Source organism: Sciurus vulgaris (assembly GCF_902686455.1).
Source record: "Sciurus vulgaris genome assembly, chromosome: 12".
Classification (NCBI taxonomy): domain Eukaryota; kingdom Metazoa; phylum Chordata; class Mammalia; order Rodentia; family Sciuridae; genus Sciurus; species Sciurus vulgaris.
Window position 1 is genome coordinate 31,303,175 of NC_136473.1, and position 121,896 is coordinate 31,425,070.

The 121,896-nt window shown below is 39.4% G+C and overlaps 1 long non-coding RNA gene and 1 pseudogene across 2 annotated transcripts; both read left to right on the forward strand.

Moving 5' to 3' along the window:
• The first annotated feature begins 66,641 nt into the window (after positions 1–66,641).
• Positions 66,642–99,434, forward strand: LOC306642454. The gene is made up of 3 exons (XR_013758533.1): positions 66,642–66,771; positions 91,871–92,016; positions 99,239–99,434. It is a non-coding gene; the product is annotated as an uncharacterized lncRNA (long non-coding RNA).
• Positions 99,435–99,981: 547 nt separating this feature from the next.
• On the forward strand, positions 99,982–102,957 carry LOC306641343 (microtubule-associated protein 10-like; annotated as a pseudogene). The gene is made up of 2 exons: positions 99,982–102,082; positions 102,171–102,957. The product of its transcript is annotated as a microtubule-associated protein 10-like (transcript).
• Positions 102,958–121,896: the final 18,939 nt, after the last annotated feature.

Sequence of the window (121,896 nt, forward strand, 5' to 3'; positions counted from 1 at the left end):
AGAGCATATTAGTTTCCTCTTCCTGCCATAATAAAAAATGCAAATTATTCTTTAACAACCATGGAAAAAAAATAAGTGCAGAGTCAATATGTGGGCAGGGCCACACCGTGTCCACATTCTGTAGAGGAAATTTTATCTCTTGAATCTTCCCATTTCTTTTGGACATGGAAATTCCTTGTCTTTCTTAGACACCATACCAATCTCTTCCTCTGTGTTCACATCAAATCCTTCCCTTATCTATATATTCTCATTTTCTGCCATATCAAATATTCCTCTCCCTTACCCATATAATATCACTTTCCATTGAATTTAGGTCAGACCCAGATAATTCAGAACAATTTCTTAATTAAAAAATCTTCAATTTCTTTACATATGCAAAGATCTTTTTCTAAAAGAAGTTAATATTTACCAATGCCAAGATTTCAGATGAGAAAATATCTTTGACAATTCAACTTACTTTAGTCATCCTCTGGCCTGTCAAAATTTATGTGCATCTTTTTTGCAAAATATATTCAATCCATCCCAACATCCCCAGAAATGTCAACTATGTCTCACCCCTAGATCCTCATCTCTATATCATCATCTCTGTATCACAAGCTTCCAAAATCATGATCTCATCATTAACTCATTTAAATGGGTGAGACTTTGGATATGATCCACACTGAGGTAAATTTCCTCTCCATATGTGAACCTGCGAATTAAGAAAGTAAGTTGTTTGCCCTCAAAATATGGTGGTAGGACTGTCAGAGAATATATATTCCATTTCTGTAGGAGGAAAGTGTATGTAATGGAAGTTTCACCATTCCCAAGCAAGTTCGAATATGGCAAAAAACCACTTCTGTTAGGTTTCAAGGCCTGGAGGTGATCTGTGATTGCAGCTTCCCTCTCTATAACTCAAACCATTGGGTAACATTGAGTCTTCCCCATATATTTTTTTCTGTCTGTCCCCAATTTTTCTCTTCCTATCTTTATTAATGACAAGTCATTTGATATTTCATTCAGATAATTCTAGGTCATCTCTTTATCTCAGGACACTTAACTTTGTTAGAGATGCAAAGACAATGTTTTCCTTAACAGTGTGATGTGCATAGGTTTCAGGATTTGCACATGCAGATATCACATTGAGGGCAACCAGATTATCCACTCCATGTAGAAGACACCTGTGTGAGAGGAAAGGGAGGCTGCCTAGAGGTAGTCTGACCATAATGAAAACCTCTACCTGATGGAGGTAAGGGGTTGAAAGGCCTATGTGAAATGTTGTAAACTGTAAGAAAGATTTCCCAAGGCAATCTGTCTGCACACTTATTGTATCTTTGTGAAATTTCTCAATTAGTTCAGATCCAGCATCTCATCTCATCCAGCCTGCAGCAACAACTATCTAACTGTTCTTCCTACTTTCCTAAAATCCAGAACTCACACTGTGCTCCCTGTTATGCTTTGAGCACATGCCAAATTTCTTTATTTAACAAAGCCTTAAATGAGATACACCATGGATATGTCTTAGCCTTCACTGTTGAAGTTGTAAAAGAACTAATGAATTATGTTTATTTATTTAATAACACTTAAATGGTTTTTATTATGTGGTGAATGTGGCTAAGAATTTATAAATATTAATAATACTAATGTAACCCTCAAAAATCATATTTTTTCACAGATGAATAAATTGAGATAGGGTAGGTTTAGTGTCTTGTGCGAAGTCTCAAACTCAGTACTGATATACAAATAGTTGAGAGGCAAGTTCAGAGATCAAGTATTTGTGGTTTTCTAACATTTACATTACAGTAAAAATAACCAGTGAAACTTTGGACTTCTTAACAGTCCTGAATGGCTAGCAAACAATAACAAATTACCAAGAGTTATTAATTTTCAATTTTACAGTGTCTTTTGGTTTGAAACTGTCATGTCTCCCTACTTGAAATACTTTTTCCTGACCTTCTCTACTTATCACTCAGAATGTCACCTCATTCAAGGTGACACTTGAATGTCACCCCATCTGGAAAAACTTAATGACATTACTGTCCTGACAGCTCTAGCACAGAAACAGAGGCAGTGCTGTGTTTCTAGCTCTATGGTAGAGGGACAGCCTCTGTTCCTAGCTCAATTATATAGCTGCAAAACTCCATAACTAGCTCTACATAAATGTTAGCATCTTTTCAACCAAATAAGGTCTCATGCAATTCTGTCTCCTCAGTAGATAGTTTTAAAATCACATTAACATTTGAGTTATGATGTTAAGGTCAAGACACTACAGCTGATATTTTTAATTTCCTACAGGCTTAGGAAATACTTATATTTAAGATTGTGAATTAAAAACTTTAGATTGAAATGAATTATATATTTTCAGTTTTATGTAATATTTTTCATTTTTCCTTTTATTCTTGGTCATAGTTCTGTCTTTTCCATTGTTAATACAGAAACTGCCAAACCAGTTGCTTCCCTAAACCTAGAAGATGTCATAAAAGTTTTCAAAGTTAAAATATATGGAAAATGAAAATTAATATTATATAAGCTAATATGAAACATATTATATGGCCAAGATTTTTCTTTAGATGTGGGGTTTCTGTAATAAACCTGTGTTAGTTACTCTGTGCAGATAGATTCTAATTTCATTTTTTCATTTTATGGGAAGCTGAGGGATTTGTATATACTTTTACTATTAAGATTATTTGCAGCAAATTTTATTAGTTTTATACTTTATTTATTATTAAAATAAAATGTTAATTATAATAATTTTTAATTCTTTAATACTGTTATTGGAACTCAAAATTATAAAGGTTTAGGGGCTTGAAAAAATAATCCCAAAATTAGTGCCATGATAACTTCTTCCTTGAAGGGAGTTTTCCAAAGCACTTCAGTGGCTTCTAGGCCAACTTATTTATAGGTATATCCAAATAAGTCCTAGATGATGTATGTACCCAAGGACACTAGCCTATTTATGAATTTATGATAATATATATATCAATATATAACTATGTATATATTCTGAAATTATTAACAATCTCATAAAGCATTATTTTATGTAGTTTTAAAAAGTAGTCTTTTATAAAGGAATAGAATTTAATTCTTTGTTTTTTTTATCTAAATTTCATTATCACACAAAATAGCTCATTTGCATTTTTAGTTGTTTTATGCAAAACTCACTTCTACTTAAATAAAAAATGCTACTTATTATTTCACAAATGTAAAATAATAAATCCTACCCAATCTTCAAAATCAAAGTTAGATCCTCATTATGATCTAGAAGTTTGACTATTAATGAATTTCAACTTTCTAAGAATAATATATGTATATATGTTATGCATATGCATAAAACTTATAATATGTAATCTCTTTTAGGTCAGCTTGTCCTTATCCCATAAGGTCTGCTTACTTGAGAAGTAAAATGAAATGAAGAAAAGATGGTATTGTTAAGGTCATATTAATCTACAATAAATTAACTTTTAGCATACAAATATTTAGTTCACCCCCAAAACTCATCACTTTTCATTTAATATATTCAGGTAAATGAGTCTGGAAGACATTTAGCCACCTAGGAAGACATCATTCTTGAATGCCAAATGTAGCATTAAGGAAATGGATATTAGTTGGAGCTTACAATAATTTCAGAGAATCTTTATAGGTATTGGCTTAGTCATAAATTGACAAAGAACCTTGTTTGCCTCAACTGTCAAGAACCAAAGGAGAATATGTTTAAAATGATTTGAAAAACGAATGAGTTTTTCAAGATGGTGGACTAGAGGGTGGCTGCATTTTATGTTGCTCCAGGACTCAGGACTCACGAAGAGGAGATATTGAGAGACTTGGGACCAACTCAAAGCCGCCGGGTGAGTCTCTCCCATTGAGGAGGCATCCCAGATGGGGCGGTAGTCCTGGAATGCAGGGAACTTTCTGAAGTAGAGTTGCCAAATAAGACACCCCTCCCCCTGCTGGAGCAGTGAACTTGGACAACTGGGAGCATTGGTAGAGGAGGCCACTCAGCACAACGCTTGGACTCGGAGCAACCACTGGGGCTCTCGGCGGCTGCCCAGAGGAGGAGGTGCATGGCAAGCTGTTTGGACTCAGAGCGACCTCTCCTGAACACCGGGGGGCTGCCTGGAGGAGGAGGAGGCATGCGGCGGGTCACTTGGACTCAGAGCGACTGCTCCTGAACTCCAGGCGCCTGCCCGGACAAGGAGGAGAAGCACGGTGGGTCGCTTGGACTCAGAGGGACTGCAACAGGGATACAGATGGCTGTCGGGAGGAGGAGGTGCGCAGTGAGTTGCTTGGACTAGTAGCGACCACACCAGAACTCCGGGCGGCTGCCTGGAGGAGGAGGAGTTGCACAGTGGGTCACTTGGACTCAGAGTGACTGCACGGGACACTGGGCGGCTGTCCGGAGGAAGAGGTGTGCAGTGGGTTCCTGGGACTCGGAGCGACCGTACGGGCCTCCCGGTGGCTGCTCAGAGGAGGGACCACATAGCCAGGAGATCAGGTGCAGAGCAGAGTCCCAGGACATAAGCGGCTTCTTGCTGGAAGAGCTGCACAGAGACAAACTGAGGGGCAGAGCGAAGGTTCCAGGACTGCGGGCCACTTCTCTGAGGAGGGGCAGAATAAGGAGACTCATCTGCAAAGGGCGAGGCTCCCAGGCCCAGGAGGTAGGTCCAGGGCCCTGGGAATGTTGCAGAGGGAGGCTGCCAGCCCAGGTGGTAGTTGTGGATTGAGGGGAACCTCTAGGAGGGGAACTGACCAGAGAGACCTCCCCACGGGGTGAACCTTCCCTGCCGGGTGAGGTTTTCCCAAAAAGACAGTAAAACCAGAGACAGGCCCAAACAGGCCTTGCCTCAGCCCGCAGCCTGGTTCCCCTTTGGATGACCACTGGTCAACAAGAGAAAGCACCTCTGCCCACTAGCAGGGAATATACCCCACCTGAAGGCCACCAACCCTAGAGAGGCAGCTTCCTTGTGGAGCAACATATTACCAACTTCCTCCAAGACTTCAGGCTACTGAAGACTAAGGGAATATACTTGAAATCTTCAGGTTCATTATAGGGACATTATAAGTCAATAGAGGAAATCGGCAATATCTCAGTGGTTCACTGATACTTGAACAATATGAGAAAACAAGGGAAGAAAATGCCCCAAACAAATCTAGATGTTACATCAATAAAATCCAATGACAGCATAGCAGAAGAAATAACAGAAAGGATCAGGGAAGCAAATGATGAGATGAAAGAGCAAATGCAGGCATTGAATAATTGCACCAATGAACAGTTAAAGGAGCAAATACAGGAATCAAAATATCATTTCAATAAAGAGAGATATTGAAAAAAAAAAACAAACAGAAATCTTTGAAATGTAGGAAACAATAAACCAAATTAAGAACTCTATGGAAAGCAAAACCAGTAGGATAGAACACCTGGAAGACAGAACCTCAGATATTGAAGACAAAATATTTAACCTTGAAAACAAAGTTGACCAAACAGAGAAGATGGTAAGAGATCGTGAACAGAATCTCTAAGAACTGTGGGATATGATGAAAAGGCCAAATTTAAGAATTATTGGGATTGAGGAAGGCTTAGAGAAACAAACCAAAGGAATGAACAATCTATTCAATGAAATAATATCAGAAAATTTCCCAAATTTGAAGAATGAAATGGAAAATCAAGTTCAAGAGGCTTATAGGACTCCAAATACACAGAATTACAGCAGACCCACACCAAGGCACATCATAATGAAAATACCTAACATACAAAATAAAGACAGAATTTTAAAGGCTGTGAGAGAAAAGAACCAAATTACATTCAGGGGGAAACCAATTTGGATATTGGCAGATTTTTCAATCCAGACCCTAAAAGCTAGAAGTGCCTGGAACAACATTTTTCAAGCCCTGAAAGAAAATGGATGCCAACCAAGAATCTTATACCCAGCAAAACTTACCTTCAAATTTGACGATGAAATAAAATCCTTCCATGATAAACAAAAGCTAAAAGAATTTACGAAAAGAAAGCCAGCATTACAGAACATTCTCAGCAAAATATTCCATGAGGAAGAGATGAAAAACAAAGAAGCAAATCAGCAAAGGGAGGAACTATCCTAAAGGAATTGTCAAATAAAGGAGGAACCAAGTCGTGTCAAAAATAAATAAATAAATAAATAAATAAAATGAGCCAAATGACCAGGAATACAAATCATATCTCAATAATAACCCTGAATATTAATGACCTGAATTCATCAACCAAAAGACATAGACTGGCAGATGGGATTAAAAAGAAAGATCCAACAATATGTTGCCTGCAAGAGACTCACCTCATAGAAAGAGATACCCACAGACTAAAGGTGAAAAGATGGGAAAAACATACCACACACATGCACTCAAGCAAAAAGCTGGGATATACATATTCATTTCAGATAATGTGGACTTCAAGCCAAAGTTAGTCAGAAGGGATAAAGAAGGACATTTCATACTGCTTAAGGGAAGCATAAATCAGCAAGACATAGCAATCATAAATATCTATGCCCCGAACAGTGGCTCATCCATGTATGTCAAACAAATCCTTCTCAATTTCAGAAACCAAATAGACTATAACACAATAATACTAGGTGATTTTAACATGTCTCTCTCACCACTGGACAGACCTTCCAAACAAAAATGGAACAAAGAAACCACAGATCTCAATAACACAATCAATAATTTAGACTTAATGGACATTTATAGAATATACCATCCAACCAAGAGCGAATACACTGTCTTCTCAGCAGCACAGGGATCCTTCTCTAAAATAGACCATATATTATGCCACAAAGCTAAAGTTAGCAAATACAAGAAGATAGAGACACTACCTTGTATTCTATCAGATCATAATGGATTGAAGTTAGAAATAAATGAAAGAGTAAAAAACAGAAACTACTCCAACACCTGGAGATTAAACAATATGCTATTATATGATGAATGCATAACAGAAGATATTAGGAAGGAAATTAAAAAATGCTTAGAGGTAAATGAGAACAAAGAAACATCATATCAAAACCTCTGGGACACTATGAAAGCAGTACTTAGAGGAAAATTTGTTTCATGGAGCACATTCAATAAAAGAAGTAAAACTCAACAAATAAATGACCTAACACTACATCTCAAAGCCCTAGAAAAAGAAGAACAGAACAGCACCAAAAGTAGTAGAAGACAGGAAATAGTTAAACTCAGAGCTGAAATCAACCAAATTGAAACAAAGGAAACAATACAAAAAATTGGCAAAATAAATAGTTGGTTCTTCAAAAAAATAAACAAAATTGATAAACCCTTAGCCACACTAACAAAGACAAGAGAAAACCGAAATCACTAAAATTCAAAATGAACAAGGAAATATCACAACAGACACGATTGAAATACAAAACATAATTAGAAGCTATTTTGAAAATCTATACTCCAACAAAATAGAGAATTTCAAAGACATCAACAGGTTTCTAGAGACATATGAATTGCTGAAACTGAATGAGGAGGTCATACACAATTTAAATAGACCAATTTCAAGTAATGAAATAGAAGAAGTCATCGAAAGCCTACCAACAAAGAAAAGTCCGGGACCAGATGGGTTCTCAGTCGAGTTCTACAAAACCTTTAAAGAAGAGCTCATTCCAATACTCCTCAAAGTATTCCATAAAATAGAAGAGGAGGGAACCCTCCCAAACTCATTCTATGAAGCCAATATCACCCTCATACCTAAACCAGACAGAGACACATCGAGGAAAGAAAATTTCAGACCGATATCCTTAATGAACATCGACGCAAAAATTCTCAACAAAATTTTAGCAAATCGCATACAAAAATATATTAAAAAGATAGTGCACCACGATCAAGTGGTTTTATCCCAGGAATGCAAGGTTGGTTCAACATCCAGAAATCAATAAATGTCATTCACCATATCAACAGACTGAAAGTTAAGAATCACATGATTATTTCGATAGATGCAGAAAAAGCATTTGATAAAATACAGCATCCCTTCATGCTCAAAACACTAGAAAAAATAGGGATAGTGGGAACATTCCTTAACATCCAGAAGGCCATTTATGCTAAGCCCATGGCCAATATCATTCTAAATAGTGAAAAACTGAAAGCATTCCCCCTAAAAACTAGAACAAAACATGGATGCCCTCTTTCACTCCTTCTATTCAACATCGTCCTTGAAACTCTAGCCAGAGCAATTGGACAAACCAAAGAAATGAAAGGGATATGAATAGGAATAAAGAGCTCCAACTATCCCTATTCACTGATGACATGATTATACATAGAGAGGAACCTGGAAATTCCACCAGAAAACTTTTAGAACTCATAAGTGAATTCAGTAAAGTAGCAGGTTACAAGATCAATGCTCATAAATCCAATGCATTTTTATACATAAGTGATGAATCTTCAGAAAGAGAAATTAGGAAAACTACCCCATTCACAATAGCCTTGAAAAAATAAAATACTTGGGAATCAATCTCACAAAAGAGGTGAAATACCTCTACAATGAGAACTACAGAACACTAAAGAAAGAAATTAAGGAAAACCTTAGAAGATGAAATGATCTCCCATGTTCTTGGATAGGCAGAATTAATATTGTCAAAATGGCCATACTACCAAAAGTGCTATGCAGATTCAATGCAATTCCAATTAAAATCCCAATGATGTACCTTACAGAAATAGAGCAAGCAATCATGAAATTCATCTGGAAGAATAAAAAACCCAGAATAGCAAAAGCAATCCTTCGCAGGAAAAATGAAACTGAGGGTATCAAAATACCAGAACTTCAACTATACTACAAAGCAATAGTAACAAAAATGGCATGGTATTGCTACCAAAATAGTCATGTAGATCAATGGTACAGAATAGAGGACACGGACACAAATGCAAATAAATACAATTTTCTCATACTAGACAAAGGTGCCAAAAATATGCAATGGAGAAAAGATAGCCTGTTCAACAAATGGTGCTGGGAGAATTGGAAAACCATATGCAGCAGAATGAAACTAAACCCATATTTCTCACTGTGCATGAAACTAAACTCATAATGGATTAAGACCTTGGAATCAGACCGGACACCCTGCAGATTACAGAAGAAAAAATAGGTCCAGATCTTCAACATGTCAGCTTAAGACCAGACTTCCTCAACAGGACTCCCATAGCACAAGAAATAAAAGCAAGAATCAACAACTGGGATAGATTCAAACTAAAAAGCTTTCTCTCAGCAAAGGAAACCATCAGCCATGCAAAGAAAGAGCCTATAGAGTGGGAGAAAATCTTTGCCAGTCATACTTCAGATAGAGCACTAATCTCCAGAATCTATAAAGAACTCAAAAAACTCTACACCAAAAATACAAATAACCCAATCAACAAGTGGGTTAAGGAAATGAATAGACACTTCACAGAAGAAGATCTACAAGCAATCAACAAACATATGGAAAAATGTTGAACATTTCTAGTAATAAGAGAAATGCAAATTAAAACCACCCAAGATTCCATCTCACCCCAATGAGAATGGTGATTATCAAGAATACAAGCAACAACAGGTGTTGGTGAGGATCTGGGGAGAAAGGTACACTCATACATTGCTGGTGGGGTTGCAAATTAATGCAGCCATTCTGGAAAGCAGTGTGGAGATTCCTTAGAAAACTTGGAATGGAAACACCATCTGACCCAGCTATCCCACTCCTTGGCCTATACCCAAAGGACTTAAAATCAGCATACTACAGAGATACAGCCACATCAATGTTCATTGCTGCTCATTTCACCATAGCCAGATTGTGGAACCAACCTAGATGTCCTTCAATTGATGAATGGATAAAGAAATTGTGGTATATATATATACAATGGAATATTACTCAGCCATAAAGAATGATAAAGTTATGGCTTTTGCAGGCAAATGGATGAAACTGGAGAATATCATGCTAAGTGAGATAAGCCAATCTCAAAAAACCAAAGGACGTATGATCTCGCTGATAAGCGGATGATGACATATAATGGGGAGTGAGAGGGGTTAGCGTTAGGGTTAGGGTAGGTTTAGGGTTAGGGTTAGGAGGAAGAAAGGACTGTATAGAGGGAAAAGAGTGGTGGGAGGGGTGGGGGAAGGTAAAAAATAACAGAATGAATCAAACTACCCTGTGTAAATTTATGATTACACAAATGGTATGCCTTTACTCCATGTACAAACAGATAAACAACATGTATCCCATTTGTCTACAATAAAAAAAGGAGGCTTACAGAACATGAAATGTACAAAATTACAACAGATCCACACCAAGGCACATTTAAATAAGAATGCCTAACATACAAAATAAAGATAGGATTTTAAAGGCTGCAAGAGAAAAGCATGAGATTACCTAGAAGGGGATACCAAAAGGGATATCAGCAGATTCCTTAGCCCAGACCCTAAAATTTAGAAGGGCCTGGTAAACATATTTCAAGCTCTGAAAGAATAGCTATGACAACCAAGAATCTTATATCTACTAAAACTAACCTTCACATTTGATGATGAAATAAAATCCTTGCATGAGAAACAAAATGGAAACCCTGCACTACAGAACATTCTCAGCCAAATATTCCATGAGGAGGAAATGAAAAAAAGCAATGCATAGGGAGGAACTACCCTAAAGGAAAAGTCAATCAAAGTAGAGACCATATCAAGCTAAAAACTAAAAATAAGCCAAGATGACCAGGAATACAAATCAACTCTCAATAATAACTCTGAATGTTAATGGTCTAAACTCATTAATCAAAAGATTTATAATGTCATATTGGATTAAAAAGAAAGACCCAACAATATGCTGCCTCCATGAGACTCATCACATAGGAAAAGAAATGTGTAGACTAACGGTGAATGGATGGGAAAAAACATACCACACATGTGGCCTCAGTAAAAAAGCAGGAGTCTCCATTCTCATATAATATAAAGTGGACTTCAAGACTAATTTAGTCAGAAGGGTCAAAGAATGACATTTAATACTGCTTAAGTGAATCATAAATCAGTGAAAATAATAATTTTAAATATTTATATCCCAAACAATGACCCATTATATGCATCAAACAAATCTTTCTCAATTCCAGAGAACAAATAAACCACAACACAATAATACTGGGTGACTTTAACACAATGATCTCACCACTGGATAGATCTTCCAAACATAAACTGAACAAAGAAATCACAGAATTCAATAACACAATCAATAACTTATACTTCACAGACATATATAAAGTATTTCAACCATCATTGAGCAAATACACTTTCTTCACAGTAGCTCATGGATTTTTCTCTAAAATAGACCATACCTTATGCCACAAAGTATCCCTTAGTAAAAAAAAAAAAAAAAAAAAAAAAAAACTACTACCTTGTATTCTACCAGATCATAATAGAATGAACTTATAAATCAATGATAAAATAAAAACAGAAAATACTCCAACACCTGGAGACTAAATAATATGTTATTGAATAAATCATGGGTAACCAAAGACATCAGGGAGGAGATTAAAAACATTCTTAGAGGTAAATGAGAACTATGAATGATTCAATCTATCAAAATCTCTGGGACATTTTGAAAGCAGTACTAAAAGAAAAATTCATTGCAAGGAGCACATTCAATAAAAGAATACAAAGTCAACAACTAAATGACCTAACGTTACCTCTCAAAGACCTACAAAAAGAACAACAGATCAATGCCAAAAGTAGTAGAAGACAGTAAATAACTGAAATTACAGCTGAAATCAATGAAATTGAAACAAAAGAAACATTTCAAAAAATTGACAAAACAAAAAGTTTGTTTTTTGAAAAAATAAACAAAGTTGATAAACCCTCAGCCACACTAATGAAAGGGAGAGAAAATTCAACTTACTAGATTGGTGGTGAAAAAGGAAAGATCATGACAGACACCATTGAAATACATAATATAATGAGAAGCTACTTTGAAAATCTATACTCCAACAATTTAGAAAATCTCCAAGACATCAAAAAATTTTAGAGACAAATGATCCTCCCAAACTGAAGCAGGAAGGCATACACAATTTAAACTGATCAATTTCAAACAATGAATTGGAAGAATCCATCAGAATTCTACCAACAAAGAAGAGCCCAGGACCAGGTAGATTCTCAGTCAAATTTTACAAGACCTTCAAATAATAAATACCAATACTCCTCAAAGTACATGAAATAGAAAAAATGAGAATGCTTCCAAACTCATTCTATGAAGCTAGTATCACTTTGATACCAAAACCAGACAAAGATGCACAAGCAAAGAAAACTATAGTCCAATATCCCTGATAAACATAAATGCCATAACAAAAATCCATAACAAAATTCTGCTAAATTGCATACAAAAAATATTAAAAGAGTGCACCATGATCAAGTGGGGTTCATTCCAGGGATGCAAACTTGGTTCAATATCTAGAAATCAATAAAAGTAATCCACTACATCAATAGACTGAAAGTTAACAACCATATAATTTTTTTCAATAGATTCAGAAAAAGCATTTGATAAAATACAGCATCCCTTCATGCTCAAAACACTAGAACAAATAGAGATATTAGGAACAAACCGCAACATTATAAAGGTTGTCTATGCTAAGTCCATGTTCAATATCATCCTAAAAGGAGGAAAAACTGAAAGCATTCCCTCTAAAACCTGGAACAAGACATGTATGCCCTCTTTCACTCCTTCAATTCAACATTGTTCTTCAAACACTAACCAGAGCAATCAGACAGACCAAAGATATTAAAAGGATATGAATAAAAAAAGAAGAATTCAAACTATCACTATTTGCTGATGACATAATTCTATATTGAGAGAATACAAAAACCTCCACCAGAAAACTTCTAGAACTAATAAATGAACTCAGCAAAGTATCAGGATATAAAATTAATATACATGAATCTAATGAATTTCTATACACAAGTGATGAATCCTCTGAAGGAGAAATTAGGAAAACCACTCCATTCACAATAGCCTCAAAATATAAAATAAAATACTTGGGGATCTATCTAATATAAGAGGTGAAAGACCTATACAATGAAAAATACAGAATACTAAAGAAAGAAATTAAAGAAAACCTTAGAAGTTGGAAAGATTTCCTATGTTCTTAGATAAGCAGAATAAATCTTATCAAAATGGCCATACTACCACTATACAGATTCAATGCAATTCAAGTTAAAAACCCAGTGATATTCCTCATGGAAATGGATAAAGCAATCATGGTATTCATCTGGAAGTATAAGATACTCAGAACAGACAAAGCAATCCTGAACAGGAAGAGTGAAGCAGGAGGTATCTCCATACCAGACCTTAAACTATACTACAGAGCAATAGTAACAAAAATGGCATGGTATTGGCACCAAAACAGACAGATACCCCAATGGTACAGAATAGAAGATGCAGAGACAAACTCAAATACAGTTACCTCATACTAGACAAAGTTACCAAAAACATACAAGGGAGAAAAGAGCCTCTTTGACAAATGGTGCTGAGAAAACTGGAAATCCATATACAGAAAAATGAAATTAAACCTCTATTCTCACTCTGCATGAAACTAAACTCAAAATGAACCAAGGGCTAGGAATTAGACCAAAGACCCTGCAACAAATAGGAGAAAATGTAGACCCGAATCTCCATCATGTTGTATTAGCCCTAGACTTCCTTAATCAGATTCCTATAGTGCAAGAAATGAAATAAAGGATCAAAAACTTGGATGGATCCAAACTGAAAAGCTTTTTCTCAGCAAAAGATGCAATCAATAATGTGAAAAGAGAGCCTACAGAGTGGGAGAAAATCTCCTCCAAATGCGCTTCAGATAAAGTGCTAATCTCCAAAATTTATAAAGAACTTACAAAACTTCACACCAAAAATACAAAGAACCTAATCAATAAATGGACTAAGAAACTGGGCAGACAATTTAAAGAGGTAGATACACAGGTGATCAACAAATATATGAAAAAGTGTTCAAGATCTCTAGTAATTAGAGAATTGCAAATCAAAACCACCTTATGATTTTATCATACTCCAAACAAATGGCTATTATCAAGAATACAAGCAATAATAGGTGTTGGCATGGATGTGAGGAAAAAGGCACACTTATACATTGCTGGTAGAGATGCAAATTGGTGCAGCCACTGTGGAAGCAGAATGGAGATTCCTCAGAAAACTTGGAATGGAACACCACTTGACCCAGTTATCTCACTCCTGGGTTAATACCAGAAGGACTTAAAATCAGCATACTACAGTAATGCAGCTCAATTCACAATAGCTAGAGTGCGAAATCAATCTAGATGCCCTCAATTGATGAATGGATAAAGACAATGTAGTAAATATACACAATGGAATATTATTCAATCATAAAGAAGAATAAAATTATGGCATTTACAGGTAAATGGATGGAATTGGAGAATATCATGTTAAGTGAAATAAGCCAATACCAAATGACCAAAGACCAATTCTCTGATAAGTGGATGATGATACATAATGAGGTTGGGGAGGTGGCGGTAACAGCAAAATGGAGGAACTTTGGATTGTGTAGAGGGAAATGAGAGGGGATACAGTGTGGGGGTAAGAAAGATAGTGGAATGAGATAGATATCATTAACCCATGTACATGTATGATTATGGTGTACAATTACATCATGTACAACCACAGAAACAAAAATTTGTACCCCATTTGTGTACAATGAATCAAAATGCAAATGTTAAATAATTATCTAGAGAGTAAATATCTTCTGCTCTGTTGGTCATGTGGACTGTGTCAACTACTGAACTCTTCCCATTTATCGAAAGCAAGCACAATGAGGATGAAAATGGACATAACTAGGTTCCAATAAAACATTATTTATGGAAACAAGTGGAGGGATGGATTTGCCTATAGACAACAGTTTGCTGGCTCTGCTAGTCTGGTTTACTCTGCATCATACTCAAAGTCTTCCTACCTAAGTGACAATACCTGGGATGGCTCTCAGAATCTGTGCTAACCTTGTTACCACCCAATGTTGAAAACTCTGGCCCTTTCCATTTACTGAACCTTCTTTAGCAGGTTGTTGCCCTCCTCCCAATGTCCTACTCTTCTTCAGAGGCAACCATCTGCCTGCCACTATCTGGAGCAGCTGACAAGGGCTCTGACTCCTGCTTGTGCCCTCCCTTTTAGTGTTTTCAGAGAGCACCGGGTCCCATCTGCTCCATATCCACAGAAGGAAGCAATGAATTTCCTAAGGATATGTGGAAAATCCCAACCTCTCACTCAGTGCTCATGGAGGAGGAAAAGAGCCAGGCTTGGAAATTTCTAGCTCAGTCACCATCTATTCAGGGCCCTCAGGCTGGCACTTACCATTCTATCTTCAAAGACCTACCCAACTCCCACTTTCTAGGATGCCTAAGCCTCCTGCCTTCCTTGTCTTATCACTTATCTTCCACTCTTGGGAATAAGACCCTGCAATTTGTCACTCCTCTCAGTGTGATGGGCTGAGTTGCATCTTTCTCCCCACTCCCAAATTCATATGTTGAAATCTTAACTCCTGGTAACAAAGAATGTGATTTATTCAAAGATAAGATCTTCATAGAAGTGATTGAAGTAAAATGATTAGGGAAGTCTTATCTGATATGAATGGTTTCTCCTAAGAAGAGGGTGCCAGGACACAAGCACACACCAAGAGAAGACCATGTGCAGATTCAGGGAGAAGGCAGCCATCTACATATTAAGGAAAGAGGTCAAGAGCAGATCCATCTCTCATGGACCTCAGTAGGAAACAACCCTACTTATATATATATTTGTGTGTGTGTGTGTGTGTGTGGGTGGGTGTGTGTGTGTCTTCCTGAATTTCTTAGTTCCTTAATTTTGCCAAGGCTGGCTTTGAACTCATGATCCTACTGCTTCAGCCTCCTGAGCCACTTGGATTACAGGCATGCATCACTGTACCCAGCTCTGCTTACATATCAATCTTGGAATTTCTGCCTCCAGAAATAAGGCAGAATATACTTGTTTATTAAATGGCACATTCTGTAGAACATCCACTGTCAGTGTCCTTGGTATCATCATCCTAACATCCTCAAAGCTATGACTGAGCCACTCACTGGAGACACTTGGCTGCCAGCACTGAAGGATCAGGGGTGGCCTGAGGTGAAGAGAGAGCCTCCTCCTGGGTCTCATTTCTTGTCAGGGTGGCCCAAACCTAACCATTGATATAGACCATAAAGATCCAGCACCTTATTCCACCCCAGGACAGCTGTGCCAAGCAGTTCCATTTCCCCTCAGAGAGCCCTGCCATGACAGCTCAGTCATACTTGAGGTTTTCAGTGAAGAGAAATGGGGCCTTAGAAAAATAAAGATTCACACATGCATATTTTAAGGAGTCCACCCTGTGATGGACCAGAGCAGTGGCAGGGGCGGGGGCCATAGCTACCCTGGAGGAGGAAGATCCAGAATCCAGTTCAACACTTTTTCCCTAGCCTTGGACTTGGTACATTTTGGAGAAAAACAGATTAGAGGGCCCTGGGTGGTCTGGGGTCAGTGGTGGCAGTAAGGCATCCTGGCTCATTGTGACCTACTTGATTTCTAGGCTTTGCCCCAAGAATCCAGGCATCTTTTCCATCTCAGGGAGCACAGAGGTGGGTGAGGTCATACTCTAGAGACACCCAGATCTGCACGTGTACCCCAGAATGGCCACTCCAGTCCCGCGTGAGTGCAGTTGGATCATGCCCTGGTGGTACTTCAGGTTCTCTTGTGAAGTAAAAACTATCCTTTCTCAGGATTGCAGAAAAAACTACATGATTTGTATTCTGTGAAACAGCAGACAGAACATGTCCACAGGAGGGGCTTTATAATGAGAGTGCTCACTAATCACTATTTCAAACATTCACTATGAGTCAGTACAAATTACTTCCAGAGTCCTCATTTTCTCTATCTCTAGCACAGAGAGAACCCTGTGTGGAACTCACAATTGCACTTGTAGAGCTGATTTGGGGTTCAAATTAAGAATAGATGTAGTGAAAAGTGCAGGGAAAAGCACTATATGGAAATAGGTGGTGGCTTTGAATTTCTTAATAGAGGAGTCAGGGAAGAGATGAGAGTTGGGAGGGGCTGAAACAGGGCAAGTGGTGGTGTTGGAGATAGGAGTATTTTGGGAAGCCCATGCACAGACTCAAGGAGAACTGGAGAATGGAGGGGGGTTAGGATGCCAGCTCTGACCATATCCAGGGGACCCAATACTCCTCTCCTGCCAAATCATGTCTCTTTCCCTCCCTGAATTCTGAGCTACTCACAGGTGTCATTCATTCTGCTTGACCCACAGGATTCCCACTGCCTGGCATTTGCCCATCCTGTCCCTTCACTTGATCCCCTCCCATACTTATCACTGTCTTTAGGTCAGAGACTCTCATCATCATGTGTCTCTAAAAGACACCAATTAAACAAAGATATCAGTAAATAGAAGAAAGGTCAGTAGAGGGAAGGAAAGAGGGATAGGAATGAAAGGAGGAAAATGGGAAATACTGGGGACTGAATTAGAACAAATTATATTCCATGCTTTTATTATTTTGTCAAAATGAATTTTAATGTTATGTATACATGAAAAGAACAAATAAAATTTTAAAAAACATTCCCCAGTCATCCAGGGTCATATCCATTTCCTAATTTTTCTCTGAGCCACCTACCCGAAGTTGATGCAGTCCACTATCTCCTAAGTTCCATGAATCAGGATTACCACTGCACACTTTTGCACATCAGGCTCTGGATCAGACTTCCAGATTTCCAATCTGAGCTCTTGTAGGCATGTATTCAGGTAATCATAATTCACATACTCTCCCTGGGCCTCACTTTACCAGCAGTAAAATGAGTGATATTACTTTCTGCCTCACAGGCATAGGATGGTCTCTTGACCCTCCATACCCAAGGGATTCATCCTCATTTTATAAATGAGGAAACTGAGATGAAAACTGACACATGGGCAGTTTAAGTAACTTGCCACCATACACCCAGCTTGGGAGAGGGTGAGGATTCAAACCTAAGACTGTCCCACATCAAGTCTGGAACACAGTAAGTTCACTTTTCACTCAGTCAACAGACCCCTATGGGTGCTTCCTAGAAGTGGGTGCTTCACACCAAGTCCAAAGATTCACAACCACTAGCAATCTAGTTGGCACTGTTATTCCTGATTTCCCAAGGAGGCTTCTGACTTGGGGAGGAAGGGTGAACTGGACCTGTGGAGACTACTATGTAATCAAGGTCTCCTTTTCCAGAGTCCCGGATGACTTCAGGTAGAACCTGATCTTCAGGGCAGCCAGGAAGAAATTACACCTGCTTCCTCAGCTTTCTTCAGGTGGACATTGGTCACAGACAATTCCCTGTTCCCAGAGTGAAAGTGCAGGGGTTCTGCCAGCTCCTCTTTTGTCCTGGGATGCCAATTTTCATAGTCAACCTCTCCCAGCAAACCTGGCACTTCCAACCTCCCTCTAGCACCAAGAAAGCTCCCCAAGGGGATTGGCCCTAAACAAAAACAAGTCTCCAACTTTGATTATTACTAACTGAAGAGGCTGATCTAAAAATTCTGCACACTATGTAACCCAAATGAAGTCTCATTCTGGAAAGAGAAAGCCAAAGAGACAGGTAAAAGATCAGTGGTGGTCAGGGACTGGTAGGATGCAAGATGAACAGATGGATCATTGGGAAGGTATGAAGAGGTGAAAATAATCTTTGTGATGGGAGAGAAAAGTACATATATACCATCATATATTTGTCCAAGTCCATAGAATATGTGACACCAAGAGTACACCACAGACCCTATGTAACAATGATGTACTGATGTGGGCTCATTAATTGCAACATATTCCACTCCCACCTATGGCAACAAGCTAACTAGGCACTGCAGAACCCCATACCTGATGCCCTTTTATCATCCATGCATGGGGAAGGGAAGGAAAGCATCTTTCATGGGAAATTTGCTGTATGCCAGGCTTAAGAAAGTGAGGAGAAATGGGCTCTCTGAGCCCATTTGTGCATGCTTAAAATGAGTAAAAATGGGATCTGTATTCTGAATAGGTTAAAAGGCTCATGGTAGGTTTTGAATACTTCTATAGCTACTAATAGTTCTGTTTGTTGTGCAGATAGAGTATTAAACAGCAATGTTTCTGTAACATTATCTATAGTAATTGCATCCGTACCATGTTTTGATTCATCAGTAAATATAAGGATAGCTCCTATAATAGGTTCTTTTCCAGTGACTTTAGGGAAAATTATAGGATGTTGACTCCAAAATTGGAGAAGTGGATCAGATGGCAAATGATTGTCAAACACAGCAGAAGTGCCAGTAAAGACAATAGCACATGAATTTGAAATATTAATAAGATATTGTATCTGATCAGTAGTGTATGGAGTAGTGATTGTTGAGGGATGTGATCCAAAGATGGAAAGGGATACTTTTAATGCCTTAAGGATTAATTCTGCCACAGATTCAGTAAACAAGGATAAGACCTTGTTAGGGGCATAATTCATGTGAACCCATAGAATAGGACCCTTTTGCCAAAACACTCCTGTGGGCAACTTATTTGTGGCCAAGACAATGAATGATAAAGGCTTAGCTAGGTCAATACGATCAAGATTAACCTTTTCCATAGCTGTTTCAACAAGCTTTGAGAGCTGTTTGAGCCTTAGGGGTAAACACCCGCTTAGAAAGGGGGTCAAAATCACCTTTAAGAATATCAAACAGAGGGCCCAAACTTGAGGTGGGTAAATGAAGGTAAGGTCTAATCCAATTAATATCACCCAAAAGTTTTTGAAAATTATTTAAAGTTCTAAGTTTGTCCACCTGAATAGTAATTTTTATAGGTTTAACCACAGTTGCATTTATGATAGATTCCAGGAAGTTTTTGGTGTCTGTCATTTGTACTTTATCAATGGCAACATGTAAGCCCCATCTTTCCAGTGACTTTAGTAAGGAATTATAACATTGCTCTAAGACAGGTTTTTCCTTATGAGCTAGCAAAATATCATCCATATAATGACAGATTAAAAGTTGAGGGTTTGCTAGGTGTATGGGTTCAATAGCCTTGCCTACATATATTTGACACATAGTGGGGCTATTGGCCATGCCTTGCGGGAGGACTATCCATTCATATCTTTTATTAGGAGAGCTATTATTAAGTTAGGGCACAGTAAATGCAAACCTTTTGGTGTCTGAGGGATGTGACAGAATGGAAAAGAGGCAATTTTTTATGTCAATTACAATGGAGGGCCAATTAACTGGGATAGTTGATAAAGTAGGTAATCCTAATTGAATAGGTCCCATGGGCTCCATTATAGAATTTACTGCTCTTAGGTCATGTAAGAGCCTCCATTTTCCTGATTTCTGTTTTATTATGAATATTGGTGTGTTGAAAGGAGAGGTGGATGGTTTGATGTGTCTGGCCTCTAGTTGTTCTTTAACCAATTGCTGGGCCACTTCTAATTTGTCTTTTGAGAGGGGCCACTGAGGGACACAGACAGGTTTATCAGATTTCCATATTATTTTAATTGCTTCAGTGGCCCCTAATGAAAATCCAATCCCTTTTTATCTTGTTTTGGAGTAACTAAAATGGGTGAAGTAGGTCCTTGACTATTTTTCCCAAGACCTTTTCCCCATATATGTCCTTGGGCTAACATCATTTGATTAGCTTTTAGATTACTGTATGGGATCTCAGATGTGAGATGTAAATCCATCTGTTCCATGATATCTCTCCCCCACAAGTTTACCGGGAGATGTTCAAGGATGTAAGGTTGGACGGTACCACTATAACCTTCCTCATCCTTCCATTTTAATATGGCTGCATTCTTGTTAGGATTGGAAGCTATATCCAATCCCCTCAAAGTCTGATCTGCCTGTTGAAGTGGCCAGGCTTTGGGCCATTCTGTAATTTTGATAATACTTTTGTCAGCCTCAGTATCTAATAAGCCCTCAAAACTTTTGCCTTCTATCACTAACTTTGCCATAGGTCTATCTTTCAAATCCAATGTTAACATGCCCATATTTTGGCCAGTAGAACCTAATCCTTTATTTCCCCTAATAATATTCTTTGATGCATATTGATCATAGCAGCTGGATAAGTCTAACAATTGTGCTATGCGATCACCCTGAACTATTATTGCTACACCTCTTGGTGAAGAAGCAAGGATTTTTATTTCTCATGTAAAATTAGGGTCTATAACTCCAGGGACAATATTTAATCCTTTTAAAGCAGAAGAACTCCTCCCCAGAACTAGTCCCACTGTTCCTTTAGGTAATGGGCCAACAACCGAAGTTGGTATTGGTTGTACTCCCATCTCTGGAGTTAATACTGCTCTGGCAGAGGCACAGAGGTCCAACCCTGCACTTCCTCTTGTTTGTCTAATTGGGGAGTCAAGGGGTAATGGGTTTGAGGCATGGACTGGATAGCCCTGTATATTTGTGGGCCCCGAGGCTGGGGGCCCTGGTTCCCGTTTTTTGAAGGTAAAGGGTTACCATCTTTGTCTCTAGTTGATTTACAGTCACTTGCCCAGTGTTTCCCTTTTTTACATCGGGGACATAGTTTTGGCACAGAACCTTGGGGGCAGTCCTTTTTCATGTGTCCAAATTGTTTACATTGATAACACTGTTGGCCTGGGCAGGAGCTGGAATTACCTCTAAGACCCTGTGCAAGCGCTGCAGCATCCTTCCATTGTAATATGTCTGCACCTTGAATAAAAGCCTCATTAATATCCCTACAAGCCTTTAAGTAGGCTCCAAGGTCTTTGTTTTTCCAAGGTCTTATTGCTTCTTTACACCATTTATTTGCTTGCTCATATGCAAGCTGTTTGACCAAATGCATAGCCTGGTCCACATCTCCAAATATATGTCCTGCTGTTTGAATAAATCTGTCTACAAAATCAGCATAGAGTTCATTTTGACCTTGAATAACTTTAGATAACTGTCCTTGAAGATCGCCAGCACCTGAAAGCGTTTTCCAAGCTTTAGTGGCAGCAGCACTAATTTGTTGGTACACACCGGGGTGGAAATTAATCTGATTACCTTGCCCTTCATTTGGTCCTTGTCCTGTCAACATGTTTAGATTCCATTGAGGATTGCCCGCAACTGCATTACGTCGGGCAGTATCAGAGCATAACTCCTGGTTAGCTACCTTCTACATGAGATATTGTCCCCCAGATAAACATGCCTTTGCTAAATTACCCCAATCAGTAGGAGTAAGATTTTGACTTGCAACATTCTCTAATAAAGAAATGGTAAATGCAGCTTGTACTCCATAGGACATAACTGCCTCTTTTAACTGTTTTACTAATTTTATATCTAATGTTTGATGATATCTCTGATTGTTTTGATCTTCAAATACTGGGAATATTGGGAACACTGATGGAGATCTACATCAGCCCACTGTCTGGGGGCCGCCCCTGTGCAGCAAGTACATGCGCCCCTACAACTTGGAAAAGAGTGGTGATCTGGATTATATGCCGGAGGGCGTGGCATGGTAGGGGTTAAATGGCACTGAGAGAATTTCTTTTCTAGCTCTGTATCAGATAGCTCCTGTTCTTCAGAGTCACATCCCTGTTCTGTGTCTGGACATCTGCTTTCTCTTTCAGAAGCTCGACTTGATTGTTCTTCTTTTACAGTTTCTAATATCTTTTCCCCTTCTCTTAACGGTTCTTGAAATTTTGTTTTTTGGAAGTCAGACAGAAATGAACTAATGTCCATATCACCACAACAACAACAAACAGAAACCAAACAAGAAAAGGCAACACAAATAACACCTTACACATATTCATTTACTACAGGACGTCCTTTGCTGTCTCTTAGGACAGCCTTCCGTTATGTTCCCACACTAGGGGAACCTTCTGTTACATTCCCTCACTAGAGGAACCTTAAGGCCACTGTTTCCTCAAATAGGGAAACCTGCTAGTTGACTGCTAGTTGACTGTGCTAGTGAAAAATTTTCTCCTTTATTACTTACCTGAGTGCTCATTGTTCCTCGTATGGGCCACCACTTGCTGCTTGCCGCCGATCAGCAGGACAAATGACACGTACACTTCAGAAGTTCATGAAGCAGCTTCCATTTTATTTGGATAACACCCTCAATATATAAGCAGTCTCATGCATAAGCAATTGTAATCAGATATATCCATCCAATCCTATTAAAGGTCAAGCGATCACGAGCTCAAGCATACATGTAAAGATGTATCTGTCCATGCGCTAAGCGGCTGAACTAATTATCATACAGCCAAAGGTAAACACTTCCTGTTTTTCTCAAGGCACATTCAGCATGCCCTTTGGCTCTCCGCCAGACACCATCTTGGATGCATGTGGCATAACCCTGGGCCCTGGGTCTCACCGACTACACTTGCATAAAGACTGACATACAGATATATGGAGAGGAATTAAGAGTCAGAAATAAATCCTCACACTGATCATCAAATTATTTTTGACAAGAGTGGAAAGTCCATTTAATGAGGAAACAAAATTCTTATCTAAAAAATAGTGTTAGGAAAAACTGCATATCTATGTGAAAAAAAGGAAGAAAGAAAGTAATCAGATGCTTACCCTATTCTACATGCAAAAGTAGACTCAAAATAGATCAAAGACCATAACATATGAGCTAAAGTTATTAAAAACCTAGAGAAAGCACAGTAGAAAAGTTTCATGACATTGTATTTGGCAATGACTTCTTGTATATGCCTCTTCAGTAAGAACAATAAATTCCTTTCCTAAAACTGAACTACACCAATATTCTGTGCATTAAAGGACACAACAGAGTGAAAAAGCAATTCATGGAATGTGAGAAAATATTTAAAAATTGTGTATTCAATAAAAGGTTATATATCTAGACTTTATGAAAAAGTTGACAACCAGAACAAAACCACCTGATCAAAAATGGTCAAAGGACATGAATAGACATTTCTCAGAAAAATACATATGAATGGTCAACAAGCACATGAAAAGTTACTCAGGACTTAAAATCAGCGTACTACAGAGATACAGCCATATCAATGTTCATAGCTGCTCAATTCACAATAGCCAGACTGTGGAACCAACCTAGATGCCCTTCAATTGATGAGTGGATAAAGAAACTGTGGTATATATATACAATGGAATATTACTCAGCCATAAAGAATGATAAAATTATGGCATTTGCAGGCAAATGGATGAAATTGGAGAATATCATGCTAAGTGAGATAAGCCAATCTCAAAAAGCCAAAGGACGAATGATATCGCTAATAAGTGGAGGATGACACATAAAGGGGGGAGGGAAGGGTTAGTGTTACGGTTAGCGTTAGGGTTAGGGAGGGGGGCAAGTTTGGAGGAAGGAAGGACTGTATAGAGGGAAAAGAGGGGTGGGAGGGGTGGGGGGAAGGGAAAAAATAACAGAATGAATCAAACAACATTACTCTATGTAAATTTATGATTACACAAATGGTATGCCTTTACGCCATGTACAAAAAGAGAAACAACATGTATCCCATTTGTTTACAATAAAAAATAAAAAATAAAAAAAAAACTAAAACAAGAAAAAAACAAAACAAAACAAAAAAAAAGTTACTCAGTAGGTCATTAGGGAAATGCAAACCAAAACCACAATCACATAGCACTTCAAACTTATTATGTTGGCTTCTATTAGTGAAACAGGATTTAACAAGTGTTGGTAGAGATGTGGAGAAACTAAAATTCTTGTAGTTTTGGAGAAAATATAAAATGGGCACTATACTAAGAAGAATAGTGGTTGTTCAAGCAAATTAAAGGCAGAATTACTGTATGATGCAGCAGTTCCACCCACAGAGCCATACCTAAGAGAACTGGTGGAAGATTTCAGGACATATTTGTCTGCCTGTGTTTGTAGCAGCATTAATCACAATAGCCACAGGGTTGTAAGCCATCCAAATGTCCCTGAGGGATGGATGCTTAAACAAACTCTAAACTCTGCATCCCCATGGCATATTATTATTCAGTCTTAAAAAGAAAGGAAATGTGGACACAGGCTACAACATGGATGAACCTTGAGAACACTGTACTCTTCACCAAGCCAGCCAAAGAAAACTGCAGTATGATTCCACTTATATCAGGTACTTGGATTATTTAATTCATAGAGACAGAAAATGGAATGGTGGTCGCCAGGGCCTAGAGGAAATGGGGGATGAGATCTTATTGTTTATGGGCTATGGAGTTTATGTTCTAGAAGAAGAAAAGAATGCTGAAGATTGGCTACAACAATGTCGATAATCAATACTGAGCTGTACACTCAATATGGTGAAAAGGTCAAATTTTTATTATGTATATTTTGCAACAATTAAAACTGCATATGTTGGTCAGTGCCAGGAGAGTGGTGGCCATTGTCCATGGTTGCAGTGAGGCTTTTGCCCTGGGCCATGGGTCCTCTGCAGGAGCCACTGCCAGAGGTCGGTGGACCAGAGAGTGGGGGCCTAGAGGTGGCACCTGCGGTAGAAGTTGGCATGGCTCCAGGGTGGGTCTTATGCCTGCCTTTCCACGCCGGCTTCCTGCTTCCTTGCTCTCATCCCGCAGCTCTGGAGGGTACCATCTGTCCCTGCCACACAGGGGGACCACAAGCCAGGTAAGGTGGGTCACTTGCAGGGTCCACCCAGAGGGCACTAGCAGCTTGTTAACCAGGCATGCCGTGTCTCCCACGTGTGTGGGAACAGCCCAGGTGCCTGAGCGTGAGGTGGTGGGCAGACTTCAGATCACCAGGGTATGCCAATGACCCACTGTGCTTTGTTTGTGCTCTGAGCCTGGGGACAGAGGAGAAAGCTCCAGCACCAGCCTGCACCCTGGGCAGTCCAGTTCTGCCTCACAACTGGGTCTCTGACTTGGTAACTTGGGGGCAGGGGTGTTTTTCAGGCTGGGAAACAGAGGCTCTGGGGCAGGAGGCGCTCCTGGACAGGCTTCTGGTTGACCCAGCCTCAGGGATGGCAGCCATCAACCAGTGGGCATCCTGGGGTGCCCTATGGGCCAGTCCTGGGGCATGGCAGCTGTTGACCCATGGGCCTTCTGGGCTCTGTGTCCTCAGGACCCTGTGTGGCACATGGAGAGGAGCAACAGGAGGGGAGGAGGGCTGCTGGGCACCCAGCAGACCAGGTCCAGGAACCAGTGACCTTCAAGGATGTGGCTGTGGACTTCACCCAAGAATGGGGAAAACGGATTTTGTGCAGACTCTGTACCACAATGTGATGCTGGAGACCTATGGGCACCTACTATCTGTGCACAATCAGATCACAAGTCCAAAGTCATCTCTCTGTTGGAACAAGAAGAGCCTTGGTAGGTGGAGCAGACATGTCCTGAGAGCACTTGTCCAGAATGGATGAGAGGTGTGAAAACAATGTGTTGATCCAAACAGAGTGGTTTTGATGAAGAACAATCCCATGGCATGAAGTAGAAAAGATACATATAGGATGATCCTTGGGTCTTTAGGTTAGGAGTTTGGGGATGTAAAGACTAATTAGAAATATGCCACACAAACCAGAGTACAGCTATGAGGCAAGAGGTCTTGATGCAAAACCAAATCCTATCTCAGAGAGGTTCTGAATTCTGTGAACTTGGGGAAGAGTACAGCCAGAATGTAAACTTTGTTCCATGTCAGAGTGTTTCTCAGAGCATTTCTATAAACCTGATATGCATGCTGAAAGCTGGAGATGTAGCTCAGCCATAATGTATGCAGATAAAATTACCTGTGAAAACAGTGATTATGACCAAGCTCTCTACCACATCTACCCTATTCACCCTGTAAAAATGCAAACTGGGGATAATTTTTTCAAATGTACTAATGCAGTTAAATCTATCAATCACATAATACATTTTGGTGATCATAAAGGAATGCACACAGGAGAAAAACTGTATGAATATAATGAGTGCCATCTAATCTTTAACCAGAACCCATCATTAAATGAACATTCAAGATTTCATTTTGGAGAAAACTGTATGATTACACAGAATATGAGAATATATTTTCTTCTCTTCCTTTATTTTACTTCTCTTTTATCAAAAACTTGATGCTGTAGATACAATGAGTGGGAGAAAGTCTTTGGTTATGACTTGTTCTTCACTCAACACACAAGCTCTTGTGCTGCAAAGAAGCCCTATGAGTACCATGAGACTGCTTACCTGATTCAGCACTAGAAAAACCATGCTGGAGAGAAGCCCTATGAATGTGACAAGTGTGGAAAAGCTTTCAGGAATCATTCTGCCCTTACTAAACATGAGCAAAGTCACACTGAAATAAAACCCTACAAATGGAGTAAGTGTGGAAAAGCCTCTAGTTGAATCTTGTTGTACATAAGAGAATTCACACAGGAAAAAAACCTTATTTATGTAAAGAGTGTGGGAAATCTTTCAACTGGAACTCCCATTTTATTGAGTATCAGAGAACTCATACTGGGGAGAAACCTTTTAATTGTGATAAATGTGATAAGGCTTTAGGGGATTACTCAGCCTTTAGTAAACACTAACAAACACACTCTGGAGCAAAACCACGTAAATGCAGAGTTTGGAAAATCCTTCAGCTGGAGCTCCATCTCATTGCACATCAGAGATCTCATATGGGGGAGAAACCCTATAACTTCTAGGAGTGTGGCAAAGAATTCAGAGAATGCTAAGCCCTCACTAAGCATGAAATCATTTATTCTAGAATTAAGCCCCATGAATGTAACAAATGTGGAAAATCCTGCAGCCAAATGGTTCACCTTACTAGGCATCAAAGGACTCAGACTGGAGAAAAACTCTATGCGTGCAATAAATGTGGGAAATCCTTCAGTCTGAGCTGTCACCTGGTTGCTCATCAGATAATTTACAATGGTGAGAAACCCCATAAATGTAATCAGTATGAAATGTCCTTTAACTGTAGCTCTCATTTTATTGCACACCAGAGAACTCACTATGGAGACAAACCATAGAGATGTAATGAATGTGAGAAAGCCTGCAATTTGAGCTCTTCTCTCATTGTGCACCTGAGAAACCACACTGGGAAGAAGCCCTACAAGTGTAAACACTGTGATATAACTTTTGGTAAGAATTCCTCCCTCATTATCCATCAGAGAATGCACAGTGGAGAGAAGCACTTCATATGCAGCAAGTGTGGAAGAGCCTTCAGTGGTCACTCGACCTTGCTTCAACACCTGAGGAGTCACAGTGAGGAGAAATGGTCCTTGAACTAGTAAGAGAGTTTTCATTTCCTGCACATTTGATAACTCATTGGAGAAAACCCACTAAATACAATCAAGAGGGAAAGCTTCTCTTTAAGAATTCAACAAGACTCCCCCCCCCCCCCATTTAATATTCGGTAGGCGATATCTTAGAAGAAACGGTGTGAATGAAAAGATAGGGAAAGGGTATCAGCAGTCATCAGCACTTTCAACATCATAACATCACAGATAAGAAAGCTCTGGGCTCTGCACATAGCCCAACAGGAATCTACTTGAGGACATGATGGTGCATGAGGCACACTATAGCAAGTTCTCTCACCCCTTTGTGATCAGTGGGCTTTGTCAAGGGTGGCCTCATGCAGAGAATCATGTTATGACTGGAATGTGCTTGTCATTGATCTGAAATATTGAATGGAAATTCTTATGACAATATATTGTGCATAATTACAGAAATGCAGATAGATTTTGCTACTATAAGAGGAGTGTTTAGGTGCCTTTAAGGGATAGAATATGGGATATTAATCTGAATTTAAGAAAGGAAATAGTACAGTTTTGAGTGGGGTGTTTGCTGTTAGTCAAGATGAACCTCCTTAGATGAGATGAGCAAGTGGGAACACTGAGGGTCAAAAGGGTGCTGCCTGGAAGGGTGAGACTGGTGTTGGGTCAAAATATGACACTCACCACGTGATGTGCCAGTGTCCATAGTGCCTGTCCCTGCTCATGACTCCCTTGTTGAGTGGTAGTTTGTAATTTGTTTTAGGCAATCACTATAAATTATAAATTTGGACATGGCTTCAGTATACATAACATGAAGGAATTAAAAGGATATGTGTACATAGCTACTGTAACATCTAAAAATTGTGTATATGGATAAGGACCTGTGAGACCCATGAAGAAATTAATCCAGCTAATTTAAAATGCTTTTGTTTTATTTTTCAAATACATATAGCCCTTACCATGTGCTGTTTTGTGTTAAATGTTTTTCAGATATTAGCTTGTTCAATCCCATTGGCTAGGTACTACTACTATCCCAGTTTTACAAGTGGGGAACTGGCAGAGATTTTGGGGAGTCCATCTCATAAGGAGTGGGACTGAGGTTGGTTCCAGTGTCTGTGTCCCTAACAACTGTGCTCTGCTCTCTAGTGATACATTACCCTCCTCTGTTCCCCCTTTTGTTCAGTGTTCCTACAGTAGAGATTTGATAATAAAATTCAAGTAAATTCTAAAAAAAAAAAAAAAAAAACAACTCCTTATGGAATGTGTACATCTGATCATCTCCACCCTCTGCTCAGAATGCTCCTGTGTCTCACATTCACTCACAGAGACAACCCAAGTTCTCAGGAAGGCCATAGATTTTGCATTAGTTGGATTCCTCTGTATTTCTGTCACTTACTCCATACACAGTCAGGGCTGACCTCCCTTCCTTTTTCTTGGCTCAGTGGGCACAGTCTCATCTCACATATTTGCACTATTTACTGTTCCCTTCACCTGAAAAACTTCCCCCAGAAATTTACAAGCCTCACAATCACCTTCCCTGATCACCATATTAACAACAGAGCACTGCTATCCCACCCTACTCAACCTTCAATATACCCCTTTTTGCTGTATTTATCTCCATACTTTCCTATAGCCTCAACCACACTGTTGGTTTACCTATTTACTTTATTTCCTGACTTGCTGATATACTGGGATCCTATACTTTTTGAAGTCAGAAATCTGTTATTCAGTGCTCTATTCCCAAGATTTCAAACAGTGTCTGATACACAGTAGGTGCTCCATAATTATCTGCTAAATAAATGCCTACTTCCTATGGTGAAGTTGCAATGTGTCAGAACAGGTAAAGTGTTTAGCCCAGTGCCTGGTTAGACAAACCACAATCTATCCCTGCCCTGGAATGTTATTATTCAGCATAAAAATGGAACAAATTTCTGACATGTTACAACATGGGATCAGGATCTGAACCAGAGCCCTCCCCGGATGCTATACTGACACTCTCCTACCTGCAACTGTTCTCCTCAATTGAACAAACCTACCAATTCCTTCCATGTTAGGGCTGAACCAGAAACTTCTGGGCCTTTCTGAGGAATCCCTGATGTGTTGCAAGTTTCCTGAGTAGAATGTGGTACAATCCTGGAGCCAGGTTCTTCAACAAAAAGGAACAAGCCATATACAGAGACAAATACACAAAGATTCATACCAATAGTCCCTAAGCAAGGGGGAAGCAACAGGTCCCAGCCTCCAGGCTGCCCTTGGGGGCTATCTGCCTCTCCACAGGGCCTCCTTAGTGGTGCTCAGTGCTACCATCACATGCAGCCACCCCTAACACACACATATGCACAGGAATCCAGGGATAGGAATGGTGCTGGCCCACAAGGACCTAGCCATGCAAGGTCTTGACGTAACAACTCACATGCACATACCACAAACACACACAGACATGATAAAGTCTTACTTACATATATTCATGCATCACACAAATACAGACTCATAAAAAAGTTACACACATGCAGATACAAATATACACAACACCTAGAAATACTGTTGTATATGTTCTCACATACACATAGAGCCACATGTATTCTCATACGGCCATGTGTGTGCATCCACGCACACTCACATAGTCCAGGCATCTGAATGCTACCTCAGCCCCCACCACTATGAATGTTCCCCTTTTCAATAGGGCCTTAATGATCCTAGGTTATGAATCTAGAGGCTAGACTAAGATCCGGTCTGACCAAAGGAAGAGTAAAATGGCAGCAAGGCAGCAAAAGTCTTTGACTTGCCCTGCTTGTGTGGGTAGGGAGGGGGATGTTGGGTGCAAGGTTAATTCTACCTGCAAAGGAAGCAGTCCACTGATTCTGACCTAGAATTTTCTGGGAGAGAGTCCCCTGACTCATCCACTTATCAAAAGTCAGATTTTGAGGGAGTGAGAGGGCTTCTTTAAGTTACTAAACTGAACTCCCCTCTGCTGGACTCCCTTTTGCAGCCCCATTAAAAACCAACCCACCTACTATCAGACCTGACCATCTTCAAGAGCTTGTTTCTCCTCAGAGACCCCCTCTTCATTGAGACCTGTATCCCTGCTTCTCCACAAAAAAGGGTTTCACTCAGACACCTCAAGTTATATGTCCTCTCCATGCCTAGAGTGTCTTCACTCTACATCTGCACCTGCACACAGCTTAAATACACCAGGAGTATACACAATCCTGAAGTCTCCCCCAGACTCAGTCACTGGTCACACCCCAGGCCTGAGGGAGGCAGAAGACCACCAGGTGAGCCCACCCCTGAGGTGATTTCACCCTGCAACCAGGACTCACACCTCCTGGAGCCTCTGTTCTTTGCCCCTCCCTTTTCCTCAAGGATTTTGGCCCTGCAACCTCTGCCAGTTCTCTGTTCCTGGGAGACTAGTAGGTCAGTGAGCTATGGAAGTAGCCCCTTGGCTGTCCTCCAGTTGGCCCACTTCCCCCTTACTGGTAGAGGGTGTAGCACTGCTCACCTTGTATCCTTTCTGGACCTTTGGAGGCCATGGAAACACCTGGACTCCAAGCTCTGTGCAACTGAGGTGGATGGGGTGGCCAGCAGGGACCGCCTATGGAGATTGGCATAAGCACTGGTATGGTAATGCCCTTTGGACCTCCCCTGCCACCAGCTGACCTGCTGACCTCATTTTTCCCAAAACATCTGTATTATAGAGCATTCATATTTAAATCTACCAAAAAAATCTCTTCCATATGGGTGCTTTATTATTTCTATCCTATCCTTGTACTAAATATTTAGGTTGACTCACTCTTCACCATCCACGTATTATTTTATCATTGAAAACAACTTTTACTTCCATAGGCCTATAATCTCAAAGATTTATACCAGGTTCAAAATTGTAACAGGGGAGTCTTAGAGAACATACTGATGAAGCAAAGCACTTTATTGGTTAGTTTGAGGAAGAAAATACAATATGGGTACAGATCCCATAGTTTTAAACTACACCATTATCCACAGTCTTTCTCCAATATTAGTGGGAGAAAATGGAGGTAGTGAGGGCATTAAAAAATGGGAAGAGTAATGAACAAAATATGATTGATGATATTATTCTAATTTCTAAAGAAATTAAGTATTTTCATGGACACTTTGCACTATGCATAGATTTATTGGTTGAGGACTCTAGTGATCGTTTTATTATTCCTGGTTGTGGTTTGAGGCCTCATGACCTCAAGACTGCCACAGGTCGAGGCCTCACACCCAATATCAATTTGGAAAGAAAGAGGTGTGGGGATAGTTGTATCTGTTTCCTGAAAGTCTCATTAATCTGAACTGGGTTACATCATCATTTGAACAGCAAGTGTTGTTTAGAAAATTCAGTATCTGACAAAGGAGAACAGAAATATCCAGATTAGATTTAATTTCATTCTTCTGCAGGTGACAAAAAGCCACCTCTGTGTATAATATAGTATGGAAACTTGGGGAGTTTCAAGAAATCTCATGCTATGATGACCACCTGATCTATCAGGACTGGTTCTTCTGGGGACCCTGTTAATTGAGAATGAGCACCTTGCATTGCCTAGATTCCAATGTGGGAACAAATGAAGGAAAATTTCAAAATAGTAGATGATGAGTGGTGACCCTAGTGACAGGTTTATGAGTCTCCTCCCAGGTATTGGAGCAAAGAATTTTTACTCTTAGGATGGACATGCTGTGTGAAGTGATGGAGGAAAGAACAGCAATACTAGGCTAATGATGAGATTGTGAATACACTAGTTTGCCAAGACCTGGTGACGTCTGTGTAATGGTGAATAGGAGCCCAGGGTCCTGTGGTTGTGAATTCCTGAAGTCAAAGAGTGAAAGAAGTCAGCACCAGCAGAATTTTAAGAGAAAGATGGAAAAATCCCTTTGTTGGCTAGGCCTGGTGGGTAGCATGTTGATCAGAAAGATTTCACTATGAAGAATGCTCAAGTCTGCAATGAGACAAAAATAAGTCCTGCTTCCTATCATAGACAATAACTGGAATCTCAAATTTTCTCTACACTGATTTAAAAAATTATTAGAGGTAAATGAGAACAAAGAAACATCATATCAAAATCTCTGGGACACTATGAAAGCAGTACTTAGAGGGAAATTTATTTCATGGAGCGCATTTAATAAAAGAAGTAAAACTGAACAAATAAACGACCTAACACTACAGCGCAAAGCCCTAGAAAAAGAATGGACCAGTACCAAAAGTAGTAGAAGACAGGAAATAGTTAAACTCAGAGCTGAAATCAACGAAATTGAAACAAAAGAAACAATACAAAAAATTGACAAAATAAATAGTTGGTTCTTTGAAAAAATAAACAAAATCGATAAACCTTTAGCCACACTATAAAGAGAAGATGAGAGAAAACCCAAATCACTAAAATTCGGAATGAACAAGGAAATATCACAACAGACACGATTGAAATACAAAACATAATTAGAAGCTATGTTGAAAATCTATACTCCAACAAAATAGAAAATTTCGAAGACATCAACAGGTTTCTAGAGACATATGAATTGCCAAAACTGAATGAGGAGGACATACACGATTTAAATAGACCAATTTCAAGTAATGAAATAGAAGAAGTCATCGAAAGCCTACCAACAAAGAAAAGTCCGGGACCAGATGAGTTCTCAGCCGAGTTCTACAAAGCCTTTAAAGAAGAGCTCATTCCAATACTTCTCAAAGTATTCCATAAAAGAGAAGAGGAGGGAACCCTCCCAAACTCATTCTATGAAGCCAATATCACACTGATACCTAAACCAAACAGAGACACATCGAGGGAAGAAATCTTCAGCCCAATATCCTTAATGAACATCGACGCAAAAATTCTCAACAAAATTTTAGCAAATCGCATACAAAAACATATTAAAAAGATAGTGCACCATGATCAAGTGGGTTTCATCCCAGGGATGCAAGGTTGGTTCAACATCAGGAAATCAATAAATGTAATTCACCGTATCAATAGACTTAAAGTCAAGAATCACATGATAATTTCAATAGATGCAGAAAAAGCATTTGATAAAATACAGCACCCCTTCATGCTCAAAACACTAGAGAAAATTGGGGTAGTGGGAACATTCCTTAACATTGTAAAGGCAATCTATGCTAAGCCCATGGCTAATATCATTCTAAATGGTGAAAAACTGAAAGCATTCCCCCTAAAAACTGGAACAAGGCAGGGATGCCCTCTTTCAACACTTCTATTCAACATCGTTCTTGAGACTCTGGCCAGAGCAATTAGACAAACCAAAGAAATTAAAGGGATACGAATAGGAAAAGAAGAACTCAGACTATCCCTATTCACTGATGACATGATTATACATAGAGAGGAACCTGGAAATTCCACCAGAAAACTTTTAGAACTCATAAGTGAATTCAGTAAAGTAGCAGGTTACAAGATCAATGCACATAAATCCAACGCATTTTTATACATAAGTGATGAATCTTCACAAAGAGAAATTAGGAAAACTACCCCATTCACAATAGCCTCGAAAAAAATAAAATACTTGGGAATCAATCTCACAAAAGAAGTGAAAGACCTCTACAATGAGAACTATACAACACTAAAGAAAGAAATTAAAGAAAACCTTAGAAGATGGAAAGATCTCCCATGATCTTGGATAGGAAGAATTAATATTGTCAAAATGGCCATACTACCAAAAGTGCTATGCAGATTCAATGCAATTCCAATTAAAATCCCAATGACGTACCTTACAGAAATAGAGCAAGCAATTATGAAATTCATTTGGAAGAATAAGAAACCCAGAATAGCTAAAGCAATCCTTTGCAGGAAGAGTGAAGCAGGGGGTATCGCAATACCAGATCTTCAACTCTATTACAAAGCAATAGTAACAAAAACGGCATGGTACTGGTACCAAAATAGAAAGGTAGATCAATGGTACAGAATAGAGGACACGGACACAAACCTAAAGAAATACAATTTTCTCATACTAGACAAAGGGGCCAAAAATATGCAATGGAGAAAAGATAGCCTCTTCAACAAATGGTGCTGGGAGAATTGGAAATCCATATGCAACAGAATGAAACTAAACCCATATCTCTCACCATGCATGAAACTAAACTCAAAATGGATTAAGGACCTTGGAATCAGACCAGAGGCCCTGCAGATTATGGAAAAAAAAGTAGGTCCAGATCTTCAACATGTTGGCTTAGGACCAGACTTCCTCAACAGGACTCCCATAGCACAAGAAAGAAAAGCAAGAATCAATAACTGGGATAGATTCAAACTAAAAAGCTTTCTCTCAGCAAAGGAAACTATCAGCAATGTGAAGAAAGAGCCTACAGAGTGGGAGAAAATGTTTGCCAATCATACTTGAGATAGAGCACTAATCTCCAGAATCTATAAAGAACTCAAAAAACTCTACACCAAGAATACAAATAATCCATTCGACAAATGGGCTAAGGAAATGAATAGACACTTCACAGAAGAAGATCTACAAGCAATCAACAAACATATGGAAAAATGTTCAACATCTCTAGTAATAAGAGAAATGCAAATCAAAACCACCCTAAGATTCCATCTCAGTCCAATTAGAATGGCGATTATCAAGAATACAAGCAACAACAAGGTGTTGGCGAGGATGTGGGGAGAAAGGTACACTCATACATTGCTGGTGGGGCTACAAATTAGTGCAGCCACTCTGGAAAGCAGTGTGGAGATTCCCTAGAAAACTTGGAATGGACCCACCATTTAACCCAGCTATCCCACTCATTGGCCTATACCCAAAGGACTTAAAATCAGCATACTACAGAGATACAGCCACATCATGTTCATAGCTGCGCAATTCACCATAGCCAGATTGTGGAACCAACCTAGATGTCCTTCAATTGATGAATGGATAAAGAAACTGTGGTATATATATACAATGGTATATTACTCCGCCATAAAGAATGATAAAATTATGGCATTTGCAGGCAAATGGATGAAACTGGAGACTATCATGCTAAGTGAGATAAGCCAATCTCAAAAAACCAAAGGACGAATGATATGGCTAATAAGTGGATGATGATGACACATAATGAGGGGAGGGAGGGGTTAGTGTTAGGGTTAGTGTTAGGGTTAGGGAGGGGGGCAAGAATGAAGGAAGGAAGGACTGTATAGAGGGAATAAGAGGGGTAGGAGGGGTGGGGGGAAGGGGAAAAAAACAGAATGAATCAAACAACATTACCGTATGTAAATTTATGATTACACAAATGGTATGCCTTTACACCATGTACAAACAGAGAAACAACATGTATTCCATTTGTTTACAATAAAAAAAATCACCAAATTTGGAATTTTCTGGTATTGGTAAGTTCATTTGATAGCAAAAGCAGATTTGAAAAATCTATTTTTAAAATAGATCTACCATTTAGTAGGTAGTCCAATGGAACCTAGGCTAAAAAAGAATCACAATTCTGAAGTTTGAGATTTTTACTCTCTCGAAGTCAAATAGCATGTGTGTTTGTTGGGGAAAAGATTCACTTAAGTCATCCAGCAGTTAAATCTTCCTACAAGTGAGAGATTCTTCTGAGGTACTTGGAATGCACTGCGCACGGAAGGTCCCTAGTGCTGTGCTAAGAGAAGATGTTTGACATTTCAAGGGAGGCAGTGCTACTACCCTTGGATCCTGAATAAATCTGTGGCTTTGGTGAGGTGTGGTATGCAGAATGAATTCCCCTGAACACCAATAGTACATTCAATTCACTGTGAAAATTTGGGTATTTGTTACTAAGTTCTAGAGAAGTTTTAGTGTATTTTTTTCCTTCTCTTCTTGGTCCCTTGTGTCTGTCTTTTTGTAACATCAACAACAAAAGTAACAAAATAAAACCAAGATTACTTTTGTGGGGACTTAGTCAACTAGAGTTTGGAAGGAGAATTTATTGAATTGCATTTTCATTCCAAACTTGTATGAACTTTAAGGACTGAGATGAGAATGCTATCTTCACATATGCTTTATCATTATTTATATATCTATTTTCAACTTTGAAACAGTTGATAAAATAATTTTAAACTCTTTCAAGCTTAGCATCTTTTTAAATATAACTGCCCATATCTTTAGGTCAAGGCCTCTTTTAGCAGCATAATGGATTTGGATGTCCCATGCGCAAAGCTGATACCTGATGAATCTCATGGTTTGAACCTTTCAAAGTAATTTCCTTAGCTGCTTATTCTCAAATATTGTGAAGTTTAATGATAAATTTATGCAGAAAATAAACAAAGCATAAAATTCTAGAATATGTCATTTCCAAGGCAGTTCATCTGTAGCTGAGGCATGCAGTTTATGTATTTGTGTGCATTAAATGCAGCAGTGGTTTCTACTATAGCAGATGCACTTGCACTTTGTTTCCCAAAATACTTTTTTGCTGATCAAAAACAAGTACTTCTACCTTAAAGTCTTTGTAAAACTACCTAGTAGACAGTGTGATTCTGTTGGGAGTCTTCAACTATGCTCATCTTTTAAGATTTCAGGTATGCTTTGATTTTATCCTGTCAGCAAGAGAGCAGATATTCATTTGTAGTTGTTTGGTGAGCCCCAGAGGTGTGCTGGGCTTGTAATATGGCTGGCCACCCTGTAATATCTTTTTCCTGAAAAGTTTTCATTAGAGGCTTACTTGAGGGAATTTTGTAATCAGCATCTCCACACAGCATTTGCTACTTCATTAACTCATAAGCCCCTGAGAATTATTCTGTTTTCTGTAATTTCCCCCTCATGCTGACTTCTGGTACTCAAAAGCCCAGCTAGATTCCAGCTTAGCATAGACTTTTTGTAAAGCATCTGGAGCTTGTTCTCACTTATGGACCTGATCATGTTCATCTAAAAAATACCAGGTTTATCCCTTATTAAAATTCAGTGAGGTTAATTTCTGGAAAAATACAACTCTATACACAAGCAATGTCATAGGTGGCAGCATTTCAGAAAGTTTCTGAAGACATAAAAGAATAACAACTAGCACTTGTTGAGCATTTACTGTGTATGAGAAATTACATTGAGTCCTTTGTACACATGTCTAACTGGCCTTTCAAGGAAATCCTCTCAGGTAGAATGATTAACATCACTGTTAACATGAAGATTATGAACTTCAAGAGGTGAATAACCTACTAAGTTTCTTATCAGAGTAGAATCTAGGATACTTTTACTTCAGATGATCACTTAAGTCACTGAACCATAATAATTTTCCATATCATGTTAAAGTATGGGAATTTAGAAAATATGGAAAAAAAAGAGAACAAATCTATCAGAGGGTTAAATCTGTTGCAGTTAACTCATTAAATATTCTTTTGTCTTTTGTTGGCTATGTTGGAAGAAATAATATTAGGCATTTCATTATGCTGAGGAATCTCAATCACATTTGTAAAAACTTGCAGACATAAGCAGTGAAGTTCATATTATCTTAAAATTTTCAAGAAGGCAAAGAATAAAACAAATCAAGCATACAGTAAAATTCAGTTGCAAATTCAAATGAAATCTGCCCCACTCCTTTTTCTCCAGATTTTTAAAAAATTTGGTGGTGGTTGCAGAAGGGATCTTATAATTGGTTTCATGGATAGGAAGGGATAAATATTATGTTACTAACATATCAATGTAGTTTTAAAATTAATAGTTGGAATGGTTAAACTAAATGATAGTTAATATCTGAATTGTAAACATTTTTTTTTTTTTTGCATGCAGGAGATGGAACCAGGGCCTATCATGCTAGACAAGTGCTCTACCACTAAGTTGCAACCCCAGTCCTGAAACAGCATTTTAAGTATGCTATTATCTCCTTGTAATTTGTTGATATTTTATTTAGAAATGCTGAAGAGCTCTCAGCAGTCTTCTTAGAATAGACTCTATTAATAAAAACCAAAAACTGAATTATTAAAAAATATTGTTCCCTTAATTTTAAAATTCTACACTCATTTTCAAAATTATAATCTGGAGTATTTTTACCTTCTAATTCAGGAATATTTACTGTATGAACACATGATGGGGAAAATTACTGTAATCTTCAGATATTTCAAAGGTTGGCTTCAGAAATAAATTGAATGCATACTACAAATACACACAGTTTAGTATAATACATAAAACTCTGAGTTTCTAGTCATGTTGTTACTCATGTAATCTAAGTGGCCTTATGTCCAGGACTCATTTTCCATCCCAGCTTCCTCTAATATTTAAATCAAATTGTTTGGCGCGGACATCCTGTCTACATTCACGGGTCATCTTTTCTTAAAATACTGTGTGGGGGGAGAAATTTGTCTCATGTTTACTATGGTCAGTGTGGGCTGTGCCCAATCCCTGTGATGTTGCCAAGTTCCTAACTCCATTATCTCCCTCATTATCTGCTATGCTATTTGTATGTGTGGTGTTTTTCCTTCCTTCTCTTTCTTTTTTTCCCATTGGTGCTAACTTTGCTTCTTTTAAAAAATTACCTCCAAAACCAACAATATGAGGTGGATGTTTGGGGAAAAAATTTGCTAAAATTTTGGAGATAAACAAGAAATGAGACATATATCACTTTTCCTAGAAATGTTACTACCTATAGCCAGCACAGCCTCTGACCATGGATCTTCATGGGACTCATATTTTCATATCCTAGCCTAAATCCCTGAAAAATTTCTGAAAATCTGTTTAGATAGGCATTTATTTTTGCCTGATAGGTTTCGTGTCTTGTAGCTATTAATAAATCTCCCTATACATAAATAGTTCTTTTTCTTAAAAAAAAAAAAAGTTTTCCTCTTTCTGAGTCCCAGGGCTCAAAGGACAGCTGATTTTCAAAGTAACTTTTCTTCCATTTTACCAAATTACCAGGTAATTTAACAGAATCAAATAAGTGCAGAATACCTGTTGCAAACCCTAATGAGAGGATTAAAGCAAAAAGTAATTTAAAATTCAATAGTTTGGGCTTGAGGGTACCAGAGTGGTGACAGGACTGGAAAGAAAATAGGCTTAAGGGATCTGATTGGACATGGTACCAGAAGAGAATGCAATTCTAAAGGTCATTTTGGAATTTTGAGCATTAAAGAGTAGCATCCTCAGTTCCTACTGCTGGAATATGAGTAAGGTAGGAGGTTCAATTTGAGGAGTAAACAAATAATATTTTGAGTTAGAATTGATTCCTGTTTGGAAAGAAATTAAAATGGCATGTTAGATAGTAACAAAAGTGAATACAACACAGAAATATGATTTGGTATGTCTTACTGTAACCTAAGAAGTAGCACCGAGTTTCTGAAATAAAAGTGTTCTATTATAAGGAAGGTTGAACAATATATATGCTCTTAATACATCTGCAGATGAGGCTTCAGAGAGCATTGGTATTCATTAATGAGGCAGGATAAAACTCTACCAACACACCAACTTTCTATTGATTTTGCCAATTAGAAATTAGATAGTGACTTCTTTCTATATTTCTTGGATTAATAATACTAGGATATTGTCTTCCTGGTGCAGACTTGGGCTGGCTCATGCTACAAAGTAAAAGTAATTTTTAACAAGTTACTGAACAGCCCACTTTCAGTCAAAATCCCAAAGCTATGTTTTGATAATGGCATAGAATGTTCAAGAATACAACACAAGTACATCCAAGGCAAGACTGGGAATAAAATGGAGAATCAGAAGTGAAAATGGTGCATGTTTACAAGATGCTAAGAACCAGAGATCAATATGAAACCTGCATTCAAAAACTGGTAATTGCTAAATATTTAGACAGGACACATGGGGACTAAACATGGAAGATGGTTGATAGGATAGAAATCAAATAAGCTTTGTTTCACTTCACAAACACATTACCTAACCTGGTCTAGACATCTGTGATACAGTGATGACTGCATGTTTTCTTGGTCTAGCGAGTGTTTTGACTCCTTTTCCTTGGAATTGTCATGGTCACTCATAGTGCTTCTAGGAAGTGGCATGTTTCTTATTTGTGGGAGCTCTATGACACTGTCACAGTGATGTTCTTTGCTTTGTGTTTTTGTTCTATTTTGTTTTCCCTGTGCAGGTTTTCTTTTAAGGTCAAATGATTGCAACTCATGAACAGGATGCAGTCATAGCTATTGATGATGTATCTTTCAATTCAGGCTGCTTGCCTGCTTGTGGTAAGAACTTTTTCTTTCATTGTGATCCTTATTGTGTAAAATAAATTCAGTGCAATTTAAACATTGTTATGACTTTAAACTGCTATTTTTGCCTGATGTTTTAGTGTGGGATTATTTTCCTTGGTTCTAAAACATTGTTTAACAGTGACTGGATGTGTATTGGAAGTGAAGATAGGGTATTTTTCAGACTCTGATGCTATACATGATGAAATGTGGTAATTGTGTTGCAGATTTGAAATCTTGCAGCAATGTTTATATTGGCTAGTTAATTCTTAATTCTGTGCCTTCTAGGAGACTTAGAAAAACTGGCTTCCATACCTGAAATTGTCTTCTTGGAGAATTATCTTAATTCTTCTAGTGCAAGACACAAAATGTAGGGAGAATTAGTTTTAATCTATTTTCAATTAAGACTGAAACAAATACATTGATAAATCACAGGTATTTAAAATATATTTCATTGACCTTACTGAATAATATCAATTCCCCATTTACCTAATTTCCAAAGGAAAAATTTTTTACTAAAATTATAATTTGGCTAGTATAAAAAATTTAATCTAGCAAGCAAGAATAAGAATTTAATCTTGAAAGCATATGTATGTATGTGTCTACACACACTACAGGTGTTTCTCCTGAAAATTTTACTATATTGTGGTGTAATGCAGCAGAACAAAGTTAGCTATTATTTTAATCCATTTTCTGTTATGATAATGAAATACCTGTAATTGGGCATTTTATAATAAAAAGAGGTTAATTTATCTCATAGTTCCAGAGATTCAAGGGCATAATGCCACCATCTGACTCTGGTAAGGGCCCTAAGGAAAACCCATTTCATGTTGAATGTATAACAGCAGGAATGTATGTAAGAGGAAGAAAGAATGATGGGGAGGGGGGCAGGCTTGCTCTCTTAAAACAACCCCCTCATGAGAACCAACCAGGATTCCACAATGTCTACATCTACTCCTGCCAAAGGTAATGCCCCAATGATCCAATAACCTCCCACTGAATCAAACCTTTTAAGGTCTTGTCACCTCTTAATATTGACACACTAGGGACCAAGCTTCCAACACATGCACCCTTCAGTACACTATCAAACATTTTCCAAACCATTGTAGCTATTTTGTCAAGAGGGATTCCAAGTTCTAATTTGATATGAAAATATGACTGTTGTGGTAAATGATATTTCAGAACCAGAAAGAGATAGGTTGCATTCCTGAGACACAGCAAAAATCTCTGTATCTGTATCTTGCTTGGATTTTTAATCAGCACTCTTGCTGGCTGGTTAGAGGTTACAGATATGTGTATCCTGTCATCCAGACCAAGGTTGGGCCTGGTGACAGCGCCTTCTAAAACTGGAGCATGTGAAGGTGCTTTTCATCTTTGTATTATCAGTGTATATCAGGTAAGAAATCACAATATGATAAACTGAGACATAGATCATTGAAATAGAGAACTTCAGGGGAATAGAAGGTAGATTCCTCTCATTTTTAGAAGTAAATAATTGAAGTATCAACCACAATGCCTTCTCACTAAAAGAAACTTAGATTTATCAGAAGAGATGCAACTTAACAGTATAAAATATAGGGTTAGCTGTAGGCAAAGCTAATTCAACTGCTAACTGCTCTTAAGTTAGCATCTCCCCTAATACTCCCCTTTCTGTTACCCAGTGTGCTTTCCTGGATCCAGAACATACCCAGCCTGTGCTTAATACTTAATGAGACATTTAATTTCTGACCCTGATCACTTTAGCAATATTTATATACTTCTCAGTTTTATAGTTTATGCAGAAAATTGGGTCTGTGAAACTAGCCCTGTTCATTGACCTAGTTCATTGATCTAGTTAATCACCCTCAAAAGAATAACAGGCAATGAAATCAGTTAGCAGCTGGGTTTTCTTCACCAGTGGGTTGATGTCATTGAAACTGTATTTAAATTTCAAATTTACACAGGAACATTCTTGGGTGGAGCTTGGGAGTTGACATCACCCATAATAAGACCACACTATCATTTCTGATATGAACTTTCTTTCCATCTTTGGCCCTGAGAACGAAGTCATTTCCCTAATTACCCACAATTCACATACTGGGATAAAGGCCAACTTAGATTGGCCATAATAAATATTCAGAACACAAATGCCAGATTTTGTAGAAAGCACTTAAAAGACCTCTAAAAATTCACTACTGAAGGTAAAATAGAAAAAAAAAATAAACAAATGTACTTGGAGTATAAACATCAGGAAATTTGAACATTCAAAGGAAAGTTGTGGTCAAATTGAAGAATGTCAAGGTTTACAGTTTCTAAGACAAAAATTCTAAACATCATTATAATCATAAGGCATTTGAGATCATGTGAAAATGAAATTTACTAAAGAGATGAGGCATCAGTGAATTTTAAGACTAATTTGATTGACTCTGCCTTCCATGTGAATGTTAAAGTCATACCATGTGAGAAGAGTCAGGACTAGAGAAGCCTGAAATCCAAGACTGAACACAATGAGTGTGAAAGGTAGAACTGCATGGATACCAGTGATGATAAAGTGGATGTCATGAACCAAGATGTGTTGCACATGGAAGTATAAATAATTGTGTAGAAGAAAATTAGGTATCTAGAAAAATAACAACCTTAATTTTAGGCCCTGTGTTTTACGGAACACTAGAAAAGCATGCCATGTCTTGGAAATTCTGCAAAAGTCGTCTTCTTTTGGAGAAAGGCAAGATTTAGGTGAGATCACCTATTATGTTCTTTAGAAGTGAGGGTGCAGGGAGATTTTAATCCCCTCAAAAAAAGTAAAAAAAAAATTGGGATCATACTTCAACTTTTAGAAGAAAAATGGCATTATGGAATATTAATAATGGAGAAAAACCATAAAGCATTATAGGATAGCATTGGCATTTGGATGCTGTAACATTTTGTAAATGACAAGAATGTGAGAGAAATAAAATTAAGTAGCATTAAATTTCCAAGTGGGACTCTCTAGTTCAGTTCAGGCACTTCATAGCAGAACAAAACTATTTAATCATCAGAAGCACATGGGGGAATGACTGATTCTGGGCTTTCCTCCAGACCTGCTACGTAGGAATCACAAACCATGCGGCTTGAATTTTAAATAAGGTTCTGAGGAGAGTTTTGTACAAGGGGCAACACCAAGTTCAAAGAACAGGACTAGAATTTAGAAACCTTGAGTCCTGATTCCTTGTTGATTGTCATACTTGGCATTGACTGCCTTGGAGTAGAGTCCCAACTGACTAGAATCTGCAATTTCAGTCTCATGCAGTACTGGTTGGTGAAGAAACAGAGGCCTGCAGGCAAAATCAAACCAATCTGTACATTTCCATCATAAACCCTATTCCAATAAAGGATAAGGTCAAGAATGCATTTAGATGTAAGAAAACAGACAGGTTTGCTTAAGTGACCTAAAAAAATAAAGGAGAAAAGAGACAGTTTGGGGTCATAGGTTCTTCTACTCCAATTCTATTAAAGTCAAGGACTAAGTGATTTTTCTGGCATTTACCTTATGCATATTAGCTGATGATCATAAAATGATCATCAGAGCTCTTACATCTCAAATTTAGGGCAGAAAGATGGCAGAGATAAGAAGGGGCTATGTTTTTGGCCATGTCATTGGCTAGACAATTGTTACTTGGATGACCTTAGTTACTAGATAAGGCAATAAAAGTTAATATTGAGCTTTTAGGCTATGGAAGAAAGTCACAGAGAACAGGTTTATGAATTGAATGGGCAAATGTGTTTGGTATGGAAACTCAAAATCAGCATGTTTAGAAGTAAATTATAATTTTCCCCCCAAAATCTGTTTCCCTCTCCTACATTCCCTCTTTTAGTCATTGGGATATTCATCACCAGAAGACCTACTCTAAAATAAATACTAGGAAAATTTCTCAGGTGGAAAAAAAACAAAATCAAAATGTATCACCAGAGGAAAACTTGCAGCTTCAAGAACAAAGGAAAAACAACTGAAACTACAAATATCTAAATAAATAGAATACTTTTCTCTCCTAAAGATTGTGTATGTATCTATATATATAATATATATACACATGTATATATTTATAGTACACAACAGTACACAGTATTTATAGTATACAATAGTACATATTGTGTACATATATAGTTATAGAATAAATTGAGAAATGTAAAATTCTGTGACTGTAGCACTTGTATATTTCACTTGAAATGCTAACCAACTGAGTGTTAAACTAAGAGATGCATATCCTTAGAATGAACACAAAATGCAAGTTAATGACAAAATTGAACATATCAGACTATTCAAATGTTGAAATAATACACTAAAGGCAAAGAGAATTAGATAAAAAAGAGAAATATGGAGTGAGGTTGGTAAGGGAACAAAGGATAATCAAAGCAAAGAAGACAACTAAAAAATAAAGTCACTAAATGAATTATATTCATAAAATTATTACATTGAATATAAGTTGTCTCAGCATTCCTCTTTGAACTCAGATAGTATTGGATTAGATCAACAATTAGAACCATCTTTATTCTGACTATAAAGACCCATTTTAAGCATTATAAAGGTTAATTATAAATAAAGGGGTGCAGAAAGTTATACCATGTGATACAAATCAAAGAGAGTGACAATATTCTTGTCAAAACTGTTGTCCAGAACAAGGAAAATTAATAGGGATAAATAGGAATATTATATATTAATAAAGGGTAAATTTGCTAAGAAAATATAATCCTAAACCTGTACACAACTAAAAGTAGTGTACCAAAATGTGTCAAAACCATTAGAATTCAAAAAAGAATTAGATAAATTCACAATTATACCAGGAGACATGAATATATTATTGATAAATATTTGTTTCTAATCAGTAAAATACATAAAAATCAGCAAACGTATAGAAAATTTGAGTAAAATATCCACTAATTTGATATAATTGTCATTTATTCAAATAATACATATTAGAACGAATAGCAAAGAATGTGTAAATGGAACATTAGCCATTGATAGTCAGCAGCAGGTGTTCAAGGGCAGAGCAATAAAGGGGAAGGACAAAATTTAAGGAGGCACTAAAAGTTTACTGCTGGAGACTATATTGTATTCCTCATCCCCACCAAATTCCTGTGTTGAAGTCACTCTGTGACTATAAAGGAAAGCTGTAAGGGGGAGGTCAGATTTTTATGAGGTAATTAGTGAGATCTTAAGGGTGGAGTCTCATTTGCTCCTACAGTGTCTTAATTTTTTATTTGTTCTAATTAGTTATAAATGACAATAGAGTGCATTTATGCATTTTGATAACTCATAAGTACAATATAATTTCTCATTTTTCTGACAGTACATGTTGTAAGATCACATCGGTCATGCAGTCATGTGTGTACATGAGGTAATAATGTCTGTTTCACTCTACTATTCTTCCTACTCCCTCCCCCTTCCTCTCCCTTCACTCCCCTCTACCGAAAGTACCTCTGTTCTTCCCTAGCAACCCCCCTTATTGTGAATTAGCATGTGCATAACAGAGAGAACATTTGGCCTTTGTTTTTTGGGGATTGGATTATTTTACTTAGCATGATATTCTCCAACTACATCTACTTACCAGCAAATGCCATAATTTTATTCTTTAAAGCTGAGTAATATTCCATCATAATATTCCACATTTTCTTTATCCATTCATCTGTTTAAGAACACACAGGTTGGTTCCATTGTTTGGCTGTTGTGAGTTGAGCTGCTATAAACAACTTTGGTGGGTTACTAGTTTCTTTATAAGAAAAGGAAGACTCTTTCTTGCTGTGTGTGTCTCATGTGTCTTTCTCCCCTATGTGAGAACAACGAGTAAGGCAGCCATGTGCAAGCCTGGAAGAAAGCCCTCACAGACCCCTCATCTCAAGCTTTCACCCTCCAGACATTTTGGGAATAAAAATTTTGTTGAAGCCACCTAGTCTGTGGTACTTTTTTATGGCAGTCTGGGCAGACTTACTAATGGAGACAAAGGATATTTAGATGTAACATTTAAAAAAATCAAAACTAACAAAAAATCAATGGTAAACAAAATATTAGAATGTTGCAGATGGGATCAGTATTTTTAAATTTTATCAGGCTCCAACATGGCTTAGAATAATAATACTTGGGCCACAAAACAAATTTTAAGAATCTCAAAAGTACTGAAATTATACAAAATAGGTACTCTGACTATAAAGAAGTCAAATTGCAAAGCTGGGAAATCCACCATTATTTGGAAATTAAATATCATGCTTTTAGAAACATATTTAAAATAACCAAGAATTTTGAACTGAATGAAGATGAAAATATAATTTACTAAACTTTGTATAATAGCTATATATATAGCTATTATACAAATATAGCTATAGCTGTACTTACAAAGAAATTAATATATATATATGTTTTTATTAAGAGAGAAGAAATGTCTCCAATTAGTAATTTATCTAAAAAAAGTAGAAAGATTAAGGTAAAGCTGACTTAAGCAGAGGAAAATGACACGCATATATAGTAATAAATTATTGAAGAATTTGATCATTTTAAAAGATAAATAAAATTGGTGACATTCTAGCCGAACTGACCAAGAACAAGGAGAAATGAAACACATTACCATTATCAGAAATGTAATAAGAGCTAATGCTACAAATATTAAAAGGATAATAAGGGAAATCTAACAATAACTATGCCCATAAATTCAACAATTTAAATGAAATGGACAAATTTCTTGAAAGCCTCCGAGTATAAAATCACTAAGAAAGCAACAACCTACAGTTTCAAGTTTGTTGAATAAGACTCATAATAAAAATTTTCATTAAAGAAAATTCCAGAACTGTATGGTTTCCCTGGCAAGTTTCATCAAAAATGTAGGGCTGAACTGCCACCAGGTCTGTACATTTCATTCCAGAAAACAAAGGGGGTGCGGCGGCGGGGAACCGGACACAGGTGAGGGGCCCCGGATGCAGGCGGCCGGCAGGGAGAGGCTGGGCGGCCAAGGCTCCCTCGCTCTTGCGGGCCCGGGCCTGCCTCCCGCCGCCGTCCCGGGACTGGGTCTGCGCGACCCCGGAGCGCTCCCTGTGGCCCAGCTGGGTTGCCGCCCCCGCCGGCCAGGCCACGCCCGGAGCCTGAGTGGGGCTTCGCGGCAGCTTGCCTCACACGCAAGGAGTTGCTCCCGGTCGTGGTCCCGGGATGCAGTCGCTCTCACCCTAGCCTCTCGGGAGGAGTGGTGCCCTTCGTCCGCCTCCGCGTCCCTCACCGCAGTCTGTCCCGGGACCCCATCCTCCTGGGACTCCCTTTCCTCTCCTGCCCAGTCTCCAGGATACTTGTCTTTCGCACCTTTCTCCCTGATTCCGCCCTTGCTCGCAGACAAGCACAGTCCCTGGGCGGAAAGGACCTTTCTTAACATCCTCGGCCTGAATGCCTTAGGGCCTTTTCTAAGGCAGTGTACTTCCACACACGCAGGACAGGAGCTGAGCGTGCAGGAGGCCCTCCCTCCTGCCTCAGCTCTGTCCTGTCTGCCAGTCCCCAGTGTGTTGCCCACCCTTGGGCTCAGGCGGATACTTGGAAGTCCTTGGTCACTGGTCTCATGGTGTCAGTGCTTCCTTTGAAGGCTAGAAGCCACCTGAACATCTCTTGCCATGACTTGTTGCCTTGAGCTTAAAGTTTCAGAAATAATATTCATTTCTGAAGGAAGCATTTTATCTTGCAAGCCAGACAGCAGTGTTTTCAGCCACTTCGTATGGCCCGCACACTTCTGCACACCAAGCACCAAGAAACATTCATGATGGCCCATTTCTGGTGCTGAGCCTCCTCCAGAAATTTGTTGGCCCCTCACAGGTTCCTGTGTGACTCCACATCTCCCCCAGTTTCATTTTAGAAATCCTCCTGAGGCTGGACAGCAGCCTTGATTGCCGCCTGCTCCCACAGTGAGAGGCGCCTACGGTGCTGTGTGTGCTGTGAGACACAGGGTGCACACTCACACTCTACCGCAGTGCAAAGCACCAGTACTACCAGGAGCAGACCAGGAGGCCAACTCAGATGGGGAAGGACTTGCCTAGAGTTCCTGAAGTACTGTGGGTGAGATACCATTGTGGACCCTGGAGAAAAGCACCTCACTTATACCACAAAACCTTCATTAACCTGAGACCAGGCATTGTTTGAGGAAGTTCTGCCACTGTCCTTGAGACAAAGGCCAAGGATCCAGCCACACTAAGCAGTCTGGGGCAGACTGATTCTGGACATTTCCCCTGCAAAGAGGACCAGCAGCTGACCACTTTGTCAGTAGCTGACACCTGAGCAGTCCAGAACCTGGATGCCTAGGGGAAGCTGAGGCAAGAGGCTGCTGCAGGTAAAGGGTAGAGCCAAGGAAGGACTGGGCTTGAGTCCAGGATTAGCAGAGAAGAGAGGGAGAACGTGAGGCATGGAGGGGAAGCCAAGGTGGGAAGGAGAGGCAACAGGCCAGTCTACCCCTCCCATGGCCTCTAAGCAGGCTACTGTGAAGGGCAGAGGGGGAAAGTGGAAGCAGGTGGTGCTGACTGTGAAGGAGAAAATTGACATCTGCACACACTTGGAGCAGGGTGAGAGCAGGAAGGCACTAATGCAGGAAGAAACGTGGGCATGAGCACCCTGTATGACTTCAAGGCCCAGCTGCTCTGGTTCCTCACCAATTCTGACTCCAACCAGGTGCTGGAGCCCCAGAGCATGCTCCACACACCCAAGCTTGAGCACCTGGACCAGGTGCTGTATGAATGTTTCCTGCTAAAGCAGGCAAGGGTGTCCCCGTGTCGGGCCCCATGCTTTTTGAGAAGGCCAAGGACTTCTATGAGCAGATGCAGCTGACTGAGCCCTGTGTGTTTTCTGGAGGGTGGCTTTGGTGTTTTAAGGCCAGGCATGGCATTAAAAAGCTAGACACATCCAGTCAGAAGCAGGTAGCTGACCACCAGGCTGCTGAGCAGTTCTGTGGCTTCTTCAGGAGCTTGACCACTAAGCATGGGCTGTCTCCTGAGCAGGTTTACAGTGCCGATGAGACCAGCCTCTTCTGGTGGTGCTTGCCAAATCGCAGCCTAGATGGTGGGGCAGTGCCCGGCCTCAAGCAGGGCAAGGACAGACTAACAGTCCTGATGTGTGCCAATGCCACAGGTTCCCATAGAATCAAGCCCTTGGCCATCGAGAAGTGTGGCGGTCCCAAGGCTTTCACAGGCATCCAACACCTGCCCGTGGCCTACAAGGCCCGGGGTAATGCCTGGGTGGACAAGGAGATCTTCTCAGATTGGTTTCATGGCATCTTTGTCCCCTAGGTGAGAGAACACTTTAGAACGATAGGTTTGCCCAAAGACAGCAAGGCCATTCTGTTGCTGGACAACTCCCAGGCCCACCCCCAGGAGTCTGAGCTGGTGTCTGATGACAGTTTCACCATCTTCTTGCCTGCCAGTGTGACGTCGTTGATTCAGCCCATGGAGCAGGGCATCCGAAGAGACTTCATGAGGCACTTTATCAACCCTCCTGTGAGCCTGCGGGGCTTCCACCCACATTACAGCATGACCTGTGCCTGGAACGTCTTCAGGAGGGCCTGGAGGAAGCTGTGGCCAGTGATCATGTTTGCCAGAGGCTCTTCTGAGGGCGAAGAGGAAGAGAAGGCCGAGCGCTGCAACACCAAGCCGCACAACAAGGCCTTCGCTCACATCCTCGATCTCGCGAGAGAGGGTCCCTTCTGTCCGGGCCACAGGCACCCGCCCAGCACGGGGAGAGCAGTAGAGGAGGCACCCGTTGCTGCCCTGTTGGCTGAGGCTGACGGGGATGCGGACCAGGTGGAGAAAGAGGCTGGGGAGGACGCTGTGTCCCAGGTGGCCTGGGAGCAGGCAGCCACAGCTTTTGAGGCGCTCCAGCACTTCGCAGAGCAACAGCCCTGCTTCAGCTCGCAGGAGGTGGGGCAGCTGCACGTGCTGCACTCTGCCTTCAGGAGGCAGCTACAGCTGGGTGCCACAGTGAAACTCGAGGCCCTCCAGGATCGCCCTGGTGGGTGCAGGGCCACAGCCCACCCCACCTTGCCCTGCTCATCCACAGCCGGTGATAACTGATGGCTGTCATCGCACTCATTTGGCCCCTGGAATGTGTGCTCAGTCCTGGGACACAGACTGCCCTCTGGGAAAGAGGGCTCCCCCAGGGGGTGGTGCCCCCACACATGGTTACTCAGAAGGACTCAGGCCTGTGTATTGGGCTGATTGATGTTTACCTATGTCATTTGCTAGGTCATCTGATAGGAGACCTTCGGGAAGAGTCCATCCTACCTTAAGCATACCCAGCCTCCTCTAGTTGAAACAGGCCAGGCTGGGTGAATTCTGCATCTTGAGTTACCTGGCAAACCGTGTTGTGTTGGGTAGAGGTGTGTCTGTCCTAGCAGAGAAGAGCACTGTGCAGGCCCACAGGGGGCAGCACCTCCCATGCTCAGGAGGCTGGCTCTGCTGGCTGGCAGTTGTTCATGTGCTGGGTGGACCCCCAGTCTGGAGTCTGAGAGCAGTGACTTAGTTGGAAAAGGCTGTGACTCAGTTCCTGGCCTCAAATCCTCTCTGGTCACACATCACCCCATTGGCACATGCCTACTTCAGCCAGGATTATGCTCGGCAGCAGAACTCTGCAGTGTCCCTTGTTGCCTGCAGACCCAGGCCCCACTGTGCAGTTAGGGCTGCCTGGCCAGACCCTCTTGTGACCCCCAGGGACCACAGAACTGTGTTGTTTTTAGCCTTTGGCTCAGAGGCCACTACAAAGTCTACATCCCATGCACCCCAGAATTTCAGTTAGAGCCAGTCTCCATCAGGAATTCAGAGATTAGTCTCAGATTTCTACATAGCCACTGAGGCCAACAGAACAGGCTCCAGCAGTGTGGAAGCTTTTGTCCTTGCTGTTGCTAGGTCAGCAATGCTCTTGGGGAAGGCCCGTCTTGTACCAGTGGGTGTCATGGAGGTCGACTTAGGACGTGGTCATTTCCCCAGCCTTAGCCCACCTGCAGTTTTACTTTCAGCAGCACTGGGCTGCCTGGCTGTGACTCCAGAGGCCCTGGCCACCACATTCCTGCTCATGGTGTACGTGAGATGGGTTTTTTGTGTTCCCTGCTTCGCCCTTGATCTCCATTCCTTCTTGGATTCACATCCTGGCAGCTGAGTTGGCAGTTTTCATTCCAGTGCTCCTTACGGACTCCATCAAGAAAACCTGCTGGGATCTGTGAGAGCCAAGAGACCTACAGAATGGATTGTTTTTAGTTTGTCCAAACACAGGCCGTAGTCACTGTTGATGTATCACTGCATTGTAGAATGTGTATTTCTGTAAAGCATGTGTGAAGCTTATAAAAACCAGATCGTTTTTGGGAAAAAAAAATGATGAAAACACTCACCACTTTATTCTTCTACAGTGACTTTGTCCTAACACAAATCCAGACCAAAATACAAGAAAATTTCAGGTTTCAAGTCTTCTACAAAATATTATCAAAGTTCCAGAAATATATAAAAAGATAATATATGCAACCATCTAGGGAATAAAAAGCTGTTACAACATTTGGGAAATTAATCAACATAATTCACTATATTAACAGTCTGAAGAAAGATCATGTGATGATTTAAGCAGATGCAGTAAAAGCATTTGACAAAATTCAAAATACATTCATGATCAAAAACTTCAGCAAAACTATGAGCTTCTTTAACTTGATAAAGGTTATATACAAAAACCCTACAGCTAACATCACACCCAGTGATGACAGGATCATACTTTGCTCCTAAATTTGGGATCCACTCATCATTTCCATTCAACAACACACTGGAAATCTGGTGATATTCTTAATTAATGGCAATTAATAGGAACAAAAGGAGGAAATGTCTCTATACATAACATCTTATGGAATTTACTTAATTTTAAAATGCAGAACACTATATTTTGCATGTGACCATTATTCAGGAGCTAAACTAATCTCCCTTGTATTATTAAAGTTTTAGTACATGTGCTGCTAAAGTGAGCACATATTTATTTTTATAAAATTTCTAAAACTAGTAAATTTATCATGGTAGCAGGATGTGAAAATCAATATAAAACCAAATTAATTTTCACACATCAATGAATGATTAGAATGAAAATAAGGAAAATGGCATCACATATAATAGAATATAGTTAATTCTTATGAATCTAACAAAATATACTAGATCAGCATTTGGGAAACTACAAAACACTGATGAAAGACATTGAGAAGAACCAAATATTAATTTTACTGTAGGTAAATTTAGAAATAGATTTTAAGAAGCAAAGGTAACTTTTTAAAATTGAAGAAATACTGAGGTGAGAAGCTTATGATTGCTTAATTCATGTGCTATTTTGAGAAAAAATTTTAGTATACATAAGTATATATTTAGATATATCTGTGTATTTGTTTACTATGAAAATGTAAACAACTTTTAAGTGCTTATTTAGAGGTTATTTTCATGGTGTATGAATGCTTTGCAAGTTGAGAAAATTAAGTTCTCTTTATAATATTAGAGAAGTATTTTAGACTATTTCCACACCTTCAAATACTACAACTGTAGCCTCTGCCCCTCCCAAGATGTAAAAATTCATTTTGCATTTATTGGAAAGTGAATTGCTTTAGACTCTATCAAGGTTGCAAGTGTAAAAATGAAATCAAGATTTGTGACTGTGATTAAATAAGAATGTTTAATCAGTGATTCTTGATTAACACTGATTCTTGAATAAATTGCTGATTATAATTTTTATAAAGATTGCCTCCTGTGGCTCATAATTAGAATATTGTGAAAGTCTGTGAATATTTTTAGATTGAGGCATGGTCCTAGAAAGCCAGTCATTTGTACAATGATACCCATATATATGTCATCATATTAGAGATGATATACAAAATTTAGTTGAACTACAACCAATATTTAATTATGTATCTCTGAAGGGAAAAAGATCTATAGCTCTTATATAACCTACAAAAATCACAGTTTTAAATACTTCATAATTGTTATTACGATTGTAGCTTCATTTATTGCCAACATTGCTTTAATTGCCTATGCAATTGTATTTTTGCTGTATTTTACACTGCAGAATTTGCATATTCATTATTTTTAAGCTCCTGTAATGAGAAACCAGATTATGAATGTCTTAATGAATCCCTTTCATAACCAATTGCTTCAGTGTTATCACAAAGAAAATCTAAATGATTTATATAGAATCTAAAATATTTAAAAACTTTTTTCTGCTTAGTTTCTTAGGTCATTTATTTATTCATTAGTTAAATTTATATTTAGCACCTACATTTTGCCATGATTTTTTTCTCTGCAATAGGGGAAACAGAAACAGTGAAAAAACAAATAGTAACCATCACATTCACGGACTTTCCATCTGAAACAGGAAATGAAACATATAGGAAATAACTAAGAAGTATATTTTGTGTCCAGTGGTTATATTTGAAAACAATAAAACATAAAACTGAAATAGAGTTCCAAAGGTTAGGATGAGATGGTGAAGTTTAAAATAAAATCATTAGAATGTCTCCATTAAAAGCAGACTGAGCAGAAAACCCAAGGGGTTCAGGGAACAAGCCTGTGCTTATTGGAAGAAACAACATGCAAAGACTTGCAAGAGTAAACCTATTTTGCACAAGGAAGATCATGGTAAGGACTTTGATGTTTTCTTCACAGAGAATGGAATCCTATGGAAGGGTTTCAAGGGATAAGAGACATATTCTAACTTTCATATCTAAAGATAATAATAGGGCCAAGGACAAGGAGGCAAATTAAGAAATGATTGTTATAATCCAGAAATAGATGTTCCCTTGAGGCAGAGCTGGGCTAGTGTGGAAGTGATGAGATGTAAGATTTTGAATGCATTTTACAGATAAGCAAGAATTTTCTCATGAAAAATGTTTTGTGAGAGATGAGTCACAGAGGACCCAAATTTCTTACCTGAACTAGAAGGATGGTGTCACAGTATTGCCATTTGCTGAATATTAGATAGGAAATAATGATGTAAGAGAAAGTTTGGACAGAGAAAAATCAGAAGTTTAGATTTAATCTGATTTGTATCATGGTTTCTGATAGCCATCCAAGTGTTAGTATCCAGGATATCTGAGTTGATAACCAGCAAAAGGTCTGATATCAGTTACAATTTTAGTCATGAGCATTTAGGAAAATGTTCAAAGGCATGAGACAGCATGTGAGTGGCAGAGAAGGGAAGAGAATCAAGGACTGAACTCTGGAGCAATCTGATGTTGAGGAGCTGAGGGACAACCAGCAAGGGAGACTGAGTAAAAACAGCTGGTACTATAAACTAGAAAAAAACCTATGTGCTGGTGCAGAGCAGAAAATATTTCAAGAGGAGCAATCAAGTATATTCAAATATTACTGGAAAATAAGTAGGTTGAAGAGAAAAAATTAATATTAGATATAGCAATATAGAGGTTGACCTTGATATATGTAGTTTCAGTGGAGTAGAAGAGGGAAAATTATAATAAAAAGGAACAAAATACTAATTCATATTGTAATGTGGATGTACTTTGAACACTTTATGCTAATTTAAAAAGTTAGACTCCCAAATTCACTTAGTATGTTTCCATTTATATGCAATGCCCAGAGTAGGCAAATCCATAGTGACAAAAATAAGATTAGTAGTTACCAGGGTCTGAAAGAGAGGAGAGAATGGAAAATGTGTTAATCAGCTTTTTGTCACTTTAAGAAAGCACATGAGAAAAATCAACTTAAGGGAAAGATTCATATTGGCTCAGGGCTTCAGTACATAGTTGGTTGGCTCCATTACTATAGTTCTGGGATGTGGCCAAGCATAATGGTGGAGAACTCATCTTGGTGGCCAGGACGTAGAGAGAGAAAGAACAATAAAGAAGACAGAGATAAGTGTAGTCCTCAAAGTCACCCCCCAAAAGCCTTTTCCTTAACTATGTCTCACCACCTACAGTTTCTCCTACCTCCCAGTAATCCTCTAAGTTATGAATCCACTAATGAATACATCCATTGATTAGGTGAGAGCCCTTATGATCCAATCACTTCCCCAAAGTCCCATATCTGAATATTGCTGGTTTGTAGACCAAGTCTCCAACACATGTGCCAGATCCAGACCATAATGGATAGTGACTACTAACAAGTATGAGAATATACTTTATGGTTATAAAAATGCTTTGGGATTAGTTGGTGGTGATGATTGCATAACACCCTAGGTTCAATCACCAGTACCAGACACATGACAAAAAGTGAAATTGTCAAAATATTGAATTTTATATAGTATGAATTTTGTCTTAAAATATTCATTGGGATATGTTCAAGAGAGTAGAGAAAAATTGGAGAACAAAGAATAAATAGTGCTATGGGAAATTAGTTGAAGCTTTTTGGTTTAATAATAGAAGGTTTTCTTAAGATAAAATTTTCACTTTGGGTATTGAAAGAAATTATCTCACAGAGAAACTGTACATGTGGATGTAGATGAGAAGGAAGAAAATTGCTGGAATGAATCCTTCAATAAGCAAGCAGAGATGCAATTTTGTACAGATGAAAAGAGTGACCCTGAAGGAAGCACAAACTGGTATTTTACAGAAAAGGAATATGGACAGCATGGCAGGACAAGGTATGGAACCTGGGAAGATTTCTTCTAGTTTTTACCATTTTCCCAGTGAAATATACAGCAAGATGAAGAGCAGAGAATAATGATAAGATAGGAATCACTGGAATTTTAAGGAAGGAATAGAAAGTTGTAAATAGATTTCTAGGAATTGAGGAAAATTGGAATTGGTAGGATCCAATGGAGTGAGTGGTCATGGGAATGAAGCCATCAGTCAGGTTCATGATGGGCCTTTCTTTACACCCATGTGGCAGATACAGGCTGGTCTCAGTGCAGGGTTGTATTTACTAGAGTTTTTGCCAGGAGAGTATGCAAACCATGGAAAGGGCCAATAAATGAATTCTTGTCTAACATCTGTAATAAGAGAAATAAGAAAGAGATAGTGGTTGAAAGGAATTGAAATTGTAGGTCCTGGTGCTGTCAACGTGCAGTTGTATGCTTACATACATGCATACATTCTACAAAATGCATCATTATGCAATTTCATCATTGTGCAAGCATCATGGATCATACTTATATCGGCTAAGATGTCCATGGCATCATTGGGAGATATAAACTTATAGGTCCACTGTCCTATATATTGTCTATCATTTATTGAAATGTTTTTATGCAGCACACAACTGTATTGTTAGAGTTGAGATACTAAAAGGAATGAGCTGGAAATATAGAGTAAATGGTTGGGATACAGGCTACTTGAAAATAAGATAAGGAAACATCTTCATTAGTGGTGACAATCAATTAGAGAAGTGGCGGCAGGTCACCTTTCATCCAAGTTCTCCTTTGAGATCATAAGTAGGAAGAAGTCAAGAAACTGGGAATTAAAGTGGAAGTGAATATTGAAATGAATGAAGTGAGTTAAAACCCAAATCTTCAGGGATTGAGAGGTAATGCACCAAAGTCTGAGATGACTCCAACAAACTGGTTCAGTGAGGGGAGCCCTTTGATATTAAGAGTCAAAATTTGTTGGTATTTAGGGGGGTGAGAGCAAGAATTGTCTGGAAGTAGCAATAGGAGCAAGAAGGACGTTAAGTCCCCACTCATGTCCTTTTCACGTCCACAACCCAATAAAGGCAAGCATGACTTTAAGAAGACATGAGAGAAGGTAGTTGCAAGGCAGATCTAGCTTCCAGTTAGAGGACACCCTCTATCAGACACATGAACAATTATAATAACAAGCTTAGTTTCAAAATTAAGTCAGGTCAGCTACTTTTGTTTGGGGCTTGCCAGTCACCACCAAGTTCTGATTGAAATACAGAGGTATCCACATGGTTGTTCTATTCTCCTCACATATGTGTGTGTGTGTGTGTGTATGTGTGTGTGTGTAAAGTAAGGCTGCCTATGGAATGATGATGTCATAACAGAGAGGAGTTCAGTGGACAGTGCATAGTAGAATGTTGGCATTTTAAAAAGAAACGTGAGCATCTCTGGGTTCCTGCACTCACATCTTGTCATTCCTTAAATTTAACAGATGAAATTTTATCATGCCAAGAAGCATTGAATACTGAGCAGGAAACGTCATTTTTGGGGGGTGAGAGGGCCATGTTGTTATTCTTTTATGTTTATTTTTTATCAATGTTTTTCAAACTTTATATATCTTACTATTATGTCTTTTCTTAATTTTAATACTTATCTTTAATATTAAATTTTATTACCCAAACATAAAGTATTATATATTTATGTGGGTTTTTTTTAACTATGATAAAGAACTTGACACAATTCACCTACCCTTTTACCCTTTTCTGGTTTTGAGTTATAGTTGAGCATTTTCAGAAGAGTTTCGAGTCAGCAAGTTAATTTTTTTGTTTATAATCATTACCACTATGTATTTTATTGTTTACTTCCTTCACTACTGCTTTTTATTTTAATGTAATTTTGGAAGGCTGAGGATCAAACCCAGGACCTCCTGCAGATGGGCAAGTGCTCAACAGCTGAGCCACATCCCAGGATACTGTTATTGCTTTTCAAATTTCCTATTGTCACTCTTGGCTCTTTTATTTATTTTTTTATTAATTGTTCTTTCACTTAGAAAACATCTATAGTGATGAACTCCCTTGTATTTATAAATTTAAGGTATTTTTAAATTGGTCTTACTCTTAGGTAAGAAATTATCTTGTCAGACAATTTTAGAGTGAAATATATTTTCCTTCTAAGTTCCTGTTGATTGTCCCTCTCTATCCCAAGAGTCACTGTTGTCATTGAGAGGTCTGAGTCCACTTAGTCTATTTCAATTTGAAACAGATTGGTTATAATGTCTTTTTTGGTGTTTGAAATTTTTACTGTGGTGAATGCAGGTGTTTTTAATTATTTCAGTGCTCATAACATGATCTCATCACTTCAGGAAAGTGTCTGTTACTCTATTCAAGCGATCCTCACCGCTTCTCTTGTTTTCCTCTTCAGTTCCTAATTGTTTTGTCTTAAACTACAAAGATGTTTTTAAACTTGAAAAGTAGAAAAAAATAATCAAAAGGGAATAAATTCTGGGAGAAAAAGGAGGAATTCTTGAGTCAGAAAGAACTCCTTTTGACATTTAAAAGAAAATGATAGTGATTTGATGGTTTATCACAGATTTTTTAAAAAGATATTGAGGACAGGGATAGTGACACATGCCTATAATCCCAGAGGCTTGGGAGACTGAGGTAGGAGGATTGCTAGTTCAAAGTCAGTCTGAGCAATTTAGTGAAGCTCTGAGCAACTTGTCTCCAAATAAAAAATAAAACAGGCTGGGAGGGGGCTCAGTGGTTAAGGGTGTCTGGCTCAATCCTCAGAACCAAAACAAACAAACAACTTAACAAAAAAGAATGTTGGAGCTGGGGATATAGCTCAGTTGGTAGGGTGCTTGCCTTGCAAGCACTGAGGCCCTAAGTTCGATCCCCAGCACCGCAAAAAGAAAGAAAAAAAAAAAGAATGTTGAATTTCAGTATTGAAGTTGCCATTCAATTTTTATTTTAGGAATTAGGAAATAGTTCATTAAATCACATATGAAAATAAACACCTGGACACAGCGCTGGGACTCGGAGCAGCCACTGGGGCTCCGGCGGCTGCCCAGGGGAAGAGTGGCGAGGAGAACTGTGTGGACTCAGGACACCGGGGCCTGCCCTGAGGAGGAGGAGAGGAGCGTGGCCACTTGGATTCGGAGAGACTGCGCCAGAGCTACAGGCGGTTGCCAGAGGAGAAGCTGCGCGGCGAGCTGTTTGGAATCAGAACGACGCTTCTGAACCCCGGGGCCTGCCCTGAGGACGAGGAGGAAGAGGAGCGGCCGCTTGGATTCGGGTGACTACACCAAAGCTACAGGCGGTTGCCAGAGAAGGGGCTGCGTGGGGAGCTGTTTGGACTCTGACCACTTCTGAACCCCGGGGCCTGCCCGGAGGAGTAGGAGAAGGAGGAGAAGGAGCACGGCGGGTCCTTTGGACTCGCAGTGACTGCATTAGCGCTCCAGGCGGCTGCTCAGAGGAGAAGGCGAGTGGTGAGTTGTTTGGTCTTAAAGTGACAGCTCCTGAACACAGGGGGGCTGCCTGGAGGAGAAGCGTGGTGGGACGCTTGGTCTTGAGAGGCCGCACCTGAGCTCCGGGCGGTGCCCAGAGGACCCGTGCAGCGGGTCACGTGGATTCAGAGCCACTCAAAGGGACTGCTCCTGAACACCCGGGGGGTTATCTGGAGAAGGAGGAGGAACGGGGAGGGTCACTTCGACTCGGAGTGATTGATTGCCCCGGGCTACGGGTGGTTGGTGGGAGGAGGAGGCACGAAGTGAGTTTCTTGGACTCCTAGTGACCGCACCGGCATACTGGGCGGCTGTCTGGAGGAAGAGGCCTGTGGCGGGTCTCTGGGACTCAGAGCGATTGTTCGGGGCCACAGGTGGCTGCTCAGAGGAGGGGCCACGCAGCCAGGCGATTAGGTGCAGAACAGGGTCCCAGGATCTAGGAGGCTTCTGGGTGGAAGAGCCGCACAGAGATAGGCTTAGGGCGGAGCAAAGGTTCCAGGCCTGCGGGCAGATTCTCTGAGGAGGGGCAGCCTAAGGAGATTCATCTGCGAAGGGTGAGGCTCCCAGGCCCAGGAGGTAGGGCCGGGCCCCTGGAAACTTTCCAGAGGAAGGCAGCCCAGCCCAGGCAGTAGCTGTAAATTGAGGGGAACCTCTAGGAGGAAACTGACCAGCGAGACCTCCCCACTGGGTGAGTCTTCCCTGCCTGGTGAGGTTTCCCCACAAGGACGGTAAAACCAGAGACACAGGCCCAAACAGGCCTTGCCTCAGCCCACAGCCTTGGTCCCCTTTGGATGACCATTGGTCAACAAGTGGAGGCACCTCTGCCCACTAGCAGGGAATATACCCCACCTGAAGGCCACCACTCCTAGAGAGGCAGCTTCCTTGTGGAGCACCGCATTATCAACTTCTTCCAAGACTTCAGCCTACTGAAGGCTAAGAGGGGATATATATAGAAATCTTCAGGGACATTGTAAATCAACAGAGGAAATCTGCAATATCTCAGCGATCCACTGATATCTGAACAATATGAGAAAACAAGGAAAGAAAATGCTGCAAACAAATCTAGATGTTACATCAATAAAACCCAATGACAGCATGGCAGAAGAAATGACAGAAAAGGAGTTCAGAATATACACAATTAAAATGATCAGAGAAGCAAACGATGAGATGAAAGAGCAAATGCAAGCATTGAATGATCGCACCAATCGACAGTTAAAAGAGCAAATACAGGAAGCAAAAGATCATTTCAATAAAGAGTTAGAGATATTGAAAAAAAACCAAACAGAAATCCTTGACATGAAGGAAACAATAAACCAAATTAAGAACTCCATAGAAAGCATATCCAATAGGATAGAACACCTGGAAGACAGAACCTCAGACATTGAAGACAAAATATTTAACCTTGAAAACAAAGTTGAACAAACAGAGAAGATGGTAAGAAATCATGAACAGAATCTACAAGAACTATGGGATATCATGAAAAGGCCAAATTTAAGAATTATTGGGATTGAGGAAGGTCTAGAGAAACAAGCCAAAGGAATGAACAACCTATTCAATGAAATAATATCAGAAAATTTCCCAAATCTGAAGAATGAAATGGAAAATCAAGTTCAAGAGGCTTACAGGACTCCAAATACACAAAATTACAACAGACCCACACCAAGGCACATTATAATGAAAATACCTAACATACAAAATAAAGACAGAATTTTAAAGGCTGTGAGAGAAAAGAACCAAATTACATTCAGGGGGAAACCAATACGCATATCAGCAGATTTTTCAATCTAGACCCTAAAAGCTAGAAGGTCCTGGAACAACATTTTTCAAGCCCTGAAAGAAAATGGATGCCAACCAAGAATCTTATACCCAGCAAAACTTACCTTCAAATTTGACGATGAAATAAGATCCTTCCATGATAAACAAAAGCTAAAAGAATTTACAAAAAGAAAGCCAGCATTACAGAACATTCTCAACAAAATATTCCATGAGGAAGAGATGAAAAACAAAGAAGCAAATCAGCAAAGGGAGGAATTATCCTAAAGGAATTGTCAAATAAAGGAGGAAACAAGTTGTGTCAAACAAATAAATAAACAAAATTTTAAAAATGAACCAAATGACCGGGAAACCAAATCATTTCTCTATAATAACCCTGAATGTTAATGGCCTGAATTCATCAATCAAAAGACATAGACTGGCAGACTGGATTAAAAAGAAAGATCCAACAATATGTTGCCTGCAAGAGACTCACCTCATAGAAAAAGATACCCATAGATTAAAGGTGAAAGGATGGGGAAAAACATACCATGCACATGGACTCAGCAAAAAAGCTGGAGTATCCATCCTCATTTCTGATAATGTGGACTTCAAGCCAAAGTTAGTCAGAAGGGATAAAGAAGGTCATTTCATACTGCTTAAGGGAAGCATAAATCAGCAAGATATAACAATCATAAACATCTATGCCCCAAACAGTGGCTCATCTATATATGTCAAACAAATCCTTCTCAATTTCAGAAACCAAATAGACCACAACACAATAATACTAGGTGATTTTAACACGCCTCTCTCACCACTGGACAGATCTTCCAGACAAAAATTGAACAAAGAAACCATAGATCTCAATAACACAATCAATAATTTAGACTTAACGGACATTTATAGAATATTCCATCCAACCAAGAGTGAATACACTTTCTTCTCAGCAGCACATGGATCCTTCTCTAAAATAGACCATATATTATGCCACAAAGCTAATGTTAGCAAATACAAGAAGATAGAGACACTAGCATGTATTCTATCAGATCATAATGGATTGAATTTAGAAATAAATGAAAGAGTAAAACACAGAAACTATTCCAACATCTGGAGATTAAACAATATGCTATTATATGATGAATGGATAACAGAAGATATTAGGAAGGAAATTAAAAAATTCTTAGAGGTAAATGAGAACAAAGAAACATCATATCAAAATCTCTGGGACACTATGAAAGCAGTACTTAGAGGGAAATTTATTTCATGGAGCGCATTTAATAAAAGAAGTAAAACTCAACAAATAAACAACCTAACACTACAGCTCAAAGCCCTAGAAAAAGAAGAACAGAACAGCACCAAAAGTAGTAGAAGACAGGAAATAGTTAAACTCAGAGCTGAAATCAATGAAATTGAAACAAAAGAAACAATACAAAAAATTGACAAAATAAATAGTTGGTTCTTCGAAAAAATAAACAAAATTGATAACCTTTAGCCACACTAACAAAGAGAAGACGAGAGAAAACCCAAATCACTAAAATTCGGAATGAACAAGGAAATATCACAACAGACAGGATGGAAATACAAAACATAATTAGAAGCTATTTTGAAAATCTATACTCCAACAAAATAGAAAATTTTGAAGGCATCAACAGGTTTCTAGAGACATATGAATTGCCTAAACTGAATGAGGAGGACATAAACAATTTAAATAGACCAATTTCAAGTACTGAAATAGAAGAAGTCATCAAAAGCTTACCAACAAAGAAAAGTCCGGGACCAGATGGGTTCTCAGCCGAGTTCTACAAAACCTTTAAGGAAGAGCTCATTCCAATACTTCTCAAAGTATTCCATAAAATAGAAGAGGAGGGAACCCTCCCAAACTCATTCTATGAAGCCAATATCACACTGATACCTAAACCAGACAGAGACTCATCAAGGAAAGAAAATTACAGACCAATATCCTTAATGAACATCGACGCAAAAATTCTCAACAAAATGTTAGCAAATCGCATACAAAAACATATTAAAAAGATAGTGCACCATGATCAAGTGGGCTTCATCCCAGGTATGCAAGGTTGGTTCAACATCAGGAAATCAATAAACGTAATTCACCATATTAATAGACTTAAAGTCAAGAATCACATGATTATTTCAATAGATGCAGAAAAAGCATTTGATAAAATACAGCACCCCTTCATGCTCAAAACACTAGAAAAAAATAGGGATAGTGGGAACATTCCTTAACATTGTAAAGGCAATCTATGCTAAGCCCATGGCTAATATCATTCTAAATGGTGAAAAACTGAAAGCATTCCCCCTAAAAACTGGAACAAGGCAGGGATGCCCTCTTTCACCACTTCTATTCAACATCGTTCTTGAGACTCTGGCCAGAGCAATTAGACAAACCAAAGAAATTAAAGGGATACGAATTGGAAAAGAAGAACTCAAACTATCCCTGTTCGCTGATGACATGATTATTTATTTAGAGGAACCAGGAAATTCCACCAGAAAACTCTTAGAACTCATAAGTGATTTCAGTAAAGTAGCAGGTTACAAGATCAATGCCCATAAATCCAACGCATTTTTATACATAAGTGATGAATCTTCAGAAAGAGAAATTAGGAAAACTACCCCATTCACAATAGCCTCGAAAAAAATAAAATACCTGGGAATCAACCTCACAAAAGAGGTGAAAGACCTCTACAATGAGAACTATACAACACTAAAGAAAGAAATTAAAGAACACCTTAGAAGATGGAAAGATCTTCCATGTTCTTGGATAGGAAGAATTAATATTGTCAAAATGGCCATACTACCTAAAGTGCTGTACAAATTCAATGCAATTCCAATTAAAATCCCAATTGTGTACCTTACAGAAATAGAGCAAGCAATTATGAAATTCATCTGGAAGAATAAGAAACCCAGAATAGCTAAAGCAATCCTTAGCAGGAAGAGTGAAACAGGGGGTATTGCAATACCAGATCTTCAACTCTACTACAAAGCAATAGTAACAAAAACGGCATGGTATTGGTACCAAAATAGAAAGGTAGATCAATGGTACAGAATAGAGGACACGGACACAAACCCAAATAAATACAATTTTCTCATACTAGACAAAGGGGCCAAAAATATGCAATGGATTAAAGATAGCCTCTTCAACAAATGGTGCTGGGAGAATTGGAAATCCATATGCAACAGAATGAAACTAAACCCATATCTCTCACCATGCATGAAACTAAACTCAAAATGGATTAAGGACCTCGGAATCAGACCAGAGACCCTGCAGATTATAGAAGAAAAAGTAGGTCCAAATCTTCACCTTGTTGGTCTAGGACCAGACTTCCTTAACAGGACTCCCATAGCACAAGAAATAAAAGCTAGAATCAACCACTGGGATAGATTCAAACTAAAAAGCTTTCTCTCAGCAAAGGAAACTATCAGCAATGCGAAGAAAGAGCCTACAGAGTGGGAGAATATCTTTGCCAATCATACTTCAGATAGAGCACTAATCTCCAGAATCTATAAAGAACTCAAAAAACTCTACTCTAAGAATTCAAATAATCCAGTCAACAAATGGGCTAAGGAAATGAATAGACACTTCACAGAAGAAGATCTACAAGCAATCAACAATCATATGGAAAAATGTTCAACATCTCTAGTAATAAGAGAAATGCAAATCAAAACCACCCTAAGATTCTATCTCACCCCAATTAGAATGGCGATTATCAAGATTACGAGCAACAACAGGTGTTGGCGAGGATGTGGGGAGAAAGGTACACTCATACACTGCTGGTGGGGCTGCAAATTAGTGCAGCCACTCTGGAAAGCAGTGTGGAGATTCCTTAGAAAACTTGGAATGGAACCACCATTTGACCCAGCTATCCCACTCCTTGGCCTATACCCAAAGGACTTAAAATCTGCATACTACAGAAATACAGCCACATCAATGTTCATAGCTGCTCAATTTACAATAGCCAGACTGTGGAACCAACCTAGATGCCCTTCAATCGATGAGTGGATAAAGAAACTGTGGTATATATATACAATGGAATATTACTCAGCCATAAAGAATGATAAAATTATGACATTTGCAGGCAAATGGATGAAATTGGAGAATATTATGCTAAGTGAGATAGGCCGATCTCAAAAAGCCAAAGGACGAATGATATCGCTGATAAGTGGAGGATGACACATATTGGGGGGGAGGGAAGGGTTAGAGTTAGGGTTAGGGAGGGGGGCAAGTATGGAGGAAGGAACTACTGTATAGAGGGTAAAGAGGGGTGGGAGGGGTGGGGGGAAGGGAAAAAATAACAGAATGAATCAAACAACATTGCTCTATGTAAATTTATGATTACACAAATGGTATGCCTTTACGCCATGTACAAACAGAGAAACAACATGTATCCCATTTGTTTACAATAAAAGAAAAAAAAAAAAGAAAATAAACACCTGTTATTTGTAATTTATGTAATGATTTTTTAAACATCACATACTCTTAAATAAAACATTTTAATCCTGGTTTTGAAATCTTAAGAAATGCCACATTTTGTTCAGCAGGAAGTAGTTGTTTTCCTAAACTGTTTCTCTCCCTCTGTTTTTCAGGTTACTTTGTTTGTAGGGGCCACACTTGCTTTTACTCTTAGTCATTTAGACAGCAGGGCTTTTTTAAACAGCTCTCTGTGTCACTGCTTGGGCAAGAGCTCTCACTCTCAGTTCTATTACTGCATGGAAAACAGTGTCCTGAGAGTGGGACTGTAGCATAATGAGGTAAGAAGCAGCTAGTACTCATTTCAAATTCATTGAATAAGTAAAATATCTACTCCTGGCACCTAACTTGTGCTTCTATTTCTCATTTCTGTGTAGGTTGTAGGCTTTAAGTACACATTGTCTTGACAATACTTCTTAAAAGAATGTTTAAAATGCCAGTTTATAGAATACTATTATGTACAAAATTTAATGTAATAATTTGCAAAATATCATTTTATAAACTTAAAATTCATGAGTATAATTAGTCTAGTAAAAAGAGATATCTGGGATTCTGTATTGTTAGCTCTGCACTGAAGCTCTGAGGTGGCTTTTTTGGACTATAGATCTATATATTTAGAAGTATAAATATAATTAGAAGTAAGTTATTTGTTTTGGTATAAATAGATACATGTTCAAAGACTGATAGTTACTGATAAAATACAGACAAATGAGTCATTTGGATTAAAAAAAAGTTTCACAATGTGGAGGCAAGGTTGAAATGATTATACTAATGTATAAACAAATTCAGGCTCTTTTAATCTAACTTTAACTGGTTAGGAAGCAACCCCTACTAAGTGTGAAAATACACGAAACACTTGGGGGAATTCTGCTGTGAAGAATAATGAATTTATAGAGAATAAACAAGATATGCCTCAATAATCTTTCTGATATTGCCATCTGCCATGAGAATTATGCACAATGATCAACTTCCTATAATTTCAAAGTTAGTCCTTCAACAAGGTATAGTGAAAGAAATCTAGAATAATTCTGTAGAGTTTAAATTATAAAGATGCTTTAAAATATACAATCCAATGATACTGCTTTTCACAAGTAATTAATATTTGCTTACATGACAAATGAGTTATTACCTCAAATTTAAGTCAAAATCATATATGTTCTAATTTGAAGAATTTTAATCAAATCTGAACATCAGTGATTGGTATTTAAATTTTCAATATATGTATGTAGTAGAGTTATGTACTGAAAATTAACAATATTATTCTTCTGGTGGCTTTGGAGCTATACAAGAAAAGTTTGAAAACAAATTGTCTTCAGATGCCATATCATATAATAGAGTTACCAAAATTTTTGTGCCTCATATAGTAAGGAAAGAAATCCAACTGCATCTGATCTAGTGTGTTAATCAGAACCAACTGGGTATACAATTTAGAATATTGATGCAGAGTTGACTCATCGGTATACCAAGTGTTCTACAAGATATTCTCTCTTCTGATGCCCTATTTGCTGCCCTGCATATACATAGCATGTTGGTTACTGATGTAAAATGTGCATTAAAGTATATTTCAGTCACAAGTAGATGTTTTATCACATACTTCAAAAAATCTCCAAACCTATCATTTAAAAAATTGTATTTTTGAACATTACACCTTCCATGAATAGAATGCTCTTCACCACTCTGAGTATCTGTAAATAAGTGTAGGTATATGTAGATGAATAAGGATGGATCTAAGACAATGGTTAAGGTCATTTTTATGCCTTCCAGAGGAGAAGTGGGAAGCTGGACAGGTGAAGGCACTTTTTGAAGTGCAGTTCACTGCTTTAGAGTCTGCTGAAGTGTACAGCATTTCTAGTTTGCATTACTTAGCTATTCTAACATTAGTTCTCTATCCATTATCTATATAGTAATAATCATAGCAATGACCTAGCCTTTGTCTTGAGGAGAGCTTCCTGGCCAATAAGCCATGGATAGTGGAGTAAGCAGCTTGTGGTACCACTTACAATGCCAAAGATGATGAATGTGGTTTACACTGGAAAGAAAATGCCTTAGAATATTTTCTTTTGCTTTCTTGCATGACACAGCCTTAAAACCAAAATAAAATTTTTTGAAAGAAGGTCTTTACCAAATTGTAAGGTTCTGTCAAGGATACAATCAAAAGTAGATAAGAAAATAAAAACCAACAACCTTGAATTTGGTAGCTTTGATTTCTTCAGCATAAGGGAGAATAAGCTGATATCTCTAAGAGATGTGGTTATAAACATTTTTCTTAAAAGGTTAATCAGCATTATAGATCCTGCTCTTGAGGAACAAAGATACATTTTAAAAGTTTTTTTTTAAAGATTAATTGTTTTTAAGATAATAGAAAATTAGAAAAGCCTTGAAAAGTTTTGGAGGCTAAGAATTATTTATTTATTTATTTATTTATTTATTATTTATTTATTTGCCATGATGACTGTTAAAAATAGCTACATAGTCTGAGAACAGGAAGAGAAATAAAAAAAAAAAAAGGTGCCCTTTTTTAGTTGTGATGAACTCTTTGAACTCTTTTTGTTTATCATTGCCTGTGTTGTAAGACAGGAGAATAAAGTGAAAAAAAAATCTGGATCTCATTCATAATATACCTTTAACTCAGTACATAAAAAGCAGATTTGGAAATAACTCTGCTTGTTTAAAAATAAAAAAGTAAATGCATATTCATTTTCAAGTAAAACAGAGGAACTAAGTTATTCATCATGAAGAAATAGATCAGAAATGCTCTATATCATTCTTGTAAAATGAATGTTAGGGGAACTGCTCAACAGTTTGAAAAGCAGTGTCACTAAAAGCATCATGGAGGGTAAATAACTGAAGTTACGTAGGAGATAATTGGAAAGAATTTTGTTGTATGTTTCAACATTTTTAAAGTGATTCATCCATGAGCTGAAAATACATCTATCTCTTGTGATTTGCTGTTCTTTTAAAGTTTGAGCAGTTGATGTAAATGAGTAATGACAAAGTGAACTTGAACGGATCTGAAATATATTCTGAAATATTAAGGACTTGGAAGTTTGGAATATACATCAGAAAGTGTAGGACTAAGGAGTAAAATATTAATTTTTAGAAACACGTGGGTGTGACTAAAATAAATGAAGCTGAGTAAGGAGGAAAACATAAGAATCTGAAAAAATATGCCATGTGTCATTAGAATTATGATTCAATGACACATTCCCAGATTGTTTTCTATTTCACACAAGAAGGCCAGTAAGGCCAGTATCAAATCGTATTCTGAAATATATGTATATTATTCTTCATGTTTTCACCATATTGATACATAAAAAACAAATGTACCCTATTGGTCTATATTTCCCAAGAAAATATCAAATATCAGAATGCTTGCTGGGGTTGGGGTGGTAGCTCATTCATAGAGCACTTGCCTCATATGTGTGAGGCACTGAGTTCAATCCTTGCACCACATAAAAATGAACACATAAATAGACACTGTGTCCATTAACAACTAAATAAAAAGAAAAAAGAATGCTAGCTAAAAATCTAAAGAAAAGCAGATTTATTTCAGAGTATAAAAGCATGGTCATAAACCCTAGAAACCAAAACCATGAGCACAATTATGGAGCACTTTATGGAATTTGATTAAATGTCCTACCTCAAATTGTGTACTACAGTATTACACACCTGGTAATCTAAAAAATGACCATTATATAGTACAAAACATAGCATGTTCTACAAGAGGTAAAAAAAGACCTTTGATAGAATGTCCAAAAGAGTCTCAGTGTAGGAAACACAATGTTGGGGGCCGCTGCCCTGTAGGGCCCACAGTGGTGGCTGGCCTCACCCTAAGATGGCGCCGAGAAGCCCAACTGCAAAGAAAAACAACTTTAAGGAAGTGCTTTCTATTGGCTGACTGATCTCCTCCGCGTAGGTGCTTAGCTCGTGATCAGTACATGTCCTCAGTACCCACCATTAAGTCTCCACGAGCCAAACACCTGACCCGTTAAGGTGATTGGCTATTATATCCCATAAAGCTGGGTACTTTGGGCAGGCAAGGGGAGCGAGCAAGGCAGAGCAAGCAAGGCAAGGAGGGCAGGCAGCAGCTGTGGGACGAGAAAAGAGGAGAAGCGGCCACAGCGCCACGAGAGAGGGAGAGAAGTGACAGCTGCATGAGAGAAAAGAAGGAGAGAGAAAACTGCACAACAAGAGAAGAAAAAGAAGACGGCGGCGGTGGAGGAGAAGAACCAGGCACTCGGCTCAGAAGCTCTCCCATAAAAATAAAGACCTTAAAACTTCATTTGAGAGCCGAGTCTTCATTGTACTCGCTGGACGAGGCACACAATCTTCAGAAAATAATTGTGTTCTTCAAAACTTGGACTGAATTCTCCCATTGAAAAAGAAAAATTGCAGACCTTATTGCAAACCTGTTTGTTTTACCGAAGATAACATTTGAACTCATTTTATTATGACAAAATCCCCACAGCCCAAAAACAAGAGATTGCCAAGGGCTAGGGAGGGGACAAGAGACCCTCAAGCCAGGGAGGGAGAGGAAGGAATGGTGGGTGCAGATGCAATGAGCCTCATAAATGTCCTGCAGGCTGGGGAGCAGAGGAAAGGTCTGGGGTTCTCTCTGGGTGGAGGGAGGGGGAAAGCAAGGAGGAATTTATGGAGACAGGTGTAGGGAGCTCTTCCAGCCACTGCCCTGCAGTGCAAGATTACAACACCATTCTTCTGAGATCAGTGGTGTTGCCCCTGGACTTGGGGAATTCAAAGAAGCATGAAAAATCCAAGAGGCAACAGTGTAGCACCTCAGAGAGCAAGATCCATGTGGCTGCTGCCTTGCCCACGTATCTCCAAGGAGGCCTCTTCCTGCCTGGCCAGTCGCAGCTCCCAAAATATTCCACTGGGAACCTGTGCACTTGCATGCACTCCACGGAGACTCCTGTGTGAGGAGGCACAAGGACACCCTGGGACTCCTCCCTGCTGATCAGCAGAGAAAGACATCAGCACCTACTGAGGGGAAGACCACCAGGGCAGGTGACACATGTGCTGGAAGTGAATGAGATAAGATGAGCAGGGGCTGCTGGACAGAAGGGAGAGGATGCTTTGCCAGGAGGAAGTCATCTGTGGTCAGCAAACCTAACTGGGAAGGAGCTCTCCCCCCACAACTCTGCACATCCAGCTCTATGCCCTGTGCAGTGAGCAAGTAGAAGAGCTCGTGCTCTTAAAGAACAGGAAGCTGGCAGGTTTGATTACACGTGGCTGCTGCCATTTTGAGACAACAGCCAGGCCCTGTAGGACCCCTGGCCAGACTGACTGAGTCCCGTCTCCAGGATCCCTCAGCCCAACCGATCACTCACTGCCTCTGGGGCCCTCACATCAACTGACAGCTCCCTGCTGCCAGGACCCCCAGACCAACTGACTGTGCCCTATCACCGGGAACCCAGACCAACTGATTGCACCCGGCCTCCTGGATCCCACAACCACACCAAACACACCCAACCTCCAGGACCCCTGCCGGACCAACTGCATCCTCTCTCCAGGACCTCCAGCTGACCAGGTCCAAACCCTGAGCTGCGCCTCCCCATTTGCCAACACATTTGGAAGCCAGAGCAGCCATCTTGGATAATCTTGGAAGCCTTAGCTCCGATCTTCAGGTGGGGCAAATCCCATCCTGAGACACCTGCTGGAGGCTTAAAGCTCATTATCAGGTACCTCTCATACATCAGGCTACTGAACACTGGGAGGTTTCATTAGTATATGACTGTTATACAGTAGATTTTCTTTTTTCTCCTTTTTAAAAAAATATTTAAGTTTTTATTTATGTTTCTTGCTTTCTTTTCCTTTTGTTTACCTGTTCCCTCAGAGTCGCTTTCTCCCTTATTTACATGCTAACATTCAATTTCTTTTGATTACATGCTCACTCTTTCTATTTTCTAGAACTTCTGTATATTCTTTTATTATCCCATTAACAGCCATATTCTTCATCCCTCTGCATCCTCTTTGTCCTCCATTAGAAACTGCAGACATTATTATAAACCTGTTTGTTTTACCAAAGATAACATTTGAACACATTTTGTTTATTATGACAATTTTGTTATTGTCCCCATAGGGGCTATTTGGTCTAGGATTGCATAGTGTCTGATTTGGGCACTGCTAATATTGATCTCACCTTAAAGAAAAGCTTTTGGAAACCTATAGGGCCACTATAAGCCTATAGGGGGAAATGTGCAATACCCAAGATCTGCAGCACTAGAGGGGAAGATACAAGAACAACATGAAAAAACAAGGGAAGAAAATGATCCAAACAAATCTAGATTCTATAGTAATAGAATCCAATGACAGTATGTTAGAAGAAATGTCAGAGAAGGACTTCAGATTATACATGATTAAGATGATTTGCAAAGCAAAGGATGAGATAAGAGAGCAAATGCAGGCAATGAATGATAATACCAATAAGCTGAAAGAGCAACTGCAGGAAGCAAAAGATCATTTCAACAAAGAGATAGAGATTCTCCAAAAATCAAAAACAAAAACAAAAACAAAACAAACAAACAAACAAACAAACAAAAAACAAACGGAAATCCTTGAAATGAAGAAGACAATAAACCAAATAAAAAACTCAATGGAAAGCATCACCAACAGACTAGACCACTTGGAAGACAGAACCTCAGACAATGAAGACAAAATATTTAATCTTGAATATAAAGTCACCCAAACAGAGAAGATGGTAAGAAATCATGAACAGAATCTCCAAGAACTTTGGCACATCATGAAAAGATGAATTTAAGAATTATTGGGATTGAGGAAGGCACAGAGATACAAACCAAAGGAATGAACAACCTATTCAATGAAATAATATCAGAAAATATCCCAAACCTGATGAATGAAATGGAAAATCAAATACAAGAGGCTTACAGAACACCAGATACACAGAATCACAAAACATCCACACCAAGTCACATTATAATGAAAATGCCTAACATTCAAAATAAAGATAGGATTTGGAAGGCCGTGAGAGAAAGTCATCAGATTACATATAGGGGGAGACCAATATGGATAGCAGCCGACTTCTCAACCCACACTCTAAAAGCTAGAAGGGCCTGGACCAACATATTTCAAGTTCTGAAAGAACATGGTTGCCAACCAAGAATCCTATACCCAGCAAAACTAACCTTCAGATTTGAAGATGAAATAAAATCCTTCCATGATAAACAAATGTTAAAAGAATTTACAAATAGAAAGCCTGCACTACAGAATGTTCTCAACAAAATATTCCATGAGGAGGAAATGAAAAACAACAATGGAGTTCAGCAAAGGGAGGAACTACCTAAAAATAAGCCAAATGACTGGGAATACAAATCATTTCTCAATAATAACCCTGAACGTTAATGGCCTAAACTCAATAATCAAAAGACATAGACTGGCACAATGGATTAAAAAGAAACACCAAACAATATGCTGCCTGCAACAGACTCATCTCACAGAAAAAGACATTCACAGACTTAAAGTGAAAGAATGGGAAAAAACCTACCACACACATGGACTCAGTAAAAAAGCGGGGGTTTCCATCCTTATATCAGATAAAGTGGACTTGAAGCCAAAGTTAGTCAGAATGGATAAAGAAGGACATTTCATACTGCTTAAGGGAACCATAAATCAGAAAGACATAACCATAGTAAATATTTATGCCCCAAACAATGGTGCATCCCTGTACATCAAACAAATCCTTCTCAATTTCAAGAATCACATAGACCACAACACAATAATTCTGGGCGACGTTAATGCACCGCTGTCATCACTAGATAGATCTTCCAAACAAATCCAACCAAAGAAACCATAGAACTCAATAACACAATCAATAACCTAGACTAAACAGACATATATAGAATATTCCATCCATCAACGAGTGGATACACTTTCTTCTCAGCAGCACATGGAACCTTCTCAAAAATAGACCATATGTTATGCCACAAAGCAGCCCTTAGGAAATGCAAAAAAATAGAGATACTGCCTTGTGTTCTATCAGATCATAATGGACTGAGAGTAGAAATCAATGACAAAGTAAAAAAAGGAAATTACTCCAACACTTGTAGATTAAATAATATGCTATTGAATGAAACACGGATAACAAAAAATATCAGGGAAGAGATTAAAAAATTCTTAGAGGTCAATGAGAATGATGATACAACATATCAAAATCTCTGGGACACTATGAAAGCGGTACTAAGAGGAAAATTCATTGCATGGAGCACATTCCAGTAAAGAATGAAGAGTCAACAATTAAATGACCTAACATTACACCTCAAAGCCCTAGAAAAAGAAGAACAGAATAACAGCAAAAGTAGTAGAAGACAGGAAATAATTAAATCAGAGCTGAAATCAATGAAATTGAAACAAAAGAAACTATTCAAAAAATTGACATAACAAAAAGTTGGTTCTTTGAGAAAGTAAACAAAATAGACAAACTCTTAGCCACACTAACAAAGAGAAGGAGAGAGAAGACTCAAATTACTAAAATACATGATGCAAAAGGAAATATCACAACAGACACCACTGAGATACAGAACATAATGAGAAGCTACTTTGAAAATCTGTATTCCAACAAAATAGAAAGTACTGAAGACATTGACAAATTTCTAGAGACAAATGCTCCTCCCAAACTGAACCAGGAGGACAGACACGATTTAAACAGAACAATATCATGCAATTAAATAGAAAAGCCATTAAAAATCTACCATCCAAGAAAAGCCCAGGACCAGACGGATTCTCAGCCGAGTTCTACAAGACCTTCAAAGAAGAACTCATTCCAATACTTCTCAAAGTATTCCAGGAAATAGAAAAGGAGGGTACCCTGCCGAACTCATTCTATGAAGCTAATATCACCCTCATACCCAAACCAGGAAAAGACACATCAAGGAAAGAAAATTTTAGACCAATATCCTTGATGAATATAGATGCAAAGATCCTTAACAAAATATTGGCAAACCGTATCCAAAAACATATTAAGAAAATTGTGCACCACGATCAAGTGGGGTTCATTCCTGGAATGCAAGGATGGTTCAACATCCATAAATCAATAAACGTAATCCATCATATCAATAGATTTAAGGATAAGAATCATATGGTTATTTCAACTGATGCAGAAAAAGCATTTGACAATACACAACACCCCTTCACGCTGAAAACACTAGAAAAAATAGGGATAGTAGGAACATACCTGAACATTGTAAAGGCTATTTATGCTAAGCCCATGGCCAACATCATTCTTAATGGAGAAAAACTGAAACCATTCCCTTTAAAAATGGGAATAAGACAGGGATGTCCTCTTTCTCCACTTCTATTCAACATTGTCCTCAAAACTCTAGCCAGAGCAATTAGGCAGACTAAAGAAATTAAAGGGATAGGAATAGGAAAAGAGGAACTTAAGCTGTCACTATTTGCAGATGACATCATTCTAGAGGATCCGAAAACCTCCTCCAGAAAACTTCTAGATCTCATCAATGAATTCAGCAAAATAGCAGGCTATAAAATCAACACACATAAATCTACAGCATTTTTATACGCAAGCAATGATACAGATGAAAGGGAAATGAGGAAAACAACTCCATTTGCAATAGACTCAAAAAAAAAAAAAAAATTGGGCATCAATCTAACCAAAGAGGTAAAAGATCTCTACAATGAAAACTACAAAACACTGAAGAAAGAAATTAAGGAAGACCTTAGAAGATGGAAAATCTCCCGTGTTCTTGGATAGGCAGAACTAATATTGTCAAAATGGCCATACTACCAAACGTGCTACACAGATTCAATGCAATTCCAATTAAAATCCCAATGATGTACCTCACAGAAATAGAGCAAGCAATCATGAAATTCATCTGGAAGAATAAGAAACCCAGAATAGCTAAAGCAATCCTTAGCAGGAAGAATGAAACAGGGGGTATCACAATACCAGAACTTCAACTATACTACAAAGCAATAGTAACAAAAACAGCATGGTATTGGCACCAAAATAGACAGGTAGATCAATGGTACAGAATAGAGGTCACGGACACAAACCCAAATAAATACAATTTTCTCATACTAGACAAAGGTGCCAAAAATATGCAATGGAGAAAAGAGAGCCTCTTCAACAAATGGTGCTGGGAAAATTGGAAATCCATATGCAACAGAATGAAACTAAACCCCTATCTCTCACCCTGCACAAAACTCAACTCACAATGGATCAAGGACCTTGAAATTAGACCAGAGACCCTGCATCTTATAGAAGAAAAAGTAGGTCCACATCTTCACCTTGTTGGCTTAGAATCAGACTTCCTTAACAGGACTCCCATAGCACAAGAAATAAAAGCAAGAATCAATAACCAGGATAGATTCAAACTAAATAGCTTTCTCTCAGCAAAGGAAACTATCAGCAATGCGAAGAGAGAGCCTACAGAGTGGGAGAATATCTTTGCCACTCATACTTCAGATAGAGCACTAATTTCCAGAATATATAAAGAACTCAAAAAGCTCTACACCAAGAATACAAATAACCCAATCAACAAATGGGCTAAGGATATGAACAGACACATCACAGAAGAAGATGTACAATCAACAGATATATGAAAAAATGTTCAACATCTTTAGTAATAAGAGAAATGCAAATCAAACTACACTAAGATTCCATCTCACCCCAATTAGAATGGTGATTATCAAGAATACAAGCAACAATAGGTGTTGGAGAGGATGTGGGGAAAAAGGTACACTCATACATTGCTGGTGGGACTGCAAATTAGTGCAGCCACTCTGGAAAGCAGTGTGGAGATTCCTTAGAAAACTTGGAATGGATCCACCATTTGACCCAGCTATCCCACTCCTTGGCCTATACCCAAAGGACTTAAGATCAGCACACTACAGAGATACAGCCACATCAATGTTCATAGCGGCTCAATTCACAATAGCCAGACTATGGAACCAATCTAGATGCCCTTCAATTGATGAATGGATAAAGAAACTGTGATATATATATATATATATATATACAATGGAATATTACTCAGCTATAAAGAATAATAAAATTATGGAATTTGCAAGCTAATGGATGAAATTGGAGAATATCATGTTAAGTGAGATAAGCCAATCTCAAAATTCCAAAAGAGGAATGATCTCACTGATAAGCAGATGTTGACACTTAATGGGGGGTGGGAGGGGGACAAGAATGGAGGAAAGAGGGACTGTATAGAGGGAAAAGAGAGGTGGGAGGGGTGGGGGGGAAGGAAAAAATTAACAGAATGAATCAAACATCATTACTCTATGTAAATATATGAGTATGCAAATGGTATGCTGTTACTGCATGTAGAAACTGAAACAACATGTATCCCATTTGTTTACAATAAAAATAAAAAAAGAAATGAAAAACTGAGATTAAGCAAAAATGCATCTAAACACTATTTTTTAGCCTTCACATTAAATGTTTGCCTGTTATGCCTTTCCTTTCTACTCTCATGAAAATATTGGAACCTGTAATAATGTTATTGAAATCAACATTTAAATTGCTGATATTATCAATTGCCATTTAGAATTTTATTTTTGAAGTGTGTTTACTTTATTTCTTTTGAGATTCCATAAAAATTTTTTTCTGTGTTAATACTCTTGAATGAAAAAGCAGCTTTAATATATAATCATGTATTACATTCTTGGTTTTTAATAAATCTTATTCTGGGGGTGGGGATATAGCTCAGTTGGTAGAGTGCTTGCCTCTCATGCACAAGGCCCTTGGCTCAGTCCCAAGCATCACATAAACCAAAATTTCATTTTGCTTATTCCTTCTTACCACCAATAGTTTAAATTTCCTAGTACTTAATACCATACAGATAGGAAACCTATATTGTAATTAAAAGAGCACATTTATGAATGTGAAGCTAGAATTTGGGAAGTGACTAAAGTATTTTTCTTCAAATCAATGAAAGAATAAATATTTTGTATGTCCAATACATAAACTCACAGCAAAAGGATGAAAGCAGATGTGTTAATACCAGAAGGCTGAAGACATTCAAGGTATCACAGGAAATAAACAAATATTTTTATCATAAGTTTAACATTTAGCTTTGTAGTAGTGAATTTATCATCCATTGCTAAATTTAAATTAGCATTTAAATTAGAAATGTAGACTTGCACATTTGAGGACAGTAATTGCATTCATCTTTTCATTAGACCTGGCCTTTAGTAGGTCAAATTTCCCTTGGGTAGAGAAACCAAGCAAGTGTCTACTCTTGATCAAACTTTCTCATTCTCTGTGTATTTCCACAACCACACCCACTGTTCCATGCATTGTACCCAGAAAAGAAACTTGCATTTTAAAGCAGATAGTCAAGTGGTATTGAAAATTGGTGGAATATATGCATATATATTGAATATATTAGTTCAATGAGTTATAACACATTTACCAAAATATATCTACAACATACATGTGCTTAATGAGAGACTGTTGAATAGTCCCTTAAAAAGTTGTCTTGCAATTTTGCGTACTGGAGTTGAGTATAAAACAATCAGAGTGTACAGCTTAAGAAACCAATTTCATTCCTTCATAGTAGTACCACATTCATACATTTCCCATGTGTTAAAGGGATGAATACCCGAAATACTGAGATTTTACTATGTAGACTTTTAGATATACTGTGAACTTGGAGTTTCAGAACCATAGCATATTTATGACCATCTTAAAGTTCAGGTTCATATCATTTTCTATTAAGTTAATATTTTAACACTATTGTAATTTTTTATAAGCTGATATTTCATCTCTATAACTTCTGAAAAAGATACTCAATGAGTTTCATTCCTTTTCAACAAACTGAAGATTGAAGTTTGCCTTGTTATTTGACTCAAAGTAAAAGAAAGTAAAATGTAAGAAAACTAAATTGGGGAGTTGTAGCTTTCTAAATGCATACGAAATGTATCTTTCAATAATGGCAGACTTTTGAGACTTACATTTAATCTCTATAATTTTGAAAACACAAATATTATTAATTATGCTTATCTGAATTTTACTACTGTGAAAATGCACAGCTGTCAACCCAATCATATGTATAACATATGTGTGTACATATATATACAGGGAAAATTGTAAAGCAGTAAACAAAGTTTTCTTATGATTAAAAATAAAGAAAACCTTAGAAGACAGACAGATCTCCCATGTTCTATGATAGGCAGAAATAATATTGTCAAAATGGCCATACTTCCAAAAGTTCTATACAAATTCAGTGCAATTCCAATTAAAATCCCAATGATGTACCTCATAAAAATAGAGCAAGTAATCATGAAATTAATTTGGAAGAATAAGAGACCCAGAATAGCTAAAGCAATTCTTAACAGGAAGAGTGAAGCAGGGGATATCACAATACCAGAACTTCAACTATACCACAGAGCAATTGTAACAAAAATGGAATGGTATTGGCACCAAAGTAGACAGGTAGATCAATGGTACAGAACAGAGGACACAGAGACAAACCCAAATAAATACAGTTTTCTCATACTAGACAAAGGTGCTAAAAACATGCAATGGAGAAAAGATAGCCTATTCAACAAATGATGCTGGGAAAACTAGAAATCCATATGCAGCAGAATGAAAATAAACCCTGTCTCTCACCCTGCACAAAACTCAACTCAAAATGGATCAAGGACCTTTTAATCAGACCAGATACCTCCACCTTAGAGAAGAAAAGGTAGGTCCAAACCTTCATCATGTTGGCTTAGGACCAGGTTTCCTTAACATGACTCCCAAAGCTCAAGAGATAAAAGCAAAAATCAATAATAGGGATAGATTCAAACTAAAAACCTTTTTCTCAGCAAAGGGGCCTATCAGCAATGTGAAGAGAAAGCCTACAGAGTGAGAGAAAATTTTTGCCACATATACTTCAGATAGAGCAGAATCTATAAAGAACTCAAAAAACTTTACACCAAGAATAAACATGATTAAAGTGCAACATTATCTTCTAAACTAAATAAATAAATTTCAAATTAAATCAATCTAAAAGAATTCATAAATATAAGTCCCTCATATTTTTTCTGCAAGATTGATTTTTATATTCTTTAAAATTGTCTTTTTCATATTGTGTCCCTTTCAATTTTCCTGATATTTCTCTTCATGCATTAAAATACTAATTTTAGTAGTTAAAAACCAGATAGAGTTATAGCTCTTGTGTATAGGTAATGAAAGTGCTTTTATTTCCCCTGAAAATGAAAGAAAGGTCTATAAAAATGACACCCAAGTAACAAATTTGCAGGTCAAGAACATTTAAATGGTTAAATGAGATGCTGAATTGGTGTGATCCTAGGTGGCATTTCAGAGGTCTTAGTAGAGCCCATTAGTCTTAGGAGTATGGGTCAAATTTCTCAAATTGGAACTTTGTTATCATTTGCATTTTGGTTGCTTTTTAAACAGGTGCTTTTCTCAATTACTATTTTATCTTTGCTATCCTTCTTTAGTTTTAGTTTTTGTCTTTTAAAAGAGATTATAAATTCATAAATCAATCATTTTTTCCCTGCAGATAGTTTTTGAAGGTGTTATTTTGAGCCAGAGAAGTTTTATTGGGTTTGACCAGCTGTGGGTCTATGCCTTTGGAGGGACTCTCTCCAGGAGCTTTGCTCTGCAGAGGAATTCACCCGTGCCAGAGGCCAGTGCATCACCCAAGATTCAGTCTGTGACTTTAGACAGGACTGCTTTAATGGGAGTGACAAAAACCCAGCAACTCGGGCTGGGGAGATAGCTCAGTTGGCAGAGTGCTTGCCTCACAAGCACAAGACCCTGGGTTCAATCCCCAGCACTGAAAAAAAAAAAAGAGAAGAACAGCAACTTGCTGTAAGTCAGCTAATAGCTTACTTGTTGACCAACTTTTCCCCCCACAACTGTTGGATTTCAAATAGCCTTTGTTTCTATCAGGGAAAAGTCAATTTCTATGACATGAGATGAATGTGCATTCTCACTTTAAAATTATGAGTAATATTCCTTTGGTGGTCTCTATGTTCATGTTGTGGTGCTGGTTGCTAAGGTAGCAAAATCTTTCTATTGGTTTAAAAATAGTTATAATTAGTGTGTGTGTGTGTGTGTGTGTGTATGTACTTTGGTTAAAGAAAAAGATGGACATGAGAGATAACCTCTTTGTACTTTCAGTTTAGAGACACAAATTATGGGTTGTTAGCCTTCATTAAATGTTATCATTTTCTTTATTAATTTCTCCTCTGGGAAATAGACGAGAGAGTGAATAAAGAGGAGAAGGGCTACCATTGCCTCTCAGGCAGCCAATGTGATTGTAGAAATCACTTCAGACACCATTGGCAGTGATGAGGGCAGAAAAAAAAAAAACAAACAAACTTTTTTTTCAGGCCTTTTACAAAGAATCTTTCATAAGAAGGATGACAAGAGATCCCATTACTATTCAAACCCAATCATGTTTCAAATACAATAAAATTTCAATTTACAACCCACATGAAGGTTCTCATATGAGGTAACTTAGCAAGCAGATTCTTATGTCTTTTTAGCAACCATGAATTCCAAATAAGTGAATACATTTTCTATACCACAAGTAAGGGCTTTTGAAAAATATATTAAAAAATTGACATTTATTTAGCTGCAGCATTTTATTTTAGTGAGATATTTTGTTGATTAGGAAGAAATATTTCAGTAAGATAAATGTCACCTTTATAATGAAAATATCTTTGTATCCAGTGCTTCTCCTGGAGTGGGAAGGAAGTATTTTATTAACAGCAGTAAATAGGGACACTTCAAGGAGATGATGGGAAAACAAGGGAGAAATACTTCTGGCCTGATTATAACCAGCAAATCAATTTATTCTTTAAACACCTCACTTATTAAGCCAAATAAGCTACTGACCTATGTGATCTCAGTAGAGTTTTGAGGTAGTTTTCTTCTTTCATTCAAAAAGAATAAAGTAAGAAGAGTTTATTTCTCTAATATATGTCATATTCCTTTCTATGCTTTTTTAAATTTTTAAGAGATATTTTGGTACATTTCTGTGGGGGAAATTCATCTTTTTGACAGCTTCTTGATTTAAACAACTGAAAAACTACATATTTCTTTGGAATTATACATTGGAATCTTAACTTCTTTCCTTCTTTTTTTTTTTTTTTTTCCATGTAGTGAATGATCCTATGTTATCTTCCTTTTACAGTTTTCTTAGTAAAATTCCTGTCTGGAGTATTAATTGATTTTAGCACTTGATTTTGGACACAGTGTCCAACTTCTCTTCTATTATTAAAGTTTCATTGACTGCTAAACTGGCATTTTTTCAATAGAATAGATCTCAATACTATTCTTCTATTTCCTTGGGTGAAGGAGGGACAGATAGCTGTGTTTTTCAACACAGTCTCACTTGGTCTTTTAAGTATCCCCAATAATATAATCTCTCACTTGTCCAATGAACACTTTCCTTATTTGCTTGGTTGAGATCAACTCAATAGAGGGAATATGACATATATTTTAAAACATTTCTATCAGAATAATTAAAATATAGCATTGCCAAACAGATCTAAAAGTCTACATCAGAAATAATTTACACATGAAATAGATTTAATTTTCAGACACATAATACAACATAGATGAACCTTGAATATATCACACTAAATGAAATAATTCAGACACAGAAGGAAAATAGTGTATGGTAGTGTTTTTATAAGGAACCTAGACTAGTCAGCTTCATATAGACAGGAGGTTTGATGGTGCTGTTGAACAGAGGGGAAGGGATGATGTAGTTGGGGTTAAATGGGTATGGAGTTTCAACTTGAGGAGATGAAAAATCTAGAGATGGATGGTGGGAATGGTTTCTCAGCCATGGGAACATACTTAATGCTACAGAACTTTGCACTTATAATTATTTAAAAAGAAAAATTGTGGTCATGTAAATTTCACCACAATAAAATACATTCATACACACACACACACACACACACACACACACACACACACGTGCACATACACACACACACACAATTTTCAATGATGATACATGGAAAAGATTATACATAAATTATTTTCCACTATGATCCAAAAAAGATAGAATGATGGATAGATCTGTGTTGAAGCCAAATGATTTGGGAAATTCTGTAGGAAACTGCTCTGTTTAATATGTAGATCTTTCAGATAACTTAAAATGCTAGTATAAATTGTAAATCTTCACAAAGGAAATTGGCATAATATTCAAGTGAAAGAAAAGTCAGGTGACTGTACAATGCATTTAACTTTTAACTGTCATATTGTCATTAGAATTCTTTCACATTTAGAAAAAATAATTGTTGAATACTAAAATATTTCCTAAGGGGAAGAGAAAGACTGTATTCATCTATATAGTTTAGGATATCAATGATTCTTATGAGTTTTCAATAAATATTAACAAAACATTTATAGTTATATTCATTAAAATCTAATACATGCTCACTAAATGACATGTTCCCCATTCACTTACCATACATAGCTTTTTTTTTCTTTTATTATAGAGAACTGAACTTGAGGATTCATACTGTAATTTCTATGATCTAGAAATTTGCTCAGCTGCCACAGTGAAATTCTTTCCTTGTGCCCATATGCTACCATGGTTAAATATGTATGAGAAGGTTTTCTTTTAATCTGAAAACATTGCTCTACCTGATAGAATCTGAGAGAAATTTTTCTGAAATGGTGAATAGCATCATAGCTCATGCTGTGTTTAGAGATAATTAGGTCTATTCTATAATCAAAGAAAATTAAAAGAAAAGCAACAAAATAATCAAAATACCTGTTTATTAGTAATGTAATTTCTTTATAACACAGATCATAGTTTTTTAGATTTTACCTTAAATTTAATATTTAATGTACTTTATATGATGGGTGTTTAATAGTTGCCAGTATGCATTTGATCCTCCTGGCTTTCTTCAGGTATTTATTACTTCACCTTCAACTTTTTGAATTATGTAGGGGAAATATTATTAATTGAATAACCTCAACTTGGGCACTGGAATTTGACCTATATTTTATAGTGCAGTTTAGTTCTAGAATATTTAGCTTTTAAACAAATTCCTTTTAAATGTACTGGAACAAATGTAAGAGGTAATACTTGCCGAGAAATTCACCAAGACTTTTACAGAGTTGCTTGCACCATATTGTCACAAATCTTCATGGAAATGGATTTTAAAAATTAATTTCAGTTTTCAAAAGACAACCATATTTAGTGTTCTGTGGAAAGCATGAATGACATTTTAACTGATAAAACATATAGTTAGTCAAAGAAATGGTTTGAACTTTTGTCCCAAAGCCAAAATTCCAAGATTTGTCCAAAATTATTTTTATCCAAAAGCTTGTTCACATCTGTGTGACTGAGTTACAGGTCTCAGTAGTGAAGTATGTGTCTAGAGATGGGCAATGCATGGGTCAGGTGTGGCCTTCCTTTTTCACTCTCATTGGTCTTAATGCTTTTAACATCAGTGCCTTATTGAGGAATTAGAATGTCTACTTCAGCAGTCACCTAGAGTGAAGATTATTGTTCATATGTGCAGCAATCTATAACTTATCACCTCAACAGAGCAATATTAAACTTATTAAATTTCCCTGAGTAGGGAAAGTGAAAGAATAAAGAAGAGATATTAATCATTATGCTAGGACAAGAAGAAGAACCTGGGGAATCCTGGCTTAAGCCAGACATGTGGTCATCTTATCCTTGGAATATTTCTACATGAGGGAAGTGTGTCTCTAAGAATTAGGTATACCCTGGAGAATCAGTGGAAAAATTCCTTGGCTAAATCCACACTTAAGAAACTGAAACATGCCTAAAATATTTTGAAAGTCAGGTACATATTGGGAATCATGGATATTGCCAAACTCTACCAACAGGCTTAGGAGAAATGTGAGGTAGCCTCAACATCGGCAAAGTTCACAGAGGACCAAGGCACTGAGCAGACAATGCTCTAAATTTCCAAGGAGATAGTCACAGCTTGTTTGTAGGTGCTTATGACTGGGTCAATAAACAGAACAGACTTTCCTTCAAGGTGTAACTTTTATCAACAGTGGTATCCTATGAATGCTGTAGCCAAAACTGAGAAAAGGAAAATACATTCAGGGCAATAGATTTCCAGTTAAGTAGATGTGAACCTCACTTTCTCACCATATTGGTGCATCATTCTTAATGTGCAACACCTTTTCATTATTGTAAGGTAGTCAGCTTAATTGTTTTTATTTTGGAGAAAATTCATTCAGAGGAGAAAATAATTGCTTATAAAGACTAATAAATCTTTTGTTATATATCCATTATTTAACTTTGAAATAGCAAGGCTTTGAGATCCTAACATTTCCTTGTCATGCACAGTATTTTTATGTGCATTCTCATTTGTGTACTTTACTTGATTTTTTTATTTAAGTACATTCTTTTACTTTACAGCCAAGGTTTCTCTGCTTTGATCCTCACCTAAAGATTGGAGACTTGAGAAGTGGTCAGCTTCCCTCTCCTTTTCCTTTATTATAACATTATTTAGAGTCCTTCTTATCTTACTGTCTAGCACAATGAGCTTTCCTAGGCTCTGACTAGTGTTTACCATAAGACCAACTTTCATGAAAGAGATTACAAAGAAACTCATAGTGAAAATGGGATTGACACTGTCTGTATCGCTTTCTCAGAGCTGCCATAATGAAATGACTCAATCTGGGTGACTTAAAGAAACATAATTTTTTTTTCAAATTCTGGGGGACAGAAGTCTGAAATCATGATGTTGGCAAGGCCAAGCTCCCTTTAGTGTTTCTAGGGAAAGATCCTACTTTGCCTCTTGGTAAGCTTCCAGTAACTCCTGGCAATCCTTGGCTCTTCCATTTTTTTAAGTAGACTATTATAATTAAACATAGTTTGGGGTTCCTTTAGACAAAATTATACATACAAAGAATTTGATTTGAATCCCTTCCACCCTCTATTTCCTCCCCCCTTCTTCCCTCCTCTACTCTACTGATCTTCCTTTCATGCCTTTGTGTATTTATTTTTATTGGACTTTCTACACATGCATGAAGAAAATATTCCCTTTAGTACATGTGTATATGTATATAATATGATTATTTTTTATTCATTCCATAACTTTTACTTTCCCTTCTTTACTCCTTCCCTGTCATTGTCTTGCTGCTACTCCTCAGATCTTCCCTGTATCTGTATGACATCCAAACCCCTTCCACGTCCTTCTTTACTTATTTTGCTTTAATTTCCACATATGAGAGAAAACTTTGGACCCTTAATTTTATGAGTCTGGCTTATTTCATTTAGCATTATTTTCTCCATTTTCATTCATTTATAAGTGCCATTATTACTGAATTTAAAATTCCATTGTGCAAATATACCACATTTTCTTGATCCATTCATCTATTGACAGGGATCTGGGTTGATTTCACAATTTGACTATTGTGAGTTGTGCTGATATAAACATTACAGTGTCTGTTTTGCTGTAGTATGCTGATTTTAGTTCTTTTAGAATAATATCAAGGAGTGGGATAGGTGGGTCTTAAGGTGGTTCCATTTCTAGATTTTTTTTTGAGGAATCTCCACACTGCTTTGTTTTGTTTGATTATTCTGTCCATTTATTGATGTTTTTTGGCATTGAGTTTTCTGTGTTTTTTATAAAAATACTTTGTGTTATTTATAAACTGCTACGAGTAGCTAGCAAAGATTTTTTTTTCCATTCCATAGGATTTCTCTTCACTCTCTTGATCATTTCCTTTGTTGTGTAGAAACTCTTTGATTTTATGGCATCCCACCTATTAATTCATGTATTTTTTTCTTTCTTGAATGTTAGGGGTCTTTTTGAAGAAGTCAGTGCCTACAACTATGTTATGAACTGGTGGCCCTATTTTTTTTTTTTTTTTTAGTAGTTGCAAGGTTTCTGGTCTAAATTCTAAATCTTTGATTCAATCCAATTTCCTTTTTTTGTAAATTTAAAGATAGGGATCTAATTTCATTCTACTACTTATAGATATCCAGTTTTTCCAGCACCATTTCTTAAAAGGCCATCTTTTCTTCAAGGTATATTTTTGGTATCTGTGTCAAGTTTCAGATGGCTGTAAGCAGGTGAATTTGCCTCTGTGTCTTCTATTCTATTGCAATGATCTCCATGTCTACTTTGATTCCAATACCATGCTGTTTTTACTACTACAGCTCTGCAGTATAAGTTGAAATTGGGTATTATGATGCCTCCTACATTATTTATTCAGAATTGCTTTGACTATTCTGGGTCTCTTATTCTTACAAATGACTTTAAAAATGGGTTTTTTTTTCTAGTTCTGTTAAAATGTCATTGAAATTTTAATGGGCATAACATTGAATCTGTAAATCACTTTTGGTAGTATGACCATTTTGACAATACTAATTCTGCCTATCCAACATGGGAGGTCTTTCTGTCTTCTAAGGTCTTCTTCAATTTCCTTTTCAGTGTTGACTAGTTTTCATTATGGAAATCTTTCATTTCCCTGGTTAGATTAATTCCCAGGTATATATGTATATATAAATTTTAAAGATATTGCAAAAGGGGTGGTTTTCCTGATTTCTTTCTCATCTGAATCAATGTTGAAGCATAGAAAAGCTATCAATTTATGAGTATTGTTCTTGTATCTTGCTACTTTGCTAAATTCATTTATCAGTTGTAGGAGCCTCGTGGTGATATTTTAGGTTTTCTAGATATAGTTTCATGTCATCAGCAAACAGTGATAGTTTGTCTTCTTTTCCTATGTATATCACTTTGATTTCACTCACTTGCCTGGTTGCTCTGGCTTGAGTTTTGAGAACTATATTGAACATAAGCAGTGAGAGTGTACATCCTTAACTTTTACTGACTTTAGAGGGAAAGCTTTCAGTTTTTCTCCATTCAGATGATATTGACTTTGGGTTTCCCATATACTGCCTCTATAATTTTAAGGTAAATTCTCTCTACCACTGGTATCTCCAGTGTTTTTAACATGAATTTTTTTTCCAAATACTGTCTCTGCTTCTATTAAGATGATCACATAGTTCTTGCTCTTAATTCTATTTCTTTCATGAAATACATTTATTGATTTGCATAGGCTGAACCAATCTTTCATTCCTGGGAGGAAGCCCAGTTGGTCATGATGTGTTATCTTCTTAATGTGTTTTTGGACATTGTTTGCTAACATTGTTTGAATTAAGGATTTTTCAATCTAAGTTCATCATGGAGATTTGTAGTTTTCTTTCTACATATTTTTTTTTAATCAGGGTTATTCTGGTTTTGTAGAATGTATTTGGGAGTGTTCCTTCCATTTCAATTACATGAAATAACTTGAAGAAGACTGAGACTCCTCTTGTAGCAGAAATAAGTTGAAAATACATCTTTTCCTGGACTTTTTTTGTTAGTAGACTTTAATTAATTGCTTTTTAAATTTTATTACTTGAATTGGTCTGCTTACATTTTCTATATCTTCCTAGTTCAATTTGAGCAGGTCACATGTGTCTAGAATTTTCAAAAGTCTTGTTGATTTTGGAGTTTACTGGGATATAATTTTTCAAAACAGTTTCTAATGATTCTCTGAATTTCAGAAATGTCTGTGGTGATATCTCCTTTTTCATCTATGATTTTGTTGATTTGGGTCTTCTCTTTTTTGGGGGGGCGTGGTGTGTCAAGGGGTTTATCAATCTAATTTATCTTTTAAGACAACTCTTTGTTGCATTGATCCTGTGTATTTTTTTATCCTTGATTTATCAATTATGGACCTCATCTTTAATATTTCCTGTGTTCTATTGATTTTGGAGTTAGTTTGTTCTTTTCCTAAGGCCCTGAGTTGGAGCATAAGCTTATTTATTTGAGAGGTATTGTTTTTGATGTAAATGTTCAATGTAATAAATTTTCCTCTTACTATTTCTTTCATTCTGTCCCAGAGATTTTAACATTTTATATCTTTATTTCATAGGTTTCTAAGTATTTCTTTATATCCTCTCTCATATCTTTTTTGATTCATTCTTAATTTAAAAAAGTATTGTTTAATTTCCATGTGAGTTTGTTTTCCATTATTTTTATGGCTGCTTATTTCTGTTTAATTTTATTATGGGATGGTAGGATGCCTGGGATTATATGAATTCTTATTTTTTAAATTTTTTGTATTTGCTCAGATTACATTGTGACTTAGAATATAGTTTATTTTGAAGTCACCCCATATTATTTATTAGGGGTATATCTGAGATTTAATGCCAAGGAGTATTTTTTTAGGATAATTGGGTGCATTGACATTGGGGGTATATGTATTTATTGTCATTGCATCTCCTTGCTGGATTGTTCCCTTTACCAGAATATAATGGTCTTTGTCTCTTTTGATTAATTTTTGCTTCAAATCAATTTTGTCAAACATGAGAATAGCTACTCCCACTGTTAACAGATTTCATTTGCATGGAATATTTTTTTCCTTTTACCATTTTCCTGAGAATGACTTTGCTTATGAGCTGAGTCTTTTTCAAATGGGATATAGTTGAATTTTGGTTTTTGATTCATTCTGCTAATCTATGTCTTTCAGTAGAGGATTTGAGACCATTTATATTCACTGTTATTATGAATATGTATTGTGGTTTACCGCCATTTTGATTTTTTAGTATGTTTAATTCTGTCTTGATTCTCATTTAGATGATTAGTCATGTATTGTTTGTCATTTATTTGGGAGCTTTGAGATTTGTTTTTGGGTTCCTCTCTGTTCAGTTTATCTTTCAGATTTCTTTATAGTGCTGAATTGGTTAACATAAATACTTTTAGTTTATTCTTGTCATAGAAAGTTTTTATTTTCCCACTGAATATGGTAGAGAACTTTGCTGCGTATAAGAATCTTGGTTGGAAATTATTTCAAGAACTTATAAAATCTCATTCCAGGCCTTTCTTGCTTGTACGGTCTGAGTTGAGAAATAAGAAGTGAGACTTGTTGATTTGCCTGTAAATGTGACCTGTTGTTTCTTTTTTGCATCTTTTAATATTCTTTTCTTATCTCTATGCTAGTCATTTTGATTATAATGTTTCTTGGAGAACTTTTCTTATGAACATGTTTATTTGGGGATCCTGTATGTGGATATCTAGGAGGAAAAACTGGTTGTGGTAGATCTCAGCTTCCAGCCTCCTGGGATACACTGTGGTAGCACAGTTTTGGGTAATGGCAAATTGTGTTTCTGTGGCTGGTGTATTGCAGAGTTATAAACTGAAGATTTCAGTAACTGGGATTTAGATCGGATGGAATTTGGAACTATTTGGTGGGTGTTTGAGACATGCTTCACCTTCACTGCTTTAACTATGAAATACCTGGTATCTGCCCTGGTGTTCAAATCCTCACATGTAGCTGCCAGCAACAATGGGAGATTTCTCCCTTGGGATCCCGATCATGAATGGTCCAGGCAAAATTTTCTGTGTTTATTTCAGTTTCTCTGATTCAGGCAACTTCTTGGAATTTTCTGCTGCTAGGGATCCCTATCTCCGGGTGTTGGGAGCATGCTGGGTATTGGGGTGCTTTTGCAGGAAGGAAGTGTGGCCACATGAGCATATACTTTCCCTGGTCATAGAAATGCAGCATATGACCACCCTCTCAGGTAGCACTGAGCACACACTTTCCAGGATGCAGAAACTCAGCTGGCAATCCCTTTTCCTGGTGCCACTGGTGATGCTTTCCCAGGCCATGAGGTGCACTGGAAGTCTCTTCTCTGGCAGGACAAGCTCTTTCTTTCCCTGGTGGTGGGGAGTGCTGCTATAGTCACTTTTTCCACAAGCCATTTTCTGTGCCCCAAATGCTTCGTCCCTTGTAGAAGTTATTTCTGGATTTGCTTTTGCTTGCTTTCAGCTGTGTTGAGGCAGCACATCATGACTGGATGCATGGTACAGCAACACCTCTTACCCCAGGACCAGGAAGCAAAAGAGAGAGAGACCAAGAGGAGAGGGCTGGGACCACACTGTGCTCTTCACACCATCCTGCCAACAGTGACCCCAAGACTGCCCACTAGACCCCATATCCTGAAGGTCCCACCATCTCCCAAAAAGGCAACACCTGGGAATTAGCCTTTAACACTGGGCCTTTGGAGGACACTCCAGATCCAAACTACAGCACCACAGGAGGGACTCCATTGGACCACCTGGGTTACGTGCCATCTGCCTGGCTGGAGGAAATGTGAACTGTGAAGTGCCATGTCCAGCCAGCGTGAGGACACCTTTGCTGGGTGGGGTCCTCTGTCTGGCTGCTCATCACCCCAAAGAATGTCAGGAAGGACCATCATCTGAAAGACAGAGTTATGTCAGCAAGAAAAGAATGAACTGATGTCCTTCACAAGGGCAAAGAGAAGTGGCACACATGTGCCTAAGAAGGGATACCCTTGGGCTGAGTGACTTCCAGATGGCATGGCAGCATGGAGCATAATTAAAGCTTTGCAGGACTGACTAGAAAGAAGTGGTGGCAGGCTAAGAGCTCTCGGGGGAGTGGTGGTAAGCCAGCTTCAGATGAGCAACTTCACAGTGGTGGTGCCATTCCCCCAGCACTGATGGTGATGGGCAGACCCATCAGGCAGCATCAGCCACATGTGAGACTGGTGCTATGGATTTGTTTTGTGGAGACTCTTTTTGATTTAATTAGTAAATAATTTAGCTTTGTAATTATATACCAGGTTTTATGTTTTATATATTTTGCTGACACATAGCATTAAATTTAGGTGACTTCAGGCCCCGCTACTCTTCCTGTATAAGGGATGCATATGTCGGTCAATTCTGAGTTGCTGGCATCTCTCAGTGAGAGTCACTGTTTTCTTCTCCAGACACTAGCATTCCTTCCCTCCTGGCTCATGTGATTTAGTGGTAGTCCTCTAGACCAAGAGCCCTTGGAGTGGGTGTGAACTCTTTGGGAGGCCTGCGAGGACCCTCTGATACCCTCGTTAGTATGCATGCCCACTGCTGGCCACAAAGGCCACATTGACCAGCTCTAGCCACGGGATATTTGGTAGCTGCAAGTGCCAGAGTGGAAAATAAGGTGAAACTCCTGGTTTAGGGGGCTACCTCCCTCAGGCACAGACCCAAATATGCTGGTTGGTGTGGGGTCTAGTTGCTAAAAACTGGAGAGGAGAACTTTGGTTGGATCTGCAGCTCAACCAATTGCCTAACTGGGTCTCAACTTTGTCTCCCTTTGCTTTGACTCCCTGATACTGACCATGACAGACGGGGAGTGGGCCACCCAGGCACTCATTCCATAAGGATCTTGACTCCTCACTGCCACTTGCTCAGGATCTACTCTGATCCATCAGTCCTGAGGCCCAAGGCCTTCCTGGAAGACAACAGGAACCTGGGATGGATAAATAAAAGCTAATATGCTCACTGGGCACCACAACTGGACTTAGGAAAAGTCAGGTTGCCACCAGTAGCTCCACCAGAAAATTCACAGCAGTTTGGAAATGGTATTTACTAGATTTTGTGCAAGCACATGTTTAGAAAACAATAACAGTGTGATCCTTCTGAATCTTGAAAAATGTAAGTCGAATTGTTGGATTTTTAATTTTTTTTCTCCCTCCTTAATTCGCCAAATTAACATTTAAGAGCACCCCCTGACTTGGTGCCATGTCCTCAGCCTACGGCCTTGCCCCTGCAGGACTGCTGATCATCAGGCACTGCTGCTTTCCTCACCCCACTTTCTCAGAGACTGTGACCCTCTCTCAGCCTTCAGGGGGCTGGCTTTCATGTCATCTCTGTGGAGCAAGAGGGTCCAGAGCATTGCTATGTGCAGCATGGGCTCCTGAGCACTAGGCCCCAGGGGTCAGGGGGTTTTACATCCTGGACTCCTAAGCAGCACTCTGACAAACAATCTCCTGTCTTTGGGGAATTTTCTGTACTAGGCTGTATGATGAAATATTACCTGCAGTTTTACTTAGAGGGAGAAAGAAAATATTCTATAAGGAAGCTAAAAAGTCCTGTCTGCTTTGGATCTCTGGTTATTCCAGACAGGAAACCTGTTGTTGCACCTGAAGCTTCTGGCAAGAGGACCAACTCTGCCCTCTAAGGACTGTAATCTATAGCCCTTGGAAAGTAATATTCCAGGGGAAGAGGACTGGGAAGCAGGGAGGGGAGCAGCAGACATTCTTGCAACTGTAATCTATCATCCATTTCCCTAGTGTGTGGAAAAACAGGATGGGATTATATTTGGATTTTTAAAAGACCATGATCCTGGAAATGTTATTAATGGTAGTACTTGCATGAAATTAAGGATTCTGACCTCATTTCAATTAGAGAAATGCCAAACTACATAGTTGCACAAAACTTGTTGCCCAGATCAGAAACCCAGTTTCTGAGTATCAGAAAATGGTGCAAAAGAACCAGGAACTTAGGGGAACAATTCAGTTTTAAGCTTTGAAGTTCCCTCTGGGTGTCTGCAACTTTCTATTTTTGCAAATATGTTCACTTTTGATATTTAAATTTCCCAGAGTGGCTTTTCAGTATGCTAAATACTTGTTTTATTTCAAGTCCCAGCCAGTGCCAATTCAAATGTTTTTTGCATTGACTATCATTTAAATACGAAAACCTAATAGCACTGTTTAGTGGGAAGTCTCAGATACTTCAGTTCTTGGATACATGGTAAATTTCTGTAAGGTACTTACGGGTTTCAAAGAAGCAGCCATGTAGAACAGACAACACATCATTTCTTTTATTCAATCAAGCACCCAGTATTGTATTCATTAGTTGAATTAATAAAATTAAGAAAGACAAAAATTCCAAATTACCTCTAACTCTTCCAGCTTAGTACAAATTCATTAATTTAGTGATTTGTAGGTAATGAGGTTTTAGGAGTCAGTCAGATATCACCTGGAATCAAATATCATTAGAAGTCTAAATTAGAATCAAAGACACAGTCAACATTTTCCTAAGGACAGATATGCTACTGGAAACAAAACACCCCAAAATTTGCCATCCAGTTTTCTACAGGGAAAATCAGGAAATCAAAAGAACAAAGAAAAACACTCAGGAACACTGAAATTTCAGGGTGAGTCTAGGGAACATTTCATCCAGTCCTTCTAGAAAAAGAAATACAATACTTGTTTCTCCTTGTGGAGGAAGCATTTTAAATACTTTGCTAAGGTGTATTTTAATTGCTATTTCAGAGGAATAATCGTCATTTACACAAACACCCCAAAATTAGTTATGAGTTAACTAAAAAGAATTGTAAGCAGTTGGTAGAACAAATGAGTTATGAAAGCAGTTAAGGAGATACAGAAAAAGCAGAGGCAAACCAGCAGAGCACAGTGGGGGAGGCTCGAGGGTCCTCCTGTGGTACGATAAGCACCTCCTTAGGGCCATGTCCAGGCACAGCCATGTCGAGGTTCATGCTCCTCTTGTGAACCTGGGGGCACAGTGCAGGGCATGACAGCACCACATCACCACCTCCTGTCCATGTCTGCTGCACCCTTCTGCAGCCCCCTAGGGGTCCAGATTCTGCACACCCTCTCTATTCTTGGCACTATCTTGTACTTTGTTGGGAACCCTTCTAAAGGGTGGGAGGTGGGACCGTGTCCCTTCTCGTGGGACCTGGTGTTAGGTTGGAATTTGAGTGACTATATGAGGAAAAGTGGAGCAACTGAGGCAGAGGGCAGTGTGCCAAAACAGTAACCAATCAAATGGGCAGAAAAACTCCACTGACCCTTGTATTCACCTATCATTCAGCAGGACCCCTGCCCATTCTGGCCTATAAAGACACTGGGCAGCCAGAGCCATGTGTGATTTCTCTGGTTCCCTACCCTTACCTGTACCCCAGAGAGCTGGGAAGTTAGCCCGAGAGCCAAATTCCAATAAAGCTTGATTTGGTGACTTTCTGTCCAATTTTATATGGCCACTAGCCCTGCTCCTGAGCTTACACCTGGGAAGTGAGAGGAGCAGCCCTTGTGTGCTGGGTCTCTATCTATGGCTACAGTGCTGTCCCAGTAGGCCAGACTATGCAGAAGGGCAGCATAGCAAAAGACCCACATTTCAGAAAGCAAACTCAAGGCGTGACTGTGGAGTCTATTTTTAGCTAGGCTGGATCCTGGCTCCCTTCAAAGGCTGCATCTACTGAGAAAAATCATTTAAAAGAAGCAGAGCTTCTGACTGCCTGGTGTCAGTACAGCCTCAGCTGGGGCTGCAGCAGGGGTCCCTTGTCTCCTACTGCACCGAACAGTCTTCAGAGAATATCTCATCCAGTGCCTGAACAAAGAAGAAACCCACAGGGAAGTCCTACACATCAGAAATCCAGAAACTGGCACAGAGAGAAGAACCCTTAATCCTGTTTACATGAATCTCCCACCTAGGCCTCACATTTAGTCTACCATAACTGTGAAATGTAAGGCCAACTGAGCGCAGCAGGTTTCTCTGAAAAGGTGCACCTGCTCCAGCAGGTTTGCCTGGGTTTCTTTGAAGCACAATTCCACACAAAGAACACCACAGGCACTGCTGTTTCCTTTAAAATATTTGTTGAGTTTTAGCTCAGGATATTTTCCAAGTCCTTGAGTTTTAAACAAGCAAGTATCATAAGAGGTTCTATTCTTCATTTATTAGTTCATTACATACAAACATCACGTACAGAAAGAAGGCACTGTGTGTGCTCCTTGCCGGAGACATGCAAGAATAAAATGACACAATCAAGGAGCTTAGACCTAGGGGCAGTAACTCATGTGCAAGAGTCATACAAGACATAAAAATAGATTAAACACAACAGGGAAAGAAAGATCACTACCAGGAAAGAATTTCAAAAAGGACACAGCATTTGAGTCTGACATTAAATAGAGGAGGTCTGATCTCTGTGGAGAACCAAAGGGCAGGTGAGCTGGGAGGGATGCAAACTGGAAAAGCAGCCCCAGCAGGGAACCACAGTGCATGAACAGAGATCAGTAGGTGGTAGAAGGGAAGCCAGGGAGGTGTATGGGATCTGGTCTCGAGGTTCTGGATTGCTGGGGAGGAACTTATTTCATGCTATTGTTATTTTAAATGTAACTTGTGGTCTTCACCCTAATACAATCAGTGGAGAGTTTAGGAAGTAAATCAAAAGGTACTATGTGTGTGTGAAAGCAAGGAGAGAGGGGTCTCTTCTTGCTGTAAAATGTGTGCAGAATGGCCCTCTTCTTCCACTGCCTGGCAACGGAGGACTGAGGCCAGGGCAGAAGGACCACCAGATGTGCTTGGCCTGTAAGACCTGTTAATAGAAGGGATGTCATTTACAAATGGCCCACTTACAGATGCCCTTTATTGTAAGTGGCGACCTGGAAAACTGTCACAACTGGACTCTGGGTAGACCAGCAGCTCACAGCAGGAGCAGGGAAACAGCGTTTCCCTTGGTGGCATCATTACGCACCAGTCAGCTGCTCAGAGATACGGGTTGGTGCAGAGTCTGCACTGCAACATGCTGGACGTTCAGTCTTATGGCTGATCTGATACCTCTGAAAGAAAATGCAATGACCTTTAATGAAAAGATTCAGATGCACACACAAGTATAGAAGAGAACAACACAGGCCCCCAACCCCTCACACAGATTCAGGAATCATCAAGCCCTGGCCAGGTCTGCCTTCCCTGTTTTCCCTTCTATCCTGAGACATTATAATGCCAGCTCCTGGCTCAGTCACTTCCTTCCCCCTACTTCAGTTTGCATCTCTTAGGTGCAAGCATGTTTTCTTAAAGAACCTTCAGGACGCTGACATGCTCAACCTTTAACAAACCTTCATATCATCTAATATCAGTCTCTAGTCAAACTGCGCCACTGTCACAAGCAGGTCATTTGTTCAGGTGGCTTAAGAGCTTGAACAGGGTGCACACATCACATTTGGGGGTTGTCTCTCTTGCTAAGGCTAAATTTGGAGCAGCCCTCCTCTCTTTGAGCCCTTGCCATGCCTTTGACAAGTAGGGTCACTCTTCTTACAAAACGTACCACCTCCTGTGTTGGCCTCTTTGCTTCCTTGTGTTATTATTCCTTTGTGCCACAAAATACATTTTTCAATTGGATATTGTCAGTTTCCTATATGTTAACATTTTCCTCGTGTATGGGCAAGAAAGCCAAAGGATGTTCCTCTAGTGGGATGGACTCAACCTGTGTTTTCAAGAAACAGAACTGAATTCTATTGCAGCGTTACCATTCATTGCCACGTGAATTTGTATTTAACCTCTTCAAGGTGGTTTGTTTGCTTCATTATGATTGCACCACAGACCCCCATGGGGTGCCATGAAAAGTTGTGGCCAGACTCTCCTGAAGGTCCAGTCTGATTGATAAGCTTATCAAGGCTTTTGGTTTATTTCACACATTGGAAGTTATGAAAAAACAGAACAACAGCTATCTTTTGGAGGATAAATAATATTAGTAGTAATTTAAAATAAATCCAACTTAGACCTAATTCTGCTAAAAGGAAGAACTATTAATTTCAGTCTTAACAGTCTAAGGCATCAGTCTTCCCTGGACCAGAGCAAAGGCTGAGGCAATGTGGCAGGCAGGCTCAGCCCCAAAGGGCAACCTCTAGTAAACCTCCCAGGGGCTTTCTGCAACCTTTGGAGTCCCTGGAGCAGGTTGTCACTGCTGCTGCTGCTCCACTGGCATCTCTGAACATGGTGCACGTTAATAGTGGTGCTTCACAGCTAACAACCACCACTTCATTTCTTCCACTTCCCCTTGAAGGTGTGAAAGGAGCCATGACTACGTGACTGTATACACCTTTCTGATATTTGCTAGCAGGATTGCAATACCATTCTGCTTGCTGGAGAGCTGTTAAGCAGTAACCCAGTCATTGACAATATTCCAGGAAGTGGGTGGTCATGCTCAAACAACAGAACAAGCTCCCTTGGTAACAGTGATCTTAGACTGAGTGAACAGACATCTCTGGAAGTCCAACAATCTGCACTTTGAGCATGACCTGAGGAAGTATGAGACAATCTGAGAGGATGCTCCCACAGTTTGTGAACCTGGGCTGGAATTACAGTTATGAAGAGTAAGTAAGCTGGTATTTTAACCCAGGACTATTCAACTTGAAGCCTGTGCTGATCCCACCATGCTACGCTTCTTGCCAATGAGTCTTTGTTTCCATGACTCCTCCTTTCAATCATGCATACCATTTGGCTTATCAATGAACCCATGCTTTCCAATCCCTTGAGGTGCTGCACAATTTCACTCTCCCCTTCCTTTCTGGCAGATTTATCAGTAGGGTGTAGGCCACTCTTTCCCTCCAGTCAGTAGAGGAGCCCTTGTTTACTCTCCACCCCCACCTCAGCTCCTGCATTCCTGCCCACTTGGCAGACTTTTCTTGCCCTTCTTTAGTGAATGAATTTCTAGTAACAATTTCTATAGGCTCATTTAAACTATAATGCTGAGCCTTGGTTCTGTTAGAATTCAAAAGCTATTTCTTATGCATATTGAAAGTAGCAATCATTTTCTGATGGTAACTCTGGCAGAGTTATGGGATGTTAAATTAGTTGAATGACAGCACATGGAAAAACTATTACTTCCTCCTTGCCAGAAACTGAGAAACAGAAAGGAGGAAAGATTGGGAATGAAACGATCTGCGTTTAAACACCAGACAAGTTAACTGAGGACAAAGTCATCTCATCTTTACCAGCAACAGAATATAAGGCAATGTTATTATGGTTCTGATTTTCACTGTGTTTAGGTGTGTGAGTGTGCAACCCAGATAGAAAAGGGGACATGTGGCTTAGATTCCAGAAGCCTCCAATCAAGTCTTGGGGTAAGGGATGTCTTTCTGGGCAGGCTTTTATCTGGGGTCCTGAATGAAAACCAGAAGTATCTGCTTCTCCTGACAGAAATCGTCACTCCAGGAATATGATGTGGTCTGCAGCCTTGAAATGCAAGCCTCTGGGAATCCATGGAGCACAAGGGAGCTGCTGTAGCCTGTTTCTCCAGGAATTTTCAGAGGTAAGGTTCCCAGCTTGTCACAGCAAGCCAGCATCTGACGGGTTTTAAACTATGGATGAGGGCTCTGACTTTGCTATTTCATGTTATTGAATTTAAAACTGCAGATTGTTTCTATCTTTAAAAAGAGTTCCTCTTAGAATTGTCTTAATTTAGCTATTTATTACATCCTCACCTTCTTGTTATATACTTTTACATGGGGAATGGGAGCACTAGTGTGCTTCCTCAACACACTAGTTGCTTCCTCAACAACAACACAGGCAGTCCTCAACTCACCATGAAGTTACCTCCTGAGGTAACTTTCACTGTAGGCTGAAAACGTCACCCCTAACCTGTGGCACTGTAGCTTGCCAAGCCTGGTGCAGACGTGCTCAGAACAGCGGCCCGCAGTAGGGCAAAATCCCCTAAGGCAAAGCCCAGTTTATAATCAAGCATCGAATATCTTATGTAATTGATTCAATACTTTATAAAATGGATGTATGGTCAAACTATCCCACTACTGTAAGATCAAAACAAAACAAGACAAATCCCAAGTTGGGGACTGTCTGTATTCCTAAATAAGGAGACTGAACTCCATTTCCTCCTAAGTAGCTCCACACGGGTTCTTTCCTCAGCTCCTGACAGCAAGCCTTCCAGTTCCAACTGCCTCAGGTCGGTGAGTTTGCACCCCTGGAGGGTGAGGGATGCTGGCCTAACAGACCTCACAGGATCCTGGAGTTCGGGTTCTGGCTGAACACACCTCGCAGGTCACTGGTCGGACTTCAGGATGGGCATGAGGTCTGACCCGAGTGGCTGTTCCACATCGACCCGGGATGCCAGCTGCAGCGGCGCAAGCGGCGCGGGCCGCGCGGGCGGTGAGGCCTGGGCGGGAAGGGGCTCCCCTATGGCGGCTGTCTACACGAGGCCGCGTGCCGTTCGTCCTGCGGGGTCACGGAGGGCCCTGCTCACTTCAGCTTCTGGCCCGACCCCGGGTTACATGGGACCTGCTGTTCTAAGCCTGCTCTTCCTCGGGCCTCGGCGTCCACCGAGCGACCAGGAACCCACGCCCTCTGCCTTCCGCCCCGGGGCCTGGCAGCAGGCAGACCCAGTCTCCAGAGACTTCCGGTCGCCTCCTCGCCTCTCGCGAGGGCGCGCACCTACCACTTCCGGCGACTGCGCTGCCTGGCAACCGGGATGGCGGTTCAGCGGTTCTTCTCCCTGGAGCTGCTGGTGGACTAGGTGCGCCTGGAAGCCGCGCCGCCGCCCGGCCCCGCCGTTACCTTCCGGCTGCTGGACTTCCCGCCACTTCTAGTTCGTGCGCCCACCAGGCCCACCGTGCTGCCCGGCGGCGCCCGGGGCTTCGGCGCGGCAAGGCCTGCGTGTTCTGCCTGCGCCCCGCCGCCCTGCCCGCCCGCGGCTGCGCGCCGCGCTGCTGCAGCTGCCCGCTGCGTCCAGGCCGCCCGCCTGCTGGGCGCCTGCAACGTCTAGCTACCCGCCGCCCGCGGGCCCGGCAGCCGGGGCAGCTTCGCCCTGCTGGACCCGGCGGGCCGGCGCATTGGTGACCTGGCGCTGTCTACCGCCTGTCGGAGCTGTCACGGCCGCGCCCATGACCCCGCCGGCTCGGCCCTCGGCGGCCCGGACCGCGGCCCCCGGGACCCCGCGGGCCGGAACCCGGACCTCGGCCCCCAGGACGCGGCCCCGGCCGCCCTCGACGCCGCCGCGGCGCGGGAAGGAGCCCCCAGCCCTGCCCGTGCGGGCTCCGCGGAGAACAGCAAACCTGGCCCTGCGGAGGCTGCGGACAGCAGTGTCAGCACCATCAGCACCTCCAGCCAGGAAGACGCCGAGCTGGACCTGGAAACCAACACCTTTTGCCCACCTCCTCTGTATTACACTCACTTTACCCAAGAAAGGACGCTTCCTGCAGGCGTCAAAATCACCATTGAGCCCTAAAGGGACGGACCTGAGAAGCTGGGTGATGCCTTGCGGAAAAAGTACTTGTAAACCCTCCAGCAACCCTCCAAAAGGTACAGATTCTGCAACACAGGAGACTCCTGCGGTGCTTTTGAGTTCACCAGGGAGTCAGGATGTAGGAGCCCTTAATGAATCTACATGTCGCCCTCAAACTGAGCAAAATACAGTCAATACAATAAGGCAGCTTCCTTTGCTGAATGCTTTGTTAATTGAGCTGTCCTTGTTACACAACCAACCCATGGGAGTCCAACTCATGTGCATCCGCATTTAGCCTGGTTGTATAGAACCGAGGATAAGAAGGTACCAGAATCTTGTGCCAAATCCACATGTCAGTCTGAATCTAAGAAGGATAAGTTTTCAGTGGGGGACCATGAAAAGTCAGTGAGCCTTCAGTGTAGAAAGAACCAAGTTGAAAACCTTAAGAAAGGTAAATATTTTGAGAACCGTGGCAACTGTCAAAAAAGGGTGACTAGGGGGTGTCTATTTAAGGCCTAATAAATACACTCAGACTCCGCTTAAAGCAAATACTGACATATTAGTATTACATGAAGAGAGAATAGTACAGAAAAATGCAAGCACAAACGGTACAAGTACAAAATTCAGAATTCTATCCTCTAAAGTTAAAGTATTAAGCTTTGCAGAACAAAGAAGCCAAAGAAGCTGCCTAGAGATAAGTATTTAGATTCAGATGTATCTTCTGCTGAAAATAGTGATACCTCAAGGCAAATTAGTGAAATCTTTGATGAGCCCAGCACAACTGAAGAAAAAAGACAAAAAAGATTGTCGTGAAAACAGAACCAGCAGTGGAAGAATTATGAGTCCTGCAGAGTCCATTATTCCAAGAAGATTGACTCCTACAAATACTTTGTAAGGAAAACTGGAAACCAGAGTCCAAAGTCCATGTGGTTTCCAACAGGATGCAGTTGCTGAAAGAATTGTAAATAAAGAAATAGATGATTGGCAGGTCAGAACCACAGATTATGATGTTCCTGCTGAAATGAGTGAAAATAGTTGCCATGAAAGCATCTCAGAACTGAAGTATTCAGATGATTTCACCAGCCCTTGCTATTCAAAAGACTTCTGCACCACTGAGGAGACCAGCAAGAGCACTGCAAACTCAAGATAGCAGTCCAGGGGCAGACATTTCATGTAACAGTAGGTCTAGTGGAACACAACCACCCTCAAGGAAAAGTAGCAGTAAAAGAGTTCTGTTCTTAGCCCACCCTTTTCGACTGGATCACCAGTACTCTCACAAAAGAGAAGGCATCTTTCAAAGACTCAGGATAAAATCGTGGAGAAGGCATTTAGTAACTCCACCAGTCATTTATCTTCATCCCATGGGACTGAGGAAAAAGAAAACCAGATAGACCAAAATAGTAGGCATAACTCTTAAAGGTAAAAAAAGAGGTCAAGACTTCTCTATGAAACTTAAATTAGAAACTGGTTGCAAATGGTCAGAAAAAAAGCCCGTCACCGTGGACACCTCAAGTGAATTCTTACCAATCCTCTAATTTTTCAGAACCGGAACGAAACGTTCTGGATGGCAGTACATCAGATCATTTTGAAGAAGAGGATGACATTGGTTCACTAAGAATTACAAAGCAATACAAAGATATCTGTGAGTTAGTAATAAATAGACTTCCAGGATATATGGTGTAAAAATGTGCATAAATTATGTGAATAGTTTTTATAAGAAAAGTAAATGTCATTCCTTTATGCTTAACTAGTGTTCTACCTTAAAGCTGATAATATCGATCATGAGATCACCTCATAACTTAGTAAGATTTCTTTATGAGTTATTTAAAAATAAAAGTGTACCTAAATTTTAAAATATGGAACATTCTAAAGCTGACTTCATTGAAAAAAAGGTTAGTTAATAAGCATAGCTGCACATTTTAATGGGATTGTTATTTAACAAATATATGACATTTTGTGAGATGCAGAAAGATAAAAAAAATTTAAGATATAGTTCCTGCTCTTAAAAGAGCTTATGGCATGTGTGTGTGTGTGTGTGTGTGTGTGTACAATGTATGTGAATTTATACACACACACACACACACACACACACACACAATATCAGAGAGGTACACATCCTGGGATCCACAATAGAGGGAGTCCTTTTAATAGAGTTCTATATCTTTATTTAGCCACAATCTGCATGATTGCTTGATTAATGTTTGTCTTCCACTAGTCTGAAGTGTTGTCTTTTTCTGTTTTTTTGCTGCCCTTGAGTGTGGACATGTTTTGGTCTCCTTCATGTTTGTCATGTAGCCCCTTCAATGCATATTGACCAATTTCCAGGAATTCCAAAGAAGGATCACTGACAACAGGACCTGGTATGACATCTATTCTCTCTCTAAATGCTATGTGAGAGAATGGCCAACTTTCACTGTCAGATGACCCCCTTTAGGGCACCACCAAATTGTCTTTGGGCTGCCTGGACATCCTGATCAAATGTCTTATATTCAATTTTTTTTAAATGGTTAAAAAGGTTTTTAACCAGGTTCACCAACACTTACATTGAAATGTAAACTGCTGCCAACAGGAACTCCCAACTATTGAAGTTGGTCCACCAAAATACCAGGCTAACATTTTGATGACTGCTATACAAGAGACCAGAAAAAACAGTTTAGAACAAGACCCCAACCTGAGGGGGCTCTCCCAAGGAGACCAATGGAAGCAGCTCCCTTGCTGTCTTTCTGGGAAACTCCTTCAGGGAGGAACGGGGCATAACCTTTGTCTATATTCTTTGAATTCTTTTCATCTCTGATGAGCTGAACCACATCAGGATGGTGGCCTTTAAAGACCTTTAAAATTCTATTTTTTAAGTTCCTCATATTGATCTGGTGCATCTAGGTTAATTTTTTGATCAGACCTATTCTATCCAACTATAAAGTCTTTCTAATGCTCTGTTTCATTCAGAGGCCTGTGTACAGGGTTAACAATCTAATGGATTTTAAAAAATAAGCCACAAGGCCTTTGTCCATCTGTTTATTTTATGTATATGTACACCAGTGTATTGTCACATCTACATATGTTTAGTACCAAACTTGTCATATGAGCTCATAAATTTAAATTTTAAAAATGGATCCAAATGCATTTGGTTCACATGATTTAAAAGGGTTTTAAACTGGGTGTACAAAAGTATGGCTTTCAAGTTACTAACACAGTTTTGTTTCTAGGTGGTCAAAAAATGATAAAAATGTTAATTTTATAAAATGTCTAATATCCACTGTTTCTACATTTTTCTTCAATGGAGAAGCAATGACTCATGCTGACCAATACATTTATCTGGTATCTGGTATCTGGTTTAAAAAAAAAAAAAAAAACTAAATTAGATTTGACTTACATGGGATGGATCATGGATATGTTTGTTAAAGACATCTGATTGATTTACAGAGTTAAAATGCTGTTAAATATAACATCAAGTACTCTTAGCTCCTTAAATTCCATAGAGTAACAAAATATTATTGGTGTTTTTATAAATTAATAAATAAAAAAGGTTGAAAATTACTTTATGTCATCACTAAAAACAAGGTTACTAAAAGTCTCAACAGGTATAATTCTATATAAAGGGTCCAAAAGTTTCAACTACATTTTAAATAAATTTCTATAGATAACAAAGTATTTCATCTTGTTAAAATGGAGTAATTTATCTAAATTTAGAAATTTACAAGGGTTGTTTCAGAGTATAAAGTTTTTTAAAAAGAGGGGATCAACAGATTAAATTAAAAGATTCTAGAAATAAAAATATATTTAGTAAAAACATGTTCCTAGGTTAAAAAAAATGTGTGTGATAAAGCTATAATACACCAAAGTAAATAACAAGAGGGTCTAATTAAATGATTTTAAAAAGTGTAAATTAAAGGTAAATTTTAAAAGCGTTATGTGTACATATAAGTAACACAACAGTTAAAACTATTCAAGATTTTTCCCTAAGGTCAAATGTTAATGCACTGATACAAACCAAAGTTTAGTCTATATGCTAAAATGACAAATAATTCTTAAAATATTAATTCACTCTTAACATCATGTCTATTAAGTTTTATTCTCTAGAACAACTAGTCTTAAAAGTCAGGGGTTTATACAACTGGTTAAACAGCAACTGTTATTTTAGAGTATTTACTATATTATGAAGTCTAAAATTTTTTTAAAGAACTAAACTTGGTTAATATAAAAACATCAATGTAATTATGATTCTATTACTCTTCTTTATATATTAAATGTGTTATATCTTCCAGGTATACAAGTCTTAAAATGAAGGTTTGAAACAACGTTTTATCAAGCTGGTGTTCTCCAACCTAAAATTGTAATGGTAATTTTAAACTTATAAGAATAGCAAATTTTATTGAGGATTTATCATTTAATATTCTGTAACTGGACCTGAACCTTATGTTACCTTCTACATTGGGATAAAAATGTAAATATATTTCTAAAAGTTAATGAGAGACTAATTTGTTTACAGGTTAATGTTGTGAAACATAAAAACATTTTGCCACATTACTACATGAAAGAAAAATTAAAAGCTCTCTCAGCTTTCTTTAATTCATGTTTTAGATGTAATATATTGTTACCTAACATTCATGTAGACTTAGGAAACAATATATATAAACTTTGTAAAATGGCATTTAAAAAAGAAGACAAAGATCAATTTCAGAACTAGAACACTTTACCTAAGAATTGTGATTGTGAAGAGCCCTGTCTTACTTAAGATAAGGTTCTGCCTCCCACCTTACTACATGTTAGAGTGACTCCAAACTAAGCCAGAATTCAGTTCATTTAAAGTTATATTCAAAAGATTGGGGTTTTTTTTGTTGTTGTTGTAAAATTACTGTGATCTCAGGGGATATAATATATACTTTAACTGCGACCTGTTAGTGCCTTAACAAAAGTATATTAGGCCATCATCTATAGACAGGTAATAAATAAAAGGGGTAAAAATAACTATGAAATTATAAACATTAAAGTTAAAGCCTCTTACTTTAAGACTGATAAGACTGGTTTGCTGGATGTTTAACACCAAGACTTAAAAATTAAAATTACGATAAAAGGGCCAAAAAAAAATATTTGGCTCTTGCCCTCAGTCAGTCTGAATCCAGGGAACAAAAGAATGTCTCTAAGGAGCTTTATAACTCTGGGCCACATGACCGCCTGATCAGAGAGATTGTTGAGACCACTAGAGGATGAAAAGCCAAACAGTGCACCTGCTGCAGAGGAGGGTCTTTAGAAAAGGGAGACATCCTTTATGCTTCCAAAGAAAGCCACCTCATCAAAGATATCCTACCTAGCAAAAGGAACTAAAGAGCTACTCTCAAGTTCCCCATCAATGACCCCTATGGGAACTCAACTGACTCTTAACAGATAGAAACAAGGTCAATTTGACCAACTTGATCTTAAACACCTAGCAAAAACAGTTAAAACCAAAACTGTTATGACATTTTAAAATTTCATGGACATTTTAAAAACAAAAAATAGTTATTTTAATGTGACTTGAGATATTTTCAAAAATCAGGTGACATTAGGTAACTTAACTAAATGTTGTGTTTACATTCCTGATAACTCTGACAATGTTAAAGATTTACAATTAAGGTCTTATCCTCTACAGCCTTGTTAGACTTTGTTAGGCCTTGTTATGTGGCCAACATCTCAGCAATTCCACCTCCTGGTAAGAAATTATTGGTTTCTGTCATCTTCATGCTATTCATTGACAGGTTCCAGATGCTATTTATTTTGTGCTCATGTTTTCTTGTTTCTTTCATAGAATCAGAATTTTACCCCTGGATAGACCCAAATTCTGAAGAGGGACTTCAAACTGCTTGCCGTACCTTATGTGGCCCCCTCTCAACTCTAAGCAATAAGAGGGTCATTTGCCCTTTTTCCTTACAGCAGTAAGAAGTCCCTAAAATGAGAGGAGTAATTAAAAAAATATTTTTTTAAAGACAGTCAATATAGATAGGTAATTGGGTTGAATCACAAAAATAAAGGCCAGTTTGGGTCCCAAAATTTGGAGGCAAAAAAACCTCTCAGAGATGAAAATGTTGATGCTTCCAGAGCCCTTCCTCCACCCATAGCAAGATAACCTGCTTCTGCTCCAATCTGTCATTAAGTCTCTCCAACAGGTTCAACTTATGAGAACCAGCCCCAAGAGACCACGGATTTCCAACACCCATTCCAGTCAGAAGACTATGTCTATGTCAAATGGTTCCATAGAGAAGGACTAGTACCCACCTGAAATGGAGGGGACCTTACTCACAACATGGAGTCATCACATCTGAGTCAAGACAACAGAAAAATGGACAGCCCTTAGAGACCCCAACCATCCTCTAAAGATAAGACTGAAAAATGTTAATCATGTTTTTCTTCTTGCTTAGACTATGTTATAAGGCCCGGGCTACTAAAACAACATACTTCGTCCATCAAATTAATGTATATACATGGCCACTACAACCCCTTATTTAATTTGAAAGATAAATCAAGGATTCTTTCACCTCTACTATGGTACTTGGGACTTCCTCAGGCCCATATGACAATCATCTGTGGGCCCTGAGGGAACATGGGTTGCTTGTATGTCAGGAGTAACTCCATGCCTGGCCCTTCAACTTTTTGAGGTTACCAAATGGGTGAATTCTGGATTACCATTCACTATTATGGGGAGGGAGAAAGGGACTATCTGGGGCTAATACTACCATCTAAATGGGTGGCCCCTGTCTTAGGTCCCATCCTAATGGGATTAGGTAGAGCTGGCTCCACTGCTGTAGGCACCACTGCATTCACTACAGGATACCAAAATGTCAACACTGTAAGAAGACAAATAGATATCAACTTAAGTAAATTTAAAAAGCTCTGTAAGCCACTTAAAAAAATTCCCTTGATCACTTGCTAAGGTAGTTTTACAAAACAGAAGAGAGTTAAATACGCTATTTTTAAAATAAGGAGCATTATGTTTGGCCTTAGGGGAGACCTTTTGTTTCTATACTAACCACTCAGGTATCATTTGTGATAGTTTATATTTGATTAGGAAAAGGCTCAAGAAAAGGGAGGAAAAGCCAAAATAGAAATTAGTACCAAAATCTGTTCTCTTGGTCCCCCTGGTTAACTACTTTAATAACCACGATGGCAGAACCTCTCATCCTAATTATGATCGGACTATTAATCAGGCAATGCATGATAAACTGTTTAAATGTGTTAGAGATAGAATCCAATCTGTTAAACTAATGGTGTTACATGCCTGCTACAATCACCTCTATCAATCAATGATTTGATTATGTACATAAAACCAGTGGAGAATGTGACAGGTTGACAGATTTGACTCCTTGGCAATGTTACAGGCCAGGCTACATGGGCAATGACTACACAGTCTCCATTTTGCTCTGAGACTTCATGTTATGTAGGAAATGCTTCTCCCATGGGAACGCCCCGCCTTTTTACCCATCATCAGTTGCTTAGCAATATAAAATAACAAAATGACAGTTCTTATATGATAAAAAAATCTTTCTTTTTTGGTTCCTATGTTTCCTAAGCAATGCACCATGTTGACAGTGACATCAACAGTGATTGTGTGGATGTTAGTAACCATTCTTCAATTTATACCTAAATTAATCAAGTGACTATTACAATCCCAGGTAAATTATTTCAAAGCCTCAGATCTTTGGTCTGAGGCCTGAAGACTAATCCCTCAAAGATGTGATTTAACTCCATAATTCCAAACAGCTCAGCCTGAGCAGGAATGTTTTAAGTCGCCCTGCTCCTATGAGAACCATTAAATGAAGGGCTGAGGTCCAGCTCGTGCCACCTCAGGCAGCAGTGTTTCTGATTGAGTCCACATTTGAGTCCACAGCCACCAGGCCACTTAGCATTCTGAGTCTTTGGTTGCAATTATTTTTCAGGTATCTGATTTATTCCTTACCACTGTGATAACTTTTGTGTTTTAAGCTTCTTTTCATGGTCTAAATAATCTTCTAGAGGGCTGCAGTAGCATCTTTGAATCTTGCTACCCCAAATCCATTGTCTTTGGAAAACCAGTTCACCTGATTTTCCTCTGGGGAAGACTCTCACTTCTTACTTCTTGAACTCTGCGACTAGATGTGCCTAGTCCTACTTCTCATTTGAAACAACACCTCCTCCTCTCCCAGTGAATGCACTCGACACACGCTTCCACATGAGGAGCTGCCAGGAGGCTGTCCTGGGTAAGCTCTCCTGCCTCACAGGTCCAAGGGTCTGCCTGGAGAGGGGCCAACTTGGAGAGAAGAATAGGAACACTGGGTCCTGGCCACAGTTGGGTCTGGGCCATACATCCAAAAATGGTTAGTTCTTGAACTGGTACATTACATTAGTGAGAAATTCACTTTTAAAATATAAATACTGTTTTGGATTGGGGGGGGGGGTCTCTCAAAGGAAACAAAATAATTCTTGAATATAGTAAGCACTGATTTCCACCATTTTGGCCTTTGTGTTGAGCCCCATGAAAGAGCTAGAAGACTTCCTTGATGGAAGTGAGTAAGAACACAAACCCCTGCCCTAATGAAGGTTTCTAAATGCTTCTGGGCCAAGCAATTCTGTTTGAAAGACCAAAGTTGTTTATTAATTATAACTATTTCCAGGTCATTCCTGCTATCTGGAAGACTTTCCCTTTGACCTTCTGTATGGGAAACCATCCATGTTTAGCAGAATCAGACTTGACTGAGCCATGGGATATAGAGGTCTGACTTCCAGGAACTGGCAGTCATGAGAGATGGTTTCAGACAGCCTGTGGTAGGTGACCCTGTACAGAGTTGGCTTATCCCTGAGGAAACGCTAATTCTCTAAGCAAATGACTTCCCTCACTCTACCCCATCCTGTTCCTCACAGAAGAAGCCCCTCCTGGTCCCCTTTTACCTGCATGACTATAAACAAAGGAAAGGTGGGCTTCTCCATCTTGTTTTGAGACCAGATCTTGGCATGGTCCAATCCAACCCCTTCCCATTTGAAAAGATTATTGGCTCTTATGTTTCTTTAATTAGATAAGTTTCTCAGTGATTAATCAATAGCTGGCACCATCCTCCTACAGAAACCTTTTATCTTATCCATGCTGGACTTGACAGGAGAACCCCCCCCACACACACACTTCTGAAAAATAAGTGAATCTCTGAAGTTTGTGCTGATTTAAAATTAGAATTCATTTATTCATTCTGAAGAAAACATTTGTTTTTGTCAACAGCTATATTTGCAACCAAACAGATCAATTTAACTTAATGCTATACCTAATTAAGGAATTAAAACTATTTAAAAGATATAATACATTTCTCAGAATTTAAATGTGCTTGAAGCAGGATAGCAAATTCAAGGACAGCCTCAGCAATTTGGCCAGGCCCTAAGCAACTTAGTGAGACCCTGCCTCAAAAAGTAAAAAGGGCTGTGGATGCAGCTCAGTGGATGAGCACCCCTGGGTTCAATCTCCAATACAAAAACAAACAAACAAAAATTAAATGCCACAAATACTTGCTTAAAATTAAATGATTGCTGTGTAGATGGAAACCAGTAGGTGAAGGACACCCACCCTGCATCGATCCCCTAATGTGAGCACATATTAAAATGTGATGAATAATCCTGACATTTCTATGATTCCTTTTTTGGGGGGAGAAGGGGTTCTGGGGTTTGCACTCAGGAGCACTGGACCACTGAGCCACATCCCCAGCCCTATTTTGTATTTTTTTTTTTAGAGACAGGGTCTCACTGAGTTGCTTAGGACCTCACTAAGTTGCTAAGGCTGGTTTTGAACTCATGATCCTCCTGCCTCAGCCTCCCAAGCTCTGGGATTGAAGGTGTGTGCCACCACGCCCGGCTCTATCATTCTAGAAATACAGTCCAAGGAGGGGAGCGGAGCAGCTTGTAGGTTGAACTGTGGTGCTGCTCACCCAACAGCCTTCCAAAGCCCACACATGGGCTCTGCATGGAGTCAGGTGCCTGTGGAGGAGCATCCTTGACTACTGTGCCCACCGGTAGATGGCAATTGTCCTGTCTCACCTCTGGAACTTCTTTGATAACTAATGAATGGAACTTTTTTTTTAATAGGCAAACTATCAGTTTTTATTGCTGAAAAGGGGAAGGCACAGGTTCCTGCTTGAGATGCCAGGCACCAGCTGGGAAGCTGGGGTGCTGGCAGGCTCCCTGCAGGTGGCTGGGTGCCTCTGCCTCAGCTGGCTCTGCCCATGTGCACCAGCACTCAGCAGGGAAGCCTACCCTGGTTTCCAGGGAGAGGCCAGTTCCCAGAGAATGAGTGGAAGGCACCAGCCTCTTGACCCTGGTGGGCAATGAAGCCTCCCACCTGTCTGCTATTTGTCCCAGCAGCTCCTGGGCTAGCTGACCCAAGACTGGGGAAAGAACCCCCAGCTGGGGGCAGGACAGATGGCCTCACCTTGCAAAGGGTGCAGACAGGAGGAAAGAGCAGCTCCTAGGCATTCTCTAGATAGTATGTCAGAGCTAGACTGTCCAGTTCTTTTCATCACATTCATAGTTTTCAAAGTATTTAAACTTTTTTCAATGTGACTGGCAGTCCGTTACAGATTTATTTCTCCATCTGTCTTTTGAGTCAGTATAAGTATCCTTTTTTGTCCCACCAGTCTTTACTCAGGTTGATCCAAGAGCTGGTTTTCCAAATTCATTATTGCTAAGGCTCCCTACAGTTGATCCCTGGGCTCAACCCATAGAATTTCTTCCTATCCATGCTTTGAATGCTGGAGTTGCTGAATTAAGTGACTTCCATTGATGTGCACTTATTATTTAATTTGCTCACTATTTCCAGCTTCTGGTAACAGTATACTGTCCTATGGAGGGAAGATTTCCTGCAATCAAAATTTCCTGGTATGATGTCTAAGAAGTTTCCTTAACTTTTTTCCTAATATTTTTAGTGCTGAGGTCCTGGGGTTGAAGGACTTTTAACTAATTAATTTACATATTTATTTTCATGGTACTGGTAATTGAACCCAGGGCTTTAAAAGACTTTTATTTTGCAAACATATGTTGTGCTCAGTAAAGAGTCCTTCAGAATGAAAACAAAACCTGGATGCTGATAATATAAATATCCAATTTTGAATATGAGACCCTTCTATTGAAAAGGCAATCGGAGGAAGATACATGGTGGCTGGGGATGTAGCTCAGTCAGTGGTAGATGCTCACTTTACATGAGTTTGATCCCCAGTACTGCTATAAAAAGGGGTGGGGACAGAGATGGTCAAATAAACAGGTCAAATTTTTTTAATCTATGTTAATTTCTTTGGCAGTGTGGATAAATTGTAAGTTTGAAAAAAATGCAGCTATCTCTAGATATGGTCTCTTGCCTTTATGTTTCTAGTAATCAGTCCTTTGTGCAGCCCATGTGGAGTGGGGACCCTACACATCCTGAGAGCTACCGTGGTCACCCAGTTTGCCATCCCCTGGGAGATGGACAATTAAGAAGGCAGTTGTGGTGTGGACAAGTGGGTCTGTCTTCAGACTCAAAGACTCCACACTGGCAAGGCTCCACCTTTCCTAAAACAGAGTGAATTCATCCAAGCTCTGGATGAGCTGTCAAATAAAATGTAAGTCAGCCTCATGTAAGGAGAATGGACAGCAACATCTTATTGCAAGGGCAGGGACCACAGCAACCCTGGCCATGAGGTCTGCTCACATCTCTGAGGACAGCTCAGAATGCCTTCCTCAGGGGGAGTCCAGAAGGCACGTACACCTTTTGGAAATGTTGGAAATTAACCACAGGAAAATTAACCACAGTTTAGAAGGCAATCCTCTTTATATAGCTTTGGGGGGTGATGTGGAGTGTGCAAGAATTTCCCTCATGGGTTGATGCGTCTGCCTTGTGCCCTCAGTGCCCTCTAGAACCTGGAAGGCCCTAGCATTCAAGGTTCCTGTGTCTCAGTGCCACGTTCTTTCTTCTGTATCAGAGGCACCTGGCTGTAATGTTGGGAAATCCTGGCCAGGACACAGTGAACCATCTGGAGCAAAGGTCAGCATGACCTTCCAGCCTGCTTATAGTTTGGAAGCCCATTTTGAGAAATTCAGGGCAAAATGACCTTCGTCCAATGTCCTTTCTGTACTGTGGGCTTTGAACATATACCTTCTGAGAAGGCAGTCACTTTCCTTGAGTTTCATCTCCAGTAGTAAAGCTAACCCTGAGGTTCTTGCTGCTCCTGATATGAGAACCCGCAGCCACACTTGCCTGACCCGAGAGTAGGTTGACAAAGCAGGTGCACCAGCGCAGTTGGGCAGCAGTTAGCCACCAAGGACTCTCTGCTGTGGTTTTGAAACTTTGCTGGAATTCTAATCTTTCTTTTAATCTTAGCTTGTGAAGTGGAAACTTAGACTTTTTTCAGCTGGTGGACTCCCTATGTACGAGATATTTGGCAACTATAAGCTAAAAATTAGGTTAGGTGTGCAGAGCGGAAAATTTCTAGTTTCTAAATAAAAGCAATTTATTTTAACACAATAAGAAAACAAACAAAAATACTAGGAAAGGAAACAAATAAGAATGTATAACTCTAACCCTAACACTAACCCTTCCCTCCCCCTCATTATGTGTCATCCTCCACTTATTAGTGATATCATTCGTCCTTTGGCTTTTTGAGATTGGCTTATCTCACTTAGCATGATATTCTCCAATTTCATCCATTTGCCTGCAAATGTCATAATTTTATCATTCTTTATGGCTGAGTAATATTCCATTGTATATATATACCACAGTTTCTTTATCCACTCATCAATTGAGGGGCATCTAGGTTGGTTCCACAGTCTGGCTATTGTGAATTGAGCAGCTATGAACATTGATGTGGCTGTATCTCTGTAGTATGCTGATTTTAAGTCCTTTGGGTATAGGCCAAGGAGTGGGATAGCTGGGTCAAATGGAGGGTCCATTCCAAGTTTTCTAAGGAATCTCCACACTGCTTTCCAGAGTGGCTGCACTAATTTGCAGCCCCACCAGCAATGTATGAGTGTACCTTTCTCCCCACATCCTCGCCAACACCTGTTGTTGCTCGTATTCTTGATAATCGCCATTCTAATTGGGGTGAGATGGAATCTTAGGGTGGTTTTGATTTGCATTTCTCTTATTACTAGAGATGTTGAACATTTTTCCATATGTTTGTTGATTTCTTGTAGATCTTCTTCTGTGAAGTGTCTGTTCATTTCCTTAGCCCATTTGTTGACTGGATTATTTGAATTCTTGGAGTAGAGTTTTTTGAGTTCTTTATAGATTCTGGAGATTAGTGCTCTATCTGAAGTATGATTGGCAAAAATATTCTCCCACTCTGTAGGCTCTTTCTTCGCATTGCTGATAGTTTCCTTTGCTGAGAGAAAGCTTTTTAGTTTGAATCTATCCCAGTGGTTGATTCTAGCTTTTATTTCTTGTGCTATGGGAGTCCTGTTAAGGAAGTCTGGTCCTAGACAAACAAGGTGAAGATTTGGACCTACAAGTATGGAGGAAGGAACTACTGTATAGAGGGTAAAGAGGGGTGGGAGGGGTGGGGGGAAAGGAAAAAATAACAGAATGAATCAAACAACATTACTCTATGTAAATTTATGATTACACAAATGTACAAATGCCTTACGCCATGTACAAACAGAGAAACAACATGTATCCCATTTGTTTACAATAAAAAAAATAAAATTAAAAAAAAAAGAATGTATAAAATATCATCCAACAAGACTAAAGCTAATGAACCAGTTTAATTCCCAGAGGGCAGTGGGGACAGGTAAGAACCTCAAATGGTTTTACTTTTCCAGACCCTGTGTTCATCCATGTGAGACAGGGCCTCCTTTCATGCTTCTTAAGACTTCTCAGTCGCACTGCACACATGGTCCTGCAGAACACCTGGATCTCACCAGCAGAGTCCTGCTCTGACAGAAGAGGAAGTCAGCTGTGCCCTCACCAGCACCACCATCTCTGTGAGTGACTCTGCAGGAACATTTTTCCTATAGGACCAGGTAGTAAAATGTTCACCTTTCAATCCCCATGGTCTTTGTTTTGACTAGTCAACTCTGCCACCATGATAGGAAAGCAGTCACAGACAGTCTGACGATCAATGAGCATGGCTGTGTATTGATAAAGCTTTATTTACAAAAGCAGGTGGAGACTGGGCTGGCCCGCAGGCTGCAATGCACTGGCTTCTGTCCTAGAGATGCCCCCGGGGTTTTCCTGGGTGCTGGGGGAGTGCTCATGGAGGGGAGCAGAGCCTAACTCTACACTAGCCACAAACTCAGATCCCAGGGGCTTCTGTTCTCTCCTTCCTCTCACTTCTTGTCCCCTTCTGAGTGATCTGCTCACATTGGCTCAGGAGGAGCATGTCTTGGGGGATTCAGCAAGGAGGGCAAGCCCATCTGTGCTGTTGTCCTCCTCCTACTGCTTGCAGCTCCCCAAACGTGAGGTGTGGGGCTTGGTCTGAGTGGGACCTGACTAGAGCAGCCAGTTTTGTTCTGGGGTCAGGGATCTCAAGAGTAGAGAAATCCAGCTGCATCTTATCAGGGACAGTCACTCATTGACTGTATCCTAATCTCAGTTTGTCACACTGCTGATGAAACTCCAGTACTTTCTGCACATTAGAGAGTGTTGCCTAAAATAACTGAAGTTCTAAAAATGTGGTTCATGTTTCTTTTGCTTTATTCGGGTGGAGGTTTGGGGTTTTGTTTGCTTTCTGTGAACTTCAGCTTTGGACCCGAGTGGTGGACTTGGGGTCTCTTCTTCCTGCGGCTCACCCTGCCCAAGCATGCCTCCACTCCCCTTTCCTCTGCTTCTTTTCAGATGTCACCTCTGGAGCATTGTGATGGTGCCCCTCAGGCATCTCTGAATACATCTTTTCTCACCAGCCTCAGGAGAGCAGTTCTGGCTATGTTTTTTTCCCCTCTCCTCTCTCTTCCTTCTCTGCATCTCACATCCAAGTGTCTGGTGGCCTCACCTGCTGGCCCCGCCTGCTTTGCTCTTCTCTACTTAATAATTTTTCTGCTGCCAGTGTGGACCACACTGCTATGTACGCTAGAGCTGCACAGATGCACAGTCAGTTCCTGCCTTCAAAGCTGAGTGAAGAGTAGCGAGAAGGCAGACACAACAAAAACCCCTTGATGTTGGCCGCAATCGTCTACCTTGGTGAACTGCAGATACTGTGTCGGCCAGTCCTCTGTCGCTGTGACAAACGCCTGAGAGAAGCAACTCAGAGGGGGAAGATCTGTTTGGCTCACAGCTTCAGAGGTTCTAACTGGCCTGCTGCACTGCCCTGGGCTTGAGGTGAGGCTGAACAGCTTGAGGGAAGGACATGGTGAAAGGAGGCCTGTCAGCTCATGGTGGCAGGGAGCAGGGAGTGAGGAAGGGGCAGGGCAAGATAGAGTCCCTGAGGGCAAACCACCTGGACCTGCTCTCTCTGACCATGTCCCACTGCCTGCAGATTCCACCTCCTCCCTGGGTCCATTCAGGTACCAGCGTGATGATCCACTGATGAGGTCAGTGCCCTGACCATACGATCACTTCCCCAAAGTCCCACCTCTGAACTTGGCTGCGTGGGACAAAGCATTCAGCACATGAGTCTTTGGGAGACATTGTGGGTCCAAACTCTGACATCAGTGTTGATAAAATGACCACAGCCCCGCAGGGCAGGCAGGAGTGGGGCTGCACTCCAAGGATGGGAAGAGCCTGGCACTTCTGGAGGCCCAGCCTGAGGGCACTGCCCCTGTGCATGGGGTCCTGAGGTGTGACCCTCCACCACCCCCAAGAGAGTGGGCCTCTGGAAGTTCTCTTCCAACTGCAGGCTCCCCTCTGGGTCTTGATTACGTGTTTCTGAAAAGTCTCGGACTGTCTCATGGACGTGCGGATGGTAATGCAGTGGGGCTTCAGTGAATGGGTCCTCCAGGAAAGAAGGCTTCACAAACCACTGGGTTTGTATTTTTTTTTAAAGGCAAAACAAAACCATCTTTGTAAGTCTTGGAAGCAGCACAGGTTTGCTTTACAGGCTCAGTGGAGAGACAGATGATATCCTTGGCTGCTCTTTTCTAAGAAGCAAAGGGGACGTTTGCGTCCCATGTGCTGGAGGAGAGAGGAACAGAGCTGTAGTGGACATGTCTGGGTTTTAACACAGGGTCTTCCACTTCTTGCTTTGTACCCTTGGATGGACTCCACGGGCACCCTGAGCCTCAGTCTCTCCACCTGTCACATCCATGTGGCACTGTCTTGTGTGATAAGGGTCAGATGAACTGGTGAACACCAGGTGCCAGGTACCACAGCCCTCACACTGGGCAGTTCATCACAACCACCTGGGCTGAGGATGACTGGGCCTCGGGACTTGGGCAGATCAGGGCCTCCCTTTAGGGCCTCTGAGCAGCCTCCCCTCATGGTTCTGATGGACACCAGTGCCTGAGAAACTCTGGTCCAGCCCCAGTGGACATGCAGTGCACAGCAGCCCTTTGTTTTTCTATGCTTGCAGCAGTTGAAAAGCCACTTTGAGTAACTTAAAGAACATTAGTTATGACTTAAGCTTGAGTTTCAAAGGCCAGGAGCTGGACAGGGAAGGAGCTGTGCTGGGAATGAATCTGCTTTATTTCTGCCTGTGCTTCGCCCTGGAGGCCAGGGCTTTCAGCCTGATGCTGCGGTTCTGGCTGGGGATTGCCATTCTTCCATCCTGATAAAGAGTCTGCTCTAGAAATACGTAACTTTATATGCTTTTAAATTAATAGGACGAGATTCATCTTAACTTTAAAAATGTATTTGCTTTTCTCATATTTTATACTTGATTATAGTACATATATAAAACTTTTAGAATAATTTCTACTTTCTGTTATTTATAAATATATCCAATGTTACATTCTTGTATCTTTCATAGCAGTATTACCTTGTTCACAGTTTTATTTTATATAGTCCTCATTTCAAAAGGATGGGAGGTGTCTCACAGAAGTGTGGAGGTGGCTCACAGAAGTGTGGATAAATGCTGGCCTTCAGATGAGGACCCAGAGACCTAGAAACCAGAGCTGCTGTCATTACAGTAACGAGAAGTCAGGTAACCTAGAATCAACCTCTCTTGACCCTGTCCGGGAGACCCCAACACCCTGATGCCTTTCCCCATCCCTCCCTCCCAGTGCACCTTTTCCTGTTTCCTCCCCCCTCCTGTTCCCAGGCCCCTTCCTCCAGTGTACTCTCCCAGACCCCTCTTTCCTAGTTTCCCTATGGAACAAAAGACCAAGCTACTAGGAAAAGGACAACAAAGCTCTTGTCCCCAACACAGAGGTGAAGAGTCATCTCAGCTTGGATAGATGGAAGACAACAGATCTGTACTCTTGAGGGCAAGGGAAGACTCCCCCACAAGTTCATATGGGTAAGAATCTCCTACCACTGTGACTGATGCAGGTAGCTTCATATGAGATGTGACAAAACCAGTAGAGTTGGCTGCCCCAGGAAGAAGTTCAACATCACTCAAATTTCCACCACTGAAACCCCATGGCATGGGGTCCAACTTGGACCAAGATGAACCAGGATAACAGAGATCCACCATGGTGGCCAGTCAAGCAAATGTCAAGCAATAACAGCAGTCTACACTGGGGAGGGAGCAAGAGCAGGAAGTGAAGGGCAGGACATACAGGGTAGCCAGGAGATGAGAGTGGAAGAGAACATGGAGAGCAGTGTGTCAGCAGCCCAAGCCTCATCCTAAACATAGACTGATACTAGATTGTAATATCTGTGGTGCACTGACATTCAGAGCAAGGAAACCAAACTCAGGTGATCAACAGACTTGGCTGTCAATCCCAACCGTAAAGAGCCCAATTCCAGGTGTGACCTCTTTTGATCTCAGCATCTGTGTGGAGATGATGTCTGGTTTTCAGTGAAAAGTTATAAAGATACACAGAATAGCAAAGAAAAACAACCTGCTGTCAAGAGGCAAATCTATCAGAGCAAGACATAGACATGAACATGACATTGAAACTATCAGACAGAATTTAAAATGATAGTGATTGATGTGATCATTAAAAAGGTAGACCACATGCATGAACAGATGGGGAATTTCAGCAGAGCAATAGAGATTATAAGGAGGCACGGAATGAAAAAAAAGTTTAGCACCAAAAATAGTCACAGAGATGCCTTCAGTGGGCTCCTTAATAAACATGACATAGTCAAGGAAATAATCAGAATAAAATAAAAAAATAATGCCAAATGAAAGAAAATAAGAGTTAAAAATATAAAAGATAGCCCAGGCACATTAGTGCATACTTGTAATCCCAGCTACCTGAGACACTAATGCGGAAGGATCACAAGTTTGAGGCCAGCCTGGGCAACTTAACAAGACAACAAAACCTTGTCCCCCAAATAATAAAATATAACAAAATAATGCATATTGAAGAGCTGTTGAACAATATTGAACAGCCTAGTATTGATGTAATTTGAATCACAGGAAGAGAAGAGAGAGAAGAGAGAACATATATTTGAAGAGATAATGGATGAGAGATTTCTACATCAAATGAAACATATAAGATAAAAATCCAAACAACCTACCGAAAATCATGCAGTATAAATACAACACACACAAGCACACACACACCCCTAGATGTGGCTCATTCAAATAGCCGAAAAGAGGGGAATCCAAGATGGCAGACTAGAGGGAGGCTGCGTTCCTTGTCGCTCCATAACTGTGGTTTCAAGCAGAGGATATCTGTTTCTTTGTGAGGCAGTTTTTGCTGCTTATCGATTCCCTGGTGTTTACCCCATTTGTCTGCTGTGATCACCTGCAGTCTGCCAGCATATTTATGCCTTTTTTGAGTGCAGATTGCTCACTCTCAGGTGCCTATCATTCACTATTTGCCTGCCTCTCGCCTGTCGATCGCCTGCCTTATACCTATCCATCACCCAATGCATGAGGTTCACCTCCCCATCGTCTAACAGTCAGCAAACTGATCGCCCACCACCAGTGGAGCACCAGCTGCCTGCTGTCGCCTGGAAATTCACTGTTACAGTAACTGCAGGTTTCATTACGTGTGGCTGCCGCCATTTTGAGACAACAGCTAGGCCCCGTAAGACCCCTGGCAGGACTGACTGAGTCCCGTCTCGAGGATCCCTCAGCCCAGCCGATCACTCCCTGCCTCTGGGGCCCTCATATCCACTGACTGCTCCCTGCTGCCACTACCCCCAGACCAACTGACTGTGACCTAACACAAGGACCCCAGACCAACTGATTGCACGCAGCCTCCAGGATCCCACAACCACACAACACACACCGGACCTCCAGGACCCCTGCCTGACCAACCGCATCCCACTTCCATGACCTCCAGCTGACCACGTCTACACCCTGAGCTGCACCTCCCCATTTGCCAACACATTTCGAAGCCAGAGCAGCCATCTTGGATAATCCTGGAGCTGTAGCTCTGATCTTTAGGTGGGGCAAATCCCATCCTGAAATGCCTGCTGGAGGCTTGAAGCTCATTGTCAGGTACCTCTCATGCATCAGGCTGCTGAACACTGGGAAGTTTCATTACTATATGACTGTTATACTATAGATTTTCTTTTTTTCTCCTTATAGAAAAAATTAAGTTTTTATTTCTTTACTTTTCTTGCTCTCTTTTCCTTTTGTTTACCTGTTCCCTCACAGTCTCTTTCTCACTTTTCTGCATGCTAAATCCAATTTCTTTTGATTACACTCTCACACTTTCTATTATCTAGAACTTCTGTATAATCTTTTCTTACCCTATTAACAGCCACATTCTACATCCCTCTACATCCTCTTTGTCCTCCATTAGAAATGGCAAACCTTATTGCAAATCTGTTTGTTTTATTGAAGATAATATTTTAACTCATACTATTTATTATGACAATTTTGTTATTGTCCTCATAGGGGCTATTTGGTCTAGGATTGCATAGTGTCTGAATTGGGCACTGCTAATATTGATCTCCCCTTAAAGAAAGGGTTTTGGAAACCTATAGGGCCACTATAAGCCTATAGGGGAAACCGGCAATACCCTAGATCTGCACTGCTAGAGAGGAAGATACATGAACAACATGAAAAAACTAGGGAAGAAAATGATCCAAACAAATCTAGATTCTGTAGTAATAGAATCTAATGACAGTATGTTAGAAGAAATGTCAGAAAAGGACTTCAGATTATACATGATTAAGATGATTCACGAAGCAAAGGATGAGATAAGAGAGCAAATGCAGGGAATGAATGATAAAACCAATAAGGTGAAAGAGCACCTGCAGGAAGCAAAAGATCATTTCAACAAAGAGATAGAGATTCTCAAAAAAAAAAAAAAAAAAAAAAAAAAAAAAAAACAAACAAAACAACAACAAAAAGACAAACAGAAATCCTTGAAATGAAGGAAACAATAAACCAAATAAAAAACTCAATTGAAAGCATCACCAATAAACTAGACCACTTGGAAGACAGAACCTCAGACAATGAAGACAAAATATAAAGTAGCCCAAACAGAGAAGATGGTAAGAAATCATGAATAGAATCTCCAAGAGCTATGGGACATCATGAAAAGACCAAATTTAAGAATTATTGGGATTGAGGAAGGCACAGAGATACAAACCAAAGGAATGAGCAACCTATTCAATGAATTAATATCAGAAAATTTCCCAAACCTGAAGAATGAAATGGAAAATCAA